The 144,179-nt window shown below is 35.7% G+C and overlaps 1 protein-coding gene across 1 annotated transcript; it reads left to right on the forward strand.

The window, feature by feature from the left end:
- The first annotated feature begins 134,348 nt into the window (after positions 1-134,348).
- Positions 134,349-136,436, forward strand: LOC103125696 (regulator of nonsense transcripts 3B-like). The gene has a single exon (XM_060186433.1). It carries the CDS (start codon positions 134,353-134,355, stop codon positions 135,694-135,696), a length of 1,344 nt encoding a protein of 447 aa, XP_060042416.1. The 5' UTR covers positions 134,349-134,352; the 3' UTR covers positions 135,697-136,436.
- The last annotated feature ends 7,743 nt before the right edge of the window (positions 136,437-144,179 follow it).

Consider the following 144,179-nt stretch of genomic DNA (forward strand, 5'->3'; position numbering starts at 1 on the left):
CCTAGTAGGGGTTGAATTGTTATGTGAAAAACTGAGAAATGTTATACAAGTACAAACTACTGTATTTTACTATTAACTGTAAACCATTAATCCCCCAATAAAAAATAAAACTACTTTAAAGGAATAAAATAAACATGAAATAACCAAAATAAAAATGAACTTAAAATATCGTATTAATGATTTAGTATTGATTCACAAAATTGTAAGATAACAGGGATTTAATTCCATACCTTTCCTACCACTGTAGTTCTGTGTTGCCATTCTTTTCTCTGGGCATTGCAGTAGTTCTCCCAAAGTCACAGATATGCGTTGACTATTTATATAACTGTCTATATTTTTATATATTTGCCTTTTTTTTTCTGTAACTGTGCCTTCTTTTCCTTCCTAAGTCACACCTACTACTTCTGAGTGTCCTTTTTTTTTTTTTTTTTTAACTTTTTCCTCTGCAAGTTCTAATAGAATTAGAGTTCAGAACATTCTGGTCATCTTTCCCTAATATTTACCCCTCTGGAAATATGCATGAAAATTCTTTATGGGGACCAGAAGGTGGAAGATCTGGCTTCTATGATTGTTTCTCCACTGGACATGAATATTGGCAGGTCGATCTATACCTTTCTCTAGTAAGGTAGGGCGCTGGAGTGGTGAGGTTCTGGTATGCTTTGGTGAGTTCATCTGCCTAGGGAGTTCAGGATGAAATCATAGTAGCATCCACAACTTGGTGCTGAAAGGCAATAAGTTATAAAGCAGGATAAAATGTTTAATAAAGGGGAACCATAAAATAGGATTAAAACAGGCGGGAATACAGATTTTAGGGTGGGTAAGAGCAAGAAGTCTATTTTAGGTATTTTCCTAGAGGCCCATGAATATGGTAATTTTTTTCTGGAACTCGATAGCTAACCTACAGGTGGATTAAAAATAGTGTCTGGGAAGATGGTGTCAGAGTTGAGAATAGGACTAAGAAGCTGAATTAGAGCAGAGAATAGTTCCCAAACTTGAAGAAATTATATAGGTACAATTAAATATTTATCACATCCATCTAACTCAGGGCCCATAGCTATTCCTGTGTAGCACAGGAGCCTGTGAAATCATTGTCTATTAACTGTGTTCACAGTTCATGGACACAGCTGGGAACATTCTATGTGGAACTCATTTCAAGACCATTTTTTTGGTTTTTTTTTTTAATCTCCAGAGGCAAAGTAAAATGATCCAGCCTCCCTTCTGAGAGTAGGGCAGTCCTTACTAGTGCTAGTCAAATATGAACTTTTTGACTATGAGATTAGATTGGCAGTTCACAAAAGGGAGGGTTCTCAGAAAGGTTGCATAAATCTGTTAAAACTTTTCATTTGTAAGGGGAAGGATGGAGTTGAGTTTTAATGGTAAATGCAACACATTTTATAGTGATGCTGATTTACAGTCTTAGATAACAGGAAGCATACAACATGATAATATAATAGTACTTTCAGAAAAATTAAATGTAATAAAAATTCAAAAATTATGAATAGTGTTTCTTAATCATGTATGGCTATATCAAAATTTCAAATGATTAATAAAAATGTGTTTCACAAAGAGGGTCACTTGTTCTTTCTTGAACCAGTGGAGTATTCTTGAGTACTGTCCTCATATGTTAAGAGATCTTAGAGATATAATTGTAAATTGTTTCCTAAATCTGATTAGATGATTGCTTTAAAGAAATGATAGTACCTCATGTAAAGAACACTCACTTTTCTTTGCTAAGTAAATTGCACTATAGAAATATGACAAAATTATTATTTTGGTTTTTTGAGCATAACATTTACTAAATGCTGGTTTAGGAGGACTTATAGAGTAAAATATATACCTATAAAAATTTAATATTTTTCTAGTCCTTGAATGGCACCAGTAGGTTGGAGAAAAGATCAATATTCATTTAATGCCATATATCAAAAAAAAAAAGTTAGTTGACTATAAACTCCTGTCTTCCCCTTTTTGGAATAAGTAATAAGTGGGATTATTCCATATATTTATAGCATATATATGCTAGGGAAAATGTAAAGTATATATGTATAAGTTCCTTCTAATTGTGAGCAAGTGACTAAATGCTGGTCAGTGAAGTGAAGAAATGAATCATATTTCCTCTTCCAGAAAATATTTACAAGTATAGCATATTGTCTCACTTTCCTGTCTTTTTCTCCTGGTTCAATTGATAATTGCAGTTTGAGCAGTTACATCCATTTTGGAGAATGATGAAGAATTCATTTGATGTCAAGTCCATACAACAATGCAAAGAAAAAAAAAAGTTGCTGAACATTGAAATTCTGGAATTACTCTGTTAATAGAAGAGAGAAATAAACTTCCAACAATTCAACTTCTGACATAAATCATTCATGGCTTAACATAAAATAATTTATATACTTATCTGATAATTCCCAATGACAATGCCAATGTAAATATCCTTTCCACTCTGGGAGTCATGATAATTGATCTTTTACTAACATTAGTAAAATTATTTAATATTTGAAAACTAGATATTGTTATATTAAATCCTTATTTAAAGTACTCCAGTATTCTTATGTGATTATCATTTTATATAATTAACTATGACCTTCTATTTCAGTACACTTTTCCCTACTCTATTTTAATGTTTGAAGAGCATAATATTTGTGCATGAAATATGTCATATAACAGTATGTCTAGTTTCTTGTCTTAATTTTGTTCCTGGTAAAGACTTGCTAACTCTCAACTCTTTGTTTTTAATTTTTTATTTAATTTTTATCATTTTATACTCAGATCTACTCATCATTCTGCCTCCATTATTTATACTATCTTGTACTTATAGAAAATGAATATGTTCGGTTTTGAAATTATACTATAAATATTTTCTAAAAAGGTAACATACATTTGTGAAAATTACACAATACCAAATAAATTCAGTTAGTTTTTTCTGTAACTTCTCTGAGGCTGATGTTAGGTAGCAGAGAACATCAAAACTCATGTGTGCTTCGATGTTGTTCAGAGAACTAGCATTACTAAGGAATTTATCTTCCACCAATTCTCAGTTAACCTCAAATCCAGGTGTATTATTTAAAAAGATTTCCTTTGGAAAAAAAAATGCGTGTGTGTGTGTGTGTGTGTGTGTGTGTGTAAAAATAAGATAACAAAACAACCAGATTATCTAAAGATTATTTATTCAGTTACTACTGTCCTAAACAAACTAGCACATTTCTATTCTATTATCTCCACCTTTTTTTTTCCACAGTATAAATTCATCACTCAGGCTTCAGGCTAATATTTGTTTCTTTCAAAATGACAGGCAAAAATAAACAGAAACAGAGAAACCACAGTACCAAAGCTTCCCCCAGTGCCATGGAGATTAGTGGGTTGAGCCTGGGTTGCAAAAGTGGCAAAGGAAGTACCTTCCCAGTGAGACATCTCACCAGTCAACCTGTGGCATCACCATTCATTTGTGTTGCTTTCCCTTATGGTCATGAAATGGTTTCAGTGATTCTAAGATTTGCGTAAAATCAGGAGGACGGCACACAAAATGTGGCATGCTTTCCACTATGCAAATGGTTAGACTCAAAAAAAAAAATCTCCAAAAGTCAATCAGCATAATTTCTCCTTGATTCCAGAGGGCATCATTTGTATTCTCTTGAATAATCATTAGCATAGACCAAGAGACCACAGTAGTTAGTTATATTAAAAAAAATTCTTTACGGTAACATACAGTGGTAAATATTTTATCTAAGTAATTAAAATGCTGATCATCTTCATAAATTTCAAGGTCAAACAATACAAGACAAGGCTTTTGTTAGACAGCCAGCACTAGAAAAGTGAAGTCAAAGAAGTGACAGTATAAAATTTAGAATCCAATTTAAAAAATACAATGATTCAACACTAAAATGAGAGATAGAAATGGAAAAGAAATGTATTATCAATAGGAAGGTCAGTTGTGATCTTTGCCAAAGAATTTTTGTGGAGTTGTGGGAGCATACAGCCTTGGAAAATAATGACTACAATGTCTATAAAACAAATCTTCTTATAAAACAGCACTATTGAAGGCTGGGCCTCCTTGACCCTAATAAAACCTAACTTTATTCTTAAAAGGGAAAAGAAAGAAAAAGGAAATGGAGCTTAGATTACATATAAAGATTTAAATGACAGCATTCATGTGTTGGCTTTAAACAGGAAAACAGTGTAGATGTTTTAGGAGCTATGATAGTTGGAGTTTAACAAAATAACATAAAAATAACCCACTGGTGAAAAACCTTAGAAATAATTGTTGTTTTCACTGAGGATAAAAATTCAATTTATATGGCATCCTGTGGAATTTACTAATGTTTCACATTCATCCTAAAAGACAGAGACTTCTCCTATAACACAACAGACAAATTCCCTTGAGGTTATTCAGCATTTTTGTGTAGTGATACATGCAGTGTACTTTAAGAACTGACTGAGGGAAGGAATTAGTTCTTGGGACAGACTTGTATAGAATGGTATCCTGGGGGGGGGGGTTAAGTAATTTAAGAAACACTGTGAATATTCATAATATCACATTAACATATACAATAACTTTAGCTCCGTAACTAAACATGCTGTTATCTCTCTTTCCAGCATAGTAAATATTTCATAAAATGTTCTGATACACTGCAGAGCTACCAACAGTGTCTTTAATGTAACATTTTTCTTTGAAGGACTGAAACCAAGTGGTCTCTCCAGGGCATCATAAATCTTAGTTTTCATTTAGAATATAGAAACCATAAAGAACATAAAACAATATTTAAGCCTCAGAGAAGACCAATTTCCAATACAAAATGGGATTGTTATGACAGTAAAAGAATGAGCAGATGAGAATAGGAACACTCCAATTTAAACAAGGCTGCCAAAACAAAATAAAGGAGGACGAGGTGCCCCTGGGACGGTACATGATAGAGAAGTGACCAGAAAGCTGAAATAGTACACATGGACAATTCAGTTTTTCTACCCTCTGTAACCAATATTTATAGAATACCAAGACTTCAATGATATTGCTAAAGACACATACTTACATGCTTTTAAAATGTGTACATATGTATGCTTAATGTGAATTAAGTTAAGAAGTACTCATGTTAGGTAGATATACATTGAAAGTATGATGATTTGACAAAGCTGTAAGGTAAAATAATTGCATGAAATTAAGACACAATACATAATAATTCCCTAATTACATACAGCATCTTTAAACTTTTGAAGCCATTAAAGCATAGCAGGAATTTAATGGGATGTCTAATTTTGTCTGCATCTATTGAATGATTAATTTCTTAGAAGTTCTTGTGAGTATAAGTTTGAGTAGAGAACTTTCAGGTTGCTTATATCACAACATTATATCATTGCTCCATTTCCATATGTATTTTGGGATTTTAAAAACATAAACTGCGAGTCGGGCTGCAGTGCAGCGGGTTAAGCACAGGTGGCGCAAAGCACAAGGACCGGCATAAGGATCCCGGTTCGAACCCCGGCTCCCCACCTGCAGGGGAGTGGTTTCACAGGCAGTGAAGCAGGTCTGCAGGTGTCTATCTTTCTCTCCTCCTCTCTGTCTTCCCCTCCCTCTCTCCATTTCTCTCTGTCCTATCCAACAATGACAACAACAATAATAACTACAACAATAAAACAAGGACAACAAAAGGGAATAAATAAATAAAATAAATATTAAAAAATTAAAAAAAACATAAACTGTTCTTTAAATAGTATTTTATTAGTGATTAATAGTGATTCATAGGATTATAAGAAATATGGGTATAATTATACACCACTCTCATAACCAAAGTTTTATGCTCCCACTCGCCCATAAATGGATTTTTCTTACAAACATCAAAGAACATATTATTTAAATGTTTAGAAAAGAAAAAATGTAAGCCTTTATTGTGCTAATAACACAAAGACAACAATATACTTCATTGCTATCTCAGTGAAAATACAGAAAATAAGGGGTCAGATGGTGACATTTCCGCAAGAGTATACTTATTCCTATGTGCAAGTTTCTAGTTCAAGGCCCACTTCTTGAGCACTGCTGAAGACATCTGGTTAAATGCTTCTCTGTATGGCCTCTTCTTTTTAAATCTCTCTGTCTCTATACAAAAACAATACAAAAATCCCCCAGTGGATTCCTCTTATAAGCACAAATCCCAGGCAATAACTTTGGTGGGGAAATGTGTGTGTGTGTGTGTGTGTGTGTGTGTGTGTGTGTGTGTGTGAAATGATAATTTAAAGCACCAAAGTAAGAAGTAATAATTTAACAAGTGTGTGTGACATATGAGGTATTCATATGAGTGATTCAGATGTTTAACCCATTTCATTTTCTTAATATAATAAGTGTATGGAATGTTCTGTCGGTTTGTTTTTGTTGCTTCAAGGGCTTACATAGACAAGATTGCACTGCTCCCTAGGTCGACTCTTTTTATCTCACGTAGAGAATGTAGCATTGTGCTATGATATTTCCATTTGATAGTGGATCTCAAACCTGTGCCAGCACGAGCCAATGTACATATGCTACCCATATAGTTTTCTTTTCTATGTTCTCACTATTTTTATTAATAACTAGTTTCCTTTACTTAAAACAGCACAGTAAAATAAAATGTGGGTGGTTGGGTGGAAAATATCGCATGCCATAACTAATCACCTATACTTATACTTCCCTTACTCACTCCCAAGCTATCCTTATCAAAGCAAGAACTAAAACAGGTGAATAAGGGCAAGAGACTAGCATACTTTCATGATGACTCTTTAGTCACTATCAGTCCACCCCATCAGCTGGGGCCCTACTTGGGTAGTCCTAAGATTCCCAAACAGACATGATGGGCCTAGACCTCGAATAACTACCTCTCTCCATTGTTGCCAATCATCTCTATAAGGAACAACAAAATAGATCCCTTTGTGGGCCCCCATAGGACCTTGCCCTCAACTGGATCAACAACAGTAGAGAATGTTCCATCCTCTGAAGGGAGGTTGGATAATATACTCTATGCTACATCTAAGGAAGCTAGGTCCTGATATTGGGGCAGCTTGGAGTGTTCCTACTCATGACCACAGAATGTGAGCTCAGATCTAGAGAAATGCAGAGGTCACATAGGCTCCTAAGCTGAATATAGGCCTCAGATGAGATCAAATCAATGGGCTTTGCAATCAACAATATTCATACACCTTTCCCATATTTGGGAGCTTCTCTTCCCTGATCCAGCTTTCTGGTCTTTTTTCCAGTCAGGATATCATCTCCACAGACAATAACTTGGATCCACCTGCATACCAGATTTCAGGCTCAGTGGAAAAAAAAAAAACTAGTATAGCCACAGGTCCTTTGGAATATAACTAAAATATGCCTACTAGCTATCTACAAAACAGACACCCCCCCAACTCTCCATCTGCACTATTCCAGCCTTAAGTTTCATGATTAGTCAACAGCTTATTTGGCTTTTACGTTAACTCTCTTTTCAGCTACCAGGTTCCAGATGCTACCATAATGCCAGCCAGACTTCCCTGGATAAACAACCCCACCGATGTGTCCTGGAGTTCTGATTTCCCAGAACCCCACCCCACTAGGGAAAGAGAGAGGCAGGCTGGGAATATGGATAGACCTGTCAATGCCCATGTCCAGTGGGGAAGCAATTATAGAAGCCAGACCTTTCACCTTCTGTATCCCACAATGACCTTGGGTCTGTACTCCCAGAGGGTTAAAGAATAGGAAAGCTATCAAAAGACAGGATATGGAGTTTTGGTGGTGGGAATTGTGTGGAGTTCGGCCCCTCTTATCCTACAGTTTTGTCGGTGTTTCCTTTTTATAAATAAGATAAAAAATAAAAAAGTCAATCACCTATTCTTTTCAGTCATCACTGGGTCTTCATTGTACCAGGTAGTCTTTTTCATATAGAAAAACAGTGATAGAGTGAGAAATAGAGGAAAAGACAGACAGAAAAATAACAAATATGTGTGGGTTCAAACCTGGGTCATCTCATGACAAAGTAAGCACACTATTCAAGTGAAATATTTTGCCAATCCTTCACTTTCTATAATGCTCTTAAAAAGTAATCAAAGGGGAGTTGGGCAGTAGAGCAGCAGGTTAAGTACAGGTGGTACAAAGCACAAGGACCAGCATACGGATCCCGGTTCAAGCCCCCGGCTCCCCACCTGCAGGGGAGTCATTTCACAAGCGTTGAAGCAGGTCTGCAGGTGTCTGTCTTTCTCTCCCCATCTCTGTCTTTCCCTCCTCTCTCTATTTCTCTCTGTCCTATCCAACAAAGATGACATCAAGAACAACAATAATAAATACAACAATAAAACAACAAGGGCAACAAAAAGGAAAATAAATATTACAAAAGTAATCAAAAGTTTCCTGGAATCAGAATCCCCATGTGTGCTAACTATTCATTTCTGGGGATATCTCATACCCTATCTCTCTGTCACTAGAAATTCAAAGTGTATTTATGTAATTTACAATAGAGTCAAGATCTAAATATATGTATATAAATGTTAGATCTTGGCTCTATTATAAATCACTACATGTTATTTCCTTGAGATAAGACTTGAGGTGACCATGAATATATTGACTGCATTGGGTTCTTTTTAAATTTTTTAATACATATTTATTCCCTTTTGTTGCCCTTGTTGTTTTATTGTTGTTATTGCTTTCTTCATTGTTGTTGAATTGGACAGAGAGAAATCAAGAGAGGAGGGGAAGGCAGAGAGGGGAAAAGAAAGATAGACACCTGCAAACCTTCTTCACTGCCTGTGAAACGAACCCCCTGCCGGTGGGGAGCCGGGTGCTCGAACCAGGATCCTTAAGCTAGTCTTTGTGCTTTGTTCCACCTTCGCTTAACCTGCTGCACTACTGCCCGACTCCCATATTAGGTCTTTAAGCTATAATGGAGTGTAGATGGAAAAAATATATGAGAAGAAACATTTTAGTAAATGACCCTTTTGCATATTTCACAGAATCTACACTTTGAAAATCTACACAGCTGAGAGGAATTTTAACATCTCTCATATAAACAATTTTCTATTTATGGTATTGTTGGAAAGAGAATTAATTACTTAACACTTTAGAAAATTTTCAAAAGTCCAGAGAAGGCCTGCATATATTTGAATATCCAATAACAAAATTTGAAGGAAAAAAAATAAAAGGCAATTACCACAGTCTGAGACTGTGTGTGTGTGTGAAACAAAGACAATTAAAGGAAAATACAAGAAATTTTTTAAATTAATAATCCAGTTAGAGCCAGTATACAATCCCTTTAATCTGCAGTGTCAATAAGACCCAAAGATCAGATCAGTAAGAATTGACATTTGTGACTAGGAGAAAGAACAGGTGTTTCTGAAAAATGTAAGGTGATTTCCATCCTTATTTTACTTTCTTCCCCTATTAAGTAATACCTATTTGGGTATTAGCTATAAGTAAAAAGACACAATATTCACTAAAAAGCAACACATGCATACATTTTATAGAGGACACCAATATAAAGCATATTATATGGTTACGATAATTGAACATTTTAATGCAAATCTATGTTTTGAAAAGTATAGTTTTTTTCAATGACATCGTTGCCAAATTAGTAGAACTATAATGTTGAAGAATGAGGTCTTGTGGCTTATACTGTTCTTCTCTTTAGAATAGACAGCATGAGGATAGTTGAGCACATATATGTTAATATCTATAAATTACAATAATTAGTGCATTGTCAAGATGACCTATCAAACAGATAGAAAGTCTACAAAGGGCTCATTATTATTGATATAAATTATTCAATTAAAACAGTGTATAATGACCAAAATCATGGCTATAAACATATAGTTGTCTTGCCATAGGCTGGTCAAACCCAAATAGTTGAAACTATTCGTATTTGAACATAAATAAAGAAAGAAATGCTGAAGAAAAAATGGCAGTCTTGCTGTGATATTAAATCATTCTCTTCTTTATATTTTTTTAAAAAACTTAAAAATACAGCAAGTCACAGTGAGAGATTTAGCATACAGAACAAAGCTAAATGCTGCAGCATGGGGAACAGGAAAGCATATAAAGCATTGGTGCTCTAGTGTGTCTGTTTTCCTATCTGTCATATATGCTTATAAAAAAGATTTAAGAGATAATCATGTGGTTTTTGGCTTTGCTTTTATTGATGTGATGAATGACATTGATTGATTTACGGATGTTGAACCAGCCTTGCATTCCTGGGATGAATCCCACTTGGTCATGATGAACAATCTTTTTGATGTGTTGCTGTATCCGGTTGGCCAAGATCTTGTTTAATATTTTGGCATCTATGTTCATCAGAGATATTGGTCTGTAGTTTTCCTTTTTTGTTCTGTCCCTATCAGCTTTTGGTATCAGGGTGATGTTGGCTTCATAAAAGGTGGAAGGGAGTATTCCTGTTTCTTCAATCTTATGGAATAGCTTAAGAAGTATGGGTATTAACTGTTTCCTGAAAGTTTTGTAGAATTCGTTTGTGAAGCCATCTGGTCCAGGACTTTTGTTGTTGGGGAGATTCTTAATAACGGTTTCAATTTCTTTGTCTGTGATTGGTGCATTTAGATTTTGTAGTTCTTCTTGGTTCAGTTTTGGAAGTGCATAGGTTTCTAGGAATTGTTCCATTTCTTCCAGATTCTCTAGCTTGGTGGCATATAGATCTTTATAGAAGTTTCGCAGAATTCTCTGTATTTCTGTGGTGTCAGTTGTGATATCTCCTGTATCGTTTACAATTCTATTAATTTGAGTCTTCTCTCTTTTTTGTTTGGTGAGTCTGGCTAGGGGTTTGTCAATTTTGTTTAATCTTTCAAAGAACCAACATTTGGCTTCATTGATCTTTTGTATGGTTCTTTTATTTTCGATGTTGTTTATTTCTGCTCTAACTTTAGTGATTTCTGTCCTTCTGGTTGCCTTAGGGTTCCTTTGTTCCTCTTCCTCTAAGTCCTTGAGGTGTGTAGTAAGTTCGTTCATTTGGGCTTCTTCTTGGTGTTTAATATGTGATTGTATGGCTATAAGTTTCCCTCTCAGTACTGCTTTAGCTGTGTCCCAAATATTTTGATAGGTTGTGTCTTCATTTTCATTAGTTTCCAGGAACATTTGAATTTCCTGTTTGAGTGAGTGTCTGACCCAGTGGTTCTTAAGGAGCATGTTGTTTAGTTTCCAAATTCTATGTCTTTTAATAATTTTCCGTTTGTTGTTAAAAGTTAGTTTTACTCCACTGTGGTCTGAGAAGATACTTGGGATGATTTCAATGCTCTTGAATTTATTGATGCTGTCTTTGTGGCCTAACATGTGGTCTATCCTTGAGTATGTGTTGTGTGGATTTGAAAAGAAGGTGTATTCCAGTTTTTTGGGGTGGAGGAGTCTGAAAATGTCCAAGAGGTCTAGTCTGTCAATCTCTTCATTAAATTCTCTTGTATCTTTATTGGTTCTCTGCTTTGTTGATCTGTCTAAGTGTGAGAGTGGGGTATTGAAGTCTCCCACTATTATTGTATTACTATTGATGTATTTTTGAAATTCTTTCAATAGGTGTTTAATGTATAAAATCCAACACCCATTCATGTTCAAAACTCTACAAAAAATGGGAATAGATGGGAAATTCCTCAAGATAGTGGAGTCTATATATAGCAAACCTACAGCCAATATCATACTCAATGGAGAGAAGCTGAAAGCATTCCCCCTCAGATCAGGGACTAGACAGGGCTGCCCACTGTCACCGTTACTCTTCAACATAGTATTGGAAGTTCTTGCCATAGCAATCAGGCAAGAGAAAGAAATCAAAGGGATACAGATTGGAAGGGAAGAAGTCAAGCTCTCACTATTTGCAGATGATATGATAGTGTACATAGAAAGACCTAAAGAATCCAGTAGAAAATTACTGGAAGTTGTTAGGCAATATAGCAAGGTATCAGGCTACAAAATCAATGTACAAAAATCAGTGGCATTTCTTTATGCAAACACTAAATCTGAAGAAGAAGACATCCAGAAATCACTCCCATTTACTCTTTCAGCAAAATCAATCAAATACCTAGGAATAAAGTTGACCAAAGAAGTGAAAGACTTGTATGCTGAAAACTATGAGTCGCTACTCAAGGAAATAGAAACTGATACCAAGAAATGGAAAGATATCCCATGCTCATGGATTGGAAGAATAAATATCATCAAAATGAACATTCTCCCCAGAGCCATATACAAATTTAATGCAATACCCATCAAAGTTCCACCAAGCTTCTTTAAGAGAATAGAACAAACAACAAACACTACAATCATTTATCTGGAACCTGAAAACACCTAGAATTGCCAAAACCATCCTAAGGAAAAGAAACAGAAATGGAGGCATCACACTTCCAGACCTTAAACTATATTATAAAGCCATCATCATCAAAACAGCATGGTACTGGAACAAAAATAGGCATACAGACCAGTGGAACAGAATTGAAAGCCCAGAAGTAAATCCCAACACCTATGGGCATCTAATCTTTGATAAGGGGGCCCAAAGGATTAAATGGAAGAAGGAGGCTCTCTTCAATAAATGGTGCTGGGAAAACTGGGTTGAAACATGCAGAAGAATGAAATTGAACCACTTTATCTCACCAGAAACAAAAATCAACTCCAAATGGATCAAAGACCTAGATGTCAGACCAGAAACAATCAAATACTTAGAGGAAAACATTGGTAAAACACTTTCCCATCTACACCTCAAGGATATTTTTGATGAATCAAACCCAATAGCAAGGAAGACTAAAGCAGAAACAAACCAATGGGACTACATCAAATTGAAAAGCTTCTGCACATCCAAAGAAACTATTAAACAAACAGAGAGACCCCTCACAGAATGGGAGAAGATCTTCACATGCCAGACATCAGACAAGAAACTAATCACCAAAATATATAAAGAGCTCAGCAAACTCAGCCGCAAAAAAGCAAATGACCCCATCCAAAAATGGGCAGAGGAAATGAACAAAACATTCACCACAGAGGAGATCCAAAAGGCTAACAAACATATGAAAAACTGCTCTAGGTCACTGATTGTCTGAGAAATGCAAATTAAGACAACACTAAGATACCACCTCACTCCTGTAAGAATGGCATACATCAAAAAGGACAGCAGCAACAAATGCTGGAGAGGATGTGGGGACAGAGGAACTCTTTTACATTGCTGGTGGGAATGTAAATTGGTACAGCCTCTGTGGAGAGCAGTCTGGAAAACTCTCAGAAGGCTAGACATGGACCTTCCATATGACCCAATAATTCCTCTCCTGGGGTTATACCCCAAGGACTCCATAACACCCAACCAAAAAGAGGTGTGTACTCCTATGTTCATAGCAGCACAATTCATAATAGCTAAAACCTGGAAGCAACCCAGGTGCCCAACAACAGATGAATGGCTGAGAAAGCTGTGGTATATATACACAATGGAATACTATGCAGCTATCAAGAACAATGAACTCACCTTCTCTGACCCAGCTTGGACAGAGCTAGAAGGAATTATGTTAAGTGGACTAAGTCAGAAAGTTAAAGATGAGTATGGGATGATCCCACTCATCAACAGAAGCTGACTTAGAAGATCTGAAAGGGAAACTAAAAGCAGGACCTGATCAAATTGTAAGTAGAGCACCAAAGTAAAAACCCAGTGGTGAGGGGTAGACATGTAGCTTCCTGGGCCAGTGGGGGGTGGGAATGGGTGGGAGGGATGGGTCACGGTCCTTTGGTGATGGGAATGGTGTTTATGTACACTCCTAGCAAAATGTAGACATATAAATCAGTAGTTAATTAATATGAGAGGGGGAAATCAATTGTATGTCTCAAAGGTTCTCAAAAGACAAACTGACTCTTTTTAATAGATAGGCTACGTGTTTGATATGCGGACTCTCTCAAAAGCCTAGACCAAGTAGATTAGAAGCTTCCAATAGCACAGCTATATACAAGATACTGGGTACTGTCCAGCAAACCATAACAAAGGGACTTTTCAAAGTTAACCCAATTAACAAATAATGTGATGATATTAACTATTGACTGTCTTTTTGAACCCTAAGACAGCAGGAACCTCACATCTTCACTATAGAGCCCCTACTTCCCCCAGTCCTGGCACCCTTGGATAGGGCTCACTTTCCCGTATGCTTCTCCCAATCCATACCAAATAATATTGCATCCGCCGATCACAACCTAACCAAAGCAACGATTGCCATCTCAACATGCTTCACCTCAGTGTGTATCCAGAGACTTCACGTGTGGAATGACAACCCTTCAGCTTCATTACTCGGGTGAGACCTTTCCTTTTATAGTACACTCTAATTTCATCCCAGGTAGTTCACTTTCTAACAAAGTCCCATAACCTAGACATACACCAGTTTCTGTGAGAGAGAGCGTATGTGCACACGTATCCATAAACTACTGCAAAATATATACCTGAAAGCAGGATTACACTAGAGTTTGCAGTGAGTACCTCCCTAACACTTCCTCTCCACTATTCCAATCTGGGGATGCATGATTGCTCAACAAATTGTTTGGCTTTGTATGTTAACTCTCTTTTCAATCACCAGGTTCCAGATGCCACCAGGATGCTGGCTAGGCTTCCCTGGATTGAAGACCCCACCAATGTGTCCTGGAGCTCAGCTTCCCCAGAGACAAACCTTACTAGGGAAAGAGAGAGGCAGACTGGGAGTATGGACCGACCAGTCAACGCCCATGTTCAGCGGGGAAGCAGTTACAGAAGCCAGACCCTCTACCTTCTGCAACCCTCAACGACCCTGGGTCCATGCTCCCAGAGGGCTAGAGAATGGGAAGGCTATCATGGGAGAGGGTGGGTTATGGGGATTGGGTGGTGGGAATTGTGTGGAGTTGTACCCCTCCTACCTTATGCTTCTGTTCACTAATCCTTTCTTAAATTAAAAATTTAAATTAAAAAAAAAAAAGATTTAAGCCCTAGTAGTAACACCTAATTCATAATAACATTTACTTAATATCCATAACTGTAATATCTTAATAAGATAAAATAAAATCTCAAGAATACTATATATGAAGTAGTATTCTAACAGAGTACATCCACAAAAAAATTTCATACATAATAGATGTTAACTGGAAAGTATAAATACTGGGAACAATACTGCAAACAGGTATCAAACTTTTTTTTTCCCTTGCATTTGGGGGAGTGGATGTTTAATGGCTTAGAGCGCAATTGTCTACACATAAGCAGTTTTCCAGCTCTGTGTGATGGGTGCCTCTTTAGTCATAAGGTACGTCCATTTCTAGAGTTCTGATGAATTTCCAGTGTTTTATAGGGCTTAAACAAGCAATGTAGGAAAACCCTTTCCCCCAACAGCCTCTCTGATGGTTCATGTTTCTTTCTTTTCTAAGTATGACATTCTCACAGGTGTGAAGTGGTATCTCATTGCTCTTTTTATTTGCCTTTCCCTGGTCATCAGTGATGTTAATCATTTTTTTTCACATGTATGTTGTTTGTTTGGATTTTTTTCTTTGGAGAAGATTCTTCCCATATCATCTCCCTATTTTTCATTGGGGTTGTTTGTCTTTATTATCAAGTTTGGTAAGATCTGTGTGTAATATGGTTATTGGTCCTCTGTCTGATGTATGATAGATATCTGCTAAATACTCTGACCCTTAACCTAGGTGCCCATACTCCCCCAAGACCCCCCCTTTCAATCCTTCCTCCTAATCCATTACTCTGGTTCAGTATACCACTTCCAGCCCAGATTTCATCATGCATTCTCCTTTTCTGGTTATGTCTGCTAAGTTCCACCTATCTGTGAGGTTCAGTAGTCATATCTCTCCTCCTGAGTCATCCTACCCAACACATGCCCAGCAGGTTCTATCCAAGGTGAAGCAAGGACTGGCATTTTAAAATATTTTGATAGTTTTGAACCTTGGATCAACAACACTGGTCATATCACGCTATCCTCTTTGCCCTCTCTTTTCTTATGCATTACTTCACTCCCCATCCCCTTATCAAACATTTTTTTCAAGCCTTTGTCCAACCAATTCAACAGGAAGTAACTGTTAAAACTCTTTCTAAAACTCTTTGGCACTCTTCCTGTTCATCCACCTATCCACACTTCAGTTTTGAATAAAAATCACCTCTCTCCCCTACACAATAATTTAACTCACTCAAGCATGACATTGATCTAAGTAATGCATCTCACTTTACTTCAATTGTATGTCTTCCTTATAAGTGATTGTTTGCCAAACCTGGTACAAAAAAAGAAACATATGGGCATGTGGTAGGTATTTATTTTCACTTCCACAGAAGTAAACAGGGGGAAACTGGTCAGAAAGATGCCAAAGAATCAGAAAATTGTAAAGTGAACTAGATTAATCAGAAAGGAGGGCACTCATCCTCACTAACACTTCTAAGAAAAACCAGAACTTGTTAGATCCAGATAGCAAGGAAGAACTGGAAGAAACCAATTAGAACTAATTTGTCAAATAAAGTATTCTCTAGTGGACACTGAACTTCATTATACAGCCATTAAAATAAAATTTCCATCATCAAATATGGTTGTGAGGAATTCCTCCACACATGAGGTATTATATCAATCTAAAACAGAAAAATAAAGTAAAAAAAAAAAGGAAGAGGATCAAGACTTGTGAGAAAAATACATTTTTTTCTTTCTCTCTTCCTTTCTTCTTTTTTTTTCTCCTTATTTCATTGATGAGATTAATGATTACAGTACAATTTCTCATCTCCCTGTGGTAGGTGATTATGTGACACTCACAGCCCCAATTTAGGTCCTTTTCTGTCATCTTACATCAAGACCCCAAAGCCCTCTTCAACCCTCCCATACCTCCCTTCTCCACCTTTTCTAGGAGATTCCCTTAATAGAGATCCCTAGTGAGCAGTAATTAACTGAATTTCAGGAGGAAAGTTTGCTTAACCCAAGAAGACCTTATAATAACCCTCTGAATCAGAGACAAGAGATATTGAATACACAGAGCTATTTGGATACATGAAATGCATCTCTCATGAAAAAATGGATTTCCTAGGGAAAAACTGAAAGTTAAAGAGTTGCTGCTAGGCCCCACCTACAGGGAGGAAACTTTACAAGTAGTGGAACAGTGCTTCAGGAGTCTCTCTCCCCTTTCCATTTTATCTCAGTTTATGTCTTGATGTAATAAAATAAATAAATAGGTTCCCGGAAGATGGCGGACTGAGAAGCTGCTAGTGGCTTGAGCTCAGACCACATCTTCTGGAAACAGTAGGATTTCTGCCTTTAGTAGGCCAGTCAATAAGGGGTCCTAGTGGTGCCACCAAGGAGGTGACTATAACTTAATTTGAGTTAAGAAATAGAGTAGAAAAAAGGGAAAAAAAAATTTTCCATTTAATTATTAAGCACACCTCCTCCCCCTTCCACCCCCATAACCAGTCCCTGGGGACCAGCTCTTAGCAGGCTCCCCTGCTAAGCTTCTGTCTTTACCAAATTCCTGTCCCACCAGAGAGTATCATTCATTCTAAGTCTATATCCTTCTGAAACCTCTGGCCTTTTTTCTTTCTAAGTAGCCAACCCCCCCTACCTCATCCTGCATAGCTAATTAAATAAATATAAATAAATAAATAAATAAATAAATAAGTAAATAAAAACTCCTCTCACTGTTCTTTTATGACTGTTCTTTTTCTTTTTTTCTCTCTCTCTTTCTTTTTTTTTTCTTTGTCTCATTCTTGTCACACTTTCTTCCTTAATCCTACAGCTTCCAAAGCCACAGGCCCCAGGCCCCAAACCACCAAACAGTGTGCTTTTTTTGAATTCACTGATACACATTTGGGAATTATTTTGGGGAAGAATTCTGACTCAGTGTGGACTCTCACTGCGAGTGTCTCTGCTCAACTTCCCTTCCTCCTTTAGCCAACCCTAGAATATACAGTGGATATTACATTTGCATAACTGTCTATTTCAGCTATCCTTGTCTAGTCCTGAGGGTTTTTTTTTCTCATTCTTAACAATCAGCCACCTCTGATCACGAGGTTTGAGGTAATCTGGGACAGGTTTTTTTTTTATTTTTTTTACCCTTCTCTATTTTATTATTAATATTATATAAAGACATATATCTTCCCCCACTTTAGGTTGATCAGAATTAACTCTTAGGGTATCTTTCTTTGCTAGGGTAGTGGGCATCTTATCTATTGTGGGAGGAACTTGTCTCCTTACTCCTACCTCCTCTACAGGCTCTCCCCTCCCTCCTCCTCCTAGCTAATTAAAAAAAAAATTAAATTAAATTAAAAATAAAGTAATAAAAAAACCCTTTCCTTTCACTACTCTTTAATTACAGCTCTTTTTCTTATCTTTTCCCTTTATTCTCACTTCTCTCTTTTTTCTTTTTCTTATTTTTTATCTTGTCATAAACTTCTTCCTTCTTCTTTGCCTTTATGAATTTGTGAATTATTTTGGGGAAGAAATCTGACTCAGAGTGGACTTTCTATGTGTATATCTCTGCTCTACTTCCCTTTCCCCTCTTATTACCCCTAGAATATACAGAAGATAGTAGATTTGCATAACTGTCTATTCTTGCTATCCCTTCTTTCTTTTTTCTTTCTTCTTCACTGGGATTTGGTTACCATTTTTTAAATGGACTGGAGACATTGTTTGGCGAACTGGTAGTGATTAAGCTGCTTCAATACTTGCTTCAGTTGCTATTGTAATTCCTGAGGTTGGTGAGTGCAATTGTCATAAAGGTATTTAGTACAGTGTTGCTTGTATTGAAGACACAACAACTGAGGAACAACAGAGCATAAAAAAGAAAAACATAAATCAAAAAAATGGGTAGAACAAAAACAAATAAAACTGATACTCCAATGAATGAAGACAAGAGCCCAGAAGAAACTATAAATGAGCCAGAAGTAACCATAGATTAGAAAAGTAGGCAAGCAATAATAAACTTATTAATCACAGAAATGAAAACAACATTGTAGGAAAGGAATGGCAGTATTAGGGAAACAACAGTTGAGACCCCCAAGGAAAATACTGATTATCTTGAGGCAATTAGATAACTGAAAGCTGAAATAGCTATAATGAAGAAAGAAGCTGAGGCAAGGGAAAGCAGACTAACAGAAGCAGAAAACAGAATTAGTCAGACAGAGGATGAGTTTGAGAAAACGAAGAAAGAGGTGAAAGAGCTTAAAAAGAGATTGAGAGACACTGAAAATAACAACAGAGACATATGGGATGATCGCAAAAGAAGTAACATTCGTATAATTGGCCTACCAGAGGAAGAAAGAAAGGAAGGGGAAGCAAATATTCTAGAGGAAATAATAGAAAAACTTCCCAGACCTGAATAACAGAAAGGACATCAAGATTCAAGAGGCCCAGAGAGTACCAAACAGAATCAACCCAGACCTGAAGACACCAAGACACATCATAGTCACAATGAGAAGAAGTAAGGATAAAGAAAGGATCCTAAAGGCTGCAAGAGAGATACAAAAAGTCACATACAAGGGAAAACCCATAAGATTATCTGCAGACTTCTCCACTCAAACTCTAAAAGCCAGAAGAGAATGGCAAGATATCTATCAAGCCCTGAATGAAGAAGGGTTTCAACCAAGGATAATATATCCTGCTAGACTTTCATTCAAACTAGATGGAGGGATCAAAACTTTCTTAGACAAACAACAGTTAAAGGAGGCAACCATCACCAAACCAGCCCTGAAAGAGGTTCTAAAAGACCTCTTATAAACAAGAACATCACTATAATACTGGCAATATATCAGAGCAAACAAAAAAATTTTTTTTGAACAATGGCACTACAATACATTAAATCCATAATATCAATAAATGTCAGTGGCTTAAACTCACACATCAAAAGGCACAGAGTTGGGGGATAAATCAGAAAACATAATCCAACCATATGCTGCTTGCAAGAATCCCATCTGTCACAACTAGATAAACACAGACTTAAAGTGAAAGGATGGAAAACTATCATACAGGCTAACGGCCCACAAAAAAGGGCAGGAACAGCCATTCTCATCTCAGACACGATAGATTTTAAATTAAATAAAGTAATAAAAGATAGGCAAGGACATTACATAATGATTAGAGGATCAATCGGCCAAAAAGATTTAACAATCATTAACATCTATGCACCCAATGAGGGACCATCTAAATACGTCAAGCACTTACTGAAAGAATTTCAAAAACACATCAATAGTAACACAATAATAGTGGGAGACTTCGATACCCCACTCTCACACTTAGACAGATCAACAAAGCAGAGAACCAACAAAGATACAAGAGAATTGAATGAAGAGATTGACAGACTAGACCTCTTGGGCATTTTCAGAGTCCTTCACTCCAAAAAACTGGAATACACCTTCTTTTCAAATCCACACAACACATACTCAAGGATAGACCACATGTTAGGCCACAAAGACAGCATCAATAAATTCAAGAGCATCAAAATCATCCCAAGTATCTTCTTAGACCACAGTGGAGTAAAACTAACATTTAACAACAAAAGAAAAGTATTAAAAGTCACAGAATTTGGAAAATAAACAACATACTCCTTAAGAACTACTGGGTCAGAGATTCACTCAAGCAGGAAATTCAAATGTTCCTGGAAACAAATGAAAATGAAGACACAACCTATCAAAATATTTGGGACACAGCTAAAGCAGTACTGAAAGGGAAACTTATAACCATACAATCACATATTAAACACCAAGAAGAAGCTCAAATCAACGACCTTACTGAACACCTCAAGGACTTAGAGAAAGAGGAACAAAGGAACCTTAAAGCATCCAGAAGGACAGAAATCACTGAAGTTAGAGCAGAAATAAACAACATCGAAAATAATAGAACCATACAAAAGATCAATGAAGCCAAATGTTGGTTCTTTGAAAGATTAAACAACATTGACAAACCCCTAGCCAGACTCACCAAACAAAAAAGAGAGAAGACTCAAATTAATAGAATTGTAAATGATGAAGGAGATATCACAACTGACACCACAGAAATCCAGAGAATACTGTGAAACTTCTATGAAGAACTATACGCCACCAAGCTAGAGAATATGGAAGAAATCGAACAATTCCTAGAAGCATATGCCCTTCCAAAATTGAACCAAGAAAAACTACAAAATCTAAATGAAGGAGTCGGGCTGTAGCACAGCGGGTTAAGCACAGGTGGCGAAAGCACAAGGACCGGCATAAGGATCCCGGTTCGAACCCTGGCTCCCCACCTGCAGGGGAGGTGCTTCACAGGCGGTGAAGCAGGTCTGCAGGTGTCTATCTTTCTCTCTTCCTCTATGTCTTCCCCTCCTCTCTCCATTTCTCTCTGTCATATCCAAGAACAACAACAACAATAATAACTACAACAATAAAACAACAAGGGCCACAAAAGGGAATAAATAAATAAAAAATAAATTAAAAAAATCTAAATGCACCAATCACAGACAAAGAAATTGAAACTGCTATTAAGAACTTCCCCAACAACAAAAGTCCTGGACCAGATGGCTTCACAAATGAATTCTACAAAACTTTCAGGAAACAGTTAGTACCCATACTTCTGAAGCTTTTCCATAAGACTGAAGATACCGGAATACTCCCTTCCACCTTCTATGAAGCCAACATCACCCAGATACCGAAAGCTGATAGGGACAGAACAAAAAAGGAAAACTACAGACCAATATCTCTGATGTACATAGATGCCAAAATAATAAATAAGATGTTGGCCAACCAGATACAGCAACATATCAAAAAGATTGTTCATCACGACCAAGTGGGATTCATCCCAGGAATGCAAGCCTGGTTCAACATCCGTAAGTCAATCAATGTCATTCACTACATCAATAAAAGCAAAGCCAAAAATCACATAATTATCTCAATAGATGCAGAGAAAGCCCTTGACAAAATCCAACACCCATTCATGCTCAAAACTCTACAAAAAATGGGAATAGATGGGAAATTCCTCAAAATAGTGGAGTCTATATATAGCAAAACTACAGCCAACATCATACTCAATTGACAGAAGCTGAAAGCATTCCCCCTCAGATTGGGGACTAGACAGGGCTGTCCACTGTCACCGTTCCTCTTCAACATAGTATTGGAAGTTCTTGCCATAGCAATCAGGCAAGAAAAAGAAATCAAAGGAAAACAGATTGGGAGGGAAGAAGTCAAGCTCTCACTATTTGCAGATGATATGATAGTATACATAGAAAAACCTAAAGAATCCAGCAGAAAATTACTGGAAGTTATTAGGCAATATAGCAAGGTATCAGGCTACAAAATCAATGTACAAAAATCAGTGGCATTTCTTTATGCAAACACTAAATCTGAAGAAGAAGACATCCAGAAATCACTCCCCTTTACTGTTTCAGCAAAATCAATCAAATACCTAGGAATTAAGTTGACCAAACAAGTGAAAGACTTATATACTGAAAACTATGAGTCGTTACTCAAGGAAATAGAAACTGATCCCAAGAAATGGAAAGATATCCCATGCTCATGGATTGGAAGAATAAATATCATCAAAATGAATATTCTCCCCAGAGCCATATACAAATTTCATGCAATACCCATCAAAGTTCCACCAAGCTTCTTTAAGAGAATAGAACAAACACTACAATCATTTAACTGGAACTTGAAAACACCTAGAATTACCAAAACCATCTTAAGGAAAAGAAACAGAAATGGAGGCATCACACTCCCAGATCTTAAACTATATTATAAAGCCATCATCATCAAAACAGCATGGTACTGGAACAAAAATAGGCACACAGACCAGTGGAACAGAATTGAGAGCCGAGAAATAAATCCCCACACCTATGAATATCTAATCGTTGATAAGGGGGCCCAAAGTATTAAATGGAAAAAGGAGACTGTCTTCAATAAATGGTGCTGGGAAAACTGGGTTGTAACATGCAGAATATTGAAATTGAACCACTTTATCTCACCAGAAACAAAAATCAACTCCAAATGGATCAAAGACCTAGATGTCAGACCAGAAACAATCAAATACTTAGAGGAAAACATTGGTAAAACACTTTCCCACATACACCTCAAGGATATCTTTGATTAATCAAACCCAATAGCAAGGAAGACTAAAGCAGAAACAAACCAATGGGACTACATCAAATTGAAAAGCTTCTGCACATCCAAAGAAACTATTAAACAAACAGAGAGACCCCTCACAGAATGGGAGAAGACCTTCACATGCCATACATCACACAAGAAACTAATCACCAAAGTATATAAAGAGCTCAGCAAACTTAGCTCCAAAAAAGCACATGACCCCATCCATAAATGGGCAGAGGATATGAACAAAACATTCACCACAGAGGAGATCCAAAGGCTAACAAACATATGAAAAACTGCTCTAGGTCACTGATTGTCAGAGAAATGCAAATTCAGACAACATTGAGATACCACCTCACTCCTGTAAGAATGGCATACATCAAAAAGGACAGCAGCAACAAATGCTAGAGAGGTTGTGGGGACAGATGAACCCTTTTACATTGCTATCGGGAATGTAGATTGGTACAGCCTCTGTGGAGAGCAGTCTGGAAAACTTTCAGAAGACTAGACATGGACCTTCCATATGATCCAGTAATTCCTCTCCTGGGGTTATACCCCAAGGACTCCATAACACCCAACCAAAAGGAGTTGTGTACTCCTATGTTCATAGCAGCAGAATTCAGAATAGCTAAAACCTGGAAGCAACCCAGGTGCCCAACACCAGATGAGTGGCTGAGAAAGCTGTGGTATATATACACAATGGAATACTATGCAGCTATCAAGAACAATGAACCCACCTTCGCTGACCCATCTTGGACAGACCTAGAAGGAATTATGTTAAGTGCGCTTAGTCAGAAAGATAAAGATGAGTATGGGATGATCCCACTCATCAACAGAAGTTGAGGAAGAAGATCTGAAAGGAAAACTAAAAGCAGGACCTGACCAAATTGTAAGTAGGGCACCAAAGTAAAGACCCTGTGGTGAGGGGTAGACATGCAGCTTACTGGGACAGTGAGGGGTGGGAGTGGGTGGGATGGATGGGCCACAGTCTTTTGTTGGTGGGAATGGTGTTTATGTACACTTCTAGTAAAATGTAGTCATAAAAATCTCTAGTTAATTAATACGAGAGGGGGAAAATTAATTGTATGTCTCGAAGTTTTTCAAAACACAATCTGAATCTTTTCAATATATAGGCTGTGTAATTGATATGCAGACTCTCTCAAAAGCCTAGACCAAGTAGTACAGAAGTAACTAATAGCACAGCTATATAGAAGATACTGGGTACTGTACAGCAAACCCTAACAAAAGGACTTTTCAAAGTAAACCCAATTACCAAATAATGTGATGATAACATTAACTATTGATTGTCTTTTGGAACCCTTAGACAGCAGGAACCTCACATCTCCACTATAGAGCCTCTACTTCCCCCAGTCCTGGAACCCTTGGATAGGGCCCTCTTTCCCGTATGCCTCTCCCAATCCATATCAAATAATGTTGCATCTGCCGATCGCAACCTAATCAACACAATGATTGCCACTTCAACATGCTTCACTTCAGACTGTGTCCAGAGACTTCACGTGTGGAATGACAACCCTTCAGCTTCATTACTTGGATGAGACCTTTCCTTTCATAGTATACTCTAATTCCATCTCAGGTGGTTCACTTTCTACCAAAGTCCCAAAACCTAGATATACACCAGTTTCTGTGAGAGAGAGCATATGTTCACATGTATCCATAAACTACTGCAAAATATATACCTGAAAGCAGAAGTACACTAGAATTTGCAGTGAGTACCCACCTAACACTTCCTCTCCACTATTCCAAGCTTTGGGTCCATGATTGCTCAACAATTTGTTTGGCTTTATATGTTAACTCTCTTTTCAGTCACCAGGTTCCAGATGCCATCAGGATGCCGGCCAGGCTTCCCTAGACTGAAGACCACACCAATGTGTCCTGGAGCTCAGCTTCCCCAGAGACCCACCCTACTAGGGAAAGAGTGAGGTAGACTGGGAGTATGGACCGACCAGTCAAAGCCCTTGTTCAGCAGAGAAGTAATTATAGAAGCCAGACCTTCTACCTACTGCAACCCATACTGACCCTGGGTCCATGCTCCCAGAGGGATAGAGAATGGGAAAGCTATCAGCGGAGGGGGTGGGATATGGAGATTGGGTGGTGGGAATTGTGTGGAATTGCACCCCTCCTACCCTATGGTTTTGTTAATTAATCCTTTTTTAAATAAAAAAGAAAAAAAAAAAGAAAGAATCATCAATAAATAAATAATTAAAATATAAAAAATAGTTGTCACTGGGGATGTATTGACTAGCTAAGGAAATAAATCTAAGTTGCTGATTCAGTCAAAACATCTAAGGCAGTTTGCTGCAAATGCTGTTATTTCAAATATGATAAATATGTATGTAAAAATTGATCGGGTTTTACCACATTACTATAATAGGTAATTTCTCTTTTATCTTGAAGTATGACGCATCCAATCTCTCAGTCCCAGAATCAGCTTTGATCATAAAAACTTAATTTAAGTTAATCATTTTACACAATTTGAAAGTTGTGTGATCAGGTGATGATTTTTTCCTCCTCAAAAATTAAAGCTTACTTTTAATCCTTGAAAAAGCTAATTAAAAAAATAAAGAGGAAGCAATAGGATGCTTCTTCTAAGAAAAAAAAAAACAGCTGATCTTACAGCCTTATCAACATGTAACAGATTGCATCATAAAACTTAGTGACTGTTAAAGATGTTAAACAATGTTAAGTCATATTCTTTTTACGTATGCCAAAATAAGAAAATAAAATTCCTGCTTGTTCATATATGTGATACACAAACATTATCTTACTTGATACGCTGTCATTATGATGCAGAATTTAATGGATTTACATCTAATAGTAACAAACATGGAGCACCAGGAAATACAGTCTGATGATCACAGCTAGTCACAAAGTACTTTAGAATCAAAGCATTTTTGCTATTAATGAAATACTTACCACTATTTCAGAACTAATCTGAAATATGAGTAAAGCAGGAGAAATTCAATTTTAAATAAATAATAGAATAAAAGTAAATGATTTTCTTAATCTTTGAAAAGTTAGTCCTATTTTTGCTTTAAAATAGCATGAAAAAACATGGTTGGGCAAGTCATTTGGTTTGTGATATAATGAACCAAATGGCTTACTAAAAATTTGGATGAATTCCAGTTCAAAAGCCACTATTCAAATTGATACTGACAGCTCATTCTGAAGAAAAAGTGTTATTTTCAAATGATGGATATGAAATCAAAGGGATGAGAAGAACTGTAGTGTACTTTGTGCATAGGAGTTGTGACAGGTTGGCACATCTTTAATTCTGATTTAAAACAAGCCAAGACACTGCAGTTTCCAACACCATTAAGCTTACATACCACGTGAAATTATCTGACTCACTGGCATATTTCACAAAGCAAAATGTGCCAAAATTTCAAAACTCTGATTTCTGTATTAGACTGGCATGTTGTCTATTAAAACTAAGCCCAATATTTTCTTTATTTAATCAGAAGGAAAACATTCATATATATTAATTTAAAGTAATTATACCTTACTGATTGGTACTCTGTAATTGTGAAATTCAGAAGAGTACCAGGAGAAAGGACAGTAGAGTCCCTACTATAAAAATGAAGCATTAAAACTTGATATCAAAATAATGGGATCATTACTCTGTTGGATGACAAATGGGAGAAAAGATAGATTCATGGCACATTTTCCCCCAACTTTTCCTATTTAGATTTTACTGACTTGGAATATATACATTTTAAAATTTTAATTGTATTCCAAAGACCAGAACATTCAACAGAGACTACATGTGTATGGACCAGTCAGCCTACCTTTTTATTTTTAATTTATTTATTTATAAAATGGAAACATAGACAAGACTATAGGATAAAAGGGGTACAATTCCCACCACCAGAGCTCTGTATGGCATCCCCTCTCCTGATAGCTTTCCTAATCTTTAACCTTCTGGGACTATGGACCCAGGGCCATTATGGGATGCAGAAGGTGGGAGGTCTGGCTTCTGTAATTGCTTCCCTGCTGAACATGAGCATTGACAAGTAGTCCATACTCACAGCCTGTCTCTCTCTTCCCCTAGTGAAGCAGGGCTCTGAGGAATGGGAGCTTAACGTCACATTGGTGGAGTAAAATGTCCAAGGAAGTCTGGTTGGCATCATGGCAGCCTCTGGAACCTGGTGGCTTAAAAAAGAATTAACGTTTAAAGCCAAACAAATTGTTCACTAATCATGAACCTAAAGCTGAATATAGCAGATGAAGATTTGGGGTCTCAATTTTGGAAATAGCTAGTAGGTCTATTTTAGATATATTCCAAAGGGCCCATGACGATTAGTTTTTGCCGGAGCCTGACATCTGACATGCTGGTGGACCCAGGTTATTGTCTGGAGAGATAATGTCATGACTGGAAAAAGGGCTCAAAAGCTGGATCAGGGAAGACAGTGGCTCCCAAATATGGTAAAAGTGTATAAATATTGTTGACTGTAAACTTTTTTTTTGCCTCCAATGGTATTGATGTGGCTCTGTGTTGTGCTTGCACTATGAATTCAACTGCTTCTGGTAGCCTTTTCCCCCCCTATTTTTATTGAATAAGACAGAGAAATTGAGAGGGGAGCAAAAAATAGAAGACTCCTGCAGACCTGCTTCACCACTTATGAAATGCTCCCTACCCTGCAGGTAGGGAACCCCGGGTTCAAACCAGAATCCTTGAGTGCACTTAACCAGATTGAGTCACTGCCATGCCCCGCCTGCTTTCTTCCATTTTCACAAAGTGGAAGCAACTTATTGACCTATATCATAGAAATGACTATTTTAGTAGTTGTAAATTTGTAAAAAGCATACGGTAGTTCTCTACTTTGTAAGATACTATTTCCATTTTACTCAAATGCATTGTTGACGCCGTTTTGAATTTAGCTTATGCTAATTGTCACAGAATGCAACATGCAATGTTAGCCAGAAAACAAGACATAAGGACCAGAACCAGGAAAGATATCATCATGGGTACATATGATTTTCATGTCTGAGGCTCTAAAATACCAGCTTAAATCCCACCATAATTCAGAATTGAGCCATACTCTGGTACAAAAAGAAAAAACAAAAAATAGGAGGCCGTGCGGTAGCACAGAGGGTTTAGTGCACATGGCACAAAGCGCAAGGACCAGCTCAAGGATCTCTGTTAGAGCCCTGGCTCTCCATCTGCGGGGGTCACTTCACAAGCAGTGAAGCCGGTCCGCAGGTGTCTTTCTCACCCCATCTCTGTCTCTCTGTCCTCTCTTGATTTCTCTCTATCCTATCCAACAACAATGACAGAAATAATAACAACAATAATAGTAACAACAGCAACGAAATCAAAAGAGAAAATAGCCTCCAGGAGCAGTGGATTAATAGTGCAGGCACCGAGCCCCAGCAATAACCCTGGAGACAAAAAACAAACAATAAACAAGTGTAGGTCCAGGTCCATTCATATCTATGAATGCTTTCAGGTATGGGTAAAGCATTTCTTTGTAAAAGTGAGTTCATTTAAATGGGTGGAGATACAGCAATAAATGGTTCTAGACAAGTTTTGTTTTTTATTTGATTTAATAATGCTTGATAAAACCACAGGATAAGAGTGGTATAATTTCATACAAACCCCACCACCAGAGTTCTGTATCCCATCCCCTCCACTGGAAGATTTTCTAGTTTTTATCCCTCTGGGAGTATGGACCCAGGATCATTATGGGGTGTAAGGTTTGGCTTCTGTAATTGCTTCTCTGCTGGACATGAGCATTGGCAGGCTGATCCATACTTGCAACTTATTTAGTTCCTTCCCTCGTGGGCCAGGGCTCTGGAGAGGTGGGGCTCCAGGACAATAATAACTACAACAATAACTGAAAAATAATAAAATTATACTCATTTATTAGTAATGAATGACTCAATCTTACTTCACTTTGAAATATGTAACATGACTTCTATATCAAAGCCTGGGATCTTTTTGTTTAACTGGTTCATAACACTCAGGAAATTTGGACAGTTTCAATGGAGCCCTTCACTGTAATCAATCATATTACTAAAGATTAAAAGGAATTTTCAAATGGGTTCACTATGTGAAGGTAAACACCTAGAGCTTATAAATTTAATTTAAAATTAAATAATGCAAAATATATCAGCTCAAAGTTTTTACTTCCCAACTATGCTTATAGCCATATTTGATGCTAATTTTTATATTCCTTGCAATTATCTATTAAAAAACAGCACAATCACATAGCTCACATATTCTCTAAAGCACATGAAATTAATCTTTCACACAAAAAGTAAAAAAAAAAAAACAACACACAAACCTAATATAACAGAAATATAAAAATTCAGGGACATTACTATGAACAAATATGTTAGACAAAGAAGAGATAGATTGATAGCATCATAGAACCTCACAGAGATTGAATGAAGGTAAATAAGAAAATACTACAGACCAATTACAATAAAGGAACTATTACAATAAAGGCAAACATTGGTAAAATTCAAATTGACAAGATATTTGCCTTATGATTATTCTTGGGCTAGGTCTACTAGGAAAGAAGTATATATTTGTAGAACATCATTTTGTTATGTATGAAAAAAATCACCTTTTTATCAAGAAACTAAATCACAGTGCTATTTTATATTTCTATGAAAATAATAAAAATGAAAGTCAGATAATATAATTGATGAGGATATGAAGTAAATAATAAAATATACATTGTTGAAGTAAATCATATTAAAAAGGAAATTAGATTTTTTAAAATATAGCTATATATTTTTTTTCAAGGAAAGAAGTTTGTTCATGTGTAACATGGGGAATATTAGTGTCAGGTATTTATAAGATCATGCTATAAAAACATATAGCATTTTTAACAAACTGGGCATTATCTTATACATAACACATAGGTTCCAATTTTTTCTTAGCTAAACTTACATTGTAATATGCAATCATAGTTAATAAATATTCATCTTCAAGTAGTTAAACACCAGAATCTTGACTCTCAAAAATTAAATATATACTTCTCTGGTATAACTTTGTTACGTAGCTAGCCAGTATGTTATTAAGAAAGTATGAATGTCATTAATACTGAATCTATACTGACCAGTCTTTAAGTTGCTTTTACAAAATAGTCATGCTATCATCTTGATAATACATCTTGCTTTTCACAAACATTAGAAGACATGAAATAAATTTTAAATTTTAGTTGTTTTGACTCTTAAAGAATGTGATTTTTAGTAGAAGAATTGATCCAGAAAGATAGTTTGCATAGGATTTGCTGTGAGTATGCCCCAGTATGGCATGTCACCACCACACTGGGAATAGGTACTATGCTGTGGTGTCCTTCACTCTTTCTGTCTGTCTCTCTGTCTCTCTTTTACCATCTCACCATGTTTATGTATATATGGTACAAATACAACAAAATGTAATTAACTAATTAAAATATAAAACAAATAAATATTACATCTTAAATTACATTTTTTTAACAAAAAATACTGTAGATGAAGTCTTTCCCAGTAGTGTTCCAACTATAAAATTGAGGTGTACACAGTGAATTTATGGCAAAAGTTAAAAAAAGTTAAAAAAGAGTTTTGTGAATGTCAAGCTGTCAGTGGAACAGTTAAAAAAAACTGCAGTTTATAACAAAAATTCACAGACCTATTAACAAATTGAATGCAGTTATTTTATTCAGATTCGCAACCAGTTAAATATATCTCCTTCTACTCAATGTAATGATGGCTTTCATTTTAGTGCTTTTGTCACCCTTTTATTAGATATTTTAGTTCATGCCCCCAAAAGTGATTTTATTGGATATTACAAGCTATTTGTATTAAGAGGATTATTGAGTATCAGAGGTGCAGTGAGGCAGTAGTTAGACACAGCATTCCATTTCTAGTTAGATTTTTAGCTAATCAAATAGTATGAAAAAAGGAGCTTACTTTTTCTAAAACAATGTAACCCATGTTAAAAAAAAAAGATAGTTTAATGCTTTTCATATGCTGATTTGAAGTCTTGTTCTACTTTAATTTGAATCAAAATTTTGAAAGCTTGATTTCTATTATGTCATATAAATAGCTACATTATGTTTTATTTATGTAGAAACAGAAAAATTTCAGTAAACCCTCTTAAGAAAATTAAATTAATGCCTACTTAAAGTACACAGGTATATAAGTAGACAAGAAGAGACAAACTATGGACTGTTGTCCCATGTCTCTCACAATTAATGGAGGGGCTTCTCCCAAATTCCTTTGCAAACACTAATCTCAGCCTGAATCCTCTGTCTTATACTCTCAAATTTGGTTTTGGTTCTTTTTAAAAATTTTTTTATCTTTACTTATTTATTGAATTGAGACAGCCAGAAATCAAGAAGCGAGGGCCTGATAGACATCTGCAACAATGCTTCACCATTCTCAAAGCTTTGCCCCTGCAAGTGAGGACCTGGAGCGCCAATCCAACTTCTTGAGCATTGTAACATGTCTCAATGAGGTGAGCCACCACCTGGCCCCTCATATTTGTTTTATGATCCCGTAAAAGTTGAAGTATTCTATTTTTGTACAGTATTTCTTAGAAAAAAAAAACCATGTATGGCACTAGAGAGTAGGATACCCGCATTGCCATAAATAAAACCAAGATTCAAATTCTGACGCCACATAGGAGGTGTTATAGGAATGAAAGAAGCTGGGAGTTGGGCTGTAGCAGTGGGTTAAGCGCACATGGCAAGAAGTGCAAGGAGCAGCTTAAGGATCCCGGGTTTGAGGCCCCTCCTCCCCACCTGCAGGGGAGTTTCTTCAGAAGCAGTGAAGCAGGTCTGCAGTTGTCTATCTTCCTCTCCCCCTCTCTGTCTTCCCTTCCTCTCTCCATTTCTTCTGTCCTATCCAATAATGATGACATCAGTAACAACAACAATAACAACTGAAACCATAAGGGAATAAATAAATAAATAACTATTTTTAAAAATGAAAGAAGCTTTGGCCTGTATGTCTCTTCCTCTCACCCTCTCTGTGAATAAAAAAGTGACCCAAAACTGTAAAATCATTTATTTGCAATTTCTACCACACAGACTATATATGCATATGTACGCTTATATGTACCTGACATATGGATTGCCAGGAATTGAACCTGTGGCTTCAGTCTTCTCTGTTCTTGAAAAGTGTTTGCTGGATATATGATTATTTATCTAAGCTAACTGATATCTCCCATTATGATTGTGAATGTGTCAGTTTATCATTTACATTATACTTATTTATGTTTCATAAGCTTTTACATTCATTAAACATTTTGATTCCTACATACAGAGTGCAGTATTTGAACACATAAGGTTCTTGATTCAACCCTGCAAGTACATATGTCAGCGATGTGCAGCATTCTCATTTGTTTCTCATAAGTAAAAAATCTTAAAAGAAAGAAATAACTTTTAGAATTACTTTTTAGGGAGTTGGGCTGTAGCGCAGCGTGTTAAGCACTGGTGACGCAAAGCGCAAGGACTGGCATAAGGATACCAGTTCGAGCCTGACTCCCCACCTGCAGGGGACTCTTCACAGGCAGTGAAACAGGTCTGCAGGTGCCTGTCTTTCTCTCCCCCTCTCTGTCTTCCCCTCCTCTCTCCATTTCTCTCTGTTCTATCCAACAATGATGACAACAACAATAATAATAACTACAACAATAAAAAGCAACAAGGGCAACAAAAGGGAATAAACAAAAATTAAATAATAGTAATAAATTGATTTTTTAACTAAATCAGTATTGTTATTTTTCTCTTTTCTCTTTGAGAAAAGAACATTACCAACTTTGAAATAAGACTACAAGTTTATTCCATTGCTTATATTAGTATTGAATACATTTTATTCTGTAAAATATGTGTTTAACAAATAATCAGTATGTGTATTTACAGCTAAACTGCATTTTCTGGCTCATTTATTACACTATCAAACTCGCATGTGCTCAGATTTTTCTCATTTTTCTGGTTAATTTTATTCTTTCACTAGTTCTTTCAGTAGTGCCCAGAATCATTAAATTGTATTACTCACTGAAAATATATGTACTTAACCATCATTTCTGGGAGGTTGGCTTGGCCATAGAATTATACATCATATAACATTTTGGAATATATATATCTTGGAAGATTATCTTTATTTGCCCCTTAGAAGCACCAATCCTGATAGAACTCAATTTTTAATATTATATTGAAGATATAGACACAAACACACATATATATTATTTTTGCTTTGCTTTATTTTTAAATAAAGTACACATCAGAAAAAATACACAAGACATAGAAGAATGTTTAATGTTTAATGATTTACTTTTTAAGTAAATATCCCGTCTAAAGTTTGTCAGGTCAAAAACTAGAACTTTGGCATAACCACAGTGCTTCTGTGTGTCCCTTATTACTTCTGTATTGTTATTTCTTATTCAACAGTTAGTACAGTATGAAGTATCTGCACCTCAGTTGCATTTGACCTATTTAGAAAAAAAAGGCAACATAAATTCCTTCATTTCAGCAGATTTTCATTGTGTTCTCTAGCTCTTAAATATTTTCTATATTTCTATAAAATTCAGAATCTTCATCTGAAGATAGCATCCCTTTCAAAGATTCTGTTAAAGTTTCTAGTTTCAGTTTTGCATTTTATTATGTATTTCAAGTTTCTTATCTGTTTCTGGTTTATACATATGTTAAATATATTGATCTTTATAAAGAATCAGCTACACAACTGATGTTATTGATTGCTGGTTTTGGTTATGCTTTCATTTCTGTTTTTTATTATAAGTAACTTCTAGTTGCATTGGTCTTAAGTTTATCTTTTTAAATGATTTTATTGAGGGTTAATGCTTTATAGTACAGTTATTCACATATACATAAAAATTCATCTTGCAAAGATATGTATCTGCAAAACACTCTAGGCCCAAGCAGAGGTCCTTTTCTATCATTATGAACCATGACCTCAAAGTCCTGTCTCCCCCAAGCCTTCCCTAGAGTTCTTTTTTTCAGGTCTTACTGGTCATTGAGGAGTGCTGTGAACTGAATGTTTATCCCCATTAAAATTAATATGTTTGAAATACTATCATCCACATTTATTTGGAAATACATGGGGGTAGATAGCACAAAGGTTATGCAAACAGAACTTCTCTCTTGCCTGAGGCTCCAAAATCCCAGGTTCAGTCCCCTGAACCACCCTAAGCCAGAGCTGAGCAGTGCTCTGGTAAAATAAAATTTTAAGAGAGGGAGGGGAAAAAGAAAAAATTAAAAAAAGAAAGAAAATGAAGAGAAATTTTTAAGATAAAACAAAATCCTGAATTTGTATATTTGATCCAATAGAATTTGTGTTCTTGTAATAAGTGATAAACCAGACTAGTTGTTTTCACTCTCTTCACCATGCTGAGACATAAAGAAAAAACAGCCATTTATAACCCCAGAAGAAAGTTGTCACCAAACATATACCCTGTTGTTATCTTGATCTAAGGCTTTCAGTCACCAGAACTGTGAGAAAATACAATTCTGTTGTTTAAACTACCAACTCTACAATATTCTGTTATACTAATCCAAACTGATTTATAGTGTAGGAACACTGATTGCTGATCTGAGTCACTTATGTATTTCTCAAAATAAATCTAGATCTATTTATTTTTTGCATCACATATATTAAATTCTTTGCTTTTCATTCAGTTCAACCAATTCTTTTTCTTTTTATTATTATTTTTTTAATTTTCCTTGAGAGTTCCTCTTTTACTCTAGTTATTTAGGAGTATGTTATTGGTTCTGAGTATTAGGGTATTTTCTTAACTTATTGTTTGTATATTATAGCAGTGAGAACACATATTTGTTAGACTTTTTCAGCTATTTTAGATTTTCTAAGCTTTATTTAATGACTCAAAATATACTCTATCTTAGTACTGACTTCATGAACATTTGAAAAGCATCTATTTTCTACTATAAGTGGTAGAGTTTTCTCTAAGTGTCTATTAATTACCTGATTAAATTGTTTCAACCTGGAGAGCATGAAATCTCCACATTTATACTAGGACTTTGTTGGCAGAGATGAAGCTTGACAGTGTGTCTGTGGTATTTTTGAGTGTCCTGTACTTTTGAAAGTTTTATTTAAAAAAAAACAATTATTTAACTTGATGTAATAATGTAGAAGAGATAGAAAGAGACAAATTACTGAGTATAAAATGTTTCTGGTTTCTGAGAACTTTAATATTGGCAATATTAAGAGCATACGTAGATAGAGCAGGATGAGAGTGTATATTATAGTATATATATATACTGCTTTCCCCTAAAGGGAGGACTAACCTATACTCATGAATTTTTATTATGATCTTAGATTTAGTGAGACTAATAGCATGTCCCTAATTAGAACTTTGTGGGAACAGATACAAACTCAGATGTATCTCACTCCAGAGTTACATGTTGTTAATCACTTTATTTTATTATCTCCTACTTATATAGCATTTTAAAATGGGATTAATTTAATTATATATATATATATATATATATATATATATCACATAAACCACTCTTCTATTTCTCTCTCTCTCTCTCTCTCTCTTTTCATAATTACTAGAACTTGACTGTTGCAGGCTAACTTTTTCAAACACAGAGAGTGGGCAAGATAAGATTACACAAGTTTCCTCCAATGTGGTCCAAACTGGCTCAAACCTACATCACATATGTGGCAGAGCAAATGCATTATCCAACTGAGTTACCTTGCATCTTCTTATACATCAAGGATGATTACTGTATGGCATATTAGTATTTCTAAAAGAGGACTTCACTTGTATATGTTCTAATAATTATTTTTCTTCATAACTTTTCTCCAGAGATACTGATAAACCTTCAATTATGTTAAACCTGAGGTTATCCTCCTTGGCAAAATTTTGCTTGAATCTATTAAAAGGAACTCAGTGAGATCTCTCTCTTTTTTTTTTTTCCTGAGGAGGACAAATACCTTTCCATGAAAGCTAGACAGCCTTAAAAAATGAAAATGCCTGCACTAAGGACGATTCAGCCTGTGTTCAGAAAGAAGCCGTAGGAGTCCCTCTAGGCAGGGCAGTCAAAATTAACCTCAGATAATGGTTCTGAATTTACTTTACTGCACAGTTGACTTGAGAAGAAGCTCACAAAGTTCTGTTTCATATACCGTAGCTCAATTTGTTTTACCTTAAGCATTTTTTAATGTAGGTATAAATGCATGCCTGCCTAAGCCAACAGAGTTTTAAGAAAGCCATGGAGAATTCAGGGGGGAAAAGAGTGATCAAGAATGTCAAAAAGTACAAAAGAATTTAAATAAGATAAGGATTGAAGAGTGTTCAATGGACTTGGTAGTAAAAATGGTGGCTAATCTTAGTAAGGATTTTTTCAACAGAATGTCAAATATAGAAGTTAAGTTAAAATGGTTGAAGTAGTGAATGGAATGCAAAATACAAAGGGAGGACAAAAATATATTTTCTTAAAGCTTGGGGAAAAAGCTTGTGAGGTCTTCACAGAACTATTTTAATATGTTAAAATTTTAACTAGGAGCCAGTTAGTGGTGCACCTGTTTGAACACACATTTTACAATGCACAAGGACCCGGGTTCAAAACCCCGGTCCCCACCTTCAGGAGGAAAGTTTTGCAAGTGGTGAATTAGGGTTACAGGTTTCTCTATGTTTCTCTCCCTATTTTCCCCATCCTCTTGGTTCCTGGCTTTCTCTACCAAATAAATAAATATGATGATAGTAATACACAAATAACCTTAACTACATTTTTGTTGAGAGAGAGAGAGAGAGAGAGAGAGAGAGAGAGAGAGAGTCTGATTCACGTGAGGCAGATAGAATACATAGAAAGATGAGCCAGAGCATCACTGGTGCATGAAATTCCTTTAGAAATGCAAGTCTGACCTTCTAACCATTTGTGATATCTCTTCTTATCTCAAGTGAAGTCACTAAAAACTTGAGGTCAAAACCCTTTTGAATTAGTGTGGAATCAGTCTTCTCCCCAGTAAAACCCTGAGCTCACTGTAACCTCAGTTGACAACCGAGTCACAGGATATGGTGTAATGTATGAGGTACATCACCTACAAGCTGATCAATCTGTTCATGCCCTTTTACTCCATTTCAGCTATTTTCAACTAGTTTTATGTCACTATAATTGTGTAAATAGTTACCTAACAATTAAGTGCCTTTAAAAAATTTATTAATTTACAGCCTATATGAAACAAACTTTTTTGTTCAGACATGGAAAATAGGACTTAAAGAGAATACTTAAACTTTTTTATAAAAATATAAAAGAATATTTGATTCCTCATTACTTTGCAAGAAATTACATGAAAGCCTAAATTTAAATGAATATTTGAAGTAAATATAAAATTTTAAATAAAATTATAGTAAATTATGAAATCTTTTTAGATATAAAGAAATATTTTTTTGCAAGATAGAAAATCCATAGCCAATAATGGAAGGTTTTACTAAATAAAAATGGGAAAATTTAAAAATATCAGAATACAAGAAAATACTGCATAGTCGCTATAAATTTATCTCATGTGAAAAGAACTTCAATAGTAATAATTGGTTGATAATAATAATCAAAATACATAAAGGCAGAAATATGTCATATAAAAATATCGGTGGGCCAGATGTGATAGTTTACCTAGAAAAGGTATCTACTTTGTCAAGTATAATCGAGGTCTCAGTTCCTGCCTCACACAGCATTCAGGGAGAGAGGTTCAGTACTGTGGTGCCTTTCTCACTCTACTGTATAAGCCATCTGCCATACCACATTTTATTTGACTGAAAAAAAAAAAGAATACAAAGTTCCATAATTAAAAGAAGCAGATACAAATTAAATATCTCTCTCCTACCTGAAAGGGAAATTTACTTAGAATAGTGAAGCTTCAGAGATATATGTGAGAGCAAAACAAACAAAAATTAAAAAGAAAAGAAGAAACAAAAGGAATCAAAAACAGATGGGCAGATATTAATCTTCTACCTTTGTAATACAGAATCACTGATTTTATTCTTAAAGTTCAGATGGAACAATGCAAACAATTTACACAATACAGATCATCTATTACATACATACTTGACTTTTATTCTAGGTTTTTTTCTGTATGCAAATGCACAGTAAGTATGACTACAATATTCTTTGTTGTATGATTAATAGCAAATAGAAAAAATTAATATTTATTTATTTATAGATTAGAAGTCTACACTGGTGCACTTAAATTTGAGTTTCTATATGTATGCTAAAAATATTGAGAATAATTACCAATGGGGAGTCTGGAAGTAGTGCAGCAGGTTAAGTGCATGTGGAGCAAAGTGCAAGGACTGGTCTAAGGATCCCAGTTGGAGCCGCTGGCTCCCCACCTGCAGGGGAGTAACTTCACAGATGGTAAAGCAGGTCTGCAGGTGTCTTTCTTGCCCCCTCTCTGTCTTCCCCTCCTCTCTCCATTTTTCTCTGTCCTAACAACAACAACATCAATAACAACAACAATAATAAGTACAACAACAATTTAAAAAAAAGAATAATTATCAAGAGCGAGGCAGTGGTGACCCTGGATGAGTATATATGTTACCATGTGCAAGGACCCAGGTGCATGTTCTTGGTCCTCATCTGCAAGGGGGAAGCTTCATGGGTGGTGGAGAAGAGCTGTAGGTGTCTCTTGTTTCTATATTTCCATTACCCTCTCAACTTCTCTCTGTCTCTATGTAAAATGAATTTTATAAAGCTAATAAAAATTGTATTAAAACGGAAAATTACACAATCATTTAAAAAATATTTTCAAGTTTCTTTCTTAGTAGAAATGATGTTAATCAGTGTTCTGTAATATTATACTCACCAGTAAAGTTACCTATGTATCATGTATTTTAAGGGCTAAGAAAAAATCTAGAACTTTAGACACTTCTTAAAAGAGGTGCTGCCTATGATAGAGCCTTAAACATTTATATCAACTTCTTTTAAAGATAGAAATTTTAATTTTTTTTCAGGGCCAGTCTTCCTCAAGTGGCAGAGTATGTTGACCCAGCCTCCTTCAGAGAGTGGGGCAGTTTCTTTTATTGTTATTCTACCTTGAGAGCAAAGTACTGTAGAAGCCCACAAGGGCAAAGTAGTGTAGAAGCCCACACAAGCGTTTATGATGCTATTCCTGATTGAGAAGACCAGTGATAGTAGAGAGAGGGATCTATTAGGGGGTCTAGGCCTATCACATTTTTGTGGGAATCCCAGGATTCTGTGATTGGGGCTCCAGATTATGGTGTGGCCTGGGGGTGACCAAAAGGGCCATCATTAAAAAGTGCCAGTCTCTTACCCTTATCCAGCATTTGTAGTCCTTACATTATCTGACAAGACAAGACTAGGCTTAAAATAATTTAAGGAAGTTAAATAAGAAGTAAGTGAGGATGGTATGTAGGTAAGTAGAAACTATTTCATTACATTGGTGTTTTTTGTTTGTTTCTTTTGTTTTGTTTTTAGGTCTTTTTGCTTGCTTTGCTGCACTTTGAGCAACCAAAGATTACTGTGCACCTTTACTTTAAGATACATATTTCCCCTAACTTATGCATACATGTGCGCTATCTCATATGCTCTGGTCTATATCTAGGTTTTGTATTTCTTCCAGGTATTCTACTCGAAATGGATATTAGGAACCCTATGAGCTAGGGAAGATCTCACCCCAGTATTGGAGCTGAAGTGTTGATATCCTAGGCCTGGTGTCTCTGGATACAGTTCAAAGTGGAACATTCTGAGGTGGCCCTGATTGCCTTGACTCAGAGCTCTAGTGGTAGGAAAGGTGTAGAACTGTACCCCTGTTATCTCATAATTTTATAAATAAATATTAAATCACTAATAAAAACAAGAAATGTACTAACAAGTAGCATAAAATCAGCAACATTTAGACTACATAATTTTTAACAGAAAAAATAAGTTTATCAGCAAATAAATGAATAAAATACTTAGAGATGTTGGACAGTGATAACTATGTGGGTGCCATAAAAATGACTCAATCCATAGAGTGTTGTTTTCGCCGGGCTATGTTGTTTTCACCGGGCTGGCTTCACAGGCGGGTAACAGATGACCAGGGACTCATGGTTGAGCTGTAGGCAGTATCTCTTTTATTCATGCAGGACACAGCACAATCTAAGCCGAGCTAAGCGAAACTAAAGTTACTGTAAAACTCACAATGCTGTCTTTATATATACTTGCCAAGTAGGGTGGAAACAGGATGTGACATAGAGAGGGTGGAGAGAAAAGTGACTGGTGAAAATCAGAGTGTGACAAGGAGAGGATCAGGGTGTGAGAAGGAGAGGGGGTGGAGCAGGCAAGAATCCTATCACTGAACCACTAATGCCCTGGAGGGAGGGTGGTGCTTGTTAACAGCGGTTATGTAAATAGAATGATGTGGTTATGTAAATAGAATAGTGTTAAGCAGGGGGGATTTAAACCAAATGAAACAGAAGGGGTCTCATGCATACCAACAATAGAGTATAGTACTTGCAAACCTAAGGCTCCCAGTTTCATCCCTAGTGTTGTATGTACTATAATTGAGATCTGGTTTCACTCCTGTGAAATTCTCTCTCATGTAAAATATTGTTTTTTAAGAATTAAGCTATAGAAATGTTATGATTATACAGAGACTAACAGTCTTCTTTGGCATTTAATTTTCTTCTAGTAATAAAAAATCAGAGTCAATTTACATTAACTAATTTTAGACAAGTAATCACAGAGAAGCTTGTTAATGATTTTATCTTTTCATTAAGCAGTCTCATTGACTTATTCTAAATAGGTTAACTTATGTTTTTTATTTACATAGATAAAATCCCAATACTGTTTTATATTTAAATATATAATTAAGGATTTTCACTTGCTAGATTGACTGAAGTTGATTCAAATGATAGTGCTTTATTATCTGATAATTCTTTACACTACTGAAGTTATTTCCTTATTAAAGGATATATGTATAATAAAGATGAAATATATGAATATTTAAGAATAGTACAGAGGCCTGGTGGTAGTGTACCTGCTTGAACTCACACATTATAATGCAGAAGGAACTGGATTCAAATCCCGGGTCCCCACCCATAGGATAGAAGTTTCACAAGTGGTGAATCAGTGATACATCTCTCCCTCTCCCCTCTTAATTCTTCTCTGTCTATATCCAAATTAAATTAATTAACTATATATCTGACTTTCTTATCTTAAATATCTATACCCAAAGCCATTCTTCATTTCTCCTTACACAAGCAAAAAATATAATATATTGAAAGTGACATTAGTATGGATTTATCAGTTCCAGGGCAGTAAGATGTTATCAAGACAACAGTTACAAGGCAAGTGAATTCAAAGCACAGGAAAGAACAAATGAAAAAAAAAAACCAAAAAACTGAGGTATAAACAGGATTGAACTCAAGAAGAAATAAAATTGTTTGTGCTTCCAATTGCTATGCATGGATATCATTCAAGACCAGCCCTCACTAGAGTTTTCAGAAGCTTCACTTTGGTGCTGTGGTATCTTTCTTTCTCTGTTTCTGTCTCTTTCATTCTACCTTCAAAATCAGTAACAAATAAGTAAAGTCATGGACCCCTTGGAATATACCTAAAATAGATTTCCAAGCTCCTTCTAACATGAAGACCCAAAATTTCATATGTTATATTTTTACCTTTAGGTTCCTGATTATTAACAAACTGTTCTGCTTTATATCTTAATGCTTGTCAGCCAGGAAGTTGAAGATGCTACCATGATACTGACCTGACTTCCCGGGGCAGATGAACTCATCAGTGTATGCTAGAACCCCACCTGTTTGGAGCCCTACCCCAAAGAAGAAAGATAGAAACAGGCTGGGTGTGTGGATTGGTCTGTCAACACCCATGTCCAGTGGAGAAGTAATTACACCCTCTGCACCCCATTAAGATTTTTGGTTCATACTCCCAGAGGGCTAAAGAATAGGGAAACATCCAATGGAGGGGATGGGATGGGATATGGAACTCTAGTGGTAGGAATTGTATGGAATTGTACCCCTCTTATACAACAATCTTGTTAATCATTAACTATCACTTTAAAAAAATGTCGAGCCCCCAGCTCCCCATCTGCAGGGGATTCGATTCGCTTCACAGGCAGTGAAGCAGGTCTGTAGGAGTCTATCTTTCTCTCCCCCCTGTGTCTTCCCCTCTTCTCTCCATTTCTCTCTGTCCTATCCGACAATAAGACTGCAATAATATCTACAATAAAACAACAAGGACAACAAAAGGAAATAAATAAATAAATATAAAAAAAAGAAAATGCTTAGGTGACTCATTAGATCTTATCATTTGCATTACTTTGAATTAAAAGAAAGCTAATTTAACACTGAAATCCACAAATATTTTTTTTTGTGATGTTGTGTGTCTGTGTCCTACAGTGCTAATTGACTGCCTGTTGAGCCAAATATATTATGACTAGAAGATCAAATATGTTATTATTTTTCAACTTCCAAATTAAAAAGCCAATATTTATTTATATACTCATACTGTTTAGTGCTAAATATATTGGGTTGTCAGAAAAGTCATGACACATTTTTGGGTATAAAAAATATGTTTCTGACAACCTAACAGTTACGTAGTGGAAGATCAGTGAGAGAAAGAATTGGCTAAGCGTGGGTCAATATAGTGATATTCACAAGGTCTTGTAAATCTGGCACCTTCAGGAGGCATAACTTCTTTTGCCCCAGGGGTACTGTTTAGTGCACTTGGTGGGAATTGTGTGGAGTTGTACCCTTCTTATAATATGGTTTTGTTAATGTCTTTTTTAAATAAATTAAAAAATTAAACAAAACTACTCACACACAAAAAAAAACAGTAACTTAATCACAACACTGCATGCACCCTATGAAGGGAATGTGATTGATATCAAAGTATCAACAGAAGTTCATACTTCCTTATTCATTGGTTCTCAGACATAAAAGCACTGACTTAAATGAAATCCCAGTGAGCTGAAAGAGCTAAGGCTAATAGAGGCTCCTGCTAACCTGAAAATCTCCATTTTGAAGCAAAATTAAGAGTTGAATTTGATATGGGGCTATCTACCATAGAAATGACAAATAGAAAACTAGACTGAAGACCTGTCATAATTAATTATGAATTTTCCATCCTAGCTTGTCTTTACCAAAGGGATACAGTATATCTGACTGATAATTTTATTTCATATATATGTATATAGCTTTTTTCAGGGATATACAAAGGATGTTAAAACAAACATCAGGAAATACATGTGAAATAAATACTATAGTTAATGTATCTACAACCAAATGACTGAGCAACAAAGAAAGTCAATGGCAGTGAAGTCATTAATTATTTCTAGTTTGACTCCATGCTGAAAAACAGAAATAGTTTTAATAATAATAAAAAAAAGTAGTAGAAAAGAAAGGAAAACTTGAGCATGCTATGTTTAAAAAAAAGACAAAAAACTTCAATGCTGTATATGACATTGCTGATGTAAATTAAGAAAAACACTAACTTCATTCTTTTTTATTTCTGTGATAGTTCACAAAGCAGGGAGGAAAGTTTGCAGAACAATAGAAAGAGGCAAATTGCAAAAGTGGCAAAATTGCAAAGTGGTAATTTACGAGATCTACAGAAGGCACGCTAAAAATGCCAAATTATTAAACAAATCACAATGGGCTAGATATCATAAACAAATAAATAAATAAACTGAATTTTAAACAGCCTGGTGAACTTCCTTACTTCCTAATTCACTAAACATGAAAAGAGGAACAGGTTTGACACTAATTCACATTTGCAAAAAGATCTACAAAATTAATTCTGCAAAACTTGTAGAAATCCAGTAGAAAATAACAAAATAATTCATATGAAAAATTATAATCTAGTAAATAAATATCATATACTATCTGTCCTTTTTGTCATTGAATGGAGAATTAAATAAATTTTAAATCACATTCATTCTAGGAAAACATTCTATAACAATATGCCCATTTTGTGTTATCTTATTCCTATGGTTAATTTTCAAGGCTCTTCAATAAGTCAAACTGTTTCCTTTTGGTATTAAAGGGAAATCAAAATTAGAAGGAGTGTCTCAAGGAAGAGTATATGCTAAAATAAACCCTCAAAGCCTTCGTCTCTAGTTACTAACAAAACTGTACCTAGAATTATTCTTGACTTTTCAATAAACTGATTTGAGTTTCAAGTTCTTATCAAATACTTTTTCCTTTACCATTTTACTCAAGTGTTGTTCCCTTTGTCCAATTGTGTCTATCTACTCTATTGTTATAAGAAGGTCTCTGAAATAACCATTTTCTTGTACCTTATTAAGTCTCCTTCCCTTCCCTTCCCTACCCTAGACAATGCAGTTCATCATTAAAATTACATTCTTAATTGTTGAAAAAAATTCCCTTTCCTTGAGAGTAAATTGTTCTTCATATTTCAATCCTGAATTAACCCCACCATAAACATTCCATTTTCTTTTACATAGGTGCTAAACTCTATCCAAGAAAATGATACCTCTCAGCCAATGATTGTCACTGAAGACTCAGTGACTTCAACATCTGCCATCTTTCTGTATTTTTCCAGGTTCCTAGGCAGCTTTGTAAAATGATTCTTGATGGGATCTCTTTTCTGAGACTATCATATTTCCTCAAGCCATCAGGAATACCAAAATATTTGTAACTTTAATGGAATCCTAGACCGTTTCTTTTATATCTCTGCTACCTTAGGAAAAAAACACTTTACTTTCAGGGGTCAGGTGGTAGCGCAGCAGGTTAAGCGCACATGGTGTGACTTGCAAGGACCAGTGTAAGGACCCCAGTTAGAGCCCCAGGATCCCACCTGCCGGGGGTCACTTCTCAGGCAGTGAGTCAGGTCTGCAGGTGTCTGTCTGTCTGTCTATCTATCTATCCCCCTCTCTGTCTTCCCCTCCTCTCTCCATTTCTCTCTGTCCTATCCAAAAATGATGACATCAATAACAACTACAAGAACAGTTAAAAAGGGGCAACAAAAGGGAAAAAATAAAATATTAAAAAAAACCTTTGCTTTCTGCTTTTATTTTTATTATTTTCTAAATTTAGGTTTATCCAATTTCCTTTTCACTCTGGAGCATGTTTAATTTTAAAGAAAAGATGAATTTAATGGTTCTAATCTCAGTTACACAATGTAAATAAACATTTGCAATTCTGCAAGAGAGATATAAGATTGACCAGTTCATCTCAAGTGAAAGTTTGTAGTATGTGTTTAGAAGAACACATATGTTGGGTTCATTTAAGCAGTAAGTAAATAAAAAGGTGATTTTAATAAGTATTTTAAAAGAAGAAAGAGTCACAGTCAAAGGTTATGAACTTATGCTGAAACAGAAATGCAACTTCTCTGTATGGATTATACTAAACAATATATATGACAATTAACACAGCACTCATTAAAAATACACCTATCCCATAGGATTCTCTAATTCCATTCCAGGTGGTTCACTTCCTAACAAAGTCCCAAAACCTAGATATAGACCAGGTCCCCTGCAATAGAGCATATGATCACATGTATCCATAAATTAGGGCAAAATATATACCTGAAAGCAAATTACACAATAGTCTGCAGTGAGTCAGTATAAAGTTCATAATGAAATAGTGTCTACTAAGACTTAGAAACCGTCCTCACCTACCTCCTATTATTACATTTCCCTCACTCACTCCAAAGCTAACCTTAGCAAAGCAAGGACTGCAAAAGCTGAATAAGGGCAAGAGACTGGCATACTTTCATGATGATTCTTTAGTCACTATCAGGCCACCCCATCGATGGGGCCCTAGTCAGGAGTCCTGAGATTCCCAAACAGATATGATGGGCCTAGACCTCGAATAAATCCCTCTCTCCATTGTTACTGGTCATCTCTATCAGGAACAACAAAATAGACCCCTTTGTGGGTCCCCATAGGACCTTGTCCTCAACTTGGATCAACAATGGTAGAGAATGTCCCATTCTCTGAAGGGAGGTTGGACAACATACTCTGTGCTACACCTGAGGAAGATGGGTCCTGATATTGGGGCAGCTTGGAACATTGCTACTCATGACCACAGAATGTGAGCTCAGATCTAGAGAAATGCAGAGGTCACATAGGCTCCTAAGCTGAATATGGACCCCAGACCAGATCATACTGATGGGGTTTACAGGCAACAATATTTATACACCTTTCCCATATTTGGGAGCTACTCTCTTCCCTGGTCAAGCTTTCTGGTCCTTTTTCTAGCCATGACATCACCTCCTTAGACAATAAATTGGATCCATCTGCATATCAGATTTTAGGCTGGGGGGGGGGAATAAAGAAGAAAAAAAAAACTAATATAGCCATTTGGAACATAACCTAAAATATGACTACTAGCTAGCTACAAAACTTAGACACCCCCCCAACTCTCTATCTGCACTATTCCAGCCTTAAGTTTCACCATTAGTCAACGGCTTGTTTGGCTTTTATGTTAACTCTCTTTTCAGTCACCAAGTTCCAGATGCTAGATGCCAACCAGCCTTCCCTAGACAATCTCACCAATGTGTTCTGAAACTCTTATTCCTCCAGAACACTGTCCCAATAGGGAAAGAGAGAGGTAAGCTGGGAGTATGGATTGACCTGTCAATGCTCAGTGGGAAGCAATTACAGAAGCCAGACCTTCCACCTTCTGCATCCCACAATGACCTTGGGTCCATACTCCCAGAGGGTTAAAGAATATGAAAGCTATCAAGGAGGGGATGGGATATGGAGTTCTGGTGGTGGGAATTGTGTGGAGTTGCACCCCTTTTATCCTATGGTTTTTGTCAGTATTTCCTTTATATAAATACAATTTAAAAAAAGAAAAAATACCTTTCCCATATTGGGAGCTGCTCTCTTCCCTGGAATATAACTAAAATAGGACTGCTAACTATCTACAAAATGGAGACCCTCCCCCCCAACTCTTCATCTGAACTATTCTAGCCTTTAGGTTCGTGATTAGTCAACAATTTATCTTGATCTATATGTAAACTTTTTTTCAGCCACCAGGTTCCAGATATTAACATGATGCCAACCAGACTTCTCTGGATAGAGGATCCTACCAATGTGTCCTGGAGCCCCGTTTCCCCAGAACCCTGCCCCACTAGGGAACACAAGAGACAGGATGGGAGTATAGATCTAACTGCAAATGTCCATGTTCCTGGGGGAAGCACTTACAGAAGCCAGACCTTCCACTTTCTACCCCATAATGACCCTGGGTCCACAATCACAGAGGGATACAGAATAGGAAAGCTATCAGGGGAGGGGATGGACCACGAAGTTCTGGTGATGGGAACTGTGTAGAGTTGTACCCCTCTTATCCTATGATTTTGTCAGTGTTTCATTTTTACAAATAAAAATTTTTAAAAATATAGAATTGGAGTCAGAAGACATATCTCTGGACTGAATGTTCTCTTATGACTATGTCTAAAAATAAACTCTGACACCAGATGAGATATACTGACACCAGAGGAAGTGTTAATACTCTGATGCCTCTTTCTTCCACTGTGTTTCTCTTTGTCTCTAATATTAAATAAAAAAGTAGACCCAAAAGTAGTGAAATAGCACAAATATGAAGTTCCAGGTCTCCTCCCTCCAAAATGATATACAATCTTTTAAAATTATAGAATCATAGCCAATGTTATTTTCCCTTTCTCAAATAACATATATATGTATCGCACTAAATATTTCGTAAAAATCATAGAAAGTTTGAAATATTTTTAAATATTAGTCTTTTATTATTATTTTATTGGAGGATTAAAGGTTTAAAGTTGGTAGTAGATACAATAGTTTAGTTTTCCACATAATAATTCAACCTCCACTAGGTCCTCCTCTGCCATCATGTTCCAGGACCTAAACCCTCACTCCCCTACTAGTACACTAACTCCAGTCCAAGTTTCGTTTATTGTTTTCCCTTCTGATCTTGTTTTTCAAAGTTTGAAATGCTTTAAATGTTCCCTTTTAAAGCAGGCATGTTTTATCTTTACCTAATTAAACAGGTTTTCCTGGCCTCCAGTTAAAAAAAAAATAACAAGTTGTCTTACTTGAAACTTTCTGAAAAACAAGTTTTTTTTTTTCCAGCTTCTGACTTAATGTTCCATGAAATCATTGTAATTAATTACTGGATTTGCATGTTACTTAAACTAAGTAAAATATCAATTTCCCACAAAATAATTTGATATATGTGACATAATGTGAATGTTTTTCTGCACAGTATATAATTTATGTTTTTCTTAATAAGAACTAGTATTAATACATTCAGTGTTGTCCACTGTAATTATAAAGTATAAGTGCAGAATATAAGTATCAAATTAGCAAATATTTAAGTGTTTATTGAATAAATAGAGATTTCAAATTTGACTTATTTAAATCACATTTTGCTATATGTGTGCTTAACCAGGTGTACCACTGCCTGGCCCCCTTCATCATCTTTTATTATCAATTATTTAACATGCACTCATAAGCTTAATATTTGCATGCTAATTTGAAAGCAGTGTTAAATTTCCAGTTAACATTATCAATGAATTATTAGAAAACAGTGTATTTGAATAAAAAGAAATAGTAAAAGTGGGAGTAGAAAGCATAATGGTTATGCAAAGACTCTAAGTGCTGAGGTTCCAAGTCCCAAATTCAATCCCCAGTACCACTATGAGCCAGAGCTGAGCAGTGCTCTGATAAGAAAAAAAAAAAAAAAAGAAAGAAAGAAAAAAGTAATACTCATGAGGAAAAATACAGTAGATATTTATTAGCTGAAGTGATATATATATATATAACTATTATCTTTAAATAAAGATTTTATTACTGAAGTTAAATGAGGTGATCTTGTAATAATAAATATTTATCCAAATGTTGCTAAGCAACCTTCAATCCTTCAGAGTGATTTTGACAATTCAGTATTAAATATATATATATATTTATATATATATATATATTTAATTTAAACATTAAACTATTAGTTTTCTGCTTTCTGAAATATATTGAATCAGACTTCTAGTCAAATTTATTCAGGTAACCTGTAATAGTTAAATAGGTTAAATTTTAATGTCATTTATATTTAAATAGTGTTCAAAATATTATACCATTAAATATTTAACAGAATCATTACAAAAAAATTCTAAGTAATTCAAGACCAGACCTTAGAGGCATAAGGATCACCACTTTTGATTCTTGAAACACTAAACAAGTCCATTGAGATCTATGCTTTTTTTCATAATTTAATAATGTGGTTTAAGTTGTTGCTAGCTTTGCAAAAATATAGTGTAATAGCACAGATGTGACTTTTAATTAAAAAGTCTCTTGTGGGAGCAAATGGTTTCTGGGTGATGTTTTGAGCAAGACTGTGTCATTTATTTAAAAAAAAAAATCTGAGCACACAAAATTCTGAACTTAGAAACACTATATACCAGGGAAGGCAATACCTTTTTTTAACCCCTAACAATCCTGCCTATGTGAAGAGTTTTGAGTATAATTATTACATAAGCCTGAAATATTTTTATATTTCCTTCAAAGTGAATCATATTTTGCCTGTGTCAAGATTTTAATTTTTGACAACTCTTATTTGACATATATACATTTTTAATTATTTTTCATTCTTAATGATTTATTTTATTTATATTATATATAATAAAAAGAATTTCACACAAGAAACACAAAACAGAAAATAATACATGTCAATGTTAGAGCTGAAATTTCTGAGCTAAGTTTTATGATCATTATATAAAGCACATAGCTACCTGTATATTTTTTATTTTTATAATTTTTATTTATAAAATGGAAACACTGACAAAACCATAGGATAAGATGGGTACATCCACACAATTCCCACCACTAGAACTCCATATCCCATCCCATCCCCTGATAGCTTTCTTATTCTTTAACCCTCTGGGAGTATGGACCCAGGATCATTATGGGGTGCAAAAGGTGGAAGGTTTAGCTTCTGTAATTGCTTCCCTGCTGAAGATGGGCACAGAAAGGTAGATGATCCATACTCCAAGCCTGTCTTTCTCTTTCCCTAATGGGGCGGAGCTCTGGGGAAGTGGGTCTCCAGGACACGTTGGTGGGGTCGTCCATCCTGGGAAGTCCGGTTGGCATCATGATAGCATCTGGAACCTGACGGCTGAAACTACTTGCCTATTAACCCTCAGTAAGCTGAAATAACAATGCATTCCTGTTCAAAATATTGATGTCATTGAAATTTTGTGTATGGGAGAGAGAGAATATAAGACTAGCCAAACTAGATATAGGGAATTTAATCTACATATTAGAGGTAATTTGTAGGTTACAAGTATGGAAGACAGAAAAGTGTTCTTTCGGTATATCTCTACTTCTTTTTGTCTTTAAAAGAGAAACTGTTATCTCAATAGTACTCTACAAGTTAACTTAGAGAACATGTACTGACTTGTGTATCTGTGACATCCGTTCCCTTATATTCCACTGATAAAGCAGCAAAGAAAAATTTGGAATTGCTTTCCAATAAGAACAGAAATAATGGAAGAGTGACCAGGTGGTTGCACACCTGGTTGCGCTCATATGGTACAGTGAGCAAGGACGTGGGTTCAAGCCCCGTGTCCCTACCTGTAAGGGAAAAGCTTTGCAAATGGTGAAGCAAGGCTGCAGGTGTCTCTCTGTTTCTCTCCTTCTCATCTTCCCCTTCCTCTCAATTTTTGGTTGTCTCTATCCAATAAATGAATACATAATAATAATAAATTTAAAAAAGAAATAATGAAAGAAGTGACAAGTAAAAATTTTAAAAAGCCACAAATTTTAAGAGATAGAAGGTACATGAACGAGTGGTAATTGACTTACCAGAAAAAGATAATACTCAAGGACATGAAATCACTTATAAGCTTGTTAATTTATCCCACAGGAAAATAGAAAGGTCGAAATTTTGGAGGCAATGCCTGCTTCTCAAGATAGGAATATGAGACCCTTAGATTTCTTCACCAAGACTGTACTGCCAGGAAAAAGTACTTTTTGCACTCCAGTAGGATAGAGAATATATTTTCTGAGAAGACTGCTGAATAACTATGATTATAGACTCAAAGTCAATAAATACAGTGAAGTAAGAGCTGAGGTTTAATCAATTCATCACAGTTTGGTGATAGCCTTCTGCTCTCTTACTATTTCTCTGGGTTCTTCTTGGGCAGTGGGCTGCCTAGTGATAGACTAATGCTGGTGCTAGGGATTGGCAATGGAATCTCAGAGCCTCAGGCATGAAATTTATTTGCATAACCCTGTATGCAGTCTCCCCAATTTGACTTTTTATTGGGTGTGTGTCTGTCTGCTGGTGCTAGGGATTGGCAATCGAATCTCGAGCCTCAGGCATGAAATTTATTTGCATAACCCTGTATGCAGTCTCCCCAATTTGACTTTTTATTGGGTGTGTGTCTATCTGTCAGAGGTAATAGAATATGGATAGATGATATTTACACATGTGCTAACTGATACTTTTAAAAATTAAAATAGCTTATTTCCCTATTCAAGTATTATAATTAATCCTAGTGATAGACCTAGTGATAATGACATTTTAAAAGTTTTTCTTAAAAGGAATGAACTCCCATACGTATTAACCACCTGATATAAAAACTTTTACTCGAGTAAATATTATTCACGAAATAATCCCAAATGCTAGATTATGTTCTACTGTTAATTATAAATAGCTATCCAGGAGAATAACAAATATGAAGTCATATCAGGACCAAACACACACACACACACACACACACACACACACACACACACACACACGCAGAAAATTTAGGTTGATAATGTCAGCTAATCTTTGAAAAAGTAGGATATATCTCTCAAAAAGGAAAAATAATGAATTCTTGGAAAAGTGCTTAAAGACTATGGAAAGAAGAAATTTAAATGCAAAAATAGCTTTAAAAGTATAATCTGACACTGGAGATATATTTGAGTCAATTCTCTTTCTTAATTTTTCTGATGGTTGGTGCAGGTGTAGGAGACTAGATCAACCATGGCAAATAAAATGGAAGACGTGTTGAAAATGTCAGGAAAATTAAAATGTATGAACTTAATCCCTAAAACTGTGGAGCTGCCATTTCAGTCAACCTTTACCTATTAATATTTGCAGTTATCTGAATACAATACTATTCAGTGAAATAGTTAAAGAACACTATTCAGTTATCTGAAAATCAACCCTCTGTCATCCAGAATCTTGATTTAATAATTAACTTCCATAAATGCAAATTGCTATTGCAATTTTACATTTTTTGAGAAACACACTGAAACCATGAAAAAAAAAAGAGGGAGGATTGATACAAATAAATATTGAGAATAAGCAACATAAACTATCTTAAATCTAATAGCAAAATATCTGCAATTTTAAGCAAAACAGCAATCAATTCAATGCTCAACCAAAATAATGAACTGATAATAACCCAAATATCAGTCAATTTGCAAAGAGGTCCTTTTGGAACAACAAGATCTTAGATGCTTGCCTTTACTCAGTGTGTGTTGAGAGGTTAGTAAACAATATTGAAGGATAGTATAAAAGTTTTGAAAAGTGTGTGTGTATGTGTGTGTGTGTGTGTGTGTGTAATATATATCATGGGGCATCAGAAAATAAACAGTACAGAAAAATAGCACAAGACTTTCCAGCATCAATAAAAAAAATAAATAAAGTTCATGACAACACTGTGTGGTAGCTCTAGAATAGAGTCAAATCAAATTGCAAAATGAAAAAGCACTTCTTCAGAAAGAACCAATTGCAAGAAAAATGAACTTGTTAAAGAACATGTTAATTGTTTAATAGTTTTCTCAGAAAATGCATGCTAATTAGTAGTAGACCTAAAAATATACACCTAAATTAATGTACTAGTAATAGTTAAGAAGTCTAACACCCTAAAACAGATAATAAAAATCACAGCAAACTAGAAGAGTCAGTTTAAATACTTACAGCTATAAAAATGTAACTGCACTTATTGAACCAGAAATCAAAATATAAAAATACTGTGGGGGTTTCAGTCCAGGGAAGCCTGGCTGGTATCCTGATGACATCTGGAACCTGATGACTGAAAAGAGAGTTAACATTCGAAGCCAAACAAATTGTTGAGCAATCATGGACCCAAAGCTTGGAATAGTGGAGAGGAAATGTTAGGGGGGTACTCACTGCAAACGCTAGTGTACTTCTGCTTTCAGGTATATATTTTGCAGTAGTTTATGGATACATGTGAACATATACCACCAATGTGTCCTGGAGCTCTGCTTTCCCAGAGACCCACCCTACTAGGGAAAGAGAGAGGCAGACTGGGAGTATGGACCGACCAGTCAATGCCCATGTTCAGCGGGAAAGCAATTACAGAAGCCAGACCTTCTACCTTCTGCAACCCACAATGACCCTGAGTCCATTCTCCCAGAGGGATAGAGAGTGGGAAAGCTATCAGGGGAGGGGGTGGGATATGGAGATTGGGTGGTGAGAATTGTGTGGAGTTGTACCCCTCATACCCTATGGTTTTGTTAATTAATCCTTTCTTAAATAAAAAATAAAAAAATTAAATATTCTTAATCTCAGAAAAAAAAATACTGTGAAGAATATGGAAAGAGGGGAATGGGTAAGCATATACTGAATTTAAGGGCTACATACGTTCTATTTTTTCATAGTCTGTATCAGCTGTCTTATACATGGTAGAATCTAGACAGGGTGGTATAGGCTATATCAGTCATTAGAAAGTTGATGAAACATGTAATACAAAGAAGATGAATGAGTTGCATGGGTTTGCACCAGGGAATAGAAATTAGAGATACAGAGAGAAGAAGCAGATGATACTGTTCGTAGCTAATCAGTTTATATGTTACTGCTTTAGAAATATAATTTATGGATTAAATTAAAAAATTAATACATAAAAATAAAATTTCATAAATGTACTTCCTGCTTTTCTTGCCTTGAACTCTGTAAAGTTTCACAAAACAAAGAAATGCAAGTTCTTGATATGCTTAGAAGTAGAAGAATATTAATATCTGGAAATTCTCCTATTTTCTCCATGTCAGTTCTGTTTGTACTGATGTCACTTTAATAAAGAGGTTAAAAAAATGGAGAGGAAAGGAAAGGAGAAAGAAAGAAAATAAAGAGAAATAAATTTTATTTTCTGGTCTTCCTAATTGCTCACATTGCCAATTAAATCCCAGTAGTTCAGTTGAGACAGAATCTGACATTCTCTCAATCAATACATTGCATAGTTTTAATTGTTAATATATTTTTGTGGCTTTGGAGTGTTACACATATATGATTTTGTAGCCTCCAGACTGGCATTTACATATTGTGTCTTTACTTCAAATAGAGAGACAGAGATACAAAGAGAGGGAGAGACAGAACAGCACTAGAACTTTTCTAAGAATGGGGTTTCCCTCTAGCATTAGGGCTAAAACCCATACTATGCTCCTCTGTGCTAATTTATTATGTGAAATCCAAGTAAAAGTTGCACTTGGATTGATGAATTTCCATAAAATGTAAAGATTAGTCTCAATACAAATTATTAAAATCAACATATATTTTTCTGACTTCAAACAGCTTAATAGAATTGAATCACAATAGCTCTATGGATCTGAACAAACCATGAACAAATATAACTTTTAAGTATTGTCCAATGCAATGTGATTAAGGAATAAATTTATATCTTTATTTTTCTAGTCTTCCTTTGCTTTTTTAATCTTCCTGTTTTCCTTCCTTCTCTCCATTCTATTACCCTTCAGTCTAGCAACATTTTCTCTTAAAAAAATTAATTGCTTTGTCCCTTCCAGAAGTGCTAGATAATAGGAATACTATGTTAAATAATAGCCAGAGCAAACCTCATCAATTTAAGAATGGAGAGTGCATAATATAATGAATTTATATCTGTATCCTTGTTACAAAATGGATCTTAAGTGACATCTCAGTGCCCTGTTAATGAGATTGTTTTATGTAAGGGAATCTGGTAATGGGATCACACCAAATCTGATTATTTAAAGATAATGTTAACAAAAATTTAATTAATTAATGTTCAATTTGCCCTTCACTAACAACAACAACAACAAAAAGGTAAAAGTGAACCAGAAACTTCAACCTGTACTAGAAATGAGATAGCATAATTAAACATCTAAGTCCAGAGTTTTAAAATTGAGAAGTTAATAGAATGTAAGCAGTTCTGGCATTGCAAATGAGATTTGAAAGAGGAATGTCTTCAAGTTCATAAATAGTTGATCATCCCAGGTTAGTTTAAACAGATCATCTTACTTATAGAAATTACACATGTAAAGGAAAAGACAGGGGAAATGGAAAGTAGGACTATTTTCTTTATATGATGTCAGAAGCATAACAATCCATCCATTTCAGTCAGAATTTCTAAGAAACTATTACTTATAGATATTCTATTAGGTGCAGAAAATGTAGACATTAAATATTATATATAGAGACACCGTCCTGTTAATAAAGATTAAATTCTAATTTCTTTTTGATGAAGAAACAAGAAGGAAATGTATTTATGCAATAGAATTTTAAGCAAATCAGATCATGAAGAAGATAAGACTACTAGAATTATTATTACTATTCAGAATAGTCTTAGAATTCTAACCATTGCAATAGGTGAGAAAAAGAAATAAAAAGAAATTCAGCCTGAAAAAGAAGAAAAAAAAACTAACACTATTTGCAGGTGACATGATATACATAGAAAACACTAAAGACTCTAATAGAAAACTACTAGAAACCATTAGATGATATAGTAAGTTACAGTTGGCTACATAATAAATCAAACATTTTTCTCTATGTAAGAAATACACTAGGATATGAAAAAATCAAGGAAGTGATTCCATTTACAATAGTGTGATAAAGAATTAGATAACAAGGAATAAATTTAAGAAGGGAAACAAATTATATTAGAAGCTATAAATCACATCAAGAAGAGATATAGAATAAAATTTAATGATTATTATTTTACCAAAAGCAATATACAGATTCAATGAAATATCCATCAAAACACCTATGAACTTCTTGAGCCCCGCTTCCCCTGAACTCCCCCCCACTAGAGAAAGAGAGAGACATATTGAGAGTATGGATCGACCTGTCAATGCCCATGTTCAGCAGGGAAGTAATTACAGAAGCCAGACCTCCCACCTTCTGCACCCCATAATGATCCTGGGTCCATACTCCCAGAGGAATAAAGAATAGAAAAGCTACCATGGGAGGGGAAGGGATATAGAGTTCTGGTGGTGGGAACTATGTGGAGTTGTACCCCTCTTATCCTATGGTTTTTGTCAGTGTTTCCTTTTTATAAATAAAAATTTAAAATAAAAGCTTATCTGGGGGTCTGGTAGTGGCATACCCATGTAAATGCACATGTTACTGTGTGTGCAAGGACCTGATTTGAACCCCCATTCCTTATCTGCAGTGGGAACACTTCACAAGTGGTGAAGTAAGTCTACAGGTGTCTCCCTTTCTCTCTCTCCATCTCCCCCACCTCTGTCAACTTCTCTCTGTCCTGTCCAATTAAGAAAAAAAAAATGGCCTCCAGGAGTGATGGACTGGTAGTGCTGGCATTCAGTCCTAGTAATAACCCTAGTGGCAAGAAAGAAGAAAAATAAAAGGTTATCCAGAACCACAAAACGCTGAGAATCCCCAAAGCAATCCTTCAAAGAATGAGAATAGAGGTACCATATTCCTTTACTTTCATCTATATTTCAGTGTTATAGTAATAAAAAGTATATAATACTAGAACAAAAATAGATGTTCAGATTAGTGGAACAGAATTGATATTTTAGAAATAAGCCCTTATATTTATGGACAGTTAATCTCTGACAAAGGTGTTGAGAACATAAATTCAAAAGAAAAGCTTTTTAATTAATGGTGTTGGATAACAATGGGTGGCCACATGCACAAGAATGAAACAGGATCATTACATGTCATCATTCACAAAAATAAACTCAAAATAGATAAAAGATTTACATGCTAGACCAGAACCACACAATACACAAAAGAAAACATCAACAGAACATAAATAATTTCTGCAATAGAGCTATTTTAGAGATGTAACCAAAGGCAAAGAAAACAAAAGAACATCACTGAAATAGCATGAAACTGAAAAGTTTTGCACAGGATAAAGAACCATCATCAAAACAGAGATGAAAGATATTTACATGCTATAGCATTAATAATGAAGATAAAGAAATAAGAAACTTTCAAGGCCAAAACAGCTTGAACCTGGAGCCAAAAACTGGCAGTGGGCAGCTGGCATCAATTTGATAGCATTGTAGAACACAGGCTCCTTGCAAAGGACTGGGGTGCAAATATAAAACTGTATAACCTACCCATACTGAAGCAATGTTCTGCTAGAGTTCAGAGTGCAGTGTGAAACAAAGCAGAAAGAACCTATTCTATCTAAACCTACTCAAGGTAGTAAGAAAGACTCTCCCCTCCCTCCCATTGCCCCTGACCTTGATATATAAACAACATAGACACACCTCCACCTACTGGCTGAACAGCAAAAACCTCAGTTAACCAAAGTGAGGAAAAGTTCAACTATTCAAACTCACAAAGATTTGGAAAAAAAAAAAAAAGCCTGGATTCAGAAAACTTATTTTTTCTTTATATTTAATTTATTTTATTTTGAGAAAGAGTAGATATAGAGAAAAAGAGACTTAGATAAAGAAAGAGCAGAACACTGCTCAGTTCTGCCTTATGGTGGTGCTGGACATTGAATCTGGGACTTCAGAGCCTCAGGCCTGAAAGGTTTTTTTTTTTTGTTTGTTTGTTTTTTCTTACCAGAGCACTGTTCACCTCTGGCTTATGGAGGTGAGGGGTATTGAACCTGGGACTTGAGAACCTCAGGCATGAAAGTCTTTTTGCATAACCATTATGCTATACACCCACCCAAAGGGCTTTTCTATAACCATTATTCTGTCTCCTCAGCAACCCCCTTTGAAAGCTTATTATGAAGGCAATTCAAGACACTAAGGATATTCTATAGACACAAATTCAGACTCTCAGAGTTCATTTCACAAGTGTTACAAAATGAGCAAGTACAATTCTGCACAGAGCTACAAGATATGAAACACATTTTGGATTGAGTTAAGACTTACAGAAGAGGCCTAGTAAGTAGAATAAATCAACTTTAATAGATTATCGGGGACAGAAAAAAAACAGCACAATCTAAGTGCAAAGCTGTTGGAGAGGAACTATTTATGAAAAAGTAAAGCAATTCTCTGTGATATAGCAAACCCCACAAAAAAAAGAAAAATGAAAGTAAATGTCAGAGTTGTTGGGATACCCGAAGACAAAGAGGAGGGAAAAGTAGAGAACATATTCAAAGAAATCATAGCTTAAAATTTTCCACAGGTGTGCAACATTCAAAATATAGACATTCAGGAAGCTGAATGAACCCAAGGTCCTGAATCCAAAACAGCCCACACCATGTCACATGATAGTAAAACTCTACAAAAGCAAAGAAAAGGGGGAAAATATGCAGTCTTCTAAGAAAAAGGAAGAATATGAAATAGATAGATTTAACTATTAGACTTTCATCAGATTTCTCATCAAAAAATCCTAGAGGAAGCAAGAGGCTTGAATGGCATATTCATAGTACTCAAAGATAAGAATTGTGGGTAGGAGTAGATAACATAATAGCTATGCATAGAGACTCATATCTGAGCTTGAGATAAGGTATGCTCTGGAAAAAAATAAATTGAATTAAAATTAAAATAAGAATCACCAGCCACAAATATACTCTCTTGCCAAACATTCTCTTTCAAGTATGAAGAAATTAAAATCTTCCCAAATATACAAAAAAACTGAGGATTCATTACTACCAATTATATTTTACAATAATTACTAAAATGGGTCCTATATGAAAATAAGCAAAGACACTCAAACTCTAAATGAAGTGATCAGTGATAGAATACTCCAGGAAATACAAACAACAGTAGCATAGCATAAGAAAGCAAATACATAGGAAAAGTGACGGCAAAATGGACGAAGGTATAGCACCAATGTTGGTGAACCAAGGCCAATAATCATAAACGTAGATATTAGACCAGAAACTCTAAAATCATAAACTTTGCCTCATCTTGGTTAAAACATGAAGAAAACGTGTTGGATGGAATGAGTCATGAAGAGAGGGATGAATACTGAATTACCTCACATGTAGGTAGAACTCAAAAGACAGGGTCAAAAAGAATGAATAGAGGTTGAAAACAGATGGTTTACTGCACCAAAGCTAAGGGCTCTGGGGAAAGAATGGAAGAGATGTCTTGGGAGAAGTTTTGGAGTCCTAATTTGGGCAGGAGAATATTTTGCAGACAGTGTCATAAAGAAATGGGAAGTTCTGCCTAAGTATAGACAACTGTACTGTTCTTCTTCTAGCGTTTGCCCTTCTTCCGTAGCCAGTCAACAGGTCAGGTTGAAAGCTGTCAGGAGCTGCTTGTTGCTGGCTTTGAAAGTGACTGGGATCCATGTGGATTCAGTCGGCTAGGAAGGATCGTCAGTTTCCCCAATGAATGGGTACTCACGGGATGCACCACGATATATCCCAACTGTACTGTAAATCATCACCTCTCAGTAAAATGGGGATAAATGGGATAAGAATTGACTATATACTTCTCCAAAGAAAATATTCATTTGGTCAAAAATTATATGAAAAATAAAAGCTGAAATCATTCATTGTCAAGGGAAATGCAAATCCAAATAACAATGAGATATTGTCTCATCCCTGTAAGAATGAATGGCCAGTAGCAAAAGGGAGAATAACAAATTCTGGTGAAGATGTGGAGAAGAAGGAATCCTTCTACACTATCAGTGGGAATAACATAGTAGAATAAATCCTTTGGGAAACAATTTTGTGATTGCTGAAAACACTACAACTCATCATATGATCTGGCAATGTCTTTCCTAGGCATCTATCTAAAGAACACAAAAACACCTATCTAAAATATCTATCCACACACCATTCATAGCACTGCTATTTGTAGTAGTTAACACATCAGAACAACCCATGTGTTCATCAACAGATGAATGGTGACAGACATTGTGGAATATACACACAATGGACTACTACACAGCAATTAGAAATGGCATGTTATTCTTTACTACTACATGGATGGAATGTTATTGAGCAAAATAGGCCAGAAGGCAAAGCACCAATATGGGACAAAGTGATCTCACTAATTGATTGGAATCTAAGAAAAATAGGCAGAACAACACAGGATGAAGCCTCCATGGACTGTAATCTATCACAGCCATTGTTGGACTCACAGAAAAGAAGGGTGGGGACCTAAATCCCTTAGTGGAACAAGATGGTGGTTTGATTGAGGGTGAAATGTACTGATTGATACCTCTCTCAGGGAAATGTGGAAATGTACTACTGTGAGAACATAACTTTTGTAAGTTAAAATTGTCTCAATAAAGTGATACTGGAAGAAAAGATAATTTTAAAAAGTACTTAGTGTTAGACAATACCGTAATCACAACAACATATTCATTTATAGGATATAAATCCTTCAGGGGTATGACATTTTGTACTTAGTAGCTTTTGTATTATTAACTAGGTAATATTAAACCTATTTTATGTGTTTTGTTTTGCTTTTAGAGAGACAGAGAAATGGATAAGCAAATATTGAAAGAGAACACAGCACTAAAGTTTCCTTCAGAGCAGTGTGGGTCATGCTCAAACCTGAGTCATGCATATAGCAAAGTAAATACTAGTCAAGTGAGCTCCTCACCAGCCCTAAACATATTTTTAAAGTTGGCAAAATCAGACACAATTGACATATATGCGGAGGGTAGATAGTATAATGGTTATGCAAACAGATTCTCATGTCTGAGGCTCTAAAGTCCCAGGTTCAATCCCCTGCACCACCATAAGCCAGAGCTGAACAGTGCTCTGGTAAAAAAAAAAAAAATTAACATATATGTGATTGAAATATAGCACTGATCTGGATATACAAAATAATTCTTCACATCCATTGGTCTTAATTTTAATATATTCTGGCTATTGAGACCTCAGGAAATAATTATTTTCTTCTTAGGATTCTTCTCCATTTCACTTTATTATATAACACATAGGGATAATTTAACAAAAGTTACTCTGAGTTCAAATTCAGCTATAACATAGTATGCTCACTGTGTTCAATTTTACATTTTAATGTGGTACATATTTATAGTGAACTAAATATTATTTAATTTAGATGGAAATGCTAATAAAGGTCCCTTAACTAATGTGTGCTAGTTCCCAATTGCTAAAATGACAACAAAATTGTATCTTTCAATTTGTTCTTATTTGGTGAAAATTTGCTGAGTACCCATTATATGTCAGAAATATTACAGGTATTGCATATTTAGCAAATATGTAAGACAGACTAATTTTCAAGTAGATTTTCAAAGAGTAATTAGAAAAAGGACAGTGCTGGTAGGTTGACAAATTACTTTGAGATGTTCTCCTTGCTGCGCATGTTCTTTTTACCACTTTAATCATGAATGTATACAGTCCCATCTAATAAACAAAAAAAAAAGGTATATTTCATCTGAAATATACCTTTTTCTTAATTACAATGCTTAATTTGTGTTATAGTCAGAATTCTCTAGAGGTTTCTCAAAAGAAAACAATGTTTGGAGCTTTCTTAGTATCCTATCTATTATATTTATATGGAATTTGAAAGAGAAAAAACATACATGTATAATGTCCATGGAGACAGTAGTCTACTTTTCAGCTCTTTTAGAAATAGAATTATTATAAACTTAATAAAGCATTCTGCAGTGTTATATATTCCAACTAGTTTAAATTATTCATTTCTGATCACAGTATTTTCTCCCACTTATACTAGTTTATTGCTTTAAACTTGTGGATTTCTTAAAGTCCTATCAGCATAGTGCAAATTAATGATTCCAGCAAAGCACATTTAAGATACGTTAAGTATGTGACAGGCAATTAAAAAAAAGTTATATTGATTTGTCTAAAATGTTAAGTGACATAATAGCCATACAGTAAAGTATTGAATAATTTAAGTAAATCAATGCTTTCTGAATTTTGTAGGAGTACAAACTGTCTTGGGTGCTAAGGTAAATCAATATAATAAAATAAAAATGAAGTGGTTTATAATGATGAATGTATGGGTTGATAATAACCAGAGGTAGAATCTCATTTAGCCATTGTAACAAACAACTTCCAGGCATCTTTTTTACACTATTCCCATCAGAAAACATGGTATTATATAGTCAATTGATTTTAGCACTTAAATAGCTTTTCATTTGCAAAACACCTAGCCTCGGTATAAACTAAATCTTTCCCAGAGTGTCATTAGTTATGGCTTGATTTAGAATGATAATACATATTTACTACCATTAGAACTATTTTGGGTGTTTTATGTGGTTTGTAAATAATGCTATATTTTATGAGGAAATGAAAATGTTCATTTGTTGTTCTGTATATTTGCAGGATTTAGGATTTAGCATTTTATGCTTTCACTGATATCCTTTTACTGTTATTTCCCATCAAAAATACTTTTCATTTTATTTAACTATGCACATATGAACTTTTTAGTGTCCCATTTTGTCTAGGAAATAGATGTATGTTATTATATATCTAGTAAGGGCTACATTTTCCCTATGTAATGACCTCGTTGGTTTACAACAATTTTAAGATTGAATGAACTTTATGAAGCCTTTCCACATGAAAACAGTACAAATATAGACATAAATACAATATTGTGTACAATACAAACATGGAAAACACAATAATTAGTAGCACTTTAAATGTTTTAGTTTTGTAACTTGACTTAAAGTGTTGACTATAGACAGAACAAGTGTTAAAATTTTCTTTGTCTGTAAAATGCATTTCTTTTTTACATGTTTAGATGATGGATAATCCCACTGAAAAGATCAAGAATACAGAAAACCACACACACACACATAAAAGGTAAGGGGCACAAAGATAACTTAGTGGGCCTCCTTTGTCACATGTATCACCCAAATTTGAGTCTGGGGGCCACAACACATTGAAGAAAGCTTTGTTACTGTGGTGGTATTTGTTCACTTGCTTTTTAATGCCTTATCTCTGTCTTTCTACCTGAAAAAGTTAGCCTGGAATAGTAAATCCCCAGTGATGAAAAAATGAAGGAAGGAAGAAGGGGTGGGAGAAAGAAAGGAAAAGGAAAGAAAAGATGAAGCAGAGTAAGAATTAAGTAAAAGAGTAGTTATTCTTGAAATTGCAAATCCTCCAAATACAAAGATTTAACACCAGATTAGTGACAAGGAAAAAATAGTCTATTCAGTCTTCAGTTTGAATCTTGGTAATACATTATGTGAGCTTGCTGAAATTATTTGTAATCCAATAGTATCCTCCTCTATAAACTATTGAAAATAAGATGATTTACAAAAAAGATCGGAGGATGGAAAACAGTTAACACCATAAAGAATTTTAATAGGATACCTGAAATATATTCAGTGGGAAAACTTGTAGTAAACACTGGCTGTGCTCTCATTTTTTAGCAACCCTGTTTCCCTTAAGATTAGCTCTGAATGACAGGGCTACAAAACAACAGCAGCTATGTTTCTTTCCTCTCCTCTCCCCAGTCAACTAGGAATACCAAGAAAGAACACCTGGGACCTTTAGGAACCCACCAAACCACAGGTGAATGCAAACACCTGTGGCTTGTCCACAGGGAGGAACCTAAGGAAAGACTGAGCAGCTGGTAAGAGTCCAGCAGTTTACCAGTTGAGACACCATGTCCTGTCTGCTTTACCAACAAAAAGACTGCTGAAGAAAGAAGACTCCCTTAAGACTCACCAGAAACAACTGTAAGTATCCATTGCTACTGCCCACAAAGGCTGGAGGGGAGGTCCTGTGCTGACATCTGGGAACAGAGAACTGACTGGAAAATTCAGGAGAAAAGCTACACCTTGGTGGCCTACCAGTGGAGTTGCATACTGGGAGCTTTTCCACATTGTTCTCCTGATGAGAGCATGTTGAGTAATTGCCCTAGAACCTACAGACTGTAAAGGGAACTTGTTTAGAAACTCACAGGGACCAGAAGTGCTGCATGGCTGGACAGAGAAGCTGAATTGAGTCTGGAGCTTGGCATTCTTGAGGTGTGAGAGTCTCTTTGCATAACCACTGTGCTATCTCTCCCCCACCCTGTTTATCTCTTGGTCAGGAGTGAGTGATTAAGCTAAGAAGCCTATTTATAGTTTAAAAGCCCTCATGTTCAGATAGCCTATAGAGAAGAAAAAGAAAAGGCTTTTAATAGCCTCTTGTCTCCAACTCAGGGATTGAAATAATATTGAAAAAACAGTTAATTTCCACAACCATGAACTCTGAAGTACTTTACTTAGACAAAAGTCAATCCAAGCAAGAATGATCAGTAATTTGAAAAGTACTGAGAGAGGGACCTCATAACATACTATATAGAATGGTTAAACCAACAAGAAGAAATACTGGAGAAATGAATCAGGACAAGAGTCCAGCTAAACAGCTCCCAAAGCTCGAAGCACAAAATAATGAGGTTAGCATCCAAATGCTTCTTAAGAAAATAGTCACAAGAGTGAGTAAAAAGTTTGAAAGAATTCTCACCAGAAATGCAGAAACAACAAATGAGACTCTGGAAGAAAACACTAATTATCTCAGGGTTATTAGAGAGCTGAAAGCTGGAATAGCTGAGATAAGAACACAACTAGCTGAACAAGTTAATAACAGTATTAGAACAGGGTAACAAAATAGATGAACTACAGAAAACAGTAGAAGGGAGAGAGAATAGGATAAATGAGGCTGAAGACAGAATTAGCAAGACTGAGAACGAATTAGAGACAGCTAAAAAAGAAGTAATAGATCTCAAAAAGAGATTAAGAGATACTGAAAACAACAACAGAGACCTATGGGATGACTTCAAAGTAAACAAACACATTATTGGATTACCAGAGGAAGAAAGAGAGGAAGGGGAAGAAAGCACTCTTCAGCACATAATAGCTGAGAACTTCTCTAGTCTAGACAACATAAAGGACAAAAAGGTTCAAGAAGCCCAGAGGGTCCCAAACGGAATTCACCCAGACTTAAAGACACCAAGAAACATCATGTTTATAATGGAAAGGAATATGGATAAAGAAAGGATCCTGAAGGATGCAAGAGAAAAACATAGAGTTACCTACAGATGAAAATCCATAAGATTAGCAGCAGACTTCTCCACACAAGCACTACAGGCCAGAAGAGAATGGCAAGATATCTACTGAGTGCTCAATGAGAAAGGCTTTCAATCAAGACTACTGTATCCTGCAAGACTGTCATTCAGACTAGATGGAGGCACAAAAACCTTCTCAAACAAGCAGCAGTTGAAAGAATCAACTATCAACAAGCCTACCCCGAAAGAAGTTCTGAAAGGTCTCCTATAAACAGTCAGACCACCTTAAATATGCCATATATCAGAACACTCTAAAAATTTACAAGAATGGTGTTAAAATATCTACAATCTATCATATCAATAAATGTCAATGGCCTGAGTCCACCTATTAAAAGGCACAGAGTAGGAAGATTCACCACAAAATAAAATACACTGTCTATAGGAAACCCATCTAACTCAACAATAAAAACACATACTCAAAGTGAAAGGATGGTAAACTGTCACACAAGCCAATGGCCCACAAAAAAGGGCAGGAACAGCTATTCTCATATCTGACATGATAGACTTTAAAATAAATACAATTTAAAAAGATAGAGATGGACATTACTTAATGCTCAGAGGATCAGTCAATCAAGAAGAACAATTATTATAATATATGTACCCAGGGGCCCAGTGGTGGCACACCTGGTTGAGTGCACATGTTATAATGTACAAGGACCCAGATCCGAGTCCCAGTCCCTACCTTCAGGGGGAAAGCTTCACGAGTGGTGAAGCTATGCTGCACGTGTCTCTCTGTCTCTCTTTATCTGTATCCTACACTTCCCTCTCAATTTCTGGCTGTCTCTATCCAATAAATAAATAAAGATAATAAAAAAATTAAGAAATCTATTCACCCAATAAGAAGCCATCTAAATACATCAAACATCTACTAAAAGAGCTACAGCAATATAGTAACAGCAACACAGTAATAATAAGGGACTTCAACACCCCACTCTCTCAACTAGACAGATCATCCAGGCAGAAAATCAATAAAGAAATGAAGGAGCTAAATGAGCAGATATACTAGAAATACTGGACATTTTCAGAATCATTCACCCTAATAAAGTGGAATACACATCCTACTCAAGTCCACATGGATCATTCTCAAGGATAGACATATATTAGGCCACAAAGGCAGCATCTGCAAATTCAAGAGCATTGAAATCATCCCAAGCACCTTACCAGACTACAGTGGATCTAAACTAACACTTAACAATAAACAAAAGATTAGTAGTAGTCCCAACATGTGGAAGCTCAACAGTACACTACTTAATAACTAATGGGTCAAAGAGGAAATAAAGGAAGAAATCAGCATATATCCAGAGTTCAATTAAAATGAAGACATAAGCTATCAAAATATTTGGGACATAGCTAAGGCAGTTCTGAGAGGGAAGTTCATAGCCATACAAACACACATTAGGAAACAAGAAAAAGCACAAACAACCTGATTGCACACCTTAAAGACCTAGAAGAAGAAGATCAAAGGAACCCTAAAGCAACCAGAAGGACAGAAATAACTAAAGTTAGGGCAGAAATAAATAACACTGAAAACTATAAAGCCATACTAAAGATCAACAAAAGTAAATATTGGTTCTTCAAAAGAGTGAACAAAATCGACAAACCTTTAGCCAGACTTACAAAACAAAAAAAGGGAGAAGACACAAATAAATCAGATCATAAATGAAAGAGGAGATATCACAACAGACACCATAGAAATTCAGCATATCATGCGAGATTTCTATGAACAACTATATGCCACCAAGCTAGAGAACCTGGAGGAAATGGACTATTTCCTAGATACCTACAAACTTCCAAAACTAAGTAAAAAGGAACTAAATAACATGAACAGGCCCATCACAGCTAATGAAATTGAAAGAGTTGTCAAAAGTCTTCCCAAGAATAAAAGTCCTGGACCAGATGGTTTTACAAATGAATTCTACAAAACCTTCAAGGAAGACTGAATACCTCTACTTTTAAAGTCTGACACAAGAATACTCCCTCCCTCCTTCTATGAAACCAAAATCACTGTGATACCAAAAGCAGACAGGGACACAACCAAAAAAGGAAGACAACAGAGCAATATCTCTGATGGACACAGATGCCAAAATATTGAACAAAATCCTAGCCAACCGGATACAGCATTATATTAAAAAGATTGTTAATCATGACCAAGTGGGGTTTATCCCAGTCATGCAAGGTTGGTATAATATATGTAAATCAATCAATGTGATTCACCACATCAATAAAAGCAAGAACAAAAACTACATGGTCATATCAATAGATGCAGAGAAATCTTTTGACAAAATTCAACATCCATTTATGATCAAAATACTACAATAAATGGGAATAGATGGAAAATTCCTCATGATAGTGGAGTCTGTATATAGCAAACCTACAGCCAACATCATACTCAATGTCCTGATATATTTATTTTTGAAGAAAATATCTTATATTAGCTTCTCTGTTTTTAATTAATTTTCTATTATCTTTATTTAGTAGAAAGGAGAGAGCTGGGAGTCAGGCGGTAGTACAGCGGGTTAAGCACAAGTGGTGCAAAGTGCAACACTGGCATAAGTATCCCAGTTCGAGCACCTGGCTCCCCCACCTGTAGGTGAGTTGCTTCACAGGCCATAAAGCAGGTCTGCAGTTGTCTGTGTTTCTCTCCCCCTCTCTGTCTTCTTCTCCTCTCTCCATTTCTCTCTGTCCTATACAATGGCATCAATAACAATAATAATAGATCCAACAATAAAACGACAAGGGAAACGAAAGGCAGTAAAAAAAAAAAAAACTTTATAAAAAGAAAGGAGAGAGCTAGTGAGACACCTGCAGCACTGCTTCACCACTTGTAAAGTCCCTCTGTCAGTGGGGACTGGGAGCTGGATCCTAGGTGCTTGTGCAATGTTAACATGTATGGCCAACCAAGTGCACCACCCCCAGCCTCCATCAACTTCTTCTCAATTACATATACAAAATCATAAATAATAATAACAGTAAGTTACAGCAATAATCGGTAATTTAATTGATATTATTGTTACTTAAACAGGAGCTAATATAGTGGGACCATTGAGCAGAAAATAGTAAAGATCCATGTGCTGAAAAACTGAGGTGAATTAAATATCTTTGTGTCCAGAAAACTAGTTATCATCATTTAAGGGAAGGCATAAGGAGTTCTAAAATTGCACAAAACAGGCCGATGGTAAATCTCAGTTTCAAAATATGAGCATAAAGCAGAAAATCTGAAAACTTTGATAAAAGGAAATTCTGTAAAAGAGACCAAACTAAACAAATAAGTGATTTAAAACTAGCAATGTAGAAATTAATGTATAGAAAAACATAGGTGCTGAGCAACGAGATGCTGTGTAGAACTCACATATAGACATGTACTAAGATCTGGATTCAATTCCCTAGTCTCCATGTTCAGGGGTGATGCATTGTGAGGGATAAGGTAGGACTTCATGTGTCTTTCTTTCTCTCTATTTACCACTCCCCTCTCAACATTTCTATTAAAAAAATAATAATAACAAGGGCAAAATGACAGCTGGGAGTGGTTGGTAAGTTGGTGGATTTACTGTATTGGACCTGAGTCCCAGAAACTAGTATGCTAGCAAAATAAAAACAGTGTTAAATTAAAGAACATAAAGATATTAAAGTATTGATAACACCTAAGACTGCTATTAGAGGACAGTACATCCAGAAAATAACACACTGGAGAGAGTTTTAATTAGAATATTGTTGTGGCTAAGAATTGAAAGTTTAATGATGAATTGAAAACCAGAATGAGAAGAACCATGTAATGAACAGGCCAATAAAATGGGATAATTCTCCCAAGGCAAAAGATTATGTTCATAGAAAGAGAAACTATATATATATATATAAAAGAGATAATAGGTATAGAAACAAAAGTTTAACTTCTAGAAGGTATGATGCAGAAGGCAGGGTAAGAAAGCTAAAAGAAGGAAAAGCACTATTTGTAGTCTCTAAATGCATAAGTTAAAATTTTAGTTTTATAACACTAGTAGTATGGCTATGATAATCTACAGAACATGAAAACAAAAGCTAGAACCATAACTTAAACCACCAACTTTGATCTTATCTGTGAATTTCAGATTTTTCCATTTTTTATTTTTATTTTTAATTTTCTTTGTCTATTTGTGGGACAAAGGAATTGAGAGGGGAGGAGAAGATAGAAATGGAGACAGACAGTGAGATACCTGCATCACTGCTTTACCACTTGCAAAGCTTCCCCCTGCAGGTGGGAACTAGGGGCTTGGACCTAGGTCCTTGTGCATTATAATATGTGTGCTCAACCTTGTGTTCCACTACCCACCACCCTTTTTTCTATTTTAAATACCTTTTTTAAAAATTGTTTGGCTATTATTAAACTTTAATGAGAGATATATAGACAAAAATAGTAGATGAGACGGAGAGGGCATAGCCATAATAAGAACTCTTAGCTCTGGCTTATGGTGGTGCAGGGGACTGAATCTGTAACAAAATATAACTTTTTCTCCTAGTGATTTATCATGTGGGGGATAATGGTTTAAAGTACAATTTATTACACATGTGTACAATTTCACATTTCCCAGTGATAGGTGTGCACCAGAGATCTTCATCCTCAGTCCCCAAAGGTGTCCTTTTCCTCTATATACATAACTAATGGATGTCTATAATAAAAAAATATACTGATAACAGAACTAATTTATTTCCTATATAAGTAAAATTCTCCACTGTGACAAATTAAAATTCAATTGCTAATTGCTAGATCCTGGATTTTTATATTATATCTGAATTATCTCTGTATAGCAAGTTAGTGTTGATCCATTCCAATAATATCATCTGACTGTCATTTGAAAATATTTGCAAAATATTTTGCAATTTTGCAATTTTCTTTTTAATTTTCATTTATTGGATAGAGACAGTGAATAAAATAAGGGGGAAAGTCTAGATAGAGAAAGAAAGAAAAAAAGAAAGAAAGAAAGGAAGAAAGAAAGGAAGAAAGAAAGAAAGAAAGAAAGAAAGAAAGAAAGAAAGAAAGAAAGAAAGAAAGAAAGACACCTGTACCATCATTACTTCACTGCTTGTAAAACTTCTCTGTGGGTTGTGATCTGGTCACCTGTGTGCTTAACAAAGTGTTCCACAACCCAGCCCCAATATTACAAATTAGGGAAAAATATATACCTGAAAGCAAAAGTACAAAATAGTCTGCAGTGAGTTAGTATAAAGTTCCTAAGGAAATAATACCTAATTAGACTTATGTACCCACCTCACTTACTTCCTATTACAGTTCTCTCACTCACTCCAAAGCTAACCTTAGCAAAGCAAGGACTGCAAAGGCTGAATAAGGTCAAGAGAATGGCATACTTTAAAGATGACTGCTGGGGAATTACACAGATGCAGTCATATCTGCCAAGCTGTCCCCTCAGGCTTTGCCACTTCCCTAGATATTCTCGCAGTGCCTTTTTCAACCAATCCTGTCCCAACAAGTCACTCCTGGTTGTTGACCTTCTTCTTCTGCCCCTCGTCTCTTGCCCACTTCTCACATTGGACGCAAGAGAGGGTAGTCTGGGAGGCAGCCATTTTTGGCTAGCTCCACATGGCCCAAACCACTATGCTCTCACCCAACTCTGAGGTGTCCTTGCAAATAAAGATTTGTGTTCCCTCTTCACTCCGGATCTCATCTCTCTCTTCTCCATGGCACAGCCCAACAGATGACTCTTCAGTCACTATGAGGCCACCCCATCAGCTGAGGCCCTATTCGGGGAGTCCTGAGATTCACAAACAGACATGATGGGCCTAGACCTCAATAAAATCCCTCTCTCCATTGTTAATGGTAATCTCTATCAGGAATACCAAAATAGACCCTTTTATGCCCCCCCCATAAGACCTTGCCCTCAACTTGGATCAACAACGGTAGAGAATGTTCCATCCTCTGAAGGGAGGATGGACAACATACTTTATGCTAGACCTGAGGAAGATGGGTCGATATTGGGGCAGCTTGAAATGTTTCTACTCATGACAATAGAAAGTGAGCTCAGATCTATAGGGATGCAGAGGTCGCATAGTCTCCTAAGCTGAATATATGCTCCACACCAAATCAAATAGATGGAGTTTACAGTTCACAATATTTATACCCCTTTCCCATAATTGGGAGCTACTCTCTTCCCTGATCCAGATCTCTGTTCCTTTTATATCCCTGACATCATCTCTCCAGACAATAACTCGGATCCACCTGCATATCAGATTTCAGGCTCAGGGGAAAAAAAGAAAAAGAAAAACAACTAGTATAGCCACAGGCCCTTTGGAATATAATTAAAATATACCTACTAGCTATATACAAAATGGATCCCCCCCCCCCCAACTCTTCATCTGCACTATTCTAGCCTTTAGGTCCATTGTTCAAGAATTTGTTTGGCTTTGTATGTTAACTCTTTTTTCAACCACCAGTTCTAGATGCTAGCATGATGTCAATCAGACTTCCTTGGACAGAGGGCCCCACAAATATGTCCTGGAGCCTCACTTCCCCAGAGCCCCACCCTACTAGGGAAAGAGAGAGGCAGGCTGGGACTATGGATCAACCAGTCAATGGTCATGTTCAGTGGGGAAGCAATTACAGAAGGCAGATTTTCAACATTCTGCATCCCACAATGACCTTTGGCCCATACTCCCAGAGGGATAAAGAATAGAAAAGCTATCAGGGGAGGGGATGGTATATGGAGATCTGGTGATGGCAATTGTGTGGAGTTGTACCCCTCTTATTTTATGGTTTTGTCTATACTTCCTTTTCATAAATAAAAAAAGAAAATTTCACATTTTTGGAAAAGACTATGAATTTGTAATTATTTAATAAATAATTTCAAACTCTAAATGAGTAATAGGAAGAAATTTCAATATAGGAATAATCTGCCTCATTCATCATAAGTGCATAGTATTTGGTTTATACCAAATATCAGAACAAACTATGTATTTATTATTTTACATAATCCTTTTGATAATAAATATATTATCAAAATAAACTGAGAAGGGGGCAGGTGGTAGTGCAGTAGGTTAAGTGCACATGGCATGGAAGCATGAGGACAGGTATAATGATTCCTCTTGAGATCCTGGTTCCCCACCTGCAGGGGGATCACTTCACAGGTGGTGAAGTAGGTATGCAGATAACTATCTTTATTTTTCTCTCCCCCTTCTGTCTTCTCTTCCTCTCCTGATTTCTCTCTGTCCTATCCAACAACAACGGCATTGGCAACAATAACTACAACAACAAAGGCAACAAAATGGGAAAAACGGCCTCCAGGAGCTGTGGATTCGTAGTGCAGGCACCTCGTCCCAGCAATAACCCTGAGAGCAAAATAAATAAATGAGTAAACAAACAAACTAAGATGTAATGTGAATTCCTTGCTTACTTAAATGATACGTCTATAATTACATATGATTCTGTTTACATAGACATATAAGTTACAGATGTTGATCAATAAAATTTCATGAGACTATGGGAGTCGGGCAGTAGCGCAGCAGGTTAAGCGCAAGTGGATTGAATTGCAAGGACTTGCATAAGGATCCCCGTTCTAGTCTCCGGCTCTCCACCTGCAGGGGAGTCCCTTCATAGGCGGTGAAGGAGGTCTGCAGGTGTCTTATCTTTCTCTCCCCCTCTCTATCTTCCCCTCCTCTCTCCATTTCTCTCTGTCCTATCGAACAACAACATCAATAACAACAACATAATAACTACAACAACAAAACAACAAGGGCAACAAAAGGGAATAAATAAATAAATAAATAAATAAATGTTTCATGAGACTGTTGTAGTAAAAAGTGTATAAAAATAACACTCAGTAAAAATATGAAAATACATTTAAAGAATACAGTTATGTTAAGGGTTTGCTTAAGGACAGAGTCCTGGAGGCAGGATATTAGATATAGAAACAGCAAAAAATATTTAATAATATTTTATGAAGAAAAGACATATTCATAAAGACTCAGAAGACAGAAAATGTCTGTCATCTAATTAAACAATTGTCAAATAAACCATTCTGTTATAACTTTTACACTTTATTACTCATTACCCATTTAGAATAAATGTTACAATTTCAGGTGAAATTGTTTAACAGAGTTGAGAAAGGCCTCCACTCATAATTCTTATCATTCACAGACTTTGAAGAGTTTCCAGAGCTAATCTTGAACGCTTCCTAGTTCAAGATCCTGGAAATCATTAAGGGCCTTCCCAAACAATCACACATATTTTGCCTCTGTAACCCATCTTTGAGTAACTAAAGCTCACTCCAAAGATGACATATCTCTTTTGAGTCCCAGTCAAATAAGCATTCTTAATAGTTATCTCTAAAGTAAAGAAACACTCAACAGGAATAAATAACACTTCAACACTTTCACTCAATATTGAGACGAATGTCCTTAAAAGAAGAAATCACTAGAGATGTGTAAGCCCCCTGAAGAAACCTTCAAGACAATAATCTGGAGCTGTGCAGTGGTGCATCATCAAAGTGCAGACATTACAGTTTACAAGGTCCCAGGTTCAAGACCCAGGTCCCTAACTGCAAATGAAAGTTTCATGAGTGGTGAAGCAGTGCTGCAGCTGTCTCTCTCTCTCTCCCTCATCTTTAAATTTCTGTTTCTAGTTAAAGTAATTAAATATTTTATAGTGTATTACAACAACAAACTCTAGTACTTAGCAATTAAAAAGGCACTAATCTTCATTGAACTCATGAAAATGAAACTAATCATAGAAAACTCTAACACACAGGAATTTTGGCCAAACTAAAAACACAGTTATGTGGTAAATCCAAGCAGAAACTAAATAGCTAATAGTCACAATGCCAATATAAAAACCACAATAGCTTTACTAATGGATGAAATTGAGGGGCTCAACAGTTGAATGGTAGAGCTGAACAATAGGCAAATATACTTGAAGATGAAGCAGAGAATATAAAGGAGAAAAAGAGAATAATGATTCATATAGATGTTTCACAAGGGAGGGTGCCTGCTTAGCCATCCAGGTGAACCAAAATAATGCTTGGCAAACTGGTAGCTAAAGTGCACACACACACACACACACACACACACACACACACACACACACACACACACACACACACACAAACACAAGTGCAATATTGGAGCCCACTGTTGGCTCACAAGGCTCATATAAAGAAAGACCATGATATTTGATGTGGCATGCTTACAATAGCAAATGATAGGAACACATACATATGTTTTAATATATAAATGTTATATTCAAGTATGATGAATTTACGTTTGGGACTTTACATAATAATAAAAAATGGGAAATATGCTAGAATAAGAAACTATGAATATAATGTTAAGATCACAAAATACCATTAAAAAGAATATTAAACACAGCATAGGTACCCCAAAAGGAGAAGAGGAATACAATAAGAACATGGACCAAATAAGATAACATCTTAGAACATCCCCAAAGGCAGCAAAGAAGACATATAGATCCGGGGGAACAAAGAGTACCTAACAAAGTCAATGCAAACACGTACATAAATCTGAATATTGAAAAAGGACAGAAAAAAGTTACAGAAGCCTGCTAAACATGAAGTTGATCTGTTAGTCAAGCACAAACTTTTACTTACATAAGAAATAGACTCTTTTTAAGCAACGTTCCATTTTTGTTAGAGTTGTTTATTTATCTGCAGTGCTTTATATATCTGGTATGACTTTTAAAAAACTTATTTGTGTTTAGTTACTGGATAGAGACAAAGAGATAAAGAGGGATGAGATATATCTACAGCACTGTTTCATTGCTTGTAAAGCTGGCTTCTTGGGAGTAGGGACTAAGGGCTTGAGCCTGGGTAATATTGAATATGTGTGTTCTACCTGCAGAAACACCACCCAGCACTCTCTGGTCTGACGTTTTCAGAAAGAGTGAGAGAGAGAGGTCAAGAGGAAGTAAAATCCACAAGGTGAGTTTAGAAGCAACTAGAATGGTGATTTAAGGACACCTGGAAATCTAGGCTTCCAGATTATAGACTCCCAGGCGTCCATGAATTGTCTCCTACAACAAAATTTACAATAGATTTTTAAATTCATTTATTTACTAAAACTGAGAAAAAGTGAGAAGGGAAGGAGAGATAGAGGAGAGAGAAATAAAGACACCTGTAGTACTGATTCACTGCTTGTGTGGTTCCCATCCAATCTCCCTCAGGTGGAGACCAGGAGCTTGAACCAGGGTCCTTAAACATTGTAATGTGAGATCTCAACTATGTGCACCACTCCTGGTCCCTGAAATAATTCTTTTTATTAAGAATTTAGCAGGTAGAAATGGAATGTGTGAGTTTCTAATCATTATCCTTTTGTTTTCTGAATTCATTGTTCATATTACAGAGTCCCAAGGCTTTTTGGTATAGGAAGATGGAAATTTGGGGGTAGGTAAGGAATGCTAAGTTTTGGTAAGATGTAAAATTTTAACCTTGAGACAACAAATCTCTAGTAAAATAATAAAATTAATGAATCATCAATAAAATAAATAAATCATCAATAAAAATAATTTAAGATATATGGGTGCTTCTTTAAAAATAGAGTCAGATTACTGAGAGATTATCTTTACCTAACACAATTTATCAACTTCAGGTCACTCCATACTTTAGGACCTGTCTGAAAATTGTGAGGAGCCTCACAAAGCACCCTCCATTTTTATGCCTCCAGGAGCCTGGCATTCCTTAAAACATTAAGCCAGCTCCCCCTTCTCCACCCTGCATTCCTGATACTATGGCCTATCTACATAATCATTGTTTTGCCTGAAAGAACTCCACCCATTCCATTCCTTGGATCTATCATCTTTCGACTCTCAAGACCCTCCCTGCCTGCAGGGTAGTATTAAACCTACCAGTTAAAACCCTCTCAACAGTTGCTAAGGAAGTTCCTACCTTCCCAGCTCCCATTTGCCTTTCTCCGCCCCTTTCCTAGCCATGTCCATTTCAGACTTGCCACTTCTGTATCTGCCCTTTAAAAGCCTTGGCTCTCTGATCAGTAAAGACATTGCATTGCCTTGCCGCTATGAGTTCCGCTCATGAGTCATCTCCCTCGCATCTCTGAGTGAGTAGCAGCCCAGGTTGGCTCCGGTCACTTTCTCTCCAACCTAGAGAGTATGCATCCGGGAAGAGGCACCCCCACACTAGCCAGGCAAGGACCATGTCAGGTAGCCCTCTTCTGTAGAGGCAATCATTCTAATTTCATTTAAAGTCTTCAGAAGAACCATATCATTGTACATATAGATATGGTGTGTCTATAATACAATCTAACATATTATAATGATTTGAACCAGAGAATAAAAGAATGCATTTAACTTGACCATTTGAACTTTCTCCTTTGTTTTTTTTTAAATAAAAGTTATTGTAAGTCTATCATTGTACTTAATTATGCCATTAATACTATTTATATAGGCAGTGATACTGATCTGTAAATTAATTTCAGTGACATCTTAATATAGTTTTTAAAATGCAGTCACTTGTAGCAAATTTGCTATAGATGAATTTCTTTCATTTACTGATTTGTCTCAATTTTTTTAAATTCATATATGTATTCTCATTTATACTATAAAGTTTCTAAAATATAACCTCATTTACAAAGTATGGTTCTAGAAATAAATTATTTCTCAGATGACTGGCTTAATCATTAATTGAGATAATGTCACAAATGTAGTATAGTGCATAGCACAAAATAAAGCAATTGCTAGTTCTTTAAGAAAACCTCTTAGTGTTTTTCAATATAAAGCATCAATCTCTATACAAAAAAATGCAGTGTGTAGATTATCAATGTTAAGAATCTTAAAAATCATAGAGGAAAAAAAATCAAAGGATTAAGGAAAATACAGATATGCTACTTTCCTTGTATCTGAGAATAAGAAAGGAATAGCAGAGTTATAAGACCAATAATGCTATTATATTATTTTATCATTAAAAATTACAGAAGATAAAGTACAGTGAATATTTTCTAAAACCCATCTCTGCATTTAGAGACTATATGGCTATTTATTGATTCTAAGAACAGAGAGAAAACTAAAGAATATGAAACCTTTATATTGCATTTTAATTGCAGTCCTTCAAATAGTGGTTGCAGTAAATCATTGTATCTTAAAGACTGGTGATTTTAAGTGAAAGATTATCATTTGGCAATTACAGAAAGAATACACTACAACCTACAGAATTTTTGATGATTAAATTGTTCTCTATTACCATGTGACTATACTACATTTATTTTAAAAGTTTAGAAGTAAAATTTGGGTAGTTTTTTGTTTATTTTAACTGTATTAGTGACAATACTGATTTAAAAATTATAGATAACAGGAGTACAATTCCACACCATTCCCACCATCAGAGTTCTGTATCCTGATTCTCTCCATTAAAAGCTACAGTATTTCTCCCAACGTCAAAGATATGGGTGGCTATTATTTCTATACCTATCTGTATATATTTATTTGCCTACTTTGTCCCATGGTCCCATCTTCTCTTCCTCTCCTAGTCACATCTACACCTGTTATTACTTCTAAACATTCTTCCTTTTTCCCTCTTCTTTCTCTGGGTCCTGATAGAATTGGACCTCAGAGTCCTCACCTTTAGCCTAAAATTTCTCCCCCAGTGGGAGTATGAAACAAAATTCTTTTTAGGGTGCAGAATGTGGGACATCTGGCTGCTTTAATTTCTTCTCCTCTGAACATGGATATTGACAGGTTGACCTATGCCCCCAGCCTATTTCTAACTTTCCCTAGTGGGACTGGGCTCCGGAGAGGTGAGTTCCAGGACATATTGATGCGGGTATCTGCCCAGGGAAGTCAGGATGGAATCATAATCATGATAGCATCTACAGCTTTGTGGCTAACAGGCAGTAAAATATAATCCAAAACAAAATGAGTAATGAACAAAATATATGAGTAAATAAATGAGTAAAATATACTGCAAAACAAAATGAGTAATGAACAAAAAACCAAAAATTAGGAATAGAGCAAATGAGAATAGGGATCTCAGGGTGGAAACAAATGAGAAAGTCTATTTAAGATATCTTCCTAGGGACCAATGACTTCCCTAGTTTTTGCTTGAGTTTGATAGCTAATATGGAGGTAGATAAAAATACTATCTGAGAAGATGGTGTCAGAGTTGAGAATAGGGCTAAAAAGTTTCATTAGGGCATGGTGTAGCTCCCAATCTTCATGAAAATCTGTCAATAAAATTAACCGTTTACCCTATCAACCTGATCCAGAGCCCATATATATTTTTATTTAGCACAGGAGCCTGTGTAACCTCTGAGTCCCTGTTGCTCTGAGCTCAGTTTCATGGTCACAGCTGGGAACATTCTAGGCTACACTTTTATCAGGACCCAGCCTTCCTTAAGTGAGTGGGACATTCCCTACCACTGCTACTTTATAAGGAGGATGAGTGCCTGGAGTGACCCTCTATGAGTAGTTTTCCATGATGAATCATCTGTAAAAATTGTGAACATTATTATTTGTTGATACTGAAATTTTTATAATTGTACTGAGATGCCAATAATATCATTAATAATTTTATTTAGTCTAAAATAATTTTAGATATGTAATAAATGTTTGTGTGTAAAATTCAATTATAGAGTTATATATATTAAATCATAATGAAGTCATGTTTAAATACTGTACATTTCAAAATTATAATACAACCTTATATAATGTAAATTTATTGTTCATATTTTAATGAAAGTATTTCTTAACAGAAAGATGTATAAGTTAATTATAGTTAGACTCATCTTTCTTTGTTCCACAAAAAAAAGAGGTTGGTATTGTACAATGCTCTCAGAAAAAATAATCAAGTCTATGTTAGTAATAGTCATTCAATCCCATCAAAGTGTTGATTTTGTCAAAGGTAGAACATTTATCCTGCATACTATAAATGCTATTAGGACATGATGTAAAATCTTAGACCAGTTCATTGCATCATACATACAGATGCAGCTGAGAAAGTTGAACCCTAGATGGATGCTGATCACAGGAGAAAAAAATTTGGCATTACATTAGTCTGAGTTCTGTGCTAAGTGGAATTTAGGTTATGGCAGATTGTGTTATGATAATCTTAGCTTCAGACAATATAGGAGGAGTCTAATATTTCTACAAATATGCTGTTGCTTAAAAACCCCACAGACAACTCTGTATGTGTGTGGGGGGTATTTGTGGACACAAGCACATATGCATAACACTCATATATCTATTAGATGTTGACACAAATAACCTTTCCAGCACCTATAGGGGATATTAACCTATGCAGCTACCTGTCCTTGTGTCTTATGATATATTCACAAATACTAAAGACACTTAGATAAGAGATACCTTATGCATATATATATAACCTATGTATATATAAATGTGTGTATATATACATATATATGTATATATACACACATGTAAGCCCCATGCATATATAAATAAAAAGCATACACATATAGGTTTATATATATATATATATATATATATACATATTAATATATCAAGAGTATAGGTAACAGTTTGTATGAAGCTACTGTATAAGAGTCCATACATGTAACACTCTAAAACAGAATGGACCCAGATAGTAAAAGAAATATAGTCAAAATAATAGGATCACTCATGATTTATTAGATAAGTTAGTCTTTGAGGTAAATACATATACACATTAAATTAATAATAACTATGGCAATGATAGATATTTTGCCTGAGGTGAAATAATAGTTTGCTAATGAAATCTTAACCGACAAGTCTATGATTATTTAAAACAGTCACATAACTTGTCTAAAATTTGCTTCCCTGGGTTGAGAATATAATTAAATTTCTTTTTTAGCAACAGAAGTGTAGCATCTGCTTATTTCACCTAAATACTGTTTAAATGGTATTGGTCATCAGTAATGTTAATTTTTAAAATGAAATAATTTATCATTTTTCCACTCACTTTGTTTTTGTTCTATATATATGACAATATATCGATCAATATCATTACCCTTTCATGAAAATTTTAATAAACTTTAGACAAATGAGCAGCTTCAAAAACATTTTAATCCCCCATTTATTCCCTCTAAGTCTGTGTCTAATTTTGTAACTGGCACTTGACAAGGCAATGAGTCTTCCATCTAGCCTGCTGTTAAAATATTACTTTTGCATGAAATTCCCATTGGAATGATATGCCAAGAAATATATTTCTAAATCCTTCTTTCTGTAATGGAAAAATTGTACAGTTTCAAAACATTTGACTACACAGAAGATGAGAAATTAATTTTTGAACAATTCATATTACATTACAAAATTAGAATAACTCCAATGTCTGAGGGAAAGATGTATGTGTGTTCTGATATTTCATATGTTTTTCAGGACTCTCCAGAAAATCAGATTCTAAATTATAAGATGCATGTTTATCTGAGAGACTATGTTAATTTATCTTTAAAATTTTGCCTTTTAGGTATAGTCTTGTAAAACAATTTTATAATGCATGCCTTGGACATACTTAGTCCAATCTTCATCCTCTACCCTGACAGCAATTGAGGCTGTAATCAAGTGGAAACAGAGAAATTCTAAATTATAACAGAAAGTATTGGTTTTCAATTCTATGTCAGTATGCACTTAGATAATCTGTGTACGATCTGTTTCAGAGATTCTATCACACCTGAAAGAATGAATTGAGACCTTCAGTAACTAAATTGACAAAAGATAGAGCAACTGAAAGCAATGTTACTTATGGTGTTCTATGTATTATCTGGGTCTTATAACTGTGGCACCTTATCAATAATGTAAAACAAGTAATTTGAGAATCAGAATATTTATGAATTAAGATCCAATAAGGATACATACTGTGATTCTCACATGTTTTCCAGCTGAATTAAATTTGATGATAAGGACTGATTTCATGACCACTTATTCACTAATAATTGACTAAGTAATTGACGCAAGTAACAGTTAATGATTTTATATAATATGCTAATGTAGTCTCTGAATATATTTCTTTCTTTTTTTTTCGTGCTCCCCCCAAAAATTTCTTTGTGTGTGTGTGTGTGTTCTTTTTTTTTTTAAATTTATTTATTTATTTGCTTATTCCCTTTTGTTGCCCTTGTTGTTTATTGTTGTTACTGGATAGGACAGAGAGAAATTAAGAGAGGAGGGGAAGACAGAGAGGGGAAAGACAGACACCTGCAGACCTGTTTCATCGCCTGTGAAGCGACTCCCCTGCAGGTGGGGAGCCGGGGGCTTGAACAAGGATCCTTAAGCCGGTCCCTGTGCTTTGCGCCAAGTGCGCTTAACCCGCTGCGCTACTGCCCGACTCCCCCCCAATAAATTTCTATGGTAGAAATTATAAGATACTGTTCTGGAAAATAGAAAAAAGTTGCTGGTTAAAGGAAAGAATTACAAAAAATAATAATAACCATCAGAGGTTACTGTATGTAGTGGATACTACCCAACTGATCTTCTCTGTATAAAGTCAATTTTGAATGTTTTTATGAAAGAGAAAGAGAGAGAGAGAGAGATCCAGAGAATCACCCTGCATAAGCATCACTGGGGATCAAATGCAGAAGTTTGTATCTACATATCCTTCACTGTATTGTCACAGCATCTCTTCACCCCTCCCACAGTGTATTAACTGCCAAACAGCTTCTTTAAAATTATAATTTCCATGACCTGAGAGATGGCTCAGCTGGAAGGGTGATAGCTTTGCCATGCATGTGATCCAAGTTTGATCCTCCTCACTATTGCACTGGGTTAGAGGCCGGGTAACTCAGTGTTGTGGCTCTCTATGTCTCTGTTTTCCTGTCTTTTTCTATTTGAAAAATTGATCAATGAATCTCTGATGACAAGAGAGACAATATCCATGGACTGGGCATACAACATAATGGCTATGCAAAAGAGTATCATGTTTGAGGTTCTGATAGGTCCCAGGCTCAATCCACGGCACCATCATAAACCAGGGCTGAGTAGTGCTCTGGTCTTTGTCTCTCAATATCTTTCCTTCTGTATTTTTCTCATTAACATAAATAAAATTTTAAAAAATCACTATTAAAAAATAAAAAGAACAGCAAGAATATACGCAAGCATGCACATACTGTGACAATGATTTCTCTAACAAGAATATTCTGTGAAGAATGCAGGAAATAAAATTTCCCTTTTTCTTTGTTTTGGTTGTTTTTCATGATTCTTTCTCCACATTCTGATAAAAGTGGCTTTAATTTCTTCATTCTTGAATGAAGGCAAGAAAGTTAAATTGAGCAAGAAATGCATGGCTTTGTGTTCTCCTGACTGGGGACATTTTATTACACAAAGTTTTTATTTTTTTTAAATACTTACTTGTTGATTGATGAGAAAGATAGGAGGAGAGAGAGAGAGAACCAGACATCACTCTGCTAGATGTGCTGCTTGCTGGGTATCAAGCGCAAAACCTCATGCTTGAGAGTCAAATGCTTTACCTACTGTGCTACCTCCGGAACCACACACGTAGTGTTTTTATTCTCAATTTAAATTTAAAAAAAGAGAGAGAGTTAGGGAGTCAGACAGTAGTGCAGAGGGTTAAGCTCACGTGGCGCAAAGCACAAGGACCTGCATAAGGATCCGGTTTGAGCCCCTGGCTCCCCACCTGAGGGGGACTTGCTTCACAGGCAGTGAAGCAGATCTGCAGGTGTCTATCTTTCTCTCCACATCTCTGTCTTCCCCTCCTCTCTCCATTTCTCTGTCCTATCTAACCATGACACAATGACATCAATAAGAACAATAATAACAACTACAACAAGGGCAACAAGAGGGAAAATAAATAAATATTTAAACATTTTTAAAAATTGAGAGTCAAAATTGACTTTCAGATATGTCCTTTGAAAACTTTCCCCTTAATCTAGACTTTAAGAAGTCTTTATGTCATCTCAAAATTTGAGTGAAAATGTCCAAATTAATGTCTTGTAACCTGGGCAGAGCATATTTCTAAAATCTTAATCAGTCTACTTTGCTTTATTTATTTAAGGATAACATATTTAGGTTTTATTAAATCTATATTCTGACTTTGCTAAATTTTATTTGAATATATGATTAAGGGTGATAAACATAACTATACTAATTTTTTTCATAATATACATTTTTGTGGACTAACAGATCATTGATTTTAAAAGAAAACTTACTGAGAATGGTAACCTAGCTCATCTGAGGGAGTGTCTGCTTTACCATGCTTGTATGTATTCAAAAAAGCCTGTACCCTGCCATTATGGGGAAAGCTTCGATGCTGTGCTATCTCTCCTTCCGTATATCTCAGTTTCTCTCTTCCAGTTTGAAAAAGTCAACTGGGAACAATAAAGTTCAGTCAACAACACCGACTTCTCTATTTCTCCATTGATATCACCTATTTCTCCATTGTTTCTCTATTGATATCACCTATTTTTTGCTTTTGTTTTTAATCTTATGTCCAGAGCCTATAAAACAAATACTTTGTCTTAACCCTAGCACCACCATAAGCCAGAGCTGAGAAGTGCTCTGATATCTCTCTTCCTATCTTTATATCTCTCTCACTCATCAAAATAAAACAAAATATTTTTAAAAGAATACTTTGTTATTTGAGTTAAACGTATCTCTGTTTCCTAGATTCCGTGCTTATACCATGAAAGTTTCTGGGTTTCTAATTGTTTATTTATTTATTTATCTATTTATTTACTATCACAGACTGATGTATTCAGAGGTCACAGTTGGACTTCCAGAGATTTCATTAAGACTTCTTTGTTCTGAGTATGCCAAAAATTAATTAATTAAATTTAATACTGTCAGGACTGAGTGGTGGCACACTTAGTTGAGCATATACATTATAGTGTATATGGACCCAATTCAAGCCTCAGTCCCTACCTGCAAGGAAGAAGGTTCATAAGAAGTGAAAAAGTGTTTCAGGTACTTCTCCCTCTATGTCTCCCCTTCTCTCTCAACTCTCAGTCTTTAACCAAATAATTAATAATAAAATACATAAAATATTTTTAAAACACTGTCTACTTACTTGTTAAATGTCTACTCAATCATAGTAAAAAAACAATATACTAACAGACTGACTTGAAATTATCTGTAAAAACAGAAATACAGGTTGTCTTAAAATTTCCAGTTATACATACATTCCACACACAAATGGCAATATTGACATGTAATATCCATCATGTCAAAATATATACTTTCAGTGCAACTACTTATGCAAATATTTCAATAATCATTCTAATCTTCTTTCTTGTTACTCAATATGTGTGAGTTAATAATAATACAGTTCAATTCCAAGTATCATTCAAAGGGCTCTTAAAAACTTAAATATATCAACAACTGTACTATAAAGCATTAACCCCTAGTAAAATGATAAAAAATAACATATGTAAAAAGATCAGTCTTTGTATAGGTATTAAAATAGAAGATCACAATGTGCTGATCTCGGCAATTTAATTTATTTGTATTTATATTTTCCTTTAATTACATTAGGAAAATAAGTAGAATTTAATATACAAATAAGAACAAAGCCCAACACTCAAAATGTTGTATTTATTTCATTTTATATGTATCATTTTTTTCTATACAACTAAGAAAAATCTTTGCATTTAGTTACAGCATGCTACTCAATTTAAAGCTTAATTTATTTATCACATGTGCAGTGAAATAATCATTGAATACTATATTAATTAATAATTGTTAAATAGTCAGAGATCCTAGATCATTTTCATGACTGGTCTGAAAAGATATTACTTAGGGGAGTTGGGCAGTAGCACAGCAGATTAAGCGCACATGGTGCAAAGTGCCAAGGACCAGCATAAGGATCCAGGTCCCAGCCCCGGCTCTCTACCAGCAGGGGAGTGAAGCAGGTCTACAGGTGTCTATCTTTCTCTTCCCCTCTCTGTCTTCCCCTCCTCTCTCCATTTCTCTCTGTCCTATCCAACAACAACAACATCAATAAGAACCACGACAATAAAACTAGGGCAACAAAAGGGAATAAATAAATATCTAAAAAATATTTTTAAAAAGATACTACTTAGTTTTTGCAGAGTAGATATTTTTCAAAATGTTGGAGAATATACATATATATATCTTATTCAATCATACTAATTTCTCCTTCCATATATTAAAAGGGTTTTTGCTATTGCATTTGATAGTTGCTTGAAACACATACTATCCAATATATAACATAGTATCACATAAAAATATAGATCATGACACATTTCTTAAGTATCTACAAGTTTTATGATTATATTTATTGACTAATTTAGACAAACATAACGGTAAAAAATATAGTCCTTCCTTAGAACATATTTGAAAAACAAAGCTATATATATATTCTACATTGTTCAGAAAAGTTGACTACTGAAGTCAAGTGCTCAGAGATAAACAAATGGAAAATGTGATACCATCCAAGAATATAATTCTTAGAAATAGAGCAAAAACAAAAGCAAACAAAATAGCTTATGCTCATATTCTGTTGTATGACAAAGAAAGAAAGTAAGAACTTGATACAGAAGTAAATATACTTTATGCCAGGTGAAGGTGAGATCCATAGGGAAGAGTAGAGACTATCAAGAGGATGATAATCTATAAGGATGTGTAAAGAGTAGGACTGAAATTGTAGCTAGAATTCTATATATTGAGTGCTTAGTGAGAAAGCCTTTCAGCCAAAAATACTCTACTCCAGACAGTCATTTAAACTAGCTGAAGAAAGCAAACAGACAAACAAACAAAAAAAAAACCTTCTAAGACAAGTAGTAGTTGAAGAAAATAGTTATCACCAAACCAGCTCTACAGAATGTTCTAAAAGGGATCTATAAACAATAACAATAATGAAAAAAGTGGCATACATAAGAACAACCAAGACAAGTTTAAAATAATGGAACTGAAATGTCTTAAATGTATCATATTAATAAACAACAATGGTCTGAATCAATTAAAAGGCATGAGTAGGAAGATGATTTATAAAGCATAGCCCAAACATATGTTGTCTGAAAGAATCCAATCTAACTCAACAAAACATAAACAGACTCAAAAGGAAAGGATAGCGAACTCATCATACAAATAAAGGACCAAAAAAAAAAGTGCAGGGACAATTATACTCATATCTGACACAATATTTTAAAACAAATAATGTCGAGAGTCAGGCGGTAGCTCAGCAGGTTAAGTGCATGTAGGTGGCACAAAGCACAAGGATCAGCGTGAGGATCCCAGTTGGAGCCCCCGCTCCCCACCTGCAGGGGAGTCCCTTCACAGGCGGTGAAGCAGGTCTGCAGGTGTCTATCTTTCTCTCCCCCTCTTTCTTCCCTGCCTCTATCCATTTCTCTCTGTCCTATCCAACAACGATGACATCAATAACAACAATAATAACTACAACAATAAAACAACAAGGGCAACAAAAGGGAATAAATAAATAATTTTTTACACATCTGCAAACCTCTTCACCCCAAGAAACTAGAATAAAGATTATTTTTACTCCTTATGGAACATTTTCAAGGACAGACCATAGTTTAGGCTTCTAAGAAAGCATCAGTATGTTCAAGAGCATTAAATTCACTCTAAGTATCTTTTCAAACCACAGTGAAATTAACCTAACATTCAATAAACAGAAAAGTAGAAAAAAATACCTGAACATGGAAATAAATTATACTACTGGGCCAAAGAGAAGATTAAAAAATAAATTTAAATATCCCTGGAAAGAAATGAAAATGAAGATGTGAACTATAGCATATTTAGGGGCACACATAAGGCAGCACTGAGAGAAATTCATAATTATAGAGGCACACATTAAAAAAAAGAAGGTTACAGAATTAGAAACACAGGGGCCCTAAAGCAACCAGAAGGACTGAAATAATAAAAATTAAGGCAGAAATAAATAGCATCAAAAATAAAAGAATTATACAAAGATGAGTGAAGTTAAATGCTGGTTCTTTGAAAGGATAAGCAAAATAGACAAACCTTTGAACAGACTCACAAAAGATAGAGACAGAGACATTGAAAATATCACTTGAGGCTTCTGTGAACAACTATATACCATCATGCTAGAGAATTTGAAACATATGGGAAAGTTACTAAAAGCAAATAACTTCTCAAAACCGAACCACAAAAAACTAGAAGATATCACTAGACCAAACAGAATCAAAATAATTCAAACCATCACCAAGAGCCTTCCCAACAATAAAAGTCCAGGCTAAGATGGTTTTACAAATGAATCCCACAAAACCTTTCTTAAAAAGTGAATACCCATACATTTTCTGTTCTTCCAAATTATTGAGGACACTGGAATGTTCCCTAACACAGTCTATAAAGCAAACCCAACACCAAAAGCAGACAACAAACAAAAACAAAAGAAAGAAAAATACAGACCAATATCTCTGATGAACATATACACTAAGATACTGAACAAAATTCTAGCCTACTGGACACAGCAGTGCAATAAAAATATTCTATACTATGACCAAGTGGAATTTAAAATATATATTATCTTTATTTTATTTATTGGCTAGAGGCTGCCAAAATTGAAAAGGGAGAGATACAGCGAGACACCTGCAGCACTGTTTCACCACTTGCAAATCTTTTTCCCACAAGTGGGAACCAGGGACTCAATCTAGCACTGAAATATGTGCACTCAACCAGGTGCTCCAACACCCAGCCCCCCAAGTGGAATTTATCACAGGGATGCAAGCCTGGTTCAATATACCAAAATCAATAAATGTGACCAAGCATATCAGTAAAGAAAAAAAAAGTCACATGAGTATTTCAATGGATGCAAAACAAGACAAAAAAAAAAAAGCCTTTGACAAGATCCAACAAACTTTCATAATCAAAGCACTACAAAAAAATAAATTAATGAAAAATTCCTATACTTAGTTGAATCTGTATACAGAAGACTATAGCCAGCATAATATTCAACTGTGAGAATCTGAAAACATTCCCACTTAGATGAGGTATGAGACAGGGCTGCCCAATATTTCTACTTACTACTATTCAACATTTATATTTCTATTATTTTTCTATTATCTATTTATATTTCATATATTTATATTAACCATTCAATATTTATAATCAGTATTTAATTTTTATCTGCCTAGAATGTTCTTCCTCATATTTACATGACTGATTCCTTTCCTTAAAACTTTTTTATTGAAAGGTTGATGCATTGCAGTGTCATCATTGTCACACACATATAATTTCATTATGTACTGGACCCCAATTACATGAATGATCTTTAACCTGTTCAATTCTTGCTATAATGTCCTCTTCTCAGATAAAATATCTTTTTAAAGTTGTATCTTAAATAGTACACTCATTATTTAGTATATTAACTTATTCTTCATAGCATTTATTACCTAAAGTTAACAGAATATTAATCAAGAGACCTAAATTAAGACCTAGAAGATACAAAATTATAAGTTTCTAGATAGTAAACAAAATTTTACATAAACTGGGTAAGTAATTTTTTCTTAGATAAAATGTAAAAGCAAACACTAAGAAAAAAAAAAATCTAGCTTCAATCGCCTGCACCACATTAAGCCAGAGCTGAACAGTTTTCTGGTTAAAACAACAACAATAATAATATTTTTAAAAAGAAATAAGTAGAATTTCATCAGAAATTAACACTTGTGTGTTTTGAAGTACATCATCAAGAAAATGAAAAAAATAAGTCACAAAGCAGGAGGACATATTGGCAAATAATAAAATTATAAATTATTTGTATCTAGAAGACAAATGTGCTAGTAAAGAAGAAAAAAAAAGACAAATAACCAAAATAAAAAGAAAACTGAGAAGGTTGTCCCACTCACTGGATAGATGCATTATTTTCCATGAGGGAAGTTCAGGTGTGAATCCTGGTAGAACATAAGTCCCACTATGGTTCAAATGCTGTGCCTCTGGTTTTCATCTGTCTATCTCTAGTTGCATTAAAAAGCAGTCCAGAGACAATGAGAATGAACATTAATGTGATCCCAACTCCATATATACAAATAAATAAGGGCAAGTTTTAAAAACATAAGAAAGAAGATGCTCAAATTACCATTAAATACATGGAAAAACGACCAACATACTAGTCATTAGGACATAAATATTTAAAGTCATATGACTCACCACCTAACAGATACACTGTGATGGTTACGGTTCGAAGGAACACAGTAAGTATTAGAGAAAATGTAGAGAAATTAGTTGTAGCCACTATGTATAAATAGGTAGTTTTCAAAACATTAAACATGAGTTTGATGTATCATGTAAAATGTACTCCTAAGTAAGCACACACACATTATAGTTAAATCATATATCCATGTGAAAAGTTTCATATGAGTGATCATAGAAAAATTATTTATAAATTCTGAAAGTAGAAATAACCCAAATGTCCATCTACTGATGAATGAATAAACATGTTATTTTCAACAGCTAGGTGGTGGAGCAACTGGTTGAACACAGACGACCTGCGGTTAGAGCCCCCAGTCCCTCCTTATCTAAAAGGGGAAAGCTTTGCAGGGTGAAGCAGTGTTTCAGGTATTTCCCTGCATCTCTTCCCTTTCAATTTCTGACTCTATCCAATAAATAAATATAATTTTAAAAGTTACATGTGTCCCATTTTCTACTCGTGATTTAATAATGATTGACAAAATTGTGGCATAAGAGGGGTACAATTCCATACAATTCCAGAGTTCCATATCCCAATCCTTCCATTGGAAGTTTCCCTATTCTTTATTCCTCTGGGAGTATGAACCAAGGTCTTTATGGGGTGTAGAAAGTGGGAAGTCTGGCTTTTTAAATTGCTTCTCTGCTGGACATGGCATTGACAAGTTGATCCATACCTTCAACCTGTTTCTATCTTTCACAAGTGGGGTAGGGCTCTGGACAAGTGGGGTTCCAGGGCACACTGGTTTTCTTATTTTTTTTATTTTTTATTTAAGAAAGGTTTAATTAACAAAACCATAGGGTAGGAGGGGTACAATTCCATACAATTCCCACCACCCAATCTCCATTTCCCACCCCCTCCCCTGATAGCTTTCCCATTCTCTATCCCTCTGGGAGCATGGACCCAGGGTCATTGTGGGTTGCAGAAGGTAGAAGGTCTGGCTTCTGTAATTGCTTCCCCGCTGAACATGGGCATTGACTGGTCAGTCCATACTCCCAGGTTGCCTCTCTCTTTCCCTAGTAGGGTGTGTCTCTGGGGAAGCGGAGCTCCAGGACACATTGGTGGGGTCTTCAATCCAGGGAAGCCTGGCCAGCATCCTGATGGCATCTGGAACCTGGTGACTGAAAAGAGAGTTAACATACGAAGCCAAACAAATTGTTGAGCAATCATGGACCCCAAGCTTGGAATAGTAGAGAGGAAATGTTAGGGGGGTACTCACTGCAAACTCTAGTGCACTTCTGCTTTCAGGTATATATTTTGCAGTAGTTTATGGATACCTGTGAACATATGCTCTCCCTCACAGAAACTGGTGTATATCTAGGTTTGGGACTTTGTTAGAAAGTGAACCACCTGAGATGGAATTAGAGTATACTATGAAAGGAAAGGTCTCACCCGAGTAATGAAGCTGAAGGGTTGTCATTCCACACGTGAAGTCTCTGGACACAGTCTGAAGTGAAGCATGTTGAGGTGGCAATCGTTGTGTTGGTTAGGTTGTGATCGGCAGATGCAATATTATTTGATATAGATTGGGAGAGGCATACGGGAAAGTGGGCCCTATCTAAGGGTTCCAGGACTGGGGGAAGTAGAGGCTCTCTAGTGGAGATGTGAGGTTCCTGCTGTCATAGGGTTCCAAAAGACAATCGATAGTTAATGTTATCATCACATTGTTTGGTAATTGGGTTAACTTTGAAAAGTCCTTTTGTGAGGGTTTGCTGTACAGTACCCAGTATCTTGTATATAGCTGTGCTATTGGTTGCTTCTGATCTACTTGGTCTAGGCTTTTGAGAGAGTCTGCATATTAATTACACAGCCTATGTATTGAAAACATTCAGTTTGTGTTTTGAAAAACTTCGAAGCATACAATTAATTTTCCCCCTCTCGTATTAATTAACTAGTGATTTATATGACTACATTTTACCAGGAATGTACATAAACACCATTCCCACCACCAAAAGACAGTGACCCATCCCTCCCACCCACTCCCACCCCCCACTGGCCCAGGAAGCTGCATGTCTACTCCTCACCACAGGTTTTTTACTTTGGTGCCCTACTTACAATTTGGTCAGGTCCTGCTTTTAGTTTTCCTTTCAGATCTTCTTCCTCAACTTCTGTTGATGAGTGGGATCATCCCATACTCATCTTTATCTTTCTGACTTAGCTCACTTAACATAATTCCTTCTAGGTCTGTCCAAGATGGGTCAGCGAAGGTGGGTTCATTGTTCTTGATAGCTGCATAGTATTCTATTGTGTATATATACCACAGCTATAAAAGAACTATTAAACAAACAAAGAGACCCCTCACAAAATGGGAGAAGATCTTCACATGCCATACATCAGACAAGAAACTAATCACCAAAGTATATAAAGAGCTCAGCAAACTTAGCACCAAAAAAGCAAATGACCCCATCCAAAAATGGGCAGAGGATATGAACAAAACATTCACCTCAGAGGAGATCCAAAAGGCCTACAAACATATGAAAAACTGCTCTAGGGCACTGATTGTCAGAGAAATGAAAATTAAGATAACACTAAGATACCACCTCACTCCTGTAAGAATGGCATACATCAAAAAGGACAGCAGCAACAAATGCTGGAGAGGATGTGGGGACAGAGGAACCCTTTTACATTGCTGTTGGGAATGTAAATTGGTACAGCCTCTGTGGAGAGCAGTCTGGAAAACTCTCAGAAGGCTAGACATGGACTTTCCATATGATCCAGTAATTCCTCTCCTGGGGTTATACCCCAAGGACTCCATAACACCCAACCAAAAAGAGGTGTGTACCCCTATGTTCATAACAGCACAATTCATAATAGCTAAAACCTGGAAGCAACCCAGGTGCCCAACACCAGGCACACTGGTTTTCATATGATATCCAGTATATGGTAACAAATAAGAATGAGGCACTGATAAAGGCCACACATGGATCAACCTGCAAGCATGATAGTAAGTGAAAGAAACAAATAATAAAATACAAATTATCAGATGTTGTCATTTATTTCATTATTTTATTGAGTTCATAAAATATCCAGAAGAGGCAAATATATACAAAGTGGGTTGGAGGTTACAATGAATTAGGGAAATAATTGAGAAATACAGAGTAATTGCATATAGATATAAAAATTAAGAGGGTATTTAAAGTGTTTTAAGTATTTTAAGCCACTGAGTACACAAACCTACTGAAATGTATACTTCAAAAGAGTAAATTATAGTATATGTGAATTATCAGTAAAGGTGTTAATGATAATGTTATTTACTCTACATGTAGATAATGCTCCCTCAGTTTGATTCTAATTAACAATTATCAACTTATGTAATTCACAAAAATCCTCAATTAAATAGAAGTACCTTATCTGCTAAGGGTTTTTATGGGTTTAAATATTTATTTTGGTGCTCTTATTACCTTGTGAGAATATGTGGATATTGGGTTAATCTTTTTTAGTTTTATTTAAAAAATAGTTTTAGTAATAGAGAAGTTAATATGCCTCACAACCATTTTTCCTTTATTATCATCTTATGTTAGTGTGATATTTTTGTCACAATTAATGAGCCAATACTAATACATTATTTACTAGAGTCCATAATTTAACAGAAACCCTTAATTTTTCTCTAATGTCCACTTTCTGTTCCAGGCTCCTACTTAAAAAATATCAATAAATTTAGATTTCATAATTCCTTATCACATTTTCTCAGATGGTTCTTATTTTTATAACCTTGACATTGTTCAGGAATCAAGTTTTTCATTGAACAGTTCCTACTGGGATTGCTTAATACTTTTATGGATATGAAAAAATGGAAATGTACTTTGTGAGCAAAGACTATGAAAAATGAATTCTCATTGTGTCATGTCAAAGTTACATGTAATTAATCTTCATGGTAACCTTGATCATTCAGTTCCTGGTAGAAACCATCAGGTTTGTGCACTATGAAATTATTTTTTCTTCTCTCAAAATTCTTATACTTAAGTTTTGTATATGATAAAATTTGGTGGACCAGTTTCATTCTTCTGCATGTTTCAAACCAATTATCTCAACACTCTTTGTTGAATCAGCTGTCTTTTTTTTTGTTTGAGGTTCTAGGTTTCCTGGTAAAAAATCAGTTGACCATAGGTGTGGGGACAGGGTTCTCAGGTTTATTCCACTGGTCTGTGTCTATATTGGTTCAAGTACCAGGCCTTTCTGATTGTAGTGCCTATGTATTATGTTTTGAGACCAGGAAATGTAATGCCTCCATTCTTACTGTTTAATTCCTCTCTTTAGAATTTTACAAGGGAAAATAAAAACACTTACCTGAGAAGACAGGTGTATATCATTGCTCACAGCAGGATAGTTTGTAATATCCCAAACTTGGAAGCATACCAGATTACCAATCACAGATGAATAGTTTAGAAAGTTGTAACATGGGAGTCGAGTGGTAGTGCAGCAGGTTAAGTGCAGGTGGTGCAAAGCACAAGAACGGGAATAAGGATCCCGGTTCAAGCTCCTGGCTCCCCACCTGCAAGGGAGTCACTTCACAAGCGGTGAAGCAGGTCTGCAGGTATCTGTCTTTCTCTCCCCCTCTCTGTCTTCCCCTCCTCTCTCCATTTCTCTCTGTCCTATCCAACAATGATGACATCAACAACAACAATAATAACTACAACAATAAAAATCAACAGGAAAATAAAGTAAATATTTTAAAAAAAGAAAATTGTAACATATACACATAATGGAGTACTATACAGCTATTAGAAATTCTGTGGTCAGGGTGAGGAGATAGTGCACTAGGTTGAGTACACACCTTACCATGCACAAGGAATCAGGTTCAAGCCCATGCTCTCCACATATAGGGTGGATGCTTCATGAGTGGTGAAGCAACTCTGTAGGTGTCTATCTTTCTCTCTCTCCTGTAAGTCCATCCCTCTCAATTTCTGTCTTATCAAATAATAAAACAGAAAAAAAAAAGAAAAAAAGTGTTAGTCTTCTCTTATTTCAATTCTAATTTCTTTAAAAAGTATTAGTGGTTTCCTAGTATTTATGATGTAAATGTTAAACTAATCTGACTATCCATAGATATTATTCCAATTTAGCTACAGACACTGTGATGAAATATCCCTAATTCCTTCCTTATCCCTTTGATCCTGCTGCAAATCACTTAGCAATATATTATAATCATCCACTATTACTTTAAGCAAATAGTTAATACTACCTAAAATACCCACTGACTGATGACTGGATAAAGAAGTTATGACATATATAATACAACTACTCTGAAACAAAAAAGGTTATGTTCTCTAATGCAAACAGGATTAGACTAGAGAGCACTATGCTTAGTGAAGTAATTAAGGAGGTGAAAATCAACTACCAGATAGTTTTGCTTAGAATAGAAACACGAGGAGTTAGAAAAGAAAGAAAGAAAGAAAAAGAAAGAAAGAAAGAAAGAAAGAAAGAAAGAAATCAAGCAAGCAGGAAGGGAGAAAAGGATGGAAGGAAGGAAAGAAGGAAGGAGGGAAGGAGAGAAAAAATCTTTAAAAAGACGAGGAGGACCCAGTTTATAGGACTTTCTAATAAATATGGTGTATACCATTAGAAGGTTGGGGATGGGGGGCGGAGCCAAGATGGTGACTTTGGAGCTGCAGCTGCTGTGAGCTACAAGAAGCAGCAGCCTGCAACCTTGGATTCTCTGGAAAGGGTAGGATACTGGGCTGTCTGTAGGAGGGTGAACATAGGCTGGTCAGATTGACACCAAAATACAGTACCATAACTCACTCTTGGGATGACAAATAGAGGCCAGGGGGAGAAAGGAAAATATTTTGATTATTTCTGCACTCAACCCCCCCACCCCAGAACCAGAAAATAGCTGGATATTTTATTTACCAAGATTCTTGGCTCATCAGGGGTGTCATTACAACCCTCTTCCTTTTTTGTTTAACTCCTCTCTCTCTCTCTCTCTCTCTCTCTCTCTCCTCTCAGTATCTTGAGCTCTATTTGAGTGAGAAAATACCTGACCAATCAGGGCTTCATCCCTGCCTGGGAAAGACTACATGGAGTTTTTTTTTTTTTTTTTTTTTGGATACTTCTTACAGTTGGCTGTCTTTGCTCAGGTTGCCTGCAGTCAATCCAGAGGGTCCAATCTACAGACTGACTGTTAGGATTTTTTTTTTTACTCTATTTTATCTTATTACTAATATTATTATATACACATGTCCCTTTTCCATCCACCTTCTTCAGGTTGACCAAAATTAACTGTTGTTGATTTTCCATTGCTAGGAGACCGGGTGTCCTATCCATTTTGAGAGGAACTTGTTTCTCTCTACCTCTTCCCTCCACTCTCCTTTTCACCTCCTCCTAACTAATTGCTCTTCCTTTTTTCTTTCTTCTTTATTCTTTTCTTCCTTCCTCCTTCTTTTGTTTTCTGAATTCACTGATAGATGCTCGTGAATTATATTTGGGAAGAAATCTGACTCAGAGTGGATTGTGTGTGTGTGTGTGTGTGTGTGTGTGTGTGTGTGTGTGTGTCCTCTCTACTTTTCTTTCTCTTCTTTCTATCCCTAGAATTTATAGTGGGCATGATTTGCATAATTGTCTATTCTTGCATTCCCTTTTCACCTCTCTCTTCTTTCTTTTTCTTTTGCTTGGTTGTTATTTTTTATTGGACTGGAGGTATTATTTGGCTAACTGGTATTGTTTTAACTGCATCAATCCTTGCTTCAGTTACTATTGTTGTCATTTCGGAGGTTGGTGACTGCATTTGTCATAAAGGTCTTTAGTATAGTGTGGCTTGTACTCAAAACACAAAAACTGAAGAATGACAGAACAGAAAAATAAAAGTCACATCAATGAAAAAAGTGATTAAATCAAGAGAAAATAAAACTGCTGTCACAATGAATCAGGACAGGAGCCCAGAAGAAACTCCAAATAAGTAGGAAGTAACCATAGATAAGAACAGTATGCAAGCAATAATAAACCTAATAATCACAGACATGAAGACAAGTATGGAGGAATGGGCTATCAGAATTAGGGAAACAACAGAGGAGAACCTCAAAAAAAATACAAGCTACCTCGAGGTAATTAGAGAAATAAAAGCTAAAATAGCTGAGCTAAAAGGCTAATTAGCAGAACAAGCTAATACTATAACTGAACTGAAGAAAGAAGCTGATGGAAGGGAAAGCAGATTAACAGAAGCAGAAAACAGAATTAACCAGACAGAAAATGAGCTAGAGAAAACAAAGAAAGAGGTAAAAGAGCTCAAAAAGAGATTGAGAGACACTGAAAACAACAACAGAAACCTATGGGATAAACCCAAAAGAAGTAACATTCATATAATTGGGTTAGCAGAGGCAGAGAGAGAGGAAAGGTAAGTAAACATTCTAGAGGAACTAATAAAAGAAAACTTTCCAGACCTAAACAACAGAAAGGACATTAAGATTCAAGAGGCTCATAGAGTCCCAAACAAAATCAATCCAGACCTGAAGACACCAAGACACATCATAGTTACAATGAAAATAAGGAAGGATAAAAAAAGGATTCTAAAGGCTGCAAGAGAAAAGCAAAAACAGGGGAAAACCCATAATACTATCAGCATAATTCTCCACTCAAACTCTAAAAGCCAGAAGAGAATTGCAAGATATTTATCAATCACTGAATGAAAAAGGGTTTCAACCAAGGGTAATATATCCTGCTGGACTTTAATTCACACTAGATGGAGGGATCAAAACCTTCTCAGACAGACAACAGTAAAGGAGGCAACCATCACCAAACCTGCCCTGAAAGAGGTACTAAAAGACCTTTTATAAACAAGAACATCATTATAATACTTGCCATATATCAGAGCAAATAAAGAATTGTTGAATAATGGCACTACAATACATTCAATCCATAATAGCAATAAATGTCAGTGGATTAAATTCACCCATTAAAAGGCACAGAGTGGGAGGATGGATCAGAAAAAAACAACACAACCATATGCTGCTTGCAAGAATCATATCTGACCCAACAAGACAACACAGTCTTAAAGTGAAGGGATGGAATACTATCCTACAGGCGAATGGACAACAAAAAGGGCAGGAACAGCCATTCTCATCTCTGATACAATAGATTTTAAATTAAATAAAAGATAGGTAAGGCCATTACATACTGTTTGTGTGTCTCAAACTTTTTAAAGCACAGATTGATTATTTTTAATACATAGGCTGAATCTTTGATATATTGACTCTCATATAAGCCTAGACCAGGGAGAACAGATGCAACCAGTGGCATAGCTATATACAAATAATGTCAAAGGACATAAATTATGGTGATGTTGTGCATGATACAGCAAATCCTAACAAAGGTATTTTTCAAAGTTAACCTAATTACTAAATAATGTGATTATAGCAGTAACTATCTATTGTCTTCTTAACCCTAAGACAGCAGGAAATCTAACATTTCCTCTAAAGAGCCTATTTTTCCCCCAGTCCTGGAACCTCTAGAGTGGGGTTCACTTTCCTGCATGCTTCTCTCAATTCATACCAAATGATATGATATCCACTGATCCCAACATAATCAGCTCAACGAGTACCACCTCAGCATGCTTCAGACTGTTTACATAGACTTCATTTGTGGAATGACAACCCTTCAGCTTCTTCACTCCGGTGAGACCTTTCCTTTCATAGTATTCTCTAATTCCATTCCAGGTGGTTCACTTCCTAACAAAGTCCCAAAACCTAAGTATAGACCAGTTCCCATAAGATAGAGCTCACATATATCCATAAATTAGGACAAAATATACACCTGAAAGTAAAAGTACACAAGAGTCTATAGTGAGTCAGTATAAAGTTCCTAAGGAAATAGTATCAACTTAGATTTAGATACTCTCCTCACCTACTTACTATTACAGTTCTCTTACTTACTCCAAAACTAACCTTAGCAAAGCAAGGACTGCAAAAGCTGAATAAGGGCAAGAGACTGGCATACTTTAAAGATGACTCTTTAGTCATTATCAGGCATTCAGAGTCCTGAGATTCCCAAACTGACATGATGGGTCTAGACCTCAAATAAATCTCTATCTCGTGGTCCAGGATTTGGTGCAGTAATAAAGCTTTGTATTCTCAAGCATGAGGTCCCGAGTTTGATCCCTGGCAGCACATATGCCAGAGTGATATCTGGTTGTTTCTCTCTCCTCCTATCTTTCTCATAAATAAATAAAATCTTTTAAAAAATAGATAAATCCCTCTCTCCATTGTTACCACTCTTCTCTATCAGGGAAAACAAAATAGACCCCTTTGCGGACCCTCATAGGACTTTCCCTCAACTTGGATCAATAATGGTAGAGAATGTTCCGTCCTCTGAAGGGATGATGGACAATATACTCTATGCCACACCTGAGGAAGATAGGTCCTGATACTGGGGCAACTTGAAATGTTCCTACTTATGACCACCGAATCTGAGCTCGGATCTACAGGGTTTCAGAGGTCACATAGACTCCTAAGCTGAATATATGCCCCAGACCAAATCAAATCGATGGGGATTGCAGTCAACAATATTTACACCCCTTTCCTATATTCGATAGCTACTCTCTTCCCTGATCCAGCTCTCTGGCTCTTTTTCCAGCCCTGACATCATCTTCCCCAGATAACATGGATCCACCTGCATATCAGATTTCACGCTCAGAGGAAAAAAAAACTAGTATAACCACAGGCCCTTTGGAATATAACTAAAATATGCCTACTAGCTATTTACAAAATGGAAGACTCCCCAACCCTTCATCTGCACTATTCCAGCCTTTAGGCCCATGGTTGTTCAACAATTTGTTTAGCTTTGTATGTTAACTCTCTTTTCAGCCACCAGTTCTAGATGCTAGCATGATGCCAACCAGACTTCTCTGGACAGATGACCCTACCAATGTGTCCTGGAGCTCTGCTTCCCCTAGAACCCCACACTACTAGGGAAAGAGAGAGGCAGACTGGGAGTATGGATCAGTGAATGCCCATGTTCAGCGGGGAAGCAATTACAGGAGCCAGACCTTCAACTTTCTGCATCCCACAATGACCTTTGGTCCATGCTTCCAGAGGGATAAAGAATAGGAAAGCTATCAAGGGAGGGGATGGGATATGGAGTTCTGGTGATGGGAATTGTGTGGAGTTGTACCCCTCTTATCCTATGGTTTTGTCAATGTTTTCCTTTTTATAAATAAAAAAGTAAAAAATAAATAAAATTTGAAAAAATAAGGTTGGGGACACAGGATGTTGGTCGTGAATGAGGTGTGGGAACTCTACCTCTATAATGTATAATCTTGTAGGCCACTTTTAAATCACTAATAAAAAGAATAATGCATATTTTAGATTAGTATTTCTTCATTGAAAAACTCCATTTTTAAATCTTGATCTAGGTTCCTGATCTATACTATTTTCCTACTATACTAGGAAAATCTTAAGCATTTTTTTGTAGGGAAGGACAGCTAGTGGTTAATTCCCTATGTAAAATCTCCCACATAGACTAGTCTGAAAGCTCTGAGCATATTCATAAGAATTGTTCTACCCTTCTGTTTGGCTGTATATAAAGAATTTTTGCTCAGATATTCACTGTGAAAACTGGTGGATCTCCTAGAGATAAAACCTAAAAAAATTTCTGGATCTACAAAACTACACTTCCTATACATTAGGTCATTTGCATGCTAACCCACACCCAAACTACTCACCTGTTTATACTAAATAATGTGTCAAACAATTTATGTGTCAACTGCTACTGTAGGTAAGTAGATTTTTGTGTGAATCTCTATATTTTTGTTGGACTCTCTGAATTCTAAAGTTGTACTTTGTTCTACATGCTCACATCTATGATGAGTCCAAGAAAAGTCGCTGAATTTAAATTGTTCCAGATATTTCTTGTGGCAAAGATGACAGTTTTTGAGGTTTTTACACATCAAAAACAAGCAAACAAACTACCAAATCTTAGGTTTTGTATTTTTGGTAAAAAAGAAATTTTAAAAATCACTAGCAACTTAAATCTTATTGACTACTTGCTTAACTTTAGTTTTTGGCCATAGACACAAAGAAATATCACTTTGCATAGTGAATTAATATTGATATAAGTATTTCATATAGTTCATTTGTTTTTACTTTAATGATAGATGATGGTAGATAGATATATGATAGATAGATAGATAGATAGATAGATAGATAGATAGATAGATAGATAGATAGATGGATGATAGGTGGAGCACTGCTCAGCTCTGGGTTATAATGGTTCAGAGATTAAATTTGGGATTTTGCAGCCTCAGGAATGAAAGCCTTTTGCATAACCATTATGTTATCTTCCTGGCTCACCTATTGATATTTTATATATAGTTTCATTAGGTAATAGTGTGATTTGATAACAAGTATAACCAGTGAAACTACTGCAATTACTGAGCATATATGTATGTAACTGCTTCAGTACTGCTGTGTGGTATGGATTATATATCTTCATTTCCAGGTCCATATATTGTTCACATTTTTTTTAATTTCCATTATACATGTACAGTGTTAATTTGTTTAATATTATTAATTTTTTTTAATTTTCCAATTTAGTAAATCAATTCTTGAAAAATAAAATCATTTATGTGTTTGACATACAAAACAAAATGCAAATACTAAATTAAATGTAAGCAATGGCATAATAATCATAAGAAAGTGTCAACAGGTTTTATTTTGTATAATAAATGTATGTTTTCTGACTGTTATTACTTAGTATTATGATTAACTTGCCTCTTTATATCAGTGACATGAACACATACTAGTATAGTTTTTTTTTTTTGTAATTTGTAATAAGAAAGCACCTGAGGAAATCTAGTGAATAACTGGTAGTAATTAGAAATGAGTGTGCCTTGTTCAAACGCAGACATTCCGTGATTTTATGCAAGTTCATACTGATATAATTAAGATTAAAGTTCAATAGGTATATTATAATGAATTCTATGTATAAAGAAGTGTAATATAATAATTATAAAATGTCATAGATTTAATGGATTTTAGATTTTAGATATTAGATTCTAGACATATACCCACAAAGAAAAAATGTAAATCTTTTTTCAAGTTCAATTTGCTTTTAACCATAGTTTAGACACATAAATGTATCAAATATTTAATTTTATTGTGGGAATAATATGAAGTGAAGCAATAAGAAGTAACCCTCTTTTCCATAAATTAATACAGCTATATATTACTGTACATTTTAGTGGTAGGCAATACAAGTACTACTCAGTTCAAAAATAATTTTCACGTGGTCATACAGTCTTATAAACAGAAACCTGTTGTTAACTATTTTTTAAATAGCTTATTGGTTAGAAAATCTAACTTTCAAAAACCTTGACCTTGATGATAATGGATACTGAGAAGATTTGAGGTCATGTAGTTAGTTTTGCATGTATCACACACCCATCTGCTTCTCCATCTGGCAGCAGACACAAAAGTATTACATACATTCTTCTTACCAACACCCTGATTGTTAGCTTCCTGCTGATAGCCCCAGTGTAAGCTTCATTGGGTAATTATTTCAGGAAGAAAATAACCAACCCACATGTTCAAGAATAATCACTAGTTCAATTAACTAACCAAAAGCATGTGATATTTTAGTGCCCGTGAGTAGAAACTATTTCAAATCCTGTAGCTCTTCACTGAGAATATTTAGATAACAGATGTGCTATTTTGTACTTAGAGAGGATGGGGAAAATAAACATAACACATGATAGATAAGGAAATAGTGATGAAGAGCTTCATAAAACTTATTCATCTGTAGTGGTTCAATTTTAAAATAATGTTAAACATACACAAAAAGTCACTACAATAACTACTTGATAATATTTTTAAATCTATACATAAAATGTGTCTTTATTGCCAATGATCTGATCAATATCATCACATATAATTCACTTGAAAATATTCTTACATAGGCTGAGTTCAGGACATACATGCCAGAACCATCAGATTCAAGGCTTGGCACTATGTCAAAGGCATATAATATTCTGGTTCTTTATTATTAAAAAGATGTTATAATTTATAAACTGGGGAATAGCTGACCTAGTGGAACACATGCTTTATCATGTACAAGGGCACAGGTTTTAGCAATACACAAAGACATCAGAAGTACTTGCATTGAGGATGCTTCATGAGCAGTGAAGCAGTGCTGTGGTATCTCTCCCTTTCTACCTTTTTCTCACTCTGTCTCTCACTTGCCGTCTTAAAAACCGTTTTTACTTGGAACGGTGGAATTATATAGGCATGGAACTTCAGTGATAACCCTGGCATCAAAAAAAGTAACTATATAGGGGGTCAGGCGATGGTGCAGCGGGTTAAGCGCACATGGCGCAAAGTGCAGGGACTGACTTAAGGATCTGGGTTAGAGCCCCTGGCTCCCCACCTGCAGGGGTGTTGCTTCACAATCGGTGAAGCAGGTCTTCAGGTGTCTATCTTTCTCTCCCCCTCTGTCTTCCCCTCCTCTCTTCATTTCTCTCTGTCCTATCCAACAATGAACGATATCAACAATAATAACCACAAGAAGGCTACAACAACCAGGGCAACAAAAGGGGGGAAGGGTGTCCTCCAGGAGCAGTGGATTCATGGTGCAGGCACTGAACCGCAGCAATAACCCTGGAGGCAAAAAAAAATTATAAAAAAGTAGCTATGTAAATCTAGTTTATACTAATAGGTTTTAAAATAATGTTATTTATGTTATCTAATATACTCCTGTACTAGGTTAAAGTATCATATGAACTTTATAAAATAGTTAATATTCCTGTGAATATCCACATTAATGTCTTTTTAAGACATCAATACTGAAAATTACAACTGATTTCACATTGAAAATGAATTTGAATAGTAACAATTCAGATACCCAACTTATTACCTCCCTTACCTCCGTGGATATGTGTGAAGAACCTCAAGCCCATCAATAATAATGAGAGACACCTCTGGCAGAAGTTATTATTTTCTGATATTTTAGAGTTAGCCATCTTGATGTCTGTAAAGACATGACTCAGTATAGTTTTGGTTTCTATTCTCTGATGAGAAATGCTGTTAATATTTTTTTCATGTGCTTACTGGCAATTTCTAACCTTTCTTAAAAATGTTTATTAATTATCATACTTATATATTTAATTGGGCTTATTGTGATTATTGAGTTGTCAATAACAATTCTTAAAATTCACCTATAAGTAAGACCAACAAATATTTTTCCTTCCTCTTTTGGATTATATCACTTAACATGATTCTGTCAAATCCCATCCAAGATTAGGCAAAGGATGAATAAATAATTATTATTTATATATTGTTTATATTTCATTTATAAATATATAACATTATGTGGATTGTTTTATTTATTGTATCATTTAAAGAACAAAATGTACTGGGCTGGGTAGATAGCATAGTGGTTATACAAAATTTTTGAAGTGTGAGATCTGAGATCCTAGACTTAATCTCCAGGACCACTTAATAAACTATAGTTGATTGGTGCTCCAGTCTCTTTGTACTTCTTTCTGTATCTTTCTACACCTATCAACAAAAGTAAATAAAATATATTTTTTCAGAAAATTAAATTTATTGATGAATATTTGTTAAGTCATATATATCTGTTTCTTCTGATGCTTTTTTGTTGTTGACATATAGCGGGTTATAATTTGTGTAGTTTTATTTCTGACTTTTCAATATTAATATACCTATCCTCATGCCAGTACCACACTTTCTTATTTATTGTTGCTTTATAGTAAGGTTCAAAATTGGGAGAAGATTAACTAAGGAGAAAAAAAATCTAACTTTCATAATGATCTGGAGACCAGTAGCAATTTGGTAAGTATATATGTATACTAGAATTTCATGTGGAGTCACAAAATGGTGAAAAAACAAGCCTTAGCCATTATGCAAAATATCAAAATCCAGAATCATAGGAAAAGGAAGGATATTAAGCATGTTCAGAGAGGTAAAGGAAATAACAGAAACATGGGATGAAGTAGAAATTGCTCAAAAATTGAAAAGGAAAATTTAAGCAAGTTTGGATACATTGCAGTTAAATAAACAATGGTCACAAGTCAAAGATTCTAAGTTATCCTTTGCCTAATCTTGGATGGAACTTGACAGAATCGTGTTAAGTGATATAATCCAAAAGGGGAAGGACAAATATTGGTAGGTCTTACTTACAAGTGAATTTTAAGAAATTGGAACATAAAGGGAAAACACAAAGTGAAAGCAGACCGGAAACCAGACCCATGTGTCAACAATTGCACTATTAGATACTAAAGCCCTAATAAAATTATAAAAATACATAGTAAACAATATTGCAAAATTCATATTAAATACTCTGAGGGATATTTTTCAATACAAATTCCTGAATTCAAAATATCTATAATTAGAGGAGGAAAACATTACATTTGCACTTTTAAAAAGAAAAAATAAATTAGTTATGGTAGGAATAACAAGAATAAATAAACTTCTTAGAAGTTACCACATGGTTAATTGTTCTATATAATTATTTCACAAAGTTGTCTCATAATTTTGGGGTGATTATTATTAATTACTAAATTCATGTATAGTAAACAGAAAATTCAGAGTTCAAATTTAGATCTCTCTGACTCCAGTACTTCCAATTAAAAATAAACTACTTGAGGTTGGGTGGTGTTGTAACTGGTTGAGTGCATATGTTACCATGAGCAAGAATTCATCATGTTCAAGCTTCTGGACCCCACCAGTGGGGGAGGCAGGCAGGGGGAACTTCATTACAGTGAATCAGTGCTCCCTTTGTGTCCCTCTCTATCTTTCAATTTCTCTCCATCCTGTCAGTATTTCATCATTTGGTAATAGCTTATTTTATCAGTTGATGTACTTTAGAGTTGCCTATATTATTTGATTATTGTAAATAGTGCTGCATGTACGCTTTCATACAAATACTTGTATATAATTAAAATTGAAAATTATTTGGCCTTTGATAAATGGAAGATATATTAGTGACAAATTCAATATTGTTGTTGAGAAAATATTTTATAAGATAAATTATATTTTAGTTTTTATTTATTTTGAATTGCTTTCATTAATTCATCATTTACAATACTATATTTTTATTGTGGTTAAGAATGTAAAATCAAAACAAGGACAGCAAAAGGGAAAATAAATAAATATAAAATAAATGTAAAATTGACAACTGTAGGTACAAAATAATATATTGAATGGACCCACATAATAGTCAACCTGGGAAAACATCTGCTTTCCTATTCATGTGATCCATGTTCAAGGCTAACCCTCGCCACATTGGGTGAACCTTCAGTGCTGTGTTATCTCTCCCTGTTGTCACACCCCCTATGACTCTGTCTTTCCCTTTTTATATGACAAGGTCTTCATAGAGTGGTAAATACTCATTCATTAGATCGAGGATAAGGGAGGAAAGAGGGAAGTGGCAGACTCAGTTAAGCACACATTACCATGCACCTAGGTTCAAGACTCCAGTCCTCACCTGAAAGGGGAAGCTTTCCGAGGGTTGAAGAAATGCTGCAGGTGTTTCTCTCTCTCCCTCTCTCTCTCTCTCTCTCTCTCTCTCTCTCCCCTTCTTCTCAATTTCTCTCTGTCTCTATCCAGTAAATAAATAAAATATTATTTAAAAGATTTGAAAGATTTGCTGCAAAACAATATAAATAAAAAAGATCCACTAACAAAAATAACACAGTACTGGTTAATAAATAAAATATTTTAGGAAAGAAAAGTTCAGACATCAGGAGTCAGAAATAGAGACATAATCTATTGTCTGAATTTTTGTTATAATTAATTTTATTTAAGTTGTTGTGCTAGCGTGGGAGTGTCTCTTCCCTGGGCACCTACTCTCTGGGTTGAAGAGAACAAGACCTGAGCCAGCTTGGGCTGCTTCTCACTCAGAGACTCGAGGGAGATGACTCAGGAAACAAATACTTGGTGCAAGGCAATGCAATACCTTTACTGATCAGAGAGCCAAGGCTTTTAAAGGGTAGACTGGGAACTGGCAAGTCGGAAACGGAAATGGCTAGGAAAGAGGTGAAGAAAGGTAAAAGGGGGCTGGGAAGGTAGAATCTTCCTTAGAAACTGTTGTGAGGATTTTAACTGGTAGGATTAATACTACCCTGCAAGTAGGGAGAATCTTGAGTGTAGAAAGAAGATAGATCAAAGGAATGAAATGGGTGGGGATCTTTCAGGCAAAACAATGATTATGTTGATAGGCCATAGTATCAGGAATGCAGGGTGTTTGTGAGGTAGGGAGTCTGATAAGATGAGGCAAACCTTTGGGGTTACTCCTGTCCCTCCTTGCTCAACCTCTCGGTAGAGAGAGACTGACAGTATAGACACACCCCTCAGGCAAACCCTGCCAAGCTCAACCACATCCTCACAAATTCCTGACATCTTCCTCTTTCTTATATCTAATGGCCATATTTAAATAAATAAGTAAATAATTTTGAGGATAAAATAATTTAGTAAAAAACAGAAGAAACAGTAAAAGAAAACTTGACCATCCAATATTTTAAACTTTTGAAAAAAAAATTCAGAAAAGCCCAATTTATCAAAGCATGATAAAGAATAAACCTTGATAGAAAATAACTATCTTAAATACTAGAAAACCAGAAGCCAGGATAAAATCAGAATTATTTTTTTTTGTATTTCAACAAAATTCATTTTAAAATAGTCATTAAAACACTCTGTTTGGGGTTTAATGAAAAATACACAGAGAATGAGAAACAAACACTTACTTGCTTTTCATCTTTAATAAGACTGATTGTAAGAAGAAAAAGATTAGAAGAAATCTGTGTAAGATAGAATTGAAGTCAAAGATAAGACGTAATGATAAAAGCACTCAGATGCTCCAAATCAGTTCCAATTTGCTCATTAAATGAGAACATCACAGGATAATAAAATAATTTGTAAATGTTATTGATAAAATACATCAGGAAATAGTAATGAATACTGGAGAACAAAGCCAGATTTTGCTTTGTTTATACATAAACAAATAGACACAAAGAGATTATATATAAACAAATGCATCTGATTTTCTAAAAAGCTATAGGAATTAACATAAAATATAGATTTGGCTGCAAGTCAATTACACTAAATAAGATTCTAAGAAGTCATGATTTCAGAAACATTGTTAGTAGGTCATCAATTAAGGATGTTTTTATATTGTAACTTAATTGCACCCTTAGACATTAAACTAAATTCTCTATTTTTATTGTGAAGTTGCCTAACTTGAAAGCCCTTATACCAAAGCCCTAAGAATCAGTTATCAGAGGGGTCAGGTGGTGATGCTATGGTAAAGACAGACATTACCATACAGGTGGATACAGGTTTAAGACCCCATTCCCCACCTTAAGGGTTCACTAATAAAACATAATAAACATTTTTTCTCAAAAACATTTTCCTACTTTTGAACCATTCCAGACCTTATAATTTTTTATTTATTCAGTATATGACATCTATCATTTAATGACTAATTTGCCTAACTATAGTTAAAATGAAGATTTAATGTACTTAGTGCACTTATGAACAGGAATGCCCAATTTTATCTGGCCAGTGTCTTCTTTCTTAAAGGCTTTTACAGTTACAAAATACATAATAATTTGCTTTTAGTAGTGTGGGTACTAAGGTCTTCAATAGAAATATTGATGATAAAGTCTGATGAATGAATTGATCAATAGTGGAAGAGATATAAAATTTCACAGCATGAAGCAACAATGTTGTTGATTCAACAAACATAAAACCATGCACTGTGATTGTCCATAATTTGGGGGATTATATGAGCACTCTTTAAAAAAAAAATTATTAGTGATTTAACTGTTCTATACAAAATTATGAGATTTATGTATTGTATTCTGTTCATATGTTTTATTTATATAAAAGGAGTGTACTATTAAGGGAAAATATGTAGTGTGTTATACCACATATATATTTTCTAAAGTCAAGATGCTGATGTTAACATTGTCATGAAAAAATTATAGATATTAATTCAGTAAGAAAACTTCTCTAGGGAACCGGGTGGTAGCACAGCAGGTTAAGCACAGGTGGTGCAAAGCGCAAGGACCAGCATAAGCACCCCAGTTTGAGCTCCCCGCTCCCCATTTCCAGGGAAGTTGCTTCACAATTGGTGAATCAGGTCTGCAGGTGTCTGTCTTTCTCTCTCCCTGTCTTCCCTGCCTCTCTCCATTTCTCTCTGTCCTATCCAACAACGATGACATCAATAACAACAGCAGTAAGAAGAAGATAAAAAAACTTCTCTATAGTCACATTCAGTATTCAGAGGATATAAATCCTCACTTTGAGGATAACAAATATAGGTATGACTATTAGTTTTAATTAAAAATTAAATAGAAAACAGGGCAAATATTCAAATTATGGTTTGGAATAATGAAACTTTAACATATATTCAATCTGATTTTAATTTTTCTGTCAAATTGACAAATGCCTCCTGACCTCTCCAGGGTAAATTATCTTTTGGAAAATAATTCAACTTTGTTCTTACTGTGCAATTAAGATGATTATATTATTTTCATCACACCATATATTTATAGATTTTATTCTTTATATATTAGGTAAAGAAATATTCACATCCTACATACACACAGAGGGGGTGGAGAGAGGGAGAGAGAGAGAGAGAGAGAGAGAGAGAGAGGTCAAAACACCACTATGGTATGTAAAATTGCAGGTACCAAACCAAAAACCTCAGAGTTGTAAATCCAATACTCTATAGTTGATTTTGAATAATGAATTTATTTTTATTTATTATTTGATAGTAGAGAGAGAAACTGAGAAGGAAAGTGGAGGTAGAGAGGAAGAGAGAGAGAGAGAGAGACAGAGAGAGATACCTGCAGCTCTGCTTCACTATTTCTGAAGCTTCCCCCCAGAAAGTAGGAGACCGTGACTCAAACTGGGGCCCTTAAGTACCACCACCCAGCCCCCACATCATGAATTTGAAAGACAAGTGAAATGTGTGTGGATGTGATACAGATATATAAAGTATATATTATAAAGTGTAGATTAAAAACTAAGGCTCAAAATGATGAACTTAATAAATTCATTTAAGAGTAGTGCTTAAGCACATTTATTTTTAAAATATTCATCATAAAATCATGTGTTCACTGAAACTATGTTAATTATATAGTACATATAGACAGATGATAAATGATAGCTAGATGATGGTAATAGATGATAGGTAGATGGGGAGCTCACAGATGTGCAAGTGAGTGAGAAAGGGAGAGGGGGGAAGAGAGAAGAAAGACTGGGGAGAATTATCACAAAGTCAGAAAAATCAAATACCTTTCATTTAAAAAGCCTTATGTGAGGGGCCAGGTAATTAGCAAGTTTGGTGAGTTCAAGTGCCTTTTCCACCTGCAGGGCAAAGCTTCATGAGCCCTGGAGAGATGTTTCAATCTCTCTCTCTCTCTCTCTCTCTCTCCCCCCCCCTCCATCCCTTTCAATTTCCATATCTGTAAGCAAAGGAAGAAAGGAAGAGAGGGAGGGATAGAGGGAGGAAGGAAGGAAAGAAAGAGGGGAAAATTGAAAAGAAAGGAAAAACAGCCACCAGAATCATTGTTGGAATCTAGCCTCAGAGATAATCCTGGAGATAGATAAAACCTTACTTCTGAGAAAACACACACACACATACATACATACACACAAACACACAAGGACATGCATACATATACGTATAGTAATTGTGTTCCCTTTTATTTCAAATGTCAGCTGGCTTTTACATATCTCTTTCCTCTTCCTGCCTCTCTATCTGTGTACATTTAGATATGGGATCATGATATATGAATAACAAAGGTAAAAATGTATGTACTTAAAACAGATTTACTAAAAATGTTACTACTTTTAAAATCATACACTTGGAATTTTATTTGTAGCAGCAATGTTATTTACATGAGTAAACAAATCATTCTGTGTATCTAAAAGTATTCTGATAAATCTATCAACTATCTCAGTCATAAAGGAAAAATTTGTGTTACATCACAGAAGAGAGCAGAGTCTACCTTAGTCTGCACCCAGAGGATCAGTTGCTCACATTTAGCTGATAAATTTTGCTGTATTATGTCTACTTACATCTTTGCTATATGATACTTTTGCTTAGTTGTTAAGATGAAAGCTACAAGGATTTGTAGTGATTAGAGGGGGGAAAAGATTGGGATGTTTGTATTTTTACAAAGAGAAAATAATAATGCATAATTTAGACACACTCATAGTTATGCCATAAAAAATAATTTTAAGTGAGTTCAGGCACAGTTTTAAAGTGAATGGATATTTAGATAATGGATAAATGTACTACATAAACATCATATACATGAACACTACAGTATTATGATATAGTAGATTAAAATGATTTATACATTTGATCGTTATAGTACTTTTAAACTCACTTCATTCTGAACACACACACACATACACACACACACACAATTATAGGACAGAGCAATCACTCTATCCTTCCTTCCTTCCTTCCTCCTCCCTCCCTTTGTCCATACCAGGGCTTCAGCAAATGCTATTTATTACTCATACACTTACTTTTTCATTCTTTTTATTTCAAATAGAGTGTGAGAGGGAGATTACCAGAGAAACACAGTCTAGCTTAGCTTGGTGCTGTGACATGCCTGTATGGGGTGGGACTCAAACCTTGGACCTTGTGGATGGCATACAGGATGAGATATCTCTGTAACCTCAGAATATTCCATTTTGATATAAGATACTAATGATGCCATTTCAACGCCTTTATTTGGCAGACAGGATAAATTCACTAAAAGTTATCTAAAGTTGATAAATTATCAATAAACTAGTAGGCAAAAGAAAACATTAAAATAATACTAGACGCTTGTGAAGGAAGACTTTCCCAAGTCATGAATTAAAATTACCTTGGAATTTAAGATAGTTTCATATATGTAAGTAATTTACTTATGAGCATAGCATTCTTCAGCAATTGCAGAACTTTGTGATAACCCAATTATACATTAATCTAGAACTTAAAAATGCTATCAGTTAGAATGTCTTAAGTATATCCCATTTTCTTAAATAAAGGTTAAAAATGGAGAGAAGAATGTAGTATTCAGTAGTTATGAGACATCATTATTATGTTAATTCAAAATTATCCAGTCCATTTTTCTACACATTATCAAAGTGGAAACTATTTTATTAATTCTTTTTTTATATGTGTCCTAATTATTTTATTTTTAAAAGAGAAATTACTAATTTTAGTTTCTAATTTATTGAATCCTTTCCCTACCAATGTTTCATTTATGTGAATTAGGATGATTCTCAATGGGGGTCTAAATCAAAGAGGTTATTGCTTAGAAGATTACATGATGAGTAAAGGCAGTTTTAGCTTCAAGTACATTTTTACAGGTCATTGGTTCCTAAAGTAATCTCTTTGAAGTTGAATTCTGGGCAAGAAAAAGAGAGGAAAGAGAGTATCTCCTTCCATTTATAATCAGACCTAATTGATCTCAGCAGATTTTCTAATTGCACAGGTTACCTCAGGTCAGTCATCTATTTCCTCATCTGTGAAATCTTTCTGTCATAATCAGCACATTAGGAACTCAAAACTGAGGCAACAGAAATCCTCTTCTCTATGTGTAATAAGGGTAAGAATTAATTTAGTTTGTCGCCCAAATCATGTGATAGATATTAAGTGAAAATCTTCTAAAGAAAATACTATGAATGTTAAACATCAAGTGCAATCTTTTCTTATCATTTGATATTTCATCACTTGAATATTATTTATATTGCCCTCATACACCTAAAACTGGAGTGCTACCTTAAAATTAAATATTTTCATCACTTTTAGAATAGATTTACCATAAACTAAAATTATTTGAAGGTACTTATGTGGAATCATGAGAAATCTAACCAGGACAATAGCATCATATAACTTAACGTACCATCAGTATATGGCATAATGTAGCATTCTTCTAACTAAAATGTCTGGTGTATTATTTCTACTACTCTCTACTAATGGTTATGTTATAATAGTGAAATTTTTAAAAAATGAAAAAAAATGATTGATTTTTGTACACTATTGTTAGTTATTGTAACTGACCTGTAGCTAATAATTTAAATACCAAACACCTGGTAATAATTCACATTTTTTCCAAATGTTGTTATAAACAGTTATTTCTGAGCAAAAAAAAAAAAAAACATTTGAAGGATGATTTGCATACATTTTCAAGTTCTTTATGTAGCTTATTTCATTTTTTTTAAACCAGCTTATTTGGGAAAATATTTACAAGACAACTGTTGTCACATACTTACAGTTTCTTACATTCCCATGATAGGTGTCTGTAAACCGTACCCCCTGGTGGTCATTTAGTTAAAAACAGAAGGGGGAATTGTTGGTATGTTTCATATTGGTTTGCTCCCCTTCCCCCGACCTCTGAGAGAATTGGTTTGGCCCTTGCTAGTTTCATGCCCGCTTTCTCCCCGCCCCCTATGCTAAGGACGTCCAGAGTCCCAGCAGCAACCGGAGGGAGAATGATGCGGAAGCTTATGGTGTGGTGATTTTCCTGTTGGTGAATAATGATAAAACTGCAGCTTCTCAGCCCAGCCTTGTGTCCTCAAGTCTCTGTCTCTGTCTACTGCCGCGACGCTAACCTGGCCTGTTGGAGCCTCTGAACTTTAACAACAACCCCCATCACTGACATCTTCCTTCAGCATAATATACTATGTTCCCAAGCCCTGTCAACCACCCCCCACCTCCTACTTTAGAGTCCTCAGATCTTCTGCAACAGAGCACAGCTAGTTTACTCACTTTGAAACCTTATATCCAGGCTTAGAGGAAAAGTGAATAGGATTCAGTGCCTTCCTTGTCAAGCATGTGGTCTAAGTTTGAACACTGTCATCATGCAGAAGAAGCTTTAACTTACACATGTCCCACCCTCCAAACAGAAGACTCCCTTAAACCTATAAAAAAAGTTTCCCAGGATTTGGGCAGTAACTCAGCAGGTTAAGGGCATGTGGCGCGCAAAGCGCAAGGACCAGAGTAAGGATCCCGGTTGGAGCCTGGGCTTCCCACCTGCAGGAGAGTGGCTTCACAAGTAGAGGAAGCAAGTCTTCAGGTGTCTTTCTCTCACCCTCTCTGTCTTCTGCTCCTCTCTCCGTTTCTCTCTGTTCTATCTAACAATGACGACGTCAGTAACAACAACAATAATAACTACAACAACAATAAAAAGCAAGGGCAATAAAAGGGAAAATAAATATAAAAAAATTTTTAAAAATGTTTCCCACTTAAAACTGAACTTAATTTTTCCACATTTTATTACTTTCAGTATTATTAAAAGCAAGCACTTTTAATTATTATTTTTCACAATTTACTGAAGCCTTGATTATGAGGATAAAATTTTGCTGTGCAAATACAAAAAAAAAACCTATTCTCATTCTTCCTTGGGTTTTATACTGAACTATCCTGAAAAATGATGCTTAATCAGTAGGATATAAATTACTGCTGTCATTATGTGATTTTCAAATATTCTAAAAAGTTTGTTATCATATATAAATTTTCTAAACTAATGGGTGGTTTCACACATATGGAGAATATAGGAAATTGAAACATGAATTTGAATTTTAAGTGGCCAAATTGTCTCTAACATACTGTGAAAACTATGGTGGTTGTTGTTGGGGGGGCACAGAAGTTTGGGCGTAGGTACAGTGTGGAACTATACGCCTATCATCATAATCTTATAAACAAGTATTAAATAGGGAATTAAAAATGAGAAAATAGTATATGAAATGATTCCTCTTCCTGATCAGAATCAGTATTACTATGTATATACTAGTTTGCCAAATAAATATAGAACAAAGAAATTATTATTATTATTATTATTATTATTATTATATACTAGCAGTGGCACACCCAGTTGAGAGCACACATTATATTGTGTTAACAACCCAGATTTAGTTTCCAGCCCCCAGCTTCAGGGGGGAAGCTTCACAAGCAGTGAAACAATGCTTCAGGTGTTTCTCTTTTTACTTCAATCTCATTCTATATATATTTCTTTTCCCTATCAAATAAAAGAAATATTTTTAAATTACAATAAAAAGATTACTATGAATTCCAAGCACAATTATGGTAGTGTATAGGAGCATATATATTCATAGGTTATATAAATATAAAAAATTTTAAAAATGAGACTAAACTGGTAACATTGAATTGTATATAATAATAATGTTCAGTAACAGATGAGTGACTAAGAAAGCTGTAGTATGTGCCTATACCTAGCAATATAGCTCTATTATTTTTTTTTTCTCCTGGAGGACTTTCCTATTCCACTGTCCAGTGCAATTTTGTTCAAATGCATATTAGTGTGTATTCTTTCTGTGGAAAGTATGCTACTATAATAGCCACTTTCAGTGTAGATTTGGATGCCTGAATATTTCCATCTGTAACTAAGAAAATTCTTTGTTTTCTAAACTTAAAAATTTCCAGTAATAATAGCATTTTCTCACAAAGTTGTACGCTTCCTTTTTACCATTATTTGTGTTATTCCATGGGCCACTGACTAATGCCAGAAATATCCAATCCAGAAGAGGGGCTGAAGGAGTGAAGGAGTTGTCACTACAGCATGGATCTTGAATCTGGGACCTATAGCCTTAGGCATTAGAGTCTCTTTGCATAACTATTATGCTGTCTCCCCTGGCCTTCATTTAGCAACATCTCAATGATCATGTTCTTACATGTGGGTCCAAAATCTGATTCCCAGTTATTTCAAAGTATTAACCTGAAACGTAAAAAGATCTTATCTGTTACTATTCTAGTATGCATGTAAAGTGGGGACTTTTTTTTTTAAGAAAGGAGACATTAACAAAACCATAGAATAAGAGGGGTACAGTTCTGCACAATTCCCACAACCTGATCTCCATATCCCATTCCATCCCCTGATAGCCTTCCCATTCTCTATCTCTCTGGGAGTATGGATCCAGGGTCATTGTGGGTTGCAGAGGGTGGAAGGTCTGGCTTCTGTAATTGCTTCCCTGCTGAACATGGGCTTTGACTGGTCGATCCAAACTCCCAGCCTGCCTCTCTCTTTCCCTAGTAGGGTGGAGCTCTGGGGAAGTGGAGCTCCAGTACACATTGATGTGTAAAAGGTGGCAACTTTTTAAAGAATATAACATATTATATTTTTGAGTGGTCACCTTATTCCAATTGTTCCTACTACAAACTAAGATTGGCTGTCATAGTAATTTGTTTATTATTTTATTAGAGAAGCAAACTGTATTAATTAAACAAATCCTGTACCTATACCTCTAGAGACAGAAGGAAATTAATGAGTTGCACCCAGATAATTATGCATGTGTTTTGCTTTTGGATAATCGTTACACAGTATCCACTCCTACCTTCTTCTGAAAGTATTCGCCTTCTGCAGAGGCTTGAAAGTTAATCCCTATATTTTACAATTTATATCACTAAGGTTTGGAAAAGAAATAACATTTCTAATTATATGTATGTAAAGTAAACATGAAAGTAAGAAGGAATTAGTACCTAAATGGAATGAGCAATTATGGTTGTTGAATTTAGTGGCTGTCTACTTAACTCATGGGTGGAACTTAAAAAAACAAGAACAGAAAGAAAACACAAAGTAAAACTTGAACTGGATTTGATATATTGCACCAAAGCAAAGGACTAAGAGGAATGAGGGGTGGAGATGGCGGGTAGAGATGTTTAGGGTCTGGTGAATAATAGTGGTAAAGTACCCAAGTTGGGGGTGTGAGTGTTTTGAAGATACTTATCATGAAGAGATGAGAGATTATGCATATGTGTCAACAACTGTATTATAAGCCACTAAACCCCCAATAAAAGCATACAAAAAAAAAACAGTTTGAATATTTGGTACTACATAGTCATTTCTATTTAAAATATGCTCCTACAAGTAGCCCAGAAATTTATCATCTTACTTCATTATGTTGAAACTTTACAACAGTTGGATTCATAATCAAACTAAATTTTGTTTTTGCAAATCATTTGAAACTTATAAAGCAATACAAAATAATAAAAAGGATTCTCAGCTATGCCTATCTTCCCCCTCTTACTAGCACCTTTAAATTATGATAGTATATATAAACATTGGCTTTCTATGAGACTTCAGATGTGTATATTTTTAAGTTAATATTTTCATTAAAATAGACTTAGAAAAGTGTTTCAAGCCTAAGTTGTCATGCTCTCTTCTTGTAATACATAACATTTGTTAAATTTGTAGCATAACAATGAGAATAGCTTTTTCTGGCAAAAGCAACAGGATATATTTCATGTTTTATTTCGGGGCTATATTATTAAGGAAGTTTTTTTATTCCAAATTTCCTGCTATTTGGTATTGGAAATTATTTTTAAAAAATATTTTATTATCTGTATTTATTTATTGGATAGAAACAGCCAGAAATTGAGAGAAGAGTGGAAGTTAAATTAAGATAGACACCTGCAGACCTGCTTCACCACTTGTGAAGAGACACCCCTACCTGCAGGTGGGGAGCTGGGGGGCTCTAGCCAGGACTCTTAAGTAGGTCCTGTCCTTGTGCTTTGCTTGTAATATGTGTGCCTAACCCATGCACCTCCACCAAGCTCCCGAAAATTTGAGCTTTCTAACCTAAGATTTGTCTAATTTCTTTTAGTGTGATATCCAGTTTTAGTCACACAGATGAAGCTGATCCCCTTCACAGATAAAGCTGATCCCCTTCACATTATTTTTCTTGGCACATGTATCAGTGATCAAATGCCAATTTGATTATATTATATCAAATCACTCCCATTACTTTGGAGACAATGTTTTGAAATAAACTCTTACTCTCGATGCAGATTTGCCTTTTTTTCTCCAACACTTTTATCAGATATATCAACAGAAGACTAATAAGATTCCACATGTCCTCTGTAATATCCTTCACCATGTAATTTATAAGTAAAATCACGTTGCATTTTAAACAACCAAAATGGTGACTAGTGTTTCATTGTAATCCATCACACCAAAGTAATTAACCTTAAACAACAACACGTAAACTGTTGGAAACACTGCTATGGCACCTTACAGTCTTTCAGTCCTGCCCTTTGAAATTCAGAATGCAAAACATCTTTTCCTCCCACAGCTCTGTTTTACTGGTAACCCAGATTTGGATGGATCATATACAATTTTTTAGCACAGCTTCACAAAGTTATCATCTGCCATTCCCTATAACTTTACATTTTGCTCCTTTGGAGTACTTATTATCTAAAAAAAGAATAGATGCTTCCATCAGGAGATTTAATAATGTTTCGATTGAATTGGAGTTTAAAATGATAGTTTGCTGTTTTGAATACATCATCTTCCTGATAATACTCCAAAATAATGCTATATTACGGTCACTAACCTTTATTATAAAGGATAACGGGATCACTTCTGCAAAATTGTATCCCAATGCAGTGTTAAAATGTTTATCAATGAGGACCAGGTGGTGGCACACCTGGTTAAAGGCACACATTACAATGTGCAAGGACATCACCTGCTGAAAGGAAAAGCTTCAGGTGTGGGGAAGCTGGGCTACAGCTGTCTCCCTCTCTATCTCCCCCTCCCTTCTCAATTTCTCTCTGTTTCTATCCAGTAATAAACAAATAAATAAGTAAATAAATAATTTTATTTCAAAAGGTAACCAAGTCTTAGAAAGAAGGCCCTATTGAGCATTCTTTGTTGAGCCACTAGCTTTGTTTAAACTGGCAAGATTTATGGGTTGTTGATGCTTGCTGCTTTCTGGGTCACTACTATGGTTTGTAAGCTTGCACTCAGTTATTTTAATACAGTTCTCTTGATTTCAATTCTTCTAGCCCTCCCTAGTGATTTTTTAAACAGCTATTTTTTCCTGTATAAACTATTCTAATTAAAATATACATAGTGTTTTCATTTTTCAGCATAAAACCCTGATAAGTTTTTTTTTCCATGTAAGAAAATTGGGGTGTCATAGCTTCAAAAATAATAAATAAAATAAGATGAATGGATACAGACTTTAAAAAAATAATATTTTGAGGGGCTGGGTGGTGGTGCACCTGGTTGAGCACACATGTTACAAGGCTCAAGGATCTGGGTTCAAACCCCCAATTCTGATCTGCAGGGAAAGGCTATGCAAGTGGTGAAGCAGGGCTTTAGGTGACTATCTATGTCTCTTCCTCTCTATCTCCCTCTTCTCTGTCAATATCTGACTATCTGTATCTAATAAATAAAAATAATAAAAAAATTTAAAAATGTTTGCACTGCTGAGTGGTTATTCATCCAGTACTTCATATATTACCATGCGTAAGGACTGATGTCCAAGCCTTTAGTCTTTATCTGCAGAAGAAAAGCTTTATAAGTCAAGTAATGCTAAGGATGTCCCTCTCGATCTCTCTCCTTCTATCTCTACCTGCCTCCCTCTATCAAAGAAGAAAGAAAAAGGGGGGTGGGAAGTGACTACCAGGAATGGTAGAGCCATGAAAGCACCAAGCTACTACAATATCCAGATTTTTTTTTTAAAAAAGAAAAGCAATAAAATGGAAAAATACAGTAATGGAAATCAGAGACAAAATATTTTAATTATTGTAACATAGTAACTTAAGACATAATTTTGCAGAACTTTCTCAAGTAGCTGAAACAGAAAAATCAATTTGGAATTCACATCTTCATGTTCAGAAAAGAAGGTAACAACTGGAGTAACTATTGATAGTGGGCAATTATTGACCTGAGTTAGTAAGAACAGAAAAGGTAGTGCCTTATAAATGAATGTAACATAAGTCATGATGCTAAATGAAAAAAAAAAAAAAGACATAGAAGACAAAACTGCCTGATTGCTTTACTCATTTGTGGAATACAGATAACTGAAGCAACTGAACAAACAAATAAACAGTGTCTAGACTTTGTGAAAACTATGGTGGTTATCAAAGGGGAAAAAAAGGATATAGAAATTCAGAAATTTTGGTGATGGGCATGATGAGTTGCACACAAATATATGTATGAAACTGTATCACTAATATCTAATAATTCTGTAAACAAATGTTAAATATCTATTAACAAAAATATATTTTAAGAAAGAATTAGTATGGTTCTTTACTTTTCAAGGAGTGAAGGGGTCTTTTCAGTGGTGGTGGTGGTGAGGGGGTTGAGAGGTTAATGCATAAACCCATAAAACACATATAGAAAAAATTGCTCCCAGGAAGAAAAGATAATATATTTTGACCTTTCTATTGGAAAAATAAGCTATTCAGAAGCTACTTAATAGACTAAAGTAGACAAGATAAAATGGAGGTATGATAATTAGCTCAAAGTAAGGGTAGGAGATTACACTAGTGATAAAGACCCCAAAACTGAACCTCTGTATTTACTGTAGAGGAAGAACTGTTTATATAGAGAAATGCCAGGTATCCTTTGAATTTAATTACTTTTTGATGGTGTAAAATGAAAATATCTGAGCCATTATTTGTTCTCCACTTAGGTGGAGTTAAGTAGGTCAAATACAGTCATAATACTTAAGACTTAGTTACTTAAATTGAGGGACTGGTTTTATTATTGACTAGAAGTAATAACTGATGTCAAAGGGTATAATAAACTTTCTAGTTTTTTTAGACTTTCAGGTCTCACTCAATCCTAGGAAATACACAAAACAGTCCTCAAATAACTTCAGGTGAAAGATGAAGAAGTGGAGGCAAGAGGTAATGACTAACTTGTCTGATGTTTTAGAGGATCACTGAGAGAATCAGAAAGAGCAACCTGGTTTCCTTGATTAGCATCTCTTTGATCTCCCCTCAGGCCCATTTGGTTAAGAGCTTGAAATCTTTTGTCTCACAGAATTGACAATCCTTATTTTTGCCACTTAAGCATTGCTTGACCTTGGACAAAATGCTTAATTTCTCTAAACCTCAAAATCTTGAAAAGCTACATAAATGAATGAAGTTAATTGCCCATTTTTCCTCTAATTGAATTCATTATTTTCTTATGAAGATAGTCTCTTTATCATCTCAATATACAAATCAAGCTGCCTTCTTCCTAGCAAACTTTCCAGCTGTTACTCTTGCTCAGAATGTTCTTCCTTTGTACGTCTTAAATACACTGAATAACTTTCTGTTTATGATTAGATCATTCAAAAGCTATCCATAATGCACATACTATGTATCTTGTATATTACTAGATATGAAGATACATTAGGTAAATAATCATCCTGATACTTAACTTGAATTCATATTTTATAATCTGGTCAAGGAACAAGGCTACGTAGTACAGGCCAATATTATCCAAAACATCTAAGGGACTCTTAGATGACAATCTAGTAATTTCAGAAACTTGGTCTTATATATTCTTTATTTAACAAAGTCATAGCCCCCCTGGGCACTATGTACAACTTACCATGCCCAAGAATTGAAGTTGAAGTCCCTTATCACCACTCACAAGGGGGAAGTTTCATGAACAGTGAAGCAAAAAATAAATAATAAATAAATACTGCAGATATCTCTCTGTACTTCTTCCCTTTTTAAAAACATTTTTTCTTTTTTTTGTATTATCTTTACTTGTTGGATAGAGACAGCCAGAAACAGAGAGTTGGGGGAAAGAAGGAGGGAGAGAGAAAGAGAGACACTTGCAGACTTTCTTCACCACTCCCAAAGCTTTCCCCCCGTGGGTGCAGACTGGAGACTTGAACTTGGGTCCTTATGCACTGTAACATGTACATTCAACCAGGTGTACCACCACCCGACCTCTTTTTTCCCTCTCTATCTCACCTTACTCTCTCAACATTCTCTCTATCCTATGAAAACAAACAAACAAACAAAATCCACAGCCCTTAATTCAAGAGGTAGGGCCATCTTGAGGTCTTGGAACCGTTGTGATGCGCCCCAAAAATAGTTTCTGCTTTTACAACCCTCACACTTCTTATTGAATATATTGTCCCTGAAAACCAAGAGGAGATTGACCTATGTATAACTCCTACCTCTATTCCATTCCCTTAAAGAAGTATCTTCTTTTCATATAAAAGCTAGTGTGGCCGTTTATGATTTTCTGTGACATTGGACTGCAATACTATTTAAAGCTATTTTTGTTTACATATTGATAGTTTAGTGTTATTATGTATAATTTAGACTTAGGATATGATTCAAACAGACTTGTAGGGGAACCAGAAATCCACAACCAAAAAATATGTCCATTCCCAAATCCAGGAAGATATGAGATTATATGCTTTGTACTTCAGCAACCTGAACTTATAGTAAAACATTTGTTTTCCTTGACATAATGCCAAAGCTACAGACAGGCAGGATGCTATTGTTTTTGTTTGTTTTTCTTTTCCTTTCTTTGTGAAACAGGGTGAGAGAGAGAGAAAGAGAGGGGAAGAGAGACATAAATAAAAAAAGACACCACAAAACTGCTCAACCACTCATGAAACATCATGATGGGGACTGGGGGTTGAACCCATATCCTTGCACACAGTTACATGTTTACTTTACCAGGTGTACTACCACTTGCATCATTATATAATATTAGCTTGGTTACTGGCTAATGTCTTACTCCTGTTTAAGGTATGAGACTAGAAGTAGCAAGGTGAGTTTTTTTTAATTACTTCTTAAAAGTTAGGGGCAAAAATACAGCAAACTAAAAAAAAATGAACAGACTGAATCTATATTTTCATGTATTTAAATTTTTATACTAATTCATATCATCTAATAATTATATGCTACTTAATGTTTTGTTTTTTTTATTTAAGAAAGGAAAAATTAACAAAACCATAGGGTAGGAGGGGTACAACATAACATAATTCCCACCACCCAATCTCCATACCCCACCCCCTCCCCCGATAGCTTTCCCACTCTCTATCCCTCTGGGAGCATGGACCCAGGGTCATTGTGGGTTGTAGAAGTTGGAAGGTCTGACTTCTATAATGGCTTCCCCACTGAACATGGGCATTGACTGGTCGGTCCATACTCCCAGTCTGCCTCTCTCCCTAGTAGGGTGGGTCTCTGGGGAAGCGGAGCTCCAGGACACATTGGTGGGGTCTTCAGTCCAGGGAAGCCTGGCCGAAATTCTGATGGCATCTGGAACCTGGTGACTGAAAAGAGAGTTAACATATGAAGCCAAACAAATTGTTGAGCAATCATGGACCCAAAGCTTGGAATAGTGGAGAAGAAGTGTTAGGGGGATACTAACTGCAAACTCTAGTGTACTTCTGTTTTCAGGTATATATTTTGCAGTAGTTTATGGATACGTGTGAACATATTCTCTTTCTCACAGAAATGGGTGTATATCTAGGTTTTGGGACTTTGTTAGAAAGTGAACCACCTCAGATGGAATTAGAGTATACTATGAAAGGAAAGGTCTCACCCGAGTAATGAAGCTGAAGGGTTGTCATTCCACACTGTACACAGTCTGAAGTGAAGCATGTTGAGGTGGCCATCTTTGCGTTGATTAGGTTATGAACAGTAGATGCAATATTATTTTATATGGATTGGGAGAGGCATACAGGAAAGTGGGCCCTATCCAGGGGTTCCAGGACGGGGGGAAGTAGAGGCTCTACAGTGGAGATGTGAGGTTCCTGCTGTCTTAGGGTTCCAAAAGACAATCAATAGTTAATGTTATCATCACATTATTTGATAATTGGGTTAACTTTGAAAAGTCCTTTTGTTATAGCTTGCAGTACAATACCTAGTATCTTGTTGATAGCTATGCTATTGCTTGCTTCTGATCTACTTGGTCTAGAATTTTGAGAGAGTCTACCTATCAAATACACAGCCTATATATTAGAAAGATTCAGTCTGTGTTTTAAAAATCTTCGAGACATACAATTAATTTTCCCCCTCTCATATTAATTAACTAGTGATTTATACGACTACATTTTACTAGGAGTGTACATAAAAACCATTCCCACCACCAAAAGACTGTGACCCATCCCTCCCACCCACTCCCACCCCCCACTGGCCCAGGAAGCTGCATGTCTACCCCTCACCACAGGGTTTTTACTTTGGTTCCCTACTTACAATTTGGTCAACTCCTGCTTTTATTTTTCCTTTCAGATCTTCTTCCTCAACTTCTGTTGGTGAGTGGGATCATCCCATACTCATCTTTATCTTTCTGACGTAGCTTACTTAACATAATTCCTTCTAGCTCTGTCCAAGATGGGTCAGAGAAGGTGGGTTCATTGTTCTTGATAGCTGCATAGTATTTCATTGTGTATATATACCACAGCTTTCTCAGCCACTCATCTGTTGTTGGGCACCTGGGTTGCTTCCAGGTTTTAGCTATTATGAATTGTGCTGCTATGAACATAGGAGTACACAACTCCTTTTGGTTGGGTGTTATGGAGTCCTTGGGGTATATCCCCAGGAGAGGAATTGCTGGATCATAAGAAGGTCCATGTCTAGCCTTCCAAGAGTTTTCCAGAAAGCTCTCCACAGAGGCTGGGCCAATTTACATTCTCAACAGCAATGTAAAAGGGTTCCTCTGTCCCCACAACCTCTCCAACATTTGTTGTTGCTGTCCTTTTTGATGTATGCCATTCTTACAGGAGTGAGGTGGTATCTTAGTGTTGTCTTAATTTGCATTTCTCTGACAGTCAGTGACCTAGAGCAGTTTTTCATATGTCTGTTAGCCTTTTGGATCTCCTCTGAGGTGAATGTTTTGTTCATATCCTCTGGCCATTTTTGGATGGGGTCATTTGCTTTTTTGGTGCTAAGTTTGCTGAGCTCTTTATATATTTTGGTGATTAGATTCTTGTCTGATGTATGGTATGTGAAGATCTTCTCCCATTCTGTGAGGGGTCTCTCTGTTTGTTTAATAGTTTCTTTGGATGTGCAGAAGCTTTTCAATTTGATGTAGTCCCATTGGTTTGTTTCTACTTTAGTCTTTCTTGCAATTAGGTTTAATTCATCAAAGATGTCCTTGAGGTGTAGGTGGGAAACTGTTTTACCAATGTTTTCCTCTAAGTATTTGATTGTTTCTGGTCTAAAATCCAGGTCTTTGATCCATTTGGAGTTTATTTTTGGTTCTGGTGAGATAAAGTGGTTCAGTTTCATTCTTTTGCATGTTACAACCCAGTTTTCCCAGCACCATTTATTGAAGAGAGTCTCCTTTTTCCATTCAATCCTCTGGGCCCCCTTATCAAAGATTAGATGCCCATAGGTGTTGGGATTTACTTCTGGGCTTTCAATTCTGTTCCACTGGTCTGTGTGCCTATTTTTGTTCCAGTACCATGCTGTTTTGATGATGATGGCTTTATAACATACTTTATGGTCTGGGAGTGTGATGCCTCCATTTCTGTTTCTTTTCCTCAAGATGGTTTTGGCAATTCTAGGTGTTTTCAAGTTCTGAATAAATGATTATAGTGTTTGTTCTATTCTCTTAAAGAAGCTTGGTGGAACTTTGATGGGTATTGCATTAAATTTGTATATGGCTCTGGGGAGAATATTCATTTTGATGATATTTATTCTTTCAGTCCATGAGCATGGGATATCTTTCCATTTCATGGTATCAGTTTCTATTTCCTTGAGTAACGACTCATAGTTTTCAGCATACAAGTCTTTCACTTCTTTGGTCAGTTTTATTCCTAGTTATTTGATTGATTTTGCTGAAACAGTAAATGGGAGTGATTTCTGGATGTCTTCTTCTTCAGATTTAGTGTTTGCATAAAGAAATGCCACTGATTTTTGTACATTGATTTTGTAGCCTGATACCTTGCTATATTGACTAATAACTTCCAGTAGTTGTCTGCTGGATTCTTTAGGTTTTTCTATGTATACTATCTTATCATCTGCAAGTAGTGAGAGCTTGATTTCTTCCCTTACAATCTGTATTCCTTTGATTTCTTTCTCTTTTCTGATTGCTATGGCAAGAACTTCCAATACTATGTTGAAGAGTAACGGTGACAGTGGAAAGCCCTGTCTAGTCCCTGATCTAAGCGGGAATGCTTAGGGCTTCTGTCCATTGAGTACGATGTTGGCTGTAGGTTTGATATATATAGATTCCACTATCTTTAGAAATTTCCCATCTATTCCCATTTTTTGTAGAGTTTTGAGCATGAATGGGTGTTGGATTTTGTCAAAGGCTTTCTCTGCATCTACTGAAATAATCATGTGGTTTTTGGCTTTGCTTTTATTGATGTGGTGAATGAAATAGATTGACATACAGATGTTGATCCAGCCTTGCATTCCTGGGATGAATCCCACTTGGTCGTGTTGAACAATCTTTTTGATATGTTGCTGTATCCGGTTGGCCAAGATCTTGTTTAATATTTTGGCACCTATGTTATTCAGAGATATTGGTCTGTAGTTTTCCTTTTTTGTTCTGTCCCTATCAGCTTTTGGTATCAGGGTGATGTTGGCTTCATAGAAGGTGAAAGGGAGTATTCCTGTTTCTTCAATCTTATGGAAAAGCTTAAGAAGTATGGGTACTAACTGTTTCCTGAAAGTTTTGTAGAATTTGTTTGTGAAGCCATCTGGTCCAGGACTTTTGTTGTTGGGGAGATTCTTAATAACGGTTTCAATTTCTTTGTCTGTGATTGGTGCATTTAGATTTTGTAGTTCTTCTTGGTTCAGTTTTGGAAGGGCATATGCTTCTAGGAATTGTTCCATTTCTTCCAGATTCTCTAGCTTGGTGACGTATAGTTCTTCATGGAAGTTTCGCATGATTCTCTGGATTTCTGTGGTGTCAGTTGTGATATCTCCTCTATCGTTTACTATTCTATTAATTTGAGTCTTCTCTCTTTTTTGTTTGGTGAGTCTGGCTAGGGTTATGTCAATATTGTTTAATCTTTCAAAGAACCAACATTTGGCTTCATTGATCTTTTGTATGGTTCTTTTATCTTCGATGTTGTTTATTTCTGCTCTAACTTTAGTGATTTCTGTCCTTCTGGTTGCTTTAGGGTTCCTTTGTTCCTCTTCCTCTAAGTCCTTGAGGTGTGCTGTAAGGTTGTTCCTTTGAGCTTTTTCTTGGTGTTTATTATGTCATTATATGGCTATAAGTTTCCCTCTCAGTACTACTTTAGCTGTGTCCCAAATATTTTGAAGTTGTGTCTTCATTTTCATTTGTTTCCAGGAACATTTGAATTTCCTGCTTGAGTGAATCTCTGACCCAGTGGTTCTTAAGGAGTATGTTGTTTAGTTTCCAAATTCTGTGACTTTTAATAATTGTCTGTTTGTTGTTAAATGTTAGTTTTACTCCACTGGGGTCTGAGAAGATACTTGGGATGATTTTGATGCTCTTGAATTTATTGATGCTGTCTTTGTGTCCTAATGTGGTCTATCCTTGAGTATGTGTTATGTGTATTTGAAAAGAAGGTGTATTCCAGTTTTTTGAGGTGAAGGAGTCTGAAAATGTCCAAGAGGTCTAGTCTGTCAATCTCTTCATTCAATTCTCTTGTATCTTTGTTGGTTCTCTGCATTGTTGATCTGTCCAAGTGTGAGAGTGGGGTATTGAAGTCTCCCACTATTATTGTATTACTATTGATGTATTTTTTTAAATTCTCTCAGTAAGTGCTTGACGTATTTAGATGGTCCCTCATTGGGTGCATAGATGTTAGTAATTGTTAAGTCTTCTTGGCTGATTGATCTTCTAATCATTATGTAATGTCCTTGCCTATCTTTTATTACTTTATTTAATTTAAAATCTATCGTGTCTGAGATGAGAATGGCTATTCCTGCCTTTTTTTGTGGTCCGTTAGCATGTATGACAGTTTTCTGTCCTTTCACTTTAAGTCTGTGTTTATCTTGTTGTGACAGATGTGATTTTTGCAAGCAGCATATGGTTGGGTTATGTTTTCTGATCCATCCCCCCACTCTGTGCCTTTTTATGGGTGAGTTTGAGCCATTGACATTTATTGATATTATGGATTTAATGTATTGTAGTGCCATTGTTCTAAAAAAGAATTTGTTTGCTCTGATATATTGCAAATATTATAGTGAAGTTCTTGTTTATAAGAGGTCTTTTAGTACCTCTTTCAGGGCTGGTTTGGTGATGGTTGCTTCCTTTAAATGTTGTTTGTCCTAGAAGGTTTTGATCCCTCCATCTAGTTTGAATGAAAGCCTAGCAGGATATATTATCCTTGGTTGAAACCCTTTTTCATTCAGGGCTCGATAGATATCTTGCCATTCTCTTCTGGCTTTTAGAGTTTGAGTGAAGTCTGCAGATAATATTATGGGTTTTCCCCTGTATGTGACTTTTTGTTTCTCTCTTGTATCATTTAGGATCCTTTCATTATCCTTACTTCTCATTGTGACTATGATGTGTCTTTATGTCTTCAGGTCTGGGTTTATTCTGTTTGGAACTCTCTGGGCCTCTTGAATCTTGATGACCTTTCTGTTATTCAGGTCTGGGAAGTTTTCTTCTATTATTCCCTCTAGAATGTTTGCTTCCCCTTCCTCTCTTTCTTCCTCTTGCAGGCCAATTATATGAATGTTACTTCTTTTGAGATCATCCCGTATGTCTCTGTTGTTGTTTTCAGTGTCTCTCAATCTCTTTTTGAGCTTTTTCACCTCTTTTTTAGTTTTCTCTAACTCATCCTCTATCTAACTAATTCTGTTTTCTGCTTCAGTTAGTCTCCTTTCCCTTCCCTCAGCTTCTTTCTCCATTACAGCTATTTCAGCTTTCAGTTCTCTAATTGCCTCAAGATAATCAGTATTTTCCTTGGGGGTCTCAACTGTTGTTTCCGTAATACTGCCATTCCTTTCCTCCAATGTTGTTTTCATTTCTGTGATTAATAAGTTTATTATTGCTTGCCTACTTTTCTTATCTATGGTTACTGCTGGCTGATTTGTAGTTTTTTCTGGGCTCTTGTCTTCTTTCATTGGAGTAGCAGTTTTATTTGTTTTTGATCTACCAATTTTTTAATTTATGTGTTTCTTTTTTTATGCTCTGTTGTTCCTGAGTAGTTGTGTCTTGAGTACAGGAAGCACTGTACTAAATACCTTTATGACAATTGCACTCACCAACCTCAGGAATTATAATATCAACTGAAGCAAGTATTGAAGCAGTTTAATCACTACCAGTCAGCCAAACAATGTCTCCAGTCCGTGAAAAAATAGTAACCAAATCCCAGTGAAGAGGAAAGTGAAAAGAAAGAAGTGATAGCAAGAATAAACAGTTATGCAAATCTACTATACACTATATATTCTAGGGGTATCAAGAGGGAGAAGGGAAGTGGAGTAGAGATACACACATAGAGAGTCCACTCTGAGTCAGATTTCTTCCCCAAATTAATTCACAAATTCAGAAATGCAAAGAAGAAGGAAGAAGTTTATGACAACATAAAAAAAGAAAGAAACAAGAGAGAGAAAAGAGAAAAGATAAGAAAAAGAGCTATAATTAAAGAGCAATGATAGGAATTTTTTTGATTACTTTATTTTTAATTTAATTTAATTTAATTGTATTTTTTTTTAATTAGCTAAGAGGAGGAGGAAGGGGAGAGTCTGTAGAGGAGGTAGGAGTAATGAGACAAGTTCCTCCCACAATAGATGCCCACTACCCTAGCAATGAAAGATACACTAAGAGTTAATTCTGATCAACCTAAAGGGGGGGGGAGATATATGCCTTTATATAATATTAATAATAAAATAGAGCAGGGTAAAAAAAAAAACCCTGTCCCAGATTACCTCAAACCTCATGAGCAGCGGCAGCTGATTGTTAAGAAAGAAAAATAAACAAACAAACAAACAAAAAACCTCAGGACTAGACAAGGATAGATAAAATAGACAGTTATGCAAATCTACTATCCACTGTATATTCTATGGGTAGCTAAAGGAGGAAATGAAGTTGAGCAGAGATACTCACAGTGAGAGTCTACTCTGAGTCAGAATTCTTCCCCAAAATAATTCCCAAACATGTATCGGTGAATTCAGTGAAAGCACACTGTTTGGTGGTGTGGGGGATGGGGCCTGTGTCTTTGGAAGCTGCAGGATTAAGGAAGAAAGGATGACAAGAATGAGAAAAAGAAAAGAAAATGAAAGAGAGAAAAAAGAAAAAGATAAGAAAAAGAACAGTAATAAAAGAGCGGTGGGAGGAAAGAGTTTTTTTATTTAAAAAATTATGTAATTAGCTATGGAGGGGGATGTTTGCTACTTAGAAAGAAAAAATGCCAGAGATTTCAGAAGGGACTAGACTTAGAATGAATGATACTCCCTGGTGAGACAGGAATCTTGGTAAAGACAGATGCTCTGCAGGGGAGCCTGCTAGAAGCTGGTCCCCAGGGACTGGTTATGGGGGGGGGGGTGTGCTTTGGAGATAATAATTTAAAAGAAAAAATTTTTTTCTCTTTTTTTTCTACTCTATTTTTTAACCCAAATTAAGTTATAGTCAACTCCCTGGTGTCACTGCTAGGACCCCTTATTCACTGGCCTACTAAATCCTACTGTTTCCAGAGGATGTGGTCAGAGCTCAAGCCACTAGCAACTTCTCGGTCCGCCATCTTCTGGGAACTCTCTCTTAATGTTTTTTTTAAGAGCATTATCTAAGTACATCACCAACAATTTATGCTGTGTTTCATGGCATACTGTCATTTCAAATTTAATTTTTACTGCACAGGACTGATTGAAATTAATAAAGATAATTGCAACAATGCTTTTAACTTTAATTCCAGCTATTCATAAGACTAAATTCTTAACTTTTTACATTGATTGAAATTTATAAACTAATCAAATAATCAACAAATTCATCTGTTCTTAGCAATAGCCACTATTACATTATTTCCCTTTCTATAGTAAAGGGTTTTAATTTGAAAAGTCAAATAGTCTCTGCTCTCAGATAATCAAAAGTTAATGTAATGGAATCCTTAATCTGTTTCAGTAAATCTCAGAATACCTGAGAAGACAATACTAATATACCAGTTGACCCTGATGATACATTGGAATTAAAAGATGCAGTGATGGCCACCAGCAAAATAATTTATTTGGACTGTGTGCTGCCTTGCCATGCATGCAGCCAAGGTCTGAGTCTGGCTGTCACTGCATTGGAGAGAGGTTTTGTTTTGTGGTTTCTTTCCTTTACTCTTTCTTTGCCCCTCTGTCTATCTGAAAAAGTTGACCTTAAGCAGTGTAGCACCAGTGGTGACACAACAAAAATAAGCAAACAAATAACAATAACAAAAAGATGAAGTAGTAGGGAAAAGTGTGGAATAAATTCATGTTGAGTCTGAGAAAGAACATGACTCCTAGTAGCCCAGACTATTTGAGAGAATTATACACCCTTTGAAAAATAGCCTCTAGGGAATCAGGCAGTTGCGCAGTGGGTTATGAGCAAGGACCGGCTTAAGGATCCTGGTTCAAGCCCCTGGCACCCCACCTGCAGGGGAGTCACTTCACAAGCAGTGAAGTAGATCTTCAGGTGTCTGTTTTTCTCTCCTCCTCTCTGTCTTCCCCTCCCTTCTCCATTTCTCTCTGTCCTATCCAGCAACAACAACAACAATAATAACTACAACAATAAAACAACAAAGGCAACAAAAGGGAATAAGTAAATATATATATATATATATATATAAAGAACATATATATATGTTCTTTTCTCTCTTTTTTTTCTTTTTTAATTTAACCATCTGGTTTATGGTGGTGCGGGGTATTGAACCTGGGACTTTGGAGCCTCAAGCATGAGAGTCTGTTTGCATAACCATTATGCTATCTACCCCTGCCCTGCCAGGTTCTTTTGTTTCTGATCATGAGGCATTAATCTACCAGATGTCCAAAAAATTTATCATAAGTGCAAATAGTACAGACTGTTCCATTCTCTGAAGGGAGGTTGGATACCATACTCCACCTATCACTGGAGGAAGATGGGTCCTGAAATTAATGCAGCTTGGAATGTTCCTATCCCTGACCACAGAATGCAAGCTAACACTTACAGGGATGTAGAGGTTACGTAGTCTCCTTTGCTGAATATGGGCCACAGATCAAATCAATGGAGTTTACAGTTAAGAATATTTATATACTTTTCCCATATTTGGGACCTACTCTTTTCCCTGATCCAGCTTTTTAGTACTTTATCAAATTATGACACCATCTCCCCAGACAATAACCTGGGTCTGCCTGCATATTAAATGTCAGCATCAGGCAAAAACTAGTTAAGTTATGGGCCCCTTGGAACATGGCTAAAATAGACTTATTACCTCTTTCCAGAATGGAGATCTCAAATCTTCATCTGCAATATTCTTGCCTTTAGTTTTATGACTAGTCAACAATTTGTTCTGCTTTATATCTTAACTCTTTTTCAGCTACCAGATTCCAGATGCTACCATGACGCCACTTCCCAGGGCAGATGACCCCACCGATGTGCACTGGAGCCCCACCTCCCCAGACCTCTACCCCACTAGGGAAAGATAAAGGCAAGCTTCCAAAGCCCATATTCATGTGGGAAGCAATCAAAGAAGCCACACCTTTCACCTTCTGCACGCCATTATGATCCTGGGTCCATACTCCCAAAGGGATAAAGAATAAGAAAGCTATCAATGGAGGTGATGGGATACAGTGTTCTTGTAGTAGAATTGAGTAGAATTGTACCCCTATTATCCTATGGTCTCTTCTATATTTCCATTTTATAAATAAAAATTAAAAAGAAGAAGGAGAAGAGGAAGGAAAAGAGGAAGAAGAAGAATGAGAAGACGAAGAAGAAGGAGGAGGAGGAGAAGGAGAAGAGGAAGATGAAGAAAAAGCAGCAGCCTCCTTGGGACATATACTCAATGAAGTATTACTCAACAGTTAAAAAAGTCAATATTGTGTTCTTGAGGACAAAAATGAATGGGATTGGGAGTGATGATGCTCACTGAAGTAAATAGGAAGTGATATATAACTAGCAGACGATTTCCCTCATATGTTCAATATAGAGAATTGAAACACATGGACTTGAAAACACACACACACACACACACATATACATACATATATATATATATATATATTCACATACAGTCAAGCTATATTTGTGACATTGGAAGAACTCTGGAGGTGAAAGGGTGCACAGAAATTTGGTCATGTGAGTGGTGTAGAATTATAGCCCAGTATCATTTAATATTATCTTGATATCACTATTAAATCATTAATAGAATTATAACTAAAAACACCAAGAAATAAAACAGAAAGTTGAATAAATTTAGGAGCATGTAAGTAGTTGCTAATGAGCATGTGGTTTATATCCTTTTCTCTATCTTTTACCCACTACCTGGAAAATGGAAAACAAAGAATTTGGCAAGAGTAGTGAAGTTATCCAAATATTAAGGCCCAATGAAGTTTAGTGGCAAAAAGAAAGACAATTTAAGATGGAAATAGATATGTATTTACAGATCTTTGTTTCATATTCTTTCATTTTTTTCCTTTATTAGGGGATTAATATTTTACATTTTACAGTAAATACAGTGGCTTATATATGCATATCATTTCTCAGTTTTCCACATAGCAATACAACTCCCACTAGTTCCTCTGTCATCATTTTCCAGGACATATTTCTTCTAAGACTTTACTGCTTCTGATGACTTCCCCTGCCCCTTTCTTTTTCTTTTAAAACAGAGGAACAAAGAGTGGGAGAGAAAAAAGAGACACTTGCAACACTGCTTCACCACTGGTGAAACTTGTCTCCTGTCAGTGAGGACCAAAGGTTTGAAGCCAGGTCCTTATGCAAGGCAGTGTACACTCCACTAGGTGTGTCATCCTGTCCTTATATGATATGTTATATATTCACTGGGGGAAATCTATTATGTAATCATTACTAAATAATCAGTCAGGTAAAATGTATCAGCTCATTGATGGCAGTCAACCTTGATTATGGCTATCAACTTACTTTGTTTGCATCTCAGGCACACAAAAGTTGTGTTATCAAAGGCTTATGGGTATGATAGTATGTGCTTGAACATACTAAGGTTGAATGTCCAGCTTAATGAAGACAAGAGACCCAAACAGAATCTCTGACAAGGCCTAATTTCTTTGAGAGATTTTTAGTTATGTGCATAACAACACTTCACACTATTAAGGCTAGCACTTTATTTAAAAAAAAATCATTGTTATGGGTAGAGTTTTCCTCTAATATTATACAATCCAACTTAATGTAATCACAATTGATAGCTGATACACTTACCCATAGATTTAATCACCTCATACACTGAATCAGAGCTATCATTCTTATCTCTTAAATTTTCAAAGTGAAAATTCCTTTCCTTTCCTATTGTATTCTTATAATTCAAAAAAGTACGAATCATCCCTAACTAGTTGACATATTTATTAATGAGTGTTGTTACTCTCCTTATATTCTTCAAACCGTAACCACTTTCATTCTAACAAAACAAAGGAAGAAATATTGTAATTGCTTCAAATAAACTTCACAAATATTCCCTGTCTGGACTTAGGAGAAATTTCAAGACCTAACCCCCTACTTATAGTTCAGTTCCTTCATCAGTCTTCAGTTCTCTTCCTTGTCTCTACTGATAGTCTGATAGTCTCAGGTGTTGAGGGTATTTTTTAATACTGTATTTCTTCTCACCATTGGATTTTGCCAAATACATTTTGCTTTTATTAAAAATGTACCCAAAATTCAATCCTCCTCTACTTGACTTCTATTCATTTAGTAATACCCTAATTGTCAATGCTTCTAAGAAGACTTTTCTTTTTTATAATTAGTATTTTAATATTGATTTACAAGATTATAAAATAATAGAGCTATAAAGTTATACTGTTCCCACCACCAGAGCTCTGTGTCCCCATTTCTTCCACTACAAACTATAGTAGTTCTCTCAAGGTCGCATATATGGGTTGACTTTATATTTATCACTACGTATCTATATTTGCTCTTTTTTATTTTTCTCCACCTATGCTTTCACTGCCCTTCTAAGTCATACCTACACCTATTACTATGAGATTTTGTTTTTTCCTCCTCTCTCTCAGATAAGTGAAATAGTGCTTGACTTCCTCTGATGTTTCCCAGATTCTGTTCTCTTTCAGTGGTGGTATAAAGAGAAGATTTCTGGCAACAGAGGCAGTGGGTCCTGGTGGAATTTGGGCTCAGATCCCGCTGATCTTCTTCCTCTATCATTTATTCCTCTGGGAGAATGGACCAACCAAAGTTCTTTTTGGGATAGTCCAGATAAAAGAATCCGTGTCTAAAACCTTTCCGGGAGAGGGGGATGGGGGTGTGGGAGATATGCCCGAAGTCTCGCGAGAGTCTCGCGGGGGTGGCCGTATAGTGGTGGCGCAGAGTCCTTCCTGTCTGAGTTAGAGGAAGTCAGAGCTCCTAAGCAGCGCATCGGTAGATGTAGGCTTGGCAGGGGCATCAAGGCCAAGTGGCCTAAGAGAGAGCCGGAACCTCGACAATGAAAGATGGGAAGGACCACAGACCTAAGGAGAAGCGAGTAAGCCTCCTGACTCCCTCGCGGGCTACAGGTAGTGGCGCTATGGCTGCAGGGGACAGTGGCAAGGCAGACGATAAACAGGATCAGAACAAGGAGAAGAAAGAGGTGCTGAGCAAGGTGGTCATTCGGAGATTACCTCCCACTTTGACCAAGGAGCAGCTCCTGGCACATCTTCATCCCTTGCCAGACCATGATTATTTTGAATTTTTTTCTAATGATACGAGTCTGTATCCTCATACGTACTCCAGAGCGTACATCAACTTTAAAAACCAACAAGACATTCTTTTATTCAGGGATCGCTTTGATCGTTATATATTCCTTGACAGTCAAGGTCAGGAATACCCTGCTATAGTAGAATTTGCACCTTTTCAAAAAGCTGCAAAAAAGAAGATCAAAAAAAGAGACAACAAAGTTGGGACTATTGATGATGATCCAGAGTATAGAAAATTCTTGGAAAATTATGCAACTGATGAGAAAATGACATCTACTCCAGAGACACTGCTAGAGGAAATAGAAGCAAAAAATAGAGAACTAATAACTAAAAAGACAACCCCACTTTTGAGCTTCCTGAAAAACAAGCAGAGAATGAGAGAAGAAAAACGAGAAGAAAGGAGGAGACGGGAAATAGAAAGAAAAAGACAAAGAGAAGAAGAGAGGAGGAAATGGAAGGAAGAAGACAAGCAAAAACGGAAAGATATCGAAAAGCTAAAGAAGCTGCTCAAGAAACCAGAAAAATCTGAAAAAGAAATGGACAGGAGAGACAAATCTATGAAGTTGGACAAAGAGAATCTGAATGATGATAGAGGCATTGGGGTAGCCTGCACACTACCCAGACGTTCCGACGTGGAATTTAAAGATGAAAGATTTAGGAGAATGGAAGATGAATGTGGCAGAGACAATAGGGAAAGGGACCGGGATTATGAGCGAGACCAAGACCGTAATTTTTGGGAACGAGAGAGGCAGAGGCGTCAGGAAGAGGAGCAATGTCGGAGGCAGAAGGAGAGGGCATTTAAAAGAAAGGAAGAAGAAATGAGAAAAGAGAAAGACTTGCTTCGCGATAAAGGAAAGAAGGCCGAAGCTACTGAAACCCTGAGTAGCTTAGAAAAACTTGAAAAGAAAGACGAAGTGATTAAGAGAGATCGCATAAGGAATAAGGATCGCCCAGCAATGCAACTTTACCAACCAGGAGCTCGAAGCCGAAACCGACTCTGTCCCCCGGATGACAGCACAAGGCCTGGGGATTCGACATTAGAAAAAAAGCAGGAAAGTGGTATTAGCCATAGAAAAGAAGGTGGAGGGGAGTAATAGGTCCAGGTTCCCTTAGGTGTCCTGTCTAGGCTGCCAAAAGAGCAAGTATTAAGCAATCCAGAAGTGCCTTCAGGGCAAAGGGATATATAGGGAGAAGGAGTCGCTGTACTGGTGGGGTCCACTGCAGAAGAATGTGTTTTATGTCAATGCAGGAACCAGATTTAAGGTTTAGACTGGAAGTACAACTTTATTGCTTATGCAGTTCCTACAAACAGTTTCCATGTGGTAGAGGTGATGAAGGTTACATGAGTTAGAATTTGCAGGCCAGGAAGCAGCAAGCAGTGGCCTAGTTAGGGCATAAGGAAACAAGTGGGCAAAAAAGGTTTTGTTACCCCTAGGTTGAATGTTCTCAGATGCAAGCAGAGCAGTCATTTGGAAGTCTCATTCCCCTCGAGGTATAGTCAGGCACTATTGGGGATAACTGTTGATGCAGCACGCATGTCAGTATAGCAAAAATGTCCAGTGACGGGTGGAGTAGATATTTGCCTGTGCACATATTTTAGTCTCCCATCTGCTGTCTAGATCCCAAAGTTTCAATATTAGTTGTAGTTGCTTTACTTAGGAGAGTTTAGGGTGCAGAGACAATCTTTCCCTTTGGCCTTAAGCAAGTTTTTCATTGTATGGGGAAAGCTGAAACTTTTTCTGATTATTGACAAACCAGTCTTTGTTTTAATCTTGGGTCTCATGATCTGGGTGCAAAAGCTCTTCAGTAAGGAAACTGCAAAAAGTTCTTGTTCTTGTTCTTGTTCAGTCACAGCTTCCAGTCTTTGTTTTGTATTGATGTTAATAAATATCAGCATAATTCAAAGAAAAAAAGCAAAGTTCTTTTTTGGGGTGCAGAAAATGGGAGGTGTGGCTTCTGTAATTACTTCTCCACTGGACATGGGCATTGGCAGGTTGATAAGTGCCCCCCGCCTGTTTCTGTCTTTCTCTAGTGGGATAGGGCTCTGGGGAGGTCGGGTTCCAGCACACACTGGTGAGGTCATCTGCCCAGGGAGATCATATGAAATCATAGTGGCATCTGCAGCTTGGTAGCTGAGGTGCAGTGCTTCTGTGGATGTCTCAGTTGTAGATGGATATTTGTAAAGTTCAGTAGTTGTCTATCATTGTTGCTTTGGGAGAAGAGCCTGTGCTGTACACTGTTACTCCATAGCCATGCCTCAGAAATCCTTTCTTATTAAATACAGATTTTCCTTTTTATTTTCTTTTTTCTGTTTTTTTATTATTATTTCTGTTTTTGTTTTATTGCCACAAAGGTTATTTCTGGGTCTTGGTGCCTACAGATCAAATTCAGTGCTCCTGGGTGGACATTTTTTTCATTTTTCTTTAGTCTTCCTATCAATTTATTTAGGGTAGAGACAGAGAGAAATTGATAGGGAAGGGGATGAGATAAGGAGTGAGAGAGACACCTGTATTATTGCTTAACTGTTAATGAAGCTTCCTCCCTTCGGGTGGGGACAAGAAAAGGGCTTGAATCTGGGTTCTTGTGCAATTAACCAACTGTGCCACCACCTGACCCTGTCTTATTTATTTATTTACTATTAGTATTTTATTTGTTTGTTTGTTTCATTGTGTAGAGGCAGAAATAAATAGGGGGGAGAGAGAGAGAGATTCAGCATTGTTTCATTGCTCGTGAAGCTTACACCCTGCAGATGGGGACTGGTGGCTTGAACCTGGGTCCTTGTGCATGGTTATCATGTGTACTTGCCAGATGTGCCACTAGTGGGTCCTTTATTTCTTTGTTTTTATTAATTTATTTTTTAGTTTAATAGGGCAAGAGAAATTGAGAAGAGAGAAGATAGAAAGGAAGAAGGAAAGAGTAATATCTGTAGACCTCTTTCACTTTTCATGAAGTTTCCCCCTGCAGGTGGAATGCAGCAGTGTGAACAAGGGTCCTTGCCAATGGCATTGTGTTTTCTTAATTGGATGCACCCCTGATTTTCTTGGCAAGTGCTCCCACGATCATTCATTATCATAGTACTTGTCACACTGAGATTTCTTCTTTCTTCTGCATTAGTTGAAAAGGTCTACATGCTATTCATATTACATTCTACACTTAGATTTTTCAGCTTAATTAATTAGTCATATATGCATCATTTCATTGTTTTCTCTTGATTGGATAAATCCAGCTTTTAATATAAGTGTCCTTATAGTTTTATATGCCATGCATTTTTTCTTTAAATTTGAAATATATGTGTATGTGTAGCACACACACACACACACACACACATATATATACATATATATATATATATATATATATATATAATTTTATTTTTAGAGGTTAATGGATTACAGTGCAGTCCTGCATTGACACAGACACAACCTTTCAATGATAAGTCTCTAGGTACTAGGGGAACTTGCTCCTTTAACCAAGAGCCCCTTGCCCATCATGCACCAGAACCCCAGGGTTTATCCATTCTACTCCTTTCCCTCCTTCCCCAGAATCCTTTACATTGGTGCAATACACCACACCCAATCCAAATTTCACCTTATGCTTTTCCTTACTCTCCTGTTTTGTTTTCTTAAGTTCTGCTATGAATTAGTCTTTCTCTTTCTGGCTTACGTCACTCAACATCATGTTCTGAACAAGATACTGCAAAGGAGATGACTATTTGTAATGGAAGCATAAATTCCATTGTGTACCATGACTTTTGTAGTCACTCATATGTCCTAGAACATCAGAATTGCTTCCAAGGCTAGCCTATTAAATCCTGTGCTCTATAAAAATAAGTATGCCTTGGTCTTTTAGTTTCTTGGATATATATATCCAGAAAAAAAATATATATTATATATATAATATATATTATATATTATAATATATATTAATATATAATATATATATATATTATATATATTATATATTAATATATATTATATATTATATATATATATATCCAGAAAAGGCATTTCTGGGTCAAAAAGTAGGTCCATTTCTAGTGTTCTCATGAATCGGCAGGCTGTTTTACTTAGGGGTTGGAAGAATTTAATTTTCTATTTCAATATGGAAAATTCAACTCCACCCCCCACAATTTCTCCAAAAGTTGGTATTTCTGTATTTTTTAAATACATGACATTCTCTCAGATGTAAAATGGTATATTTCATCATTGTTTTCATGTACATTTCCCTGATCATCAGTGACTTTGAACATTTTTTCATATATTGGTTGGCCCTTTGGATATCTTTTTTGACAAGGGAGCCAAAAACATCAGTGAACTAAGGAGAATTAATTCAACATATGTTGTTGGGAAAAGTGGATCAAAATGTGCATAAAAATGAAATTAGACCACTACATTTCACCATATACAAAAATACACTCCAAATGCATCAAAGAATTAGGTGTTATGCCAGAAACCATGAAACACTTAGATGCAAACATGGGTACTCTTTCATGTAAATTTTAGAGCCATCTTTGCCAATTCAAATTCAATTGCAAGGAAAATAAAGCAAGGATAAACTAGTGGGATTATATCAAACTGAAAAGCTTCTGCATGGCAAAAAGGAATCACTAACATGGACTCACCATGGAGTGGTAGAAATTATGTATGTGTTGTTTTGCATGTACAAACTATTGGATTTACTGTAGACTATAAAACATGTATCCCCTAATAAAGAAAAATATTTTTTAAAAGAAAAATATGTATGTTTCAGACTCTGGATAGAGAGATGATGATGAGGATGATACAAAAATTCACCAACGCTCAATAAAAGAATAAACAATACCACTGAAATGTGTGGGGAAGATGTGATGGGATATCTTAAAGACTATAATAGCTTTAAAATATCAGTGACTAGGCACTGCTAGTGTAACTTGGTGGTAGAGAGTATGCTTAACATTTGATTTCTTAGGTTCAATTCCCAAAATTAAAACAAAAGACATATATCAGTGGCAGATCCTCAGACAGTTATCATTGTAATAATTTCAGACTGTCTAAACTGGCAGCATAACATCCAAAAGGACTTTTCGTTTGTGATTTCTAATAATAGAACAGAAGCTATAAAAGTTTAAAAAGCTATTTAAAGAAGTACACTAAAATATTTTAGAGTGAGTGAGCAAGCTATTTTTGTTAAAGTTTATTCTACTTACTGCTCACTTCTGGAATATGTGATGCCAGGAATTGAACTGTGGGTCTCAGGTATGTGAATGCAGCATACTACTTGCTGCCCTCTCAGCCCAGTCATATTAACTTCTTGACATGTGCATTTTTATTTAGAGATTCTGACCTAATCTATTATTCAGGCAGTCACACTCATATTTTTTCCCTTTATTTGGGGATTAATATTTTACAGTTGCCAGTAAATACAATAGTTTGTACATGCATAACATTTCTCAGCTTTCCACACAACAATACAACCCCCACTAGGTCCTCTACCATTCTGTTCCAGGACCTGAGCCCTCCCCCTGACTCATCCCAGAGTCTTTTACTTTGGTGCAATATGCCAACTCCAGTACAGCTTCTCCTTAGTGTTTGATCTTCTGATCTTGTTTTTAATTAATTTTTTTCTAGGCAAATAGGAATGACTCTGTGACATGTCATAAGTAAACAAAAATGTGAGGTGGAATTGGGGATTTCTTACCTTGGAAATAAGACATGGCCTTAGGATAACAATGACTTATAATTTTACTGTTCAGTCTTTCCCAGTGCTCACAGAATCACAGATGTCACTACCTGCCAGCAAACCATGCACAAGTGGTGGCCCCAACAGTCTCTGTAAGACACCAATCCTAAATGGCCTAGTTTGTCACACCTTCAGTGAAGACAAGCTATTCTTAGGACACCCAGGTGCACTGATTGAGCAGGTTCTGCAGAGGCATTTCTGTCATAAATTGTGATTAGTATGAAATATTGAGTTATTCCGTCAAATTTGTTTCAAGAGCTCTCATAAATGGTCTGTTCCAAGTTCTTTTTTTATACACTCTTATCTGGGTCATGATTTATTATGAATACAGAATTTTGTAAAGGAAATTCAAGAGTGTTATTTACTATTATGTTCTATATTAAGTATCTTCTAGTCTCCTTTTTTTTTAACATACCTAGTGATACGGAAACATTATGTAATTAGTGTGGTTAGATGACATGTACTAGCAGGACTCACAATATGAAAATAATTTGAAGTTAATTTTTTTAAATATCCTCTTTAAGGAAGTATAGGAGTATCTTCAGCTGGTCAGAGATAATTTAACAAAGCTATTTAGAAAATTTTGAATTATCATGAAGAATTTGTTTAGTAGGTTGCTAGCAGATAATGCAATCTGTGTGTATTTTTGCCATGTATTTACTTTGACTTTTTTATTTGTAATTAATAATGGTTTATAAGATCACAAGGTATATAATTCCACAACACACCCATCACCAAATTCTGTCATCCATCTTCCCAAAAAATAATTATCATAGTTCTCATAAAGTTTTAGAGACAGTTTGTTTTCTTCTGTTTTTGTTCCTTTTTTTCCTTTTAACAAGTTCACTTGTTTCAGTTCTCTGTAGTCCATATAAATGAAAGCACCAAGTAGTTGTATTTTATCACTTCACTTATTATGCTAAGTAGCTAAGTATAATCATTTCTAACATGTACCTGACTTTGAGTGGCTCTCTATTGGTTGGCAAATTATCCCATGGACCACAGCATACATACACAGTCCATAACTCAATGGCAAGACCTAAAACCATCAATATTTGAATTAAGCAGCATAACCACAAATCCCCACTCTAGTAAATCATATTAGAATATTAAAAAAAAAAAAACTTAAAAAGACTTTCCCCTAACACTTCCAATATTTAACTTTGAAGGTTTCAAATGAAATAATTATTGATGCCAGAATCCAGCTATCTTTCCCTTAAGAAGAGTTCCACCAAAGGAAACCACTTGGGACCACAACAAGGCAGGACTAGAATGCCTTCAGGAACTCACCAAACCACCAGTGAGTGCAAACACGCATGGCTCCTCAACAGGGAGGAACCTAAGGAGAGACTGAACAGCTATTAACAGTCCAGCAGTTTACCAGTTGAGGCATCACCTCCAGTCTGCTTTATCAACAAAAAGACTGCTGAAGGAAGACAGAACTCCCCTAAGATTCAGCAAATGTAACTGTGACTCTCAATTGCTACTGCCCACAGAGGCTAGAGCAGGTGGTGGGGGGGTGTAGGAGGGGCCCTCTGTGCTGACATCTGGGAACAGAGAGCTTACCAGGAAACTCAGGAGAAGAGCTACACCTCGGTGGTCTAGCAGTGGGGGTGCATACTGGGAGCCTTTCCACATTTTTCTCCTGATGACAATATGCTGAATAATTGCTTCAGAACCTACAGACTATAGACAGTAGTTGTTTAGAAACTTACAGGGGCCAGCAGTGTTGCCTGGCTTAGCAGAGAAGCTGAATTGAGCTTGGAGCTTTGCAACCTTGAGGTATGCGAGTATCTTTGCATAATTACTATGTTATCTCTCCTCCGCCCTGCTTTATCTCTTGGTCAGGAGTGAGGGATTAAGCTAAAAAGCCTACTTATAGTTTAAAAGCCCTCAGGCTCCCATAGCCTACAGGGAAGAGAAAAAACAAAAGAGGCTTTGAACAGCCTCTGTGATCCAACTCAGGGATTGAAATAATATTGAAACATCTTTTAAATTCCTCAACTGTGAAATCTTTAAGTAGTTTACTTAAGACACAAGTCAATCCAAGCAAGAGTGATCAGTTATTTGAAAAGTGTTGAGAGTGAGACCTCATAACATATGATATAAAATGGTTAAACCAACAAGAAGAAATATTGGAGAAATAAACCAGGACAAGAGTCCAGCTAAAAACCTCCCCCCCAAAGACTGAACAAAAAAATAGGTCAACATCCTAACACTTGTTAAGGAAATAGTCACAGGAGTGATTAAAGAGTTTGAAAGAATTGTCATCAGAAATGCAGAAACACCAAAGGGGGCTCTGGAATAAAACAATAATTATCTCAAGGTTATTAGAAAATGAAAGCTGAAATAGCTGAGCTAAGAAGACAACTAGCTGAACAAGCTAAAAAAGTGTCAGAACAGGGTAACAAAACAGATGAACTGCAGAAAACAGTAGAGGAGAGAGAGAATGGAATAAATGAGGCTGAAGATAGAATTAACAAGATCAAGGGTGAATTAGAGACAACTAAAAAAGAAGTAAGATATCTCAAAAAGAGATGAGATACTGAAAACAACAACAGAGACATATGGGATGACTCAAAAGGAAATAATATACACATTATTGGCTTACCAATAGAAGAAAGAGAGGGAGGGGAAGAAAACATTCTTCAGGACACAATAGCTTAGGACTTCTCTAGTCTAGACAACATAAAAGACATAATGGTTCAAAAAGGCCAGAGGGTCCCAAATATAATTAACCCAGACTTAAAGCCACCAAGAGACATCATATTTACAATAGAGAGGAATAAGCATAAAGAAAGGATCCTGAAGGCTGAATGAGAAAAACAAAGAATCACTTACAGAGGAAAACCCATAAGATTGGTAGCAGACACAAACACTACAGGCCAGAGAGAATGGCAAGATATCTCAATGAGAAAGGCTTTCAACCAAGACTACCATATCCTACAGAAGAGATCCAAAAGGCTAACAAACACATGAAAAATTGCTCCAGGTCGCTGATTGTCAGAGAAATGCAAATAAAGACAACATTGAAATACCCCCCACCCCTGTGAGAATGGCATACATCAAAAAGGACAGCAGCAACAAATGCTGGCGAGGCTGTGGGGACAGAGATCTTCCACCCTGCTGGTGGGAATGTAAATTGGTCCAATCTCTGTGGAGAGTAGTCTGGGGAACTCTCACAAGGCTAGACATGTACCTTTCATATGAACTAGCAAATCCTCTCCTGGGGATATACCCCAAGGGCTCCATAACACCCAACCAAAAAGATATGTGTACACCTATATTCATAGCAGCACAATTAGTATTAGCTAAAACCCGGAAGCAACCCAGGTGCCCAACAACAGATGAGTGGCTGAGAAAGCTGTGGTATATATACACAATGGAATACTATGCAGCTATTAAGAACAATGAATGCAACTTCTCTAACCCATCTTGAATGGAACTAGAAGGAATTATGTTAAGTGAGCTAAGTCAGAAAGATAAAGGTGAGTATGGGATGATCCCACTCATCAACAGAAGTTGAGAAAGAAGATCAGAAAGGGAAAATAAAAGCAGGATTTGGGTGAATCTCAAATAGGGCACCAAAGTAAAAACCCTGAGATGAGAGTGAGGGTGGATGTTAGGCTTCCCGGGGCAGAGAGGGTGGAGGGGGGAGGGTGGGGTGTGGGGTGGGATGGGACACAGTCTTTTGGTGGTGGGAATGGTGTTTATGTACACTCCTATTAATTTGTAGTCATATAAACCACTATTTAATTAATATGAGAGGGGAAAATTGATTGTATGTCTCAAAATTTTTAAAGCATACACTGAGTCTTTTTAATACATAGGCTGAGTCTTTGATATGTTGACTCTTAAA

This window comes from Erinaceus europaeus, chromosome 2 (genome assembly GCF_950295315.1).
Source record: "Erinaceus europaeus chromosome 2, mEriEur2.1, whole genome shotgun sequence".
NCBI lineage: Eukaryota > Metazoa > Chordata > Mammalia > Eulipotyphla > Erinaceidae > Erinaceus > Erinaceus europaeus.

Coding starts and splice junctions, on each gene's coding strand:
- LOC103125696 (XM_060186433.1), top strand. CDS start 134,353: ATGAAAGATGGGAAGGACCACAGACCTAAGGAGAAGCGAGTAAGCCTC.